This window comes from Xiphophorus maculatus, chromosome 2 (genome assembly GCF_002775205.1).
Source record: "Xiphophorus maculatus strain JP 163 A chromosome 2, X_maculatus-5.0-male, whole genome shotgun sequence".
Taxonomy (NCBI): domain Eukaryota; kingdom Metazoa; phylum Chordata; class Actinopteri; order Cyprinodontiformes; family Poeciliidae; genus Xiphophorus; species Xiphophorus maculatus.
Window position 1 is genome coordinate 19,403,705 of NC_036444.1, and position 136,552 is coordinate 19,540,256.

Below are 136,552 nucleotides of genomic sequence, written 5' to 3' on the forward strand. Positions count from 1 at the left end.
TGGAAAATTGAAGATGTCGTGGCAAAAAGTGGACAAAACAAAAGTAACAGAAGTTAAAAACAGAATAAAAAGAACAGTAGAGTGTAGAGAAAAACACCATACAAGCTAAACCATAAATTTGCAAATATCAATATGGACACAAATTATAAGTAATAAATGCATACCCACACATACGAATATATATTTACAAAACATATACGTACAGGTGTGCACATACACTCAGAAATACATACAACCACAGACATGTATATGTAAATTAAATTACACATAGAGAAATGTACATTAACAGAATGTTAATGTTCAACAGTGTTTTAAACCCTTTACTTGTGAAAAAGTTTGTTTTTTTTTGTTATATATTCTTTAGATTTTAACAAACATGCTTGAAATAGTCTTTGGTGTCCCCTAACTGGACCCAGCAAAGAGCCAGTCTACCGTATCAGCTTAGATACAGCTTTTATCTTTGTTTTTTATTGTAGTTTGAGGCTTCTGTGTCTTCGTCTTTGTCTCCTGTTTGTCCTCTTGACCCGTTTTCTGTCCTGTCAGAAAAATACTTTTTTTTTCTGTTGAAGGTTAGTTGTTTCTCTCTACAATCACCAAATGATTTCTCAGGAGTAGGGAATACTGAGAAGCGTCACTGACTTTATAAAAGTGACTGGGTCACCACAGCTTGGTTTTTACCAGTTGACATTTTTACAATCAACTACGTTTTAAAAGATTGTATTGCAGTTTGAATTGAATTAAACTAGGGTTGCAGAAGACTAGAAGAATGCTTGTTAATACTAAAAATGACATTTTTGAAAATATGCGGGGACCCACTGCTGAGCCGTGCCAGTAATAGCCTCCTGTTCAAGGTTGACGAGGTTAATGTTATTATCTGTTTCGTAAGAGGTAACACTCAGGTCTAATAAAAATCAGTGCTGCATTGTCACCAGAGTCTAGGGTGTACACAAAATCAGCAGTTTCAGTGCTGTGACATGCATCAAAACTCTGTTGAAAAGGTCTGTTCTCACTTTGCTGTTAGAGGATAAGTTATCGATGAAAAGAAACTTTCATATCACCCATGATTTATTTCTACTTTACTCTCCAGTAGTCAAATCTGCCTGTAATCATTTGATATTTTTTTTGATATCTCAATAGGTTTTCTAAAAGTCTTCATAAATTTGTATTGGGGCATTGGTTGCTTGTCACTTATTCTCAGTCCAGTTCTTATGTCTGACCTTTTACCTGGTGATATCTTCAGGAAACTGAAGAGGGGGAATCCAGAACAAACTTGACCTCAGAGAGAGATCATTTTTCAGTTTGTCAAAGGCAAAAGGTTTTTATCCATTTTAACTCTTTGGTCCTAAATATATTATTTCTGTCCTTAAAAAAACCTGTTGCTTTTGGTATTTTTTATACACGTATAGAAAATAAGACTTGTCTGTGTGACAGGTTGTAGGTAACAGAGTGACATGTTGTAAGGTTCATTATTGGAGATGCACTTACTTATTTGAAGTCAGAAGAACACATACACAAAACCCAAAATAACAACATATATTTCAATTTTGACCTTAATTAATTGTGCTTATTACTTATTTTAAAAGCTTTAAATTAAGCTTTAATCAGTTTCATACTGTTTAGCAATATGATGGCAAGAAAAAAAGAGTATTTCATATACAGTCAAATTAAACCATTTAAACATTCAATGTATTTTTTTGTTAATTTTTCTTTTTTATTAGAACTGAAAACGGTACATGATTTTAACTTTGTTTGTATATGATGCTTACATCTGTTGCCACAGATGTAAGCAAGCAATTTTTTACACTCTGTTGTAAAAAATTGTCCTTGTTTGCCTTCCTTTTTAATTGTATGACTGCTTCAACGGAGATAATCGCCCAGGAGAAGAAGAGCATCTGTTGCCCATGGTGCCAATGGGGCTCAGCACTGCCCCCTATGAGTGCAGCATGGTACTTCCTGCCTCACCATTTAATAAGTATTAGACAGACTTTGGAATGTCAACCTTTGTAATACATTATGTAACTAAACAGGTAATTTTGCACATCCAATATGAAGAAAGACAGTAATGGGCATGGGTCAACCTGCATCATTCACTGTGTGTGAACCAGAGCTACCAGAGGTGAGGAACAGCTGCGTCACCTCGCCCTTCTCCATGTGTTTGAACAGGAAATGCGTACATTCAGCAAATTTGACCAATTTCCATAATATTTTGAAATTACACAGAAAACAATTTTATAGAACAGTCAGATGGACAAACTGAGTTTCTTTTATCTGATTGTTAGTATTTTACTTCTCTAAATGCCTCACTTGCCTCCCCTGACTGCATGTCACTGGTAACAAAGCTTATAAAAGTCCATTTTAGTATTTGTTCTTTTCTAATTAGTTTTTTTTGTGTTTTAAAAAAACAGCATTCGTGTCTACCATCCACTTTGCTAAACCCCATCCTGGGAATTAAAAAATGCTGGTGAGTGCTGCAGGCACCGGGACATCAAACATGCCAGCAGAGGATTTATTCATTCATGCATAAAGGTGACACTTCAGGACTTGCAACAAAAATGTTGTGGTGTTTAAAGCAAAGACCATCTTTTATCCTTACTTACCAGACTCCTTGTGCATCACAGGAGTCTGCAGCCAGAAATGGGAAAAGTTTAGGTTTTTCTGTAAAACAGCAACCTATTACAACAACTATTTAACCCATAGTAAATAAAACAATCTGATCCCCCTAAATCATCCCCCTATTTGCATGATATGTTGAAAACTTAGCAGCCTTTTATGAATAGTATTTCTTGATATAGTATATTATTGATTTACATATAGCCATAGTTATAGTAGTAGTTTATTGTGTGAACAGCTTTGATGTCTTTTTCTGGTCAAACAGACTCAACTTAGATTTGATGTGATTGGATGTAAATTGGATTTGCTAATATTGTGATGTGACTTAAGATGATGCTTATTATGAATTGGTACAGTACAGAATTAATATTCTAAAAGAAAAGCTTTAAAAAATTTATTTGAACTGTTGCACAACATATAACTCCAACTTTTTAAAATCTAGAATTTATTACACCAGTCTACTGAAAATTTTCTCTTGTTAACACAGAGTCAAAATAATATGTACAGGCTAGACTATGTACAACAACCCTGAATAATATTTGGGTAAAAACCCTTAACAAGTTAGAGAGAAGCAACAAGCTTTTAGTATCCATCAGCAGCCTCAATATTTGACCGCTCTTCTTAATTTGTGGAGCATATTTGAATTGATTGTTTTCTGACACAGGCAGCAATTTAAAGTATTGCCCATACATTTTTAATATGAGGTTTGGAGCAATTTAGAAGTTGAGTGATAGTTTGCTTTTATCCATTCTATTCATCCAGATGATTTTAGTATTAATATCCAGTTGCAACATCCAACAGGATAAGCTTCAGTCATCTAGCTGTTGATTAGAGGGAAGGTTAAGAAATTTGGAGCTAGTCGTCTTAATTATTCTTCCACCTTCACACAAGGAAGTTGGTGTGGTTTTCTTTGGCTTAGTCTCACCTTGACACCTTCGAAAGTACTTAGTCGTTAATCAATGCTTGTCAAAAAAGAATAAGTATTTTTTAGAATATCCACATGAATAGCAGCCAATTGCAGCCGCGCTCGAAGGTGCTGATTTTAAAGCAGAACCTTTTCTCTCATCCTCTTAGTTTTTGGTGGTTCCTGAGTTTTTGCTGAATGTCCTGAACGGTTATCTTTTTACCTGTAAGGGATATTTTGTGTTAGATGGTTAATACTTTGACACAAGTGAGTGTTCCAACAAGACAGTGATCCCAAATACACTGGGATCACTGGGATAAAAGTGGTTTTGGAATGGAAAGAATGAGGCTAACGTTAAACATCTGAAACAAGCCTGTGCTGAAGAAACCAATCTAAGAGGCACATGTAAATGTTTCCACCCTGTTGGAAAGTTATGCACTGTGCTGAAAAGCCGAGTCTGTGCCAGGAAACCAACCAATTTCCAACAAGTTCTGCTAATTCTCAGAAGAAGAGGAGTCAAATAACCGACCAGAGTTATGAGAGAAGCTTGTTGATTGCTACAAAAAGGGTGTGAGTACTTTGAAACTTGGTACGGACCATTTAGCCACATAAAAGTGTATATGAATCACGAAAATGAATGTCAAACAGGTACATTTTTAAAACACATTTCAGCCTTTCTTTTTCAAAATGTAATATTAGCACAAGAAATAATGCCCACAATAAATAAATAAAAAAACATAATTGAATGCACAAGTTTATGTTATTACACATGTATATAGTCTTCTCACTGGCCCTGCAACTGGACAAAATTACATAGAACAAGGCTCCTGTATCCATTTGCATACCACATCCTTGTTTGTTTCTTCACACCTGGCCTGTGTTAGTTAATAACTTACATGGGATATAGTCCCAGGTTTTCAGACAGGCTGCAAAATCCTTGTTTTCTTTTTTTTAAGTTGTGCCCCCCTGTTACACAATTGTGCCAACTTTAGTTGTGTCAGGCTTTGTCCTCATGCAGTCCTGGTTTTGTTGAATAAAGATACCTATTCTTTTTTTTGTTTTAATCTGCCTTTCTCCTGTCTCTGAACCCTGTAAGATTTCTTCTTCACCATGGAACTGTATTTTTAACAAAGATAGTTCATCTGGTTCTTGAAATTAAAAAAGTCTTTGTTGTCTTTTAAAACAGACAAGGAAAAACTGTGGGTGTATCTGTTTCTTCTTCCATTTAAAAGAGGACAAATGGATCTTTGAGGCTCCTCCAGAGTTAGTTCAAGGGAAAGTTTATTTTTGTATATCACGTTTCCATCAACTCAACCTACACAAAGCCTTTTACAAGGAAATATGTCCAAAAAAGTTAAAAGCCATAACGGTTCAAAAGGCATTTATCTCTGTTAAGATGAAAATCAAAAAGCAAACAAAAAACTAGGACAGCATATAAAAAAAGGAGTGAGTTTCCACCAAAAAACTCAGAAATATTTAGATTAATTTCAGATTTTTTTTTTATTATTATTCTTAAAACGAGGCTGTTTCTGAGCTCCAAAAGCAGAAAATTTGCAAGAAAAAAACTTTTGAATTTTTAGATTAATCTGAGTTTGAAAAGTAAAAGTACATTTCCTTGCTGGCAGGTCCAACAACAAGAAAGAATGAGAACTACCAGAATCCAAAGTTAGAAAAATGTCAGGTGCAAGCTTTGGTAGGTGTGCAGTTGTGCCACATGCTTTCTATGTTAAGTTAAACGTGGTGAACAGAATTGCACACCGCTTGAATCCTTTTCTGCGCAATGTGACAAAACATGAAGATATTCCAGGGGTTTGAATACTTATAAGGCATTCTATAGCACTATGACCAATCCTGCAATGTATTAAAGACTCGTTAGTTCATTATTTATCAGGTTGCTGTTTCCTGCATAATGCATTCCACTTCTGAAAAACCAATAACCACAAACCATTCACTGTTCCTGAAGGAAAATGCACAGCTTCCCCTCCTCCTCCTGCCCTCTTTGTGTCTGGTATACCTAACGCCATGAAAGGTGCAGCTGATACTACCAACCTTACTGGGTCGTATGAGTCTAAAAAAATAGTAGATAAGAGCTGTGAATCAGACGTTTTACTATGCGATGGCAGACTTCAGCACCAGAGTGTCCTCTGAATCCCTAAAGGGCATGGCAGTCTGGAACAGTCAGACGAGCAATGAATAAACGTCTGGAAGAACTGCTCTACTGCTCTACTTCTCCTATCCATCCCTACTGCTCACATCAACAATCACACATTTATCTCTGGAAAATTACATTAAAAGAAAAAGAGAACCCGGACATATTTAAGATGGATATTTCTTCTGGTAAACCACCACTGTGCTGAAGAAATCAGTCTAACAGAGACATGCAAATGTTGCTATCAGTGTTTCTATCACTTCATGGCCCACATGCCCAAACATGGTCAGATCCTTTGACGGCAGCGCCGACCAGACAAAATGTTCCCCCGTTTGCCTACAGGCTGTTGAGCTGGTCTGCTTGTGTTGAGTGTGTGTGTGTGTGTGTGCGTGTGTGTGTGTGTGTATGCGAGTGTGGGTGTGAAGATGAGTTGAGCTGATATGGAGTCATTTTGTGTCACAATTGCTTGTTCAGAGAAGGCTTCCCTCCTCCCCACTTTCTGATGAGATTGAATATTTCCCTGCTTTCCAGCACATTCTGTGATCTCAGTCTTTGTCAATTCAGAGCAGCCGACCACACCCATTAGATGGAGGTCCGTGCAATTTCCTTTCTTGCTTTTTTTTTTTTTAATTTTCGTTTTGTGCTCGTCTGTTTACGTCAAGTCCTTCCCTATTATCCTTTTTTCTCTCTTCATTTCTCGGTGGTGTGATTTTCTCTGCGTGCTGCATCGTCGGTGAAGCCACGTGCTCTGTGTTTATCATGAGGAAGGGGTGGGAGGCAGAGTGACGAAGAGACCATTCTCTCTTTTTGTCCACTGCAACCGCAAGCACACACTCACACACACACCCCCTCTCCCTCTCTCTCTTTCTTTCATCCAGATTGTGGCAGACGGAGAGACAAGGACAAAAACCCAACCACGATCACTGAGAGCTACGCTACAGGTACAGTAAATTTGTATCTATCTGCAGCTTTGTATTAATTTAAACATTTAAAATGGGTAATACTAAGGTACTAATACTAATACTAATACTAAATGGCTTAAAATGTCCATTTATCCTTTATATTGTCCATGATTGAGACTTGACGCCTCCCTTGAGAGGTGGCTTTTTTGTGTTAGAGGACAACAGCAGCAGGAGGAAGAGGAGGATGTTAAAATGAGGGCAGCAATTTTTTCCTTCTTTTTTTTTTTCTTCTGGCACAGAATCTGTGAATACTGAGGCTGAGGCTTTGTACTTCTGTTTACACACCCCCGCTGGCGGCTTCTGCATTTGCGTGAACGGAATGTCGACAGGTTGAATTTGTTGACCCCGCAGGGAACAAAAGGGCACCATTTGCTGAAGACTGAGAGCAAAATGCATATATAAATATTGCGCTCTTAAGGGGCTTACGTCACTGAGAAGGGAGCAGAAAATAATGTCTGGCTGTCGCAGGGTGAGGCAGCTGAATGATGCCTCTACAGTAGGTGGAAGTCATAAAAGTTGATTGAATTTGGTGTAGGCTTGGATAGCGATGCCTCATATCTGAATGCATGAATGCTCCTGGCGACACCTGTCTGATTCCGAAACGCAAATTCTGGTGTTCTTTTGAGAAATAAAACCATGCACCTTAATTTTGCCACCTGAACCCTTTGAAAAGATTACATCAATGAGCAAAAATACTAGCTTTGTCCTTTGTAGTGTCACCAAACCATTAATGATTAAAAGGAAGAATAATTAAAATATATCCTTCTGCCAGAATTGCTTTTTTCTTTTTTTACGTCCAGTGAGTGTTTTGTCTCTAAACTGTTTTTTCTCCCCCATTCCCATTGAAGTTGAAGCTGTCTTCCCTTTGGGAGCGGTCTGTTTCCTTGCTCTGAATTTATTAATAGATCTACAAAGGCAAAATAGACTCTGTTTTTTGTTCTTTTAGCAGCCTCACATCAGGTTTAATTTAGACCGTGTCACTGCTCCATTAAGCCTATTTTGGCATCTGACTATTGAGATTTACCATAGCGTTAGGAGACCAGATAAACCCAGAGCCCTGTGTGAATATTAATGTGTCAAATTGAGCTCCAGCTAAAAAATTAATTCTGGGTGTATCTGTTTGAAGCTCCTTTGCTTGCACAGTTACAAACGACCGACTCACACCCCATATTTATGAGGTTGTACACTGGAATGGCTTCTCACCATTATTTTTGCCCCAGTTTGCAGTAGGCTACTGAAAAGGCATATGTTGGAAAATACATGCTACAATATTTTTGTTAGTTTTGCTTTTGGTAAATTAGATATTTTTATTTGTTTTCATTTGGATGTCATATTAACATCGCTTTCACATGTGAAATGGCCTGTTTTTGTTTTTAATTGATGGAAATGCATACTAACCAATGCTAAATTTGCATTCTTATTTTCACACCGCAATCAAGTGCCAAAATAAAAAAAAAAATTAGTCATTTTTATCCTCAGATTTAATATTAACCATTAGTTTTCTTAACAGGATAACAAAAAGCAATACTTTTAGCAAAGCCATCATTGGAAGGCAAGCTAACTCAGGTAGCTGTGTTTGCTAGTGTTGCTAATATTGGTAATGTTAGTAAATAAAGTTGTTACTGTTATGTTTTGGAGAACTACTTTGTACCTAAAACTCACAATTTATCAGAATAACAAAAACCTACATTTTGAGGAATTTGGATTTCTGTTAGCAATGTTAGCATTCCTCATAAGCAAACATTATTTTTTATCATGTTCTGTCCAGGAAAACTATTTACTTAACTATTTACTTTAGTTTATCTAAATGTTTAGATAAACTATTTACTTTATATAAACAACAAGTTTAGACAAACAACAAACTTGTAAATTGATTAACAAAGAGCAACATTTCAAGGCGTTGAAACAAAGGTAACAATGTTTGCTAATATGTTTGTTAATGTTGCTGTAGCTGCATTGTTAATATTCTGTTTTGTCTAATAGTGCTATTTTACTATATATATTTAAAACACAGAAATGAAGGCAACGGAACAATTAAATACAGCATTTTAAGGACAGGCAACTTTAGTAAGCAAATTAAAATTCCCTAGCTGTGCTTGCAAATATTTCTAACATTTAAGAAAGCAAACTTATTAATGACTTATCTAACACAATTGTATCAGTTTTCCTAAGGTTCCTTATTTTATTTTTTTCTAACAGAAATGTTTTTCTAGAATTTGTAGAATAGATTAGGTTAAGAGACCAATTTAAACTACTAGGTATATATTTCACCTGTGGCAGTGGCACAAATTATACACCAAAATATATATAAATTTGTAAATAAATGCAAGGAGTAAGGGCTGAAAAGTGACTGGCATCGGAGGATTTACTTATTTGTAAGTCTTGCTGTTTTTCTGCTTCTTTGTATGTTGAAACAAATCTTCTCTCTCCTTGGAGTCTCCAAATCTCTCTCTAAACATCCATCTCCCTCCCACCCAGTGGCATTCTCAGCAGCTAAACAATGAGGTTGGCACTGTGAGTGAGCCACTGGAAGAGCAGCACTGTTATTAGTGCGTTCTGCATGCTAATGCTTTCCACTTCGCAAGATGTTTTTCCTAGATTTCTTCTCTTTATTTGGGAGCTCTCCTTTTATCTGCTTTAGGGTTGTTGAAATTATTTTTGCTAGTAAATATTCATCTCAAATTGGGTTTTGGTGGTTCTTCGATACAGTTGTGGGACATGCAATCCCACCGGTTCGGAAGCATCAATATTTCAGCGAGAGTGATTTTATTGCAAAGATTTTTGACGTTCACTTTGCTAGAAATTTTTTATAGGATTCTTTTCAGGCTGTTGGGTGTCCTTTTGTTTGTGTTTAGTAGCTTTGTTGCACAAAGTCTTCCAATAAAAGTCTGTAAATCTTTTCACAGCCTTAGCACCTTGAATGTCCCAACAGCAGTATAGTAGATCTTGTCTCTTGTATTTTTATACCTGCTGATATATGGGGCGAGGAACTTCCCTTCCAAGTCTGGCTGCTCGGTTCCAGTGATCCTTCTGCAGACCATGTACGTAGGATTATAAAGCCACTGTAGCCAAAATAACGTACCATGCTGTGCCTCACAGTCCCCATCCCCCGCTCTCTCCCCTTATTCAGCTCGGCTGTAATTGTTTATGGCATTTTCCGTTCATCTGTTTCATTCTGTCAAGCAGTCCAGTGTTGTGCATATTCATTATGCAGCAGTCAGCCATTAGAGAATCATTATCTTGTAATTAAACAAATATGCTTAGTACAGAAGTAGTTCATTTGTGATGACATAGTTATCTATTTAGAGATAATTTCATAGGCGCAAGAGGCATTAGGGTTATGCTCAGAGGAAAGGTGATGTTATCCTAAAATCTTCTGTAGGTCATTTTCAGGTTGAGGTTCACATTGTTTTCTGGCTCTGCTTCAGCTTTGTGAAGTCTAATCTTTCCCCAGGTTGTTTATTCATTGAACGCTTTTTATGTTGCCAACTTAATACTGCTGCTAAATGTTTAGCCCTCATGGGCCCCCAGGCATTTTGCTTGTGTTTTTGAATTTTATTATTAATTAAGTGTGGCTGTGGGATGATTCAAATGGAATAAAATTTGTCCAGGTTGTTTGTTTATCTGTGATTTTAATTTTTTTTTTTTTGATGATTTCTATTTATTTTTGAAATCTTGCATATTCCTTTAAAAAAGTTGTGTCCTTTCTACCATTTTTACAATTAACTCACATTCAAAATTCTTTTTCGTTGTTTTATTGGTATGTTTTATCAAAATGCATCATAGGAATTTGTCTTCTGCTATCTGAGGAGATATTTTTTTCAAGGACTATAAATCAAACAATCTCAATGCACAGACCAAAAGGCCTTTCTCATTTTTCCTCATAACATCTTGATGACTCCTAACTTTGGGGAAAAATAGTCTGTAGATTGAAAAAAGTGTTACTTTTTGTAAGGCATGTTCCCCCACCCCCAAAGAAAGAACATCCTACTATAGTAATAATTATACATGGTTCTGCTAGTGTAATCGTCTGTGACTGCTTTGATGATTCAGTGTCCGGATGACTTGATGGAACCATGGATTCTGGTCTTAAGTTGAAAATCCTGCAGGAGAATGTCCACCGTCAGTTAAAATAAGGCCATTTATCATTTATGAACCCCTGCTTAAGTGAACTCGAGTTATGCTCAATAATCTGAGAAAAAAAAAGGCAAGACCACCTTTGAAAGTCTAAAAATTAAAGGTTTTGGAATGGCCTAATCAAAGTCTGAGTGTATATGTAATCAATGCTAGATATGCACTGCTCATGGTGGCAGCATGTTGGACTAGCTCTGTTACATTAGTTTTGATTTGTTCTATTTTTAGACTTTTGTCTCCGTTTCTATGTCTGGACAGTTTTTCCCTCTGGATTTGGATGCTATTCAGGTGGAAGAAATTTTGCTCCCACTTTTATACTTTCAGACATTAGCTATGATGTGCAACCGTGGCAACAAACGTATTGTTTTTACAACTGGGAGCAGCTGTTTAGCATCTCAAAAGCTCAAATAATACCTGAACTACAACTGCAAATCTTAGAGGAGTTGAAAAGGAGACTTTGGGGCTGCAGAGCAAGACTAAGGAGCAGAGAGAGAAGGCAGAACTTTAAAGTCTCTGTTCTATGAATCATAATGGGCGAGGGTTATATCCTCAACTCCAGCATCTCTCACTCTAACCACATGGTCACACAGGGATTTAAAAACGAGCGGCAAAAGTAAATGATAAATATAATCTCTGCTACCTGGAAATTGAGCAGTTAGCACGTCAAAAGATGGTCATACAGCAACAATCTTCAGTCAGAAGCTTCTTCAGATTTGTTGCAAGACTGACTGCTACCAGAGAGCTCTCCTCAGCATCCACAGTAACTCTTTGAAGATACTTGCCTAGTCATGTTAACATTTAATTTCCCTTTTAGATAAAGTATTCTTAAGTGGAATTTAAATGAACTGTATCATGTTGAACTGAATATGATGTGACGTGACCTTACACTTGGTGGTAGTGTTTAAAAAACATGCAGTGTGGCTGAATGAAGACGATTCTTAAAAGACGAAAGGAACCAAACCTCCTTCACAGCGATAAAGACTCATTACCAATTATCCCATGGCAGTTGTTGACAATTTCTTTAAAATAGGGCCAGGTTTGGATATCTTTTTCCCCCATTAGAAATTATATCAAAACTTGAATATTAGACTGGAATTGGAAAAAGAAAAATACAAATTATTGTTTGTATCACAATCTTTTTAAAGATGACATCGGTTAATAATGGCATTTTGGAGAAAAAAAAAGTGTGGCACAATATTTTTTCTTCTTCAAAGCATTTGTTGTGTCAGAGGGACAAAGTTGGAGCAGAAACCAAAAGGACTCTGAAAAGCCATAATTAAATGAATCATCTTGTAGTTTCATTAAGACACACTTTAGGTTAATGTTGAACTTTTTATGCCAAAAGGTAAAAGAAATCTGGAAAACAGCAATCTAATCTAATCTAATCTAATCTGTGTGCTTCGTTTGACATGTTCTGCCACAGGCTTTCACAACTTAGACAGAACACAGTAATGCAATAAGTTAATTAGGACATATAGCTAGAGATTACATTTGTATGTTAAACAGAGCAAATTTTCAGAGATTTATTTTATAGTTGGTTTTTGGAACAGATTTGTGTCTATTGGATATTTGTACTGCCTGGCATACTCCAGTATGACAAAAAGACTGAATAACACCTAAATAGAAACAGTTTTCTCTGGAAGGCTTTCCAAATGTCAATATTGCCTTAATAAATATTGCCTTCATTCTGTTTCCGGTCCAATGCTTATAGCGCTGCAGTCAAAGTGCTAAAGAATTCCAATTATAACACAGAGCAGTTTTCAGTTCAATTTAAGAATATGCAGCTCAACTGGGTGAAAGATTTTCAGATGAATCTCACTCTTATTTCCTGTTATTGCTGTACTCAGATGAAATGGAGCACGTCAGCATTACACATTTTTACAAGCGTTGTTTTCCCCCTCAGTGTGTTTGTGTGTGTGTGTGTGCGCGTGTGTGCGTGTGTGTGTGTGTGTGTGTTATCCATTACTGTTGGCCATAAGTGTTCGAATGCCAGCCTGTGTGCTTGGCTGTCCATGGTTACTGTCTAAGTCTGTAGGGAACGACTGGTTCTGCACTGGTTCCACACTTTCTTGAATTATTAATATTAGAAAATCTTTGTTGAGAAAATACAACCAGCCATTTTCAACTCTAAAGAAAACATAATACCTTATGAGTTTCAAAATATTGGATGTTTACAAATGAGTATATTGATGAGATGAACGATGCACCAAACCAGCCTGATATTAACTTTATGCACTTTGACACTTAGTGGTCACTAATGGATGCCTTGTTTGAAAATGAAGACAGGCACAGCAGGGTCAACCATTTGTGTAATCTATGGCAACATTCTTTGTCCTCATGACAGTTTTTTAAAGATTATTTCTGTAGCCGACAGGGTTCAGGATATTAAAAAAGGTGTGGACAGTTCTTATGACTCCTGAAATGCTGTATGTACTAAATTAATATCAGCCACTAATGCTGTGGATTTCAAAGAACTAAATTGAAAACAGTATTTCCACATATGAAACTAAAACAAACTGCTCGTTAATATTCAACATTTGACCAAAAACTGTATAAATATGTTTAGATAAGAAGCTACCAAATGAGTTGGCTTTTTTTAACAAAACCAAACCTGACCTAACACTAACTAAGCTTAAGCTTTATCAACATCAAAGAGCTTACATATGCTAAATGCATTTTGTTCAAAAACCTAACTATAATTTAATGTGGAAAGTTAAATTGATTTTACAATCTGTAGAGTAGTCAAAAGCCAAAAGCAACCAGTTATATTTACTCTCATCACTGTAACTAAGGACAATTTGTCTGTACCTGGTACTTTAAGTTGGAAAGTATTTTACTCAGTTACACTTTAAATCATATCCATCAATGAATTAAAATAAAAAATAATAATGAACACCAAAAAAAAAAAAAAAAAAACGGCATTGATGCTTACGGATTAGTACTGTATTAAGATCCCATGGTGTAGCATCAACTGGAAGACAAGGACACAATGAAAAACCCATCAAATCTAGTTCAAGTAAACCTCTGAGGAAAAACAAAAAGCATGGCCATACTTAAGGCGCCATGAAAGAGGCAACAGTTTTAAACTTAGCTTGGTTTATGTTCATATAAACATTCGGAATAGTATTTTAACAACAAATGCAAGTAGTACCAGTTTTATCTGGTATTTGCAATTATAATTTTTATTGACTGAAGCCAAAACAAAGGATCAAGTGCTTAGTTTGGAGTCAGTAATTTAAAACTGTTAGATAGGAGGGACAGTGGGTATATTGGACATACGGTTTTCTCTTTTACAGAAGTTCAGAGGAAGAGGAAGAGGAGAACCACGGAAGATTTGTAGATGCAATGAAGGATGTTGAGGCCTTGGTGTGACAGAAGGATGCTGAAATGAGGGAGATGATCAGCTAGAGACTAAAGACAGCAGCTGACAGAAGATATTGGAAATTTGTCTAATTAAAATTAAACATGCTACCTCCCAAATATTCACAAGGTCACATGATTACATGTTTTATTTTGTTTTGCATTTTTATTTATCCTTGTACTTATTTAATTATAAACCACTTTGTAATATAACCATGTTGTTGACCAGTTAAACTTTGCCATATTTATTCCTTATCTGTTTCTTTCTACATTTTAACAAGTTCATGTGCTAAGCTAGGATTGTTTGCAGCAAACCTTAGCAACAGGCTAACATATCAAGCTTATATCTTCTAATAAACCGAGCTTTTTATAAATCTTCTGTAAAATGCTAGATTTATTAACCTGACAAATTTAGGTGTAGATTCAGGAAGATCAACAAGTCAATTTCTTAAACATCTTGTTTTTTTCTGTTGTAATCATCAAATACATCAAAACTGAAAAACATCGACCCTGTAAATCCTTAATTTTCTGTGGTCTATGCTTTTTACAACCACTTCTGTTTTTAGATTATAGGGGAGAATCAACAACCATCAAAAGTAAAACCCAGAGTTTCAGAATACAAAAACAAAGTATAAAGCAGCAAAACATTTAAAAAAAAAAAAATGAAACAGACAAGAACGCTGGCCGTAACATGCTTTAATAAAAGAGCAGAAACCACATTTATTATCTTTTATGGCCAATTTTTATCACAGCTAATGGTTGTACTGGAAAAGTTCACACAAATCCAATCGTATGTGAAGAAAATCAGAATTGGCAAGTCATACCTAAAAAACAATAAAACAAATAACATTATAGGTCAGAAGCTAATTTTATTTTAATTGACTTGATTCGTCGTTAGCAATGAAAGCAACATTTGCTCAACTCACATATAATGACACACCAGGATATTGCATTTCTATTATTAGCTTTGATAGAAAATTAGCAACATGCTTCTCAATGTTTTGTCATTTTACTGCTAATTTGGTCAGTAATAAAATACAGGACAATTAGTGCTGTGGAGATGTCAATTTAATAGTGCAATAATGACAAGCAGATCTGAGGAAGAAAACAGTAGTTAATCAGGAAAGCCATCTATTATCACGGATTGCTCCATTGGGCTTTGAGCCTTGACATCCAGTCCAGGAAAGAGTCTGGTGAAGCCATCCATCTCCCACCAATGATGACTAGTGGCCACATACTGTCCGTCCATCTGCCCTGCAGCTTAATGGGGAGACTATAGAAACAAAACCAATAGAAGGGGAAAGCAGGTTGCAAATAATTTTTTATCAACTGCTTAAAAAATATTGAATCTAAGAAAGTAATTTGTGCAAACTTGGAAAACAATATCAAATTTACTTACAGGTACATTCAGTAACTTATCTTTAGCTGGATGAAAACGTTGCAGCTAGACTTACCCCTCAGCCCGAAAGAGAAAAACACCTTTCCACCTGTCTTCTCTCAAAGTGTCCTTGTAAATGTCATATTGCCAATAAAATTTTACAGTTTTTTTTTGTTTTTCTTAAAGCCATACATGGACTTCTCACTAGATCAATTTCTTGCCCTATATAACTGGTAAGAACAATTATCAGTTGCAGATAATGTTGTTTATTCTACATTATCTAATGTCCTAATTTTCATTCTGTGACAAAGGTTATATATCAAGATTGTAGCACTTGCTTTAAAGTGTTTGAAAATTCATCTCCAAGGCACAGGCTCAGTAGACATCCTTAAAATTGATCCTGTCCCTATAACAGACTAAAGTCTCTGAATGCAAGTATCAGCCTTAGAAAAAGTATAAAAAGCGGAATTAAATTCTTCCGGAAATGTGCTAAAAAAAAATCAGATTTGTCTATAAATGAAGGATGACAAATGTGAGGTAGGTAAGATCTACTCAGGGTGATGTTTTTTAGTTTTCTTTTTAAAGTTTATTAGGCAAGTTAAACAGTGTACCCTGAACATCCAGTGACACAGTTGCTGAATGAATTTATGCAGTATTTCTTGTGCAATTTTTCTTGCAGGACTTGACAGTTCATACTTCACTAAATTGGAAAGAAAATATGTTTTTGTCTCCTTCTGGTAGTTTGCATGGTAGAATAATCACACTGAATGAGGTTTGATGAGGTTCTTTGAATAAATCAAAAACAGACCCAGGACTGTACTCCCTCTCCACCACCAGCACCTGTCACCATGCTGTCAGACCAGCAACATTCTGGTGGGAATCCCCAGAATACATGAGTGATTCTAAATTTGCCTGAAGAGAACAACCTGGCAACATATTTCTACAGTCAACCTTGTGTGTGTGACTGCATGTGTATCAGATACAAAAATAAATACAATAATTGCAGGTTTATTTGAATCATGAAGTAGATTAACAGGATAATAAATCACTTCAACTGTGTTGTTGATTCATTTTGAGATTCTCATATGAAAAATACATTTTTGAAAGTTTTTTATTTTATTTTGATCAGTATGAAAAACATTCATGTTGAATAGACTCATTACATACATTCATATTTCACACAGAATTAAAAATGGCATTGTTTATATTCCCAGTCATCTAGGACTTACCAATCCGAAGTGCTGAAACAGAATATATCATCTTGAGACATGTGAGTGAAAGATATTGTTTGGATCTTTAAATGACAATGAGTCCAACATCAAATCAAACAAAGGTGCCATATTATTGACCTTATTAGTGTGACTGTTCTGTCCACTACTAAACCCTGATACTTTCAACCTATATTCAGAACCATAGAAGCATGAATTATTAATGTTATTATTACTTTACAGACCCGTAAATTCCCAACGTTAGAACCACAGAGACATTTGAATGGAGCCTTTTGTCCGTCTTCAGCTTTCATTTTGTGCAGAATTTCATTTGTCATCACGGATTTATTAAGGATGTATTTAATGGCCTCACAAACTGCCTGTACTTACTGCAGTGCCTCTTGTAATGTCTATAATGACAATGCACATTATGAAGGTTTCCTCCGTCATTGCCATGTCTTCTTTCCGGAGCTTTCCTCTGAATTCAGAGGCTCATTCAGAACCATCCTCCAGATGCTACATTGCCTAACGAGCACTATTTCGTCATTATGTCATTATTTTTTGGTACACATACATTTTCATGTAGGACACAGAAAACACTTCTTGGGTTTTCTATTTTTAATAAATTGACCAAGCACCCAAAATCCTTTTCTTTCCCTCTTTGTCTTAATGGTGTATCTGTGTGTTGAATTTTGAGGAAAAAGATTAATTTAATACAATTTTGAAAAAAAAAAAAAGCTGTAAGATAAAATATGCGGAGCGCCGTGAATACTTTACGGTTCTACTGCAACCTTTTTTTTAATGGGAGCTCATCTGCTGGAGATACGTGAATACATTTACAAGACAACAATTGTTCTTATATGTGTTAAAATGCCATTACTGCCATTTTCAGACAGATGGACGACAGCAATCACTTCTGTAAGAGCATTGCTGACATCAGTGATCAGCACCTAATTGAAATTCTGGGCAGCATCAAATACTTTTTTTTTTAACACCATCAACACCAGTGACTACATGAATGAATATTGATGGAAAGCACAGACTTAGTACTTTATCTTCTACACAAATCACATGGACATTACTTTCATTATTGCTCGACAGCTTCTAGCTCTTTCAATACTCCAAAACAATTTGGCCGGGGCGGGGTTGTCCTGTCACACCTAACCCCCGCTAAGAGGTAAGGCAAAAATAGATGTTTGAACAAGAGTGTTGTCAAAAGAGTAAGTTCCCACTGTGTGACTGGACGCTTCCTAGACCTGCCTTCTTTATTCCTTTGTTTATTTTCTGCTTGAGTCAGCCAGGAATAATGAATAAACAAATCTACTTTTCTCCATGAGTGAAAAGTCAGCTACAGCATGTATCTTTTTCTTGGCCACCACCTTTGAGACAAGGGATCTTTGAATGCCAGAAAAATGGCTGCTGAGTTTCTCTGTCAAGAGGTGAGAGATAATTTTTAATATTTAATCCTCCTCTCAGAAATTATATCTGTGCTCTGTGGAGCTGCTCAGCTAAGGAAGTTCCTCTAGATACCTAGTAGCTATTAATAATTAAAAGTAAAAAAGCCTCTATGGTTTGGTGTGTAGCTTACAATACCGTCGGTGTCAGCTGGTGAAGTATTTCCGCTCCTAGAGTGCTTGGAGGCCAACAGGTTGGATGATGTGGAAAAGGGCTTAATGTGGGGATGTGTGGTGAAATGTCAGTAAGGGCTAATATCCACAGTAGAAAGATACTTAAGTAATAAAATCCTGCATTTAGCTCAACATCTCCAACAGTTAAAAGACAAGATATTGGCAAAGAACCTGGATGTTGCTTTATATGAAACAACAGATGATAATGTTGTTTCATCGGCTTTGACTGTCTTTAATTTAAGTATCTTCGGTAGCGAGGGATTGAACTTGCAAGATTTAATGCTTCATTTGTGACAGAGGTAAAACTTAAAATCTGGTAATGACATCACATCCAACTGAACTTCTTCTCAGTTGCAAATTGCAAAATCACAAGGATTTTGTCACCGTCGTGCTCGTTGTTGTGCACACAAATACCTCTAATTTAACCTTTTACCTGCAAGAATTTCTTTTCTCAAGGCTCCTTCAAATGTCCTCACCGGATTTTAGATCTAGTCAAAGCAAAAGTTTTCACTCGTGTAGGTGGTTTGCTTAGATACAGTGCTCTAAAAACGCTCGTCCATCAACATGTGGCAGTGGAGATTGAATTTTTCCATAGCAGGATGACCTACTGAGCCACAGAAACATGATGTAGATGAATTAAAACAGTTATCTAAAAAAAACAGGAGGTATTAATTTGTTCACCGAGATTCATTGCCAGTTTTAAGTTTGTCAGTTTTTATCAAATTAAAAAAACTGTATTAGTAACTTAGAATTTATGATTTCTCTGAGCCAAGATTAATCGTGACTTTCTTTATTTTATGCAGTTATATGCCAAAATTAAAACAAACGAACAAAAAAACACATTTTATTACTGCAGTGTTCATCTTGCCGATAATGGGGGGAAATAAAGCATATTGATATTAAGAGAGTCGAGAAGTTTAAGTGAGTGCTATAGTTGATTCTGACATAGTTGAAGGTTCAAATGAAATGCAGCATTGTTGCAATCCCTCTCTTAGGAGGAGAGGAATGACTCAATTTAGTTTGGGATGTGGGAAGGAGGCACAATAATTGGACTGTCTGAACCTACAAAATTAGATCCGAATTAGAAATGCACTACTGAGGGTGACGAGGATTTTCCTAGAGTATACCCAATTAATCCTCGAAGAGAAGCAATTAGACTAGTGCTAATTACAGCAACATTTGTTACACTTCACACAAACAGATTTGCTCTTGCTCCCTGGGGATGACGTGCTTTGGTTTTTATTTTTTACATTTTTGTTTTGACAACTGAAGATATATATTGCACACCATTAGAGATTACAATAACAGAGGGTTACTGTAAGTTTTATAGCCTAAAAAGGTAATCTCACTGGACTTTTACAATCATGTTCTTTGGAAGTTCTCCATCTGACAGGTGGAGTAGTTCAGCTCGACAAAAACTGCAGCACAGAACATCAGTTCAGTTCAATTCAATTTGCTTACATAGTGCCAGTTTACAACACATGACATTTTAAGGCACTGTAAAATAAAAAAGTCTGTTCATCTGAGTCAGATAGACAGATTTCATACACTCCTATGGATCCTAGATACAAATAAAGCAGTCAAGTTTAGTTTGTTTTTCAAATTACATTAAAAAAAAAGGTTTGCTGTCTTAGGAATCCCAGCAGGTCATGTCCAGTCACTGATTTGCAGCAGTCATTCCTCCTAGATGAGCATGTAGTGACAGTGTACGGTTGCTTGAATTTTGCAGCAATCCCTCACAGTGAGCATGCAGACAGAAAGAAAAACTCTATTTTAAAAGGAAGAAACCTCCAGTTGAACCAGGCTCAGTGAGCGGCCATCTGCAATGACCAGTTTTTTTGTTTGTTTTTTCTCATAAGAGAAGATTTTGAAGATTTTGTTTTTTAGACTTATAGAGAAATACAAGTCAAAAAAAGCATCAGTAGAGCATCATTTGAGGAATTCTGTGAGCCATTGTGTCACAAATAAGGCAAAGATCGTTGTTTTTAGCAGTGGCAAATATTCAGACGGTTTTTGCACTTTATTTATTTATCGTTGGTGAAGGTAATGCATTAATTGATTCAGATTGGCTTTTATTGCTGCCATGACTAATGTTCCTTCTGTGGTGAGTCATAAGCTGCCAGTGAGCAAGCCTGGCACTTCTATGGATGATGCAGGATGGTTGCAACTCCTCTTGACGAATGAGCTTGTTTTACAGCAGACATTTTAGGTGACAAGAGGTTGGGAAAAATAGGTGGGTTTTTATAGACCTGCATGTCTGTATCTGTATTATGTTAGCTGTCAGGTAGAATGTGTGCAAACCCAGAGCTTCATAGAATAAAAATTTTATTTTGAAATCAAGGTCCCAGAGTCTGGAGGAAGTGTTGAGAAGCACAGAATCCAAGCAGCTCGATGTTTCCTCAGTGATTATTTGAGGTGCCATATTATCTGCTGGTGTTGGTCCACTCTGCTCCATCAAGTCAGAGATAGAATAAGAAATTAACTAACTACTTGAAAATATTTCTCTCTGTGTTCAGTAAATCTTTGATTTATTTCACTTTTTGAACTTAAAGTAAATAGCTTTTTCAACATTTTCAAGTGCGTTAATATACACCTGCAAAGTTAATAGGTCAAGATTTATAACAAGTGTCCATTTAGCACATAAATTACAATCTCAGATTTACACCAAATAATTCTCTTTGATTGTAAAAATCTTTCTTGTGTGCAGAAGCAAAAATATTTTCTTTTGCGACCTATATTAATCTATTAAAATATCTTTGAACATTTTGTTAGGTACATAAAGTCAGCCCTAATTCTAATTTACAGAGCTCAAGCAGAGTTCACTGGAGGTAATTTTATAAGTAAAATATCTGCAATCAACCCTGTTTTTATGTCCTTGTTTCTTGCGCTTCACTGCAGTGACTCCATCTTCCTCTTTATCTGTCTGTAGCACTCCGGCAGAGCGGTCTTATCACTTTGAGGGTATGTAGGAGAAAAAAAGTCATGTCCTTTGGAAGTTTTTTTTCTCTGAAGTGCAGCAGCCATATGTCTAATTAACACAGCTGAGTGGATTCAGTAACCTTGTGGTATGGCGAGGCTGCGGGAGACTCGGGGAGCAAACCTGAGCTTTGTCACTTTTAGTGTGGGAGTTAGTGACACAGCAACCTTTTGGGTAATGCACTGCAATAAAAATAAATTACAATCAGCTATTTAATTTGTGTGACAGTTTAAAGAGGTTTCTACTGCTTCTCATGAAATTCTAACCTTAATCCTCTGTCAATGCATGTGCTGATGCCGTACCAGTTTCGGAGTATTGATTCCATCTTCATAGATCAGATGTGATGCTTCCCTTTCACGTGAATCTGTAATTGATTTTCTGTCTGACAGAGAGCTTCTCTTTGTGCTTACAGTGCTTTACAGAAGTATTAAGACCTTCTGAACTTGTTTTGTTGTGTTACAGCCACAAACCTTAAAATATTTTATCGGGATTTTATATGACGGATAAACTTGTGCGTAATTGTGTAGAGAAAAAAGCATGATTCATATATTTGAAAACATTTGACTTCAGCTCCTCCATTGTCGATACATTTCAGAGCCATCTTTCACTACGGTTAAAGCTTCAATCTACTGTATTGTCTATACCCACTTATCCTTGACAAGCTAGGTCTAAAATAATTAGTTTGTCAAAGATGTCTGGCTGTAGATTTAATTGTAATGCCAAAATACATGTTTAAGTATTGTACTGACTATTTTTCATGTGTGCTTCACAGTCGAAAGAGTTGTAGCTTTTCCCTTGATACTCTGAGCCTCTGGTGTCTGTCTCTCTAGGGTTCTGTGTGCAGAGACAGAGACCAGCCAGAGACTTCTGTCATCAATCACAACTATTGCTTTTGTAGGACCTTAAAGGACAGAAAAGCTTAAAATAAGCATCATAATATATGCAAAGGTAAAACAAACAAAAAATCTGCCAGTACGGAGTTAATCTGGGTTTTTTGATTTTAGTTAATCAGCTAATATTCCTAATGAAACACCTTATTGTCTACGCAGATGAATGCAGAGTGCAATTGTAACTATACTATTTAGATTTGTCAACATTTTTATGTATTTTTTAACATTTACAACACATTTAAGCATTTTTTACTGTTATAGCAGCTATTATAACAATGAGTGTGAAACTATTGCCCTCTGTAAAATGTCCCAGTTTGTCAAGACATTCAAGCAAAAGCTGCACAGATTTAAGTCAGGATTCTCCTATTCCAGCCCTCGAACGCTACTATCCTGCAACTGTTTGAGCTGAGCTACCAGCACACCTGACACAAATGACTGAATTGTCTTCTCTGCATGTTTCATTTCATTCAGGTGTGTTGGAGCAGGTATTTAGGTAAAAGTTGCACAATAGTTGCTCTCAAGGGCTACCCTTTATTTTAGTTATCTCAAATTAGGATTCAGTTGCCCAAGGGCAGACAAAGAGCCAAGAATGCTGTGTTTTGCACATGATAATGTTTACGGTCTAAAAAATCTGTCATTTATTAAATGGGACCCTTTAAGAAAGAATTAGTCTTAAGGGAAGATTTTCTTTCTGTGGAGGAACCTGAATGAGCTTTAAAATGCTTAAAAAAGTCCAATCTCCAATCTTGTGCTTGTGAAACTTGCCTATGTGAAACTTGCCTATGTGAAAACTGCGCAACTGAAATGCTTAAAACAGCAAAACACTAAAGGAGTTCACAGCCATATACTAGCTGAAGAGGGAAGACAGTTAGAAAGAAGGTTAAAATGGTGTGACTGTGAAATGTGTAATTTGGCAAGACAAGCCTGTGAATGGAGAAAAAGAAAGAGAAGCATTGTGTGCAATATAAAGCAGGAGAGTAGAGAATAGAGAAGAGTAATGATCCTTCATTGAGTTCCAATAGTTACATTGACAAAAATTGGACTTTACAACCAGTGTTTGGCTCAAAAGGGGGCAGCGTATGTTGTTTATTCCAGTTGTTTCCAAAGGTTAAATCTCTACCCCACTCTTGAAAACAAAGTAGGGGGAAGAGAAAGTATTTAGATTCAGTCTGTGAATCAAAATTAATTTCAAAATGTGGCTTTTTTTTCAACAGAACTGCAACAATTACAGAAACACACACTAAAAAGTTAAAAACAGTTTCATAGTTATTCTGGCTGTTTTTGTGGTCTGTATCCTCCACTTTAATTCAAATGTTTGAACTATTTGCCAACCTTTTTTAGGGATAATGAATGTCACAATGAAAAAAAGCAGACAAGTACTGGTTTGTCCCAACATAAATGGAGATTGCGTTCAGTATCTTTAACCTAAAATTAGGTAGCATTCAGTTATATTTTCAAATACGATAAACTCTGATGTGAATTCTGGCAGATACTTTGGGTTGTCAAAATCTTTAGGGTTCCTTCTTTCATTTTCCTCCTGGAAGCTACATGAATGAACATGACTGGACTTTCCAGATGTCACCCAAGGTGATCGAGAGGTCGTTACACCAAGCAGTGAAGGATACGTGATTTCAATACAAGACGACAACAGACATGGTTTATAGTTAATTTATTTATGTCCAACACTAGGCAACATGTGCGATGCGGGCACCCATACGGGCTGTGTTTGTGGGGTCCTCTTGATCCGTTGAACACATCTCTACTTTCGTAACAGTACTAGTGCTTGAGTTTCTTTGTCTCTGAGCCTCCGTGTTGTCCTTTCTCCACTTGATTATTCCCAGGTGTGTCTCGTTCCCTGATTACCTCTTGTGTATTTAATGTCACCTGTGTCTCTGTGTCTTTGTCGGGTCCTCGTCGTGTTTGTCCAGTTATCTGTTACGTTTTGAGAGCTTTTGCATCCGCTCTTTGTGCTGTCTGGACTTTTGTGGATTATTTAATTAAATTCATCATCATCATTCATCCTACCTGGGTCTCAGCGTCTGCCTCCACCACCACTTACCGCAACTCATGACAGTGGGTTGCCAGTTTGCATAAGGCTTCCTATCAAGCTATAAGAATGATAGAAAACATGCTAACAAAATGCCTCAGACCTTCAGCCCATAGGCGGTTCTAGACAGGCTAACAGAAGTGGCTCTTTGACTCACTTATATATTAAATAATGAAATATTGCAGTATTTTGTTTCATTCTTTTTTTAATTGCCCTGTAGGCAGCAATTTATTCACATATATGTACATTTATTATTATTGATACTTTAATCAAAAATGAGATGTACAAGTTTATGTCGTTGGGGGGCGATGACATGTTCACATACACCTCAGAAAGTATGTACAGGTAGTTGCGCCCCTGTGTGTATGCATGGCTGCTTGTCTTGTAACCCACCTCACGTTCAACCCTGAGTAGGCAGGTATGGACTATTGATGGATGGAAATTGCTCTACTCTTTCCCTATTATTGGCTTAGTTGTTGCTTTATCACATGCAGCAGGGAATCCAATGAAAACAACTTATTAACTCTAAAACCACTGGGTTTTTTTAATATTTGTGCATTTTTTATTAAACAGGAAAGATTAATTAAGGTTAGAGGCATTTATCTTCAAGATTAGCTTTTATCTTTTTCAGGTGGTGATATGTTGTTGTTTGGTTTACGTTTCTGTGATTAATTTACTCATCTTGCTTATGATTTGTTACATTTAGAAAAACAGGTGAGATGCAACCTGTCATGTCCGACAATATTGCTAAGCTGTGTTCGTATGTAGACTAGAATACGTAGTCAAGATGGTGGTGGAAAACATAAAAGTGTAATTTGAAAGGAAAAGAGAGGGTGAGCCAGATGCCATTGGACCCAGCTGGGTTGTCACGGCAACCCTGTCTGGAGAGACGTGAAGGAGGAAGAAAAAAAAAAACTGGATGAATCCATTTTGTTCTCTCTTTTTTTTAATGCTGAATAGGTTTTCTGCTCAAAACCCAATTCAGTAATATAAAAAAAATTCTTAGCTGCATTTACTCTCCACAAACGAGTCAACAGAAAAGTAGATTTACCCCCACTGACACAGTCGCTGTCTGAGCCCAGTCGGTGATGAAGACAGGCCTTGAAGTTCGGCTCTCCTCTGTGGAAAGTGGACTGCATGCCTCAGTGGTCCTTTCAGTGTCCTGAGGGGCAGAGTGGTTAGGAAACAAACACTGCTGATGGACAGTAATTTCATAAAGTGAGGTAAAAATTGTAATTAGTTTTTTTATTCTAGAAATGTTTGTTAAATAAATCACCAATTCAACCTCATATATAAAAGTAATATAGATTTCTAATATGGTTCATTTAGTGTATGAAGGTAGCAACCAAATGCTGCCAGTCAAATGTACTTAATTAGCCAGTAAGTGTGAGCACCTCTGTTAACGCAGGTATTTCTGCAGTTTGCTGCTCTGGGGAATAGAGCTGAGTTTGATTTTAAAAAAATAAATAAATAAAAGAGCTGGGAAGGCTCAATGAACATAAACAATGTTGTGAAAAAGACAACCTTAAGCCTATCTGAACACTTTTAAAATCTTCATTTGTGTCTTTTGAGCAGCTTTCAATTTAACATTGAAAAAGTGAACTGCTGTTAATTGTTTGGAAAATGAATAAGGCCGGGTAATCATTACATTTTAGAGGAAAATAGCAAAAATAGGTTAAAACCAGTGAATGTTTAGTAAATTTTTAAAAATTCCTCAAGGAACAAATTATGTTCTTTCCAAAAATTATTTCAATGCAAGACATTCTGCAGTCATGAGTGTTAAAGAAAGGTATTTGCTACAAAGCAAAATTATAATTTGCTGATAATATGAGTCTGGTTGTCACTGGACAAGCCACACAAGAAGCCAGGAGCAGTATTTTTCCACCATCAACACTGGCGTCATGATGCCAAATATAGCTGATAAAATGCAACACTAATTGATTTTAAAATCTGACATCTTACATAACCACATAACGGTAAGGCCTAAAAAAAAAAAAGCAATGACACCGGCTGGGGAAAAGTGCAGATATGGTAGGATGAGATGAGGTGTGAAAGACAAAAAACTGAAAGCAAAGCACTGAAAGTGAGAGAGGGCAGCTGCAAGACAGAAATGTTGGAGTGACAGAAGGAGAGGTAAAATGTCAAAGTCTGTGAAGATAAAAGGAGGAGATGCTTGGAGATAGAGAAGCAGGGATTTGGAAAAAAAAAGCACAATGTCAAACAGACGACATAAAGCTTTGGAAGAGAAACAAAAGAAGCAGAAACAAAATCAGGAATATAACAATGAGAATGCCTAGGAGTAATCAGCAGGCACAATGCAAATTATATATATATATTTTTTCAACATTAGTAAAATTCTAGTCGTTAGAACAAAATGGTTAATGCTTAGACTTGATTATAATAATCAGTTTTTGCATTGTAAGGTGATTCACAATTGACCATCAGTTTGTGACCTGATGGTCCAAGTGCACCAGCGTATCCATCTCTGTATGGTCCAAATCAAGACTATATGAATGTTTTGCAGAATGTTTGATTTGGAAATGGATATTCAAGGTCTTTGGGGGAACCCCTCGCCCCCCACAAAAAAACTGTCCAAAGTCATTCAGGGCCAAGTCAAAATCAGTCATGAAGGGGGAAGGCTAAACTAAGTCTCAAATAACTGAATTTAACATCTTCTCATCTCATGACATCGAGGCAAGCTAAGCAGCGTACATCAGACTGAGGAACTGCATACCCAACAGGTAACAATCTAGGGCAGAGGTCCTCAGGCCGGGGTCCTGCAACTTTTAGATGTGTCCCTGGTTCAACACACCTCGATCACATGGCTGAATTACCTCCCCAGTACAGCCGGGTCCTCCAGAGTTCTGCTAATGACCTGATTTTTTTACTCGGGTGTGGTGAAGCAGAGCCATATCTAAAACCCACAGGACACTGGCTCTCGAGGTCTAGATTTGAGGACCCTTGGTCTAGGGAAGTGATGCCCAAAGTCGGTCCTCGAGGGCCAGCATCCTACATGTTTTAGTTCTCTCCCTGGTGGTAGCAACAATCTTCTCAGCCTGTCAATGTTCTTCTTAGGCCTTGTAATGAGCCATCATTTTATCCAGGTGTGTTAAATCAGGGAGAACTAAAACATGCAGGATGCCTGCCCTCAAGGACCGACTTTGGGCACCACTGGTCTAGGGTATATCTATCTCTGCCTGATCTGGTTGCTCTGGGCTAATTACACATTTTCACAGTCAAGAATCCTGTACGTTTGACAAATTGGAAACTCTAAATTACTTAGTTATTTGGCTCAGGTATGTTTTGTTGATATAATGGACTGACAATCTGGCCTATGGTGTAGTCTACCTGTTGTCTGTTTAAGGCTCATGTAGCCCCTGCTACCTCACAATTATGTATAAAATTACATTGGTATAGAAGACCATTAATACATTCATAATTTCTGTCTTTACCAGAGTTTCTGGAAAATCTGTCCTTAATGTGTTCTCTGATTTCTAGAAATCAACGTAGGATCTTTCTCATTCTAAAGTATTTCAATTACAGATTGCAGATTTTAGTTCAGCAAACAGGAAAAGTAAACATGTGCCACTAATTGTAGTAGCAATCAAAATGGGGTAACTGGACCATTGACGGTGTTGTTTGGGTTCTTTTCCCTTACTATTACCCCTCGTGGCTCCATTCCAGTGACTTTAGAAGGTCACTCTGACCCATTTAATAAACTCGTCACGATGAGAGGGAGACAGAGAGAGGTGATAAACAGAAGGAAGGAGAAAAGATGCTCATGAGTTACCGTCACAACACGGTAAATGGTAATGCTTATGGTATCAGCGAGAACAAGCACCTGGTAGGACTGAGCTGCAGTGAGTCATCTCTAACCCTTTTCAGCAATATATCTAGCACTGCAGGGTTATAAAGACAAAACTCTTCATCAGCTTCTAAAAGTGAATGTAACTGGCATCTGTGCTTTGTCTTCTTAAGAGTGTCTGATAAAACCACTGAGATAAAGTTGAGTGACTGCTGGAGGGAACAACGGAGGACATGAGGAAGGGAAAGGAATGATGAAGAGGTTAAAAGACGCAGACGTTTTTTTGCTTGTTTTACATCCATGTTTTTCTCACTTCCAAGTTAATGTTCATATCTTACCTTGATAGTTGAGAGTAAAATGTATCCTATAATTTATCCATATATATACATACACTGCTCAAAAAAATAAAGGGAACACTCAAATAACACATCCTAGATCCGAATGAAAGAAATATTCTCATTGAATACTTTGTTCTGTACAAAGTTGAATGTGCTGACAACAAAATCACACAAAAATCATCAATGGGAATCAAATTTATTAACCAATGGAGGCCTGGATTTGGAGCCACACACAAAATTTAAGTGAAATAACACTACACGCTGATCCAACTTTAATGTAATGTCCTTAAAACAAGTCAAAATGAGGCTCAGTATTGTGTGTGGCCTCCACGTGCCTGTATGACCTCCCTACAACGCCTGGGCATGCTCCTGATGAGGTGGCGGATGGTCTCCTGAGGGATCTCCTCCCAGACCTGGACTAAAGCATCCGCCAACTCCTGGACAGTCTGTGGTGCAACGTGACGTTGGTGGATGTAGCGAGACATGATGTCCCAGATGTGCTCAATCGGATTCAGGTCTGGGGAACGGGCTGGCCAGTCCATAGCTTCAATGCCTTCATCTTGCAGGAACTGCTGACACACTCCAGCCACATGAGGTCTAGCATTGTCCTGTATTAGGAGGAACCCAGGGCCAACCGCACCAGCATATGGTCTCACAAGGGGTCTGAGGATCTCATCTCGGTACCTAATGGCAGTCAGGCTACCTCTGGTGAGCACATGGAGGGCTGTGCGGCCCTCCAAAGAAATGCCACCCCACACCATTACTGACCCACTGCCAAACCGGTCATGCTGAAGGATGTTGCAGGCAGCAGACCGCTCTCCACGGCGTCTCCAGACTCTGTCACGTCTGTCACACATGCTCAGTGTGAACCTGCTTTCATCTGCGAAGAGCACAAGGCGCCAGTGGCGAATTTGCCAATCCTGGTGTTCTCTGGCAAATGCCAAGCGTCCTGCACGGTGTTGTGAGCACAACCCCCATCTGTGGACGTCGGGCCCTCATACCATCCTCATGGAGTCGGTTTCTAACAGTTTGTGCAGACACATGCACATTTGTGGCCTGCTGGAGGTCATTTTGCAGGGCTCTGGCAGTGCTCCTCCTGTTCCTTCTTGCACAAAGGCGGAGGTAGCGGTCCTGCTGCTGGGTTGTTGCCCTCCTACGGCCTCCTCCACGTCTCCTGGTGTACTGGCCTGTCTCCTGGTAGCGCCGCCAGCCTCTGGACACTACGCTGACAGACACAGCAAACCTTCTTGCCACAGCTCGCATTGATGTGCCATCCTGGATGAGCTGCACTACCTGAGCCACTTGTGTGGGTTGTGGAGTCCGTCTCATGCTACCACGAGTGTGAAAGCACCACCAACATTCAAAACTGACCAAAACATCAGCCAGACAGCATAGGTACTGAGAAGTGGTCTGTGGTCCCAACTGCAGAACCACTCCTTTATTGAGTGTGTCTTGCTAATTGCCAATAATTTCCACCTGTTGTCTATTCCATTTGCACAACAGCAGGTGAAATTGATTGTCAATCAGTGTTGCTTCCTAAGTGGACAGTTTGATTTCACAGAAGTTTGATTTACTTGGAGTTATATTGTGGTGTTTAAGTGTTCCCTTTATTTTTTTGAGCAGTGTATATATATATATATATATATATATATATATATATATATATATATATATATATATATATATATATACATATATACTTCAGATTTAAATAAATACATTTTTGATATAAATAATCTTCAAATATTTTATGGGTAGGTTCATGCATATAGATTGCAAAATCATTCTTCATAAATATATTATTTAAACACATTTGATATCAAATGTAATCTATGGTACAGATTTAACTTTTATTCTGTCACCTAATATTTTATGCTGAAGTTCTTTATTTTTCAAGAATTTGCAAATAGAAATGAAACTACACAAACTACAATTTTTGTTTATTTCTTAGTTAAAACCAAAAAATGTTTAGGTCCACCTCCAGTAATTACTACTGAAATACTTTGTTTCCTATTTACATCATTTTATGCACAGTAAAATAATCAAGAGTCACAGGGAAAGACTTTTATAGCAGCAGCATTTCCATGGTTCTATCCGATACTTTTGATATTGATCATCTTAAAATATCTAATGAATTACTTTTTACAGTTCTGACTCTGTACAGCCTGTGTTGCCTGGACATTTGTGCCCATTTATCTACCTGACATCAAGTAAGAGGTGTAGCTGTCCTGAGAGTGTCACTTAATATAACACAAAAATTGTTTCACAGTAACATTTTGCAGTTTGAACATGGAGCATTTAGGCAGCCTATCCTCTGAAGCAGCAATATTCCCTGGTGGTATCAATGTAGTCACGCTACTCTGTGTTTCTGTGTTGGTGGAGTGATGTCATGAACTGGCACTGTTGTTGTATTATTGCTGTCTGACCTCGTTTTTGGCGCGCGTTGATGTGCCTGTGTCAGGTCTAAATACCTATTAGAGACAATTTAAACAAACACAAGAAAGACAAAGAGAGTTAGATTCTTGTATACTCGCGAGGAGAGCAGACAGAGAGATGTTTCCAGTTACAAATCTCCAAACTACTCTGGAAACACATCTCCCGCTCCCTCTATTTTATTGCTTTTTTAGGGGACCCTCTTACACTGGGCGCTTGCAGCTTCTAAAAGGGAGGGACAAAACAATTTATCACATGGCTGCAGCGCTAATGACCTTTACTATTTAGACATATGTTATCTACAATCTAAATCCTTCTTGCTTCAGTCGGGTACCAGACACAGGCCGACGTTGAGTAAAACAAGTTGTATATCACACAGGAAAGCAGAGTTTATTGCTGGGCAATAAACTCTGTTGTCTCCGCTATCTCCCAGGCTTTGCTGATGGCATCTTCAAGGAAGTCACAGGAAGGAATCATAATTATTCAACACACAGAGACATTACTTAGAATAGAGGAAAAAGAGAAAAAGCATATATTTAAACTTTATCTAAATGTTACTACAAGGCTACATGATACAACGAATATTTGATAATTACTAAAAATACAATTTATCCAACAGTTTCCCCCTATTTATCAAAAATTTGTTCCACATCTCTTATCCCTCCAAGAGCAGCCACTTCAAATGATTTTCAGCTGGGAGTTCATTTTTTGGAAAGCAAACATTTTTACACTCAGGGGTTATACCCAGTCCAAAAGTCAGGATCTGGATACCTGTCAGAAGAGTCATCATCAGAGTATTCTTTGTCAACATCAGATTTTTTCTCTAATAAAGGATACATCTGTGCCATCTGGTCCTCCATGGGTGAAATCGCTGTGGTAATGAGACGGTTAAACAAAGAACGCAGGCACGGAACAAAACAACATCCACACAAAGTCAAAATAGCAGCAAAAACTGCAATTGATACTAAGACAGAGGACACAAGGTTTCTATACTTCCCAAAGGCATCCATCCATGCATCCCACATGGAAGTATCCACTCCAGAGTGTTCCTTCATTTTGCCGTTAAGGGTTCGAAGCCCTGTAATGGCCTTCGTTAAGCTTCCATCAGCTGCTGTATTGTTTGGTAAAAATGTGCAACATTTTTCTCCAAAAATCATGCACACCCCTCCTTTCTCAGCCAGCAACATGTCAAGAGCTATACGGTTCTGGAAAGCCATCAGTGAAGTAGCAGCCAGCTGTTCATGCACTGCCTCGAAACCAGCCTGTGTCCAATTTCCCAGTCTTTGCACATTGTAATGGATGTAATTTATTCTGTCTACGTTTTTGTTAATCGTGCACCACCAACAAATTGTAGATTCAAAACCAGCCCCGACCTGATCAACTAATTTATATTCATCAGGCACTCCACGAGGGACTCCGATGGCATCGATGTATGTCGGATCAATATCTGTATTTTTCCATGTCACTTCACGTTTCTGTAAGTGTTGCCTCTTCTGAAATAAAACACTAGACAAAGAGAGCATTAAATCTTCAACAGATGTAGGATATACAGATACAGGTAATAACAGAGAAATTAATGCACAAAAACCTGTTACTTTTCGAGGTAATCTATCAAAGAGTCTGTCATCACCGCACCACCACCAGACATCTGCACGAGAAATAGGGTTAAAGTCATCGTTTACAGTAATTACAGTAGTACACATAGTTTTAGTAAGATTCCCTATTCTTTTCCCAGTTCCCGTTATATTTACACATGTGAAGTTAGCTGGAGCTATTTTCTTAGAAAATAAAGGTTTCTTTTCATCTGCTGCAGCGAGGGGAAATATTGCATCATAAATCACACAGGTGCCTTTTAGATTTGTTTTAGTCATTACTTCTAACAAACATTGTTTTGTGATTATCGCTGGAGTCACACGAAGTAGAGGCCGTGGTTCCATACAGACTACACAATCTTTTTTAGTCATTTTTGCAGCTTGTTCTACCATTAACAACCAGTTATTATTATTACCTGACACACCTGTGGCAACCCTGAACCAGTCATCAACAGTTTTTACCTCTTTCACTTTTACCCCTATTGTCCATGGAGAAGTATCACTTCCCCCTTCTTCCTTAGATTCTTCACAAAAGATTATTAAAAATTTTGGATCAGCCCCTGATGTGTGAGCCCATAAATAAAATCCCCAACATGTTGTATCTGCTTTTTCTTGAAAACTAGGAGGAATTAAAGGATGTTTAATCGTGTTTATAACTATCTGTACTCCTTCATCTGTGCGTGAAATAGTCAGTAGTTTTTTGTGATATTGTGCATAAGTTGTAGTACCCCAAGTCTTTGTCCATCTATTACCCTCGTCAGCTACTAAAGTTTTCCAACCGGTATTAGAGATATCATTTGTCATATACCAAGTATTGTCCCTGTAATTTATCCCTTTGTTCTTTTTTGCTGATGTTAAACCTGCCCAGGAGACTGAAACAATAGTATTAGAACGAGGTGGAATACACACTTGAATCCCTACTCTCATTCCATGAGTAGTGCTACAAGAGTTCTTTCTTGCATAAAGTTTCTCCACACGAAAACACAACAAAAAACCAAAAACAATAAAAACAAAAACAATACATTTATTTGTCATTTTGCTAAGATTGCAAACTTGTTCAGCTCCTAAAAACACTGCAGGGTTGTGGACAATCTTCACCAGTTTCAAACGACCAAACCTCTATTCAGTTTAGCCCCCTGTTTACCTGGGCTTTTCCGCTGCAGGTCAGTGAGCGTCTCAAGCTTGTCTTCTTTTAGCTACTTTTTAAAATGAAATGACCTTTTTGCAATGTACTAAATGTACCCAAGTTGATCTCTCTGCTATTTTCACAGCTGTAGGCGTTGTCAACAAAACTTGGTACGGCCCTTCCCACTTCGGAGAGTACCAGTGCTTCTTCTTAATGCTTTTTATGAGCACCCAATCTCCTGGTTCCACTAAGAGATTTTCCTGCTGAGACACAGAAGAGTGATCTTCAGTTTGTTTTTCTTTTTGTTTTTCTAACATGGCTCTCATATAATCAGCTAAATTAGCTTCATCGTCTATTTCCCATTGATTTTTAAACTGTGGCAGTCTATACGGTCTTCCAAATAGAGTTTCAAACGGTGTAAGCCCTGATGTGCTTGTAATGTTAATGTATAATTTTACCAAATCTAAACACTGCGTCCAGGGCCTACCAGTTTCTTCAATGCACTTTTTTAGTCTAGTTTTAATTGTCGAATTCATCCTTTCGATCAATCCGGCACTCTGAGGGTGATAAGCACAGTGATTTTTTAAATCCATGTGAAACATGGTTCCTATTTTTTTTATAATTTGGTTTACAAAATGAGTTCCATTATCACTATATATTTTTTCAGGAATCCCATATCTAGGAATGATATCTTTACAAAGTGCTTTTGCTACTGTTAAAGCATCTGGATTTTTCGTGGGAAAGAGTTCAATCCATTTAGAGAAAGCATCAATTATTACTAAACAGTACTTTTTCCCTTCACTTTTATTTAATTCTATGAAATCCATATGTATTGTTTGAAATGGATATTGCGGATTAGGAAATCGTCCTCTGCGCGGTCTTAAATTTCCCTGAGAGTTGTGTTTCGCACAAATTAAACAAGCTCTACAAAAAGTTTTTGAAAAAGAAATAAATCCATAAGTTTTGTAATATTGATGCACCTGCCCTATCATCCCTCCAGTTGAGACATGCGAAACGCCATGGCTCAATATTGCAGCCCACCTATACAAGTTTTTTGGCAAGATAGGCTTATTTGCAGGTCACTTATAGATTTGATCTTCTATTTTTGCTCCATTTTTAATCCAAAGATCTTTTTCTTTGTCAGGACTTAAATGTTGCATGTCTTTTAGGATCTTTTGTCATATGTTTGATTTTTCTTCCATATGTAAGACCTTTATTTGCCCCTCCGCTGCTTTTTTTGCCATCTCATCAGCAAAGGCGTTCCCTAGAGACACTTTATCTTTCCCTGTGGTGTGTGCAGCACATTTACAGATTGCTAGTTGTTTTGGTAGCTGCACAGCTTGTAGCAAATCTTTTAATAAGTCTGCATGAGTTACTGGTTTTCCTGTAGAAGTTATCATACCCCTATTTTTCCAGTATTGTGCAAACGTGTGTACTGTTGCAAACGCATATTGACTATCGGTGTAAACCGTCACTTCCTTATCTTTCATTAGTTTACAAGCGGTAGTTAGCGCTATCAATTCTGCAGCCTGAGCTGAATAATGCGAGGGAAGTTTTTCAGCTTTTAACACTAGTTTTTCAGTCACTACTGCATAACCAGTTTGAGTTATCCCTTGTACATTTTTCTTTGAGGAACCATCAACAAAAAGTATTTCACCGTGATCTAATGGTAGATCTTTTAAATCATTTCTACTCTTTGCATTTTGTTCTGCCATTTCCTGACAATCATGCTTTGTACCATCATCTGGAAGAGGTAACAAAGTTGCAGGATTTAAAATTGTGCATCTTTCAATAGTTAGATTAGGTTGTGATAATAATGTACTCATACAAGAGAGATGCCTCGCAGGCGATAAAAAAATCATATTTGTTTGTAATAATAGTGCTGAAACTGCATGTGGTACTCTTAATGTTAACGGATGAAACAGTACTATAGGAGCACTAACTTCTACTGCCATAGAAGCAGCAATCACTGCTCTCACACAGGGAGGCTGGGCGCACGCCACACTATCAAGTTTGGAAGAAAAATATGCTATTGGTCTCATTTTATCACCATGTTGCTGAACTAGCACCGAGGTCATATACTGACCTTTGCAATCCACCATCTGGAAAAAATGTTTTTTATAGTCTGGTAAGGCGAGCGCAGCACTTGACACTAGGGCCTGCTTTATTTCACTTAGTGCTGTCTCTGCTGCCTCTGTCCATTCCAAAGAGGAAGACATTTTCAGATCTTTTTCATACATTAATTTGCTTAAAGGGGCCACAATTTCTGCATAGTTAGGCACCCAGTTTCGACAATAGTTAGTTAATCCTAGAAAAGACATCATCTGTTTTTTTGTTTGTGGTTTAGGTGCTTGGAGAATCGTTATTTTTCTATCCTCCATTATGGTCCGCCCTCCTGCACTTAAATTATGACCCAAATATTTTACTTGTTCTTTACACAGTTGGAGTTTATTTTTATTGACCTTATGACCTTCCTCAGCTAGATGTTTTAGAAGTGCTAAAGTGTCTTGTTTACAGATTTCCATGTTTGGAGATGCTAATAAAACATCATCTACATACAACAAGACTTGGCTCCCTCCTGGAGGTTGAAATGTTGACATACTGGCACTCATCACTTGAGAATAAATTGTAGGGCTCTCACAGTAGCCCTGGGGCAACCTGGTATATGTGTACCTGTTCCCTTCAAAAGTAAATGCAAACCAAAATTGACTCTCCTTATCAACTGGTATTGAGAAGAAGGCATTACTGATATCTACAACAGTAAATATTTTTGCATCTGATCTAAGAGAGTTTAACAATGTATATGGATCAGGTACACACGGCGCCCTTTGAATGACGGCATTGTTTACTGCTTGTAAATCTTGAACCATGCGCCATCCAACAGAAGGTGGTTGTTTTTTAACAGGAAAAATAGGAGTGTTACATGGAGAATTTTCACACTGCACTATGACTCCTGCCTCAATAAGATCTTTAATTACTGGCTTTATACCCTCCTGTGCATCTGCTTTTAAAGGATATTGCTTAACTTTTGGTCTAAACTCTGTTTTGGGTCTAATTTGTACTGGCAAAGCTTCCTTGACAAGACCCACATCTGTGGGCCCCTTTGACCATAATTTATCAGGAACGTCTTTTAAAAGGACTTCCTCTTCTTCTGTAAGAAACATTTGTCAGTTTTGTTTGGAGTACAAATGTTGTCCCTTTTGCACCCATGTTGTCCAGAACAATGCTTTTCTAGTTAACCCAGTGGAAGCACTAGTTTCTATGTTTGAGGAAGTAGTTACCCAATCGGTAGCTGCTTCTCCTTCCTCAACAAGATTACCTAATTGATTCCACTGCTCATTTCTTTGTTTAAACAGAGAGACATGCGGGGAGGTCTGCGTTCTGTCTAAAGATTTTAAATCATCAGGAAGAGCAACAGCTGCAACGGCTGTGTGTTTTGTATCTGTATACAGATAGGTCACTGTAATTTTAGCTGGAGTGACCTTGTTGAGCCTGTCTTCATAAATCTTGTCAGGCCCAGCCGTATTCCTGAACCAAAGAGTTATGTGTAAATTGTCAGGAGGCATTTGATCCTGTAGGGCAGAGATGGCTTTATCTCCCTCTGTCAGGAGTGCCTGAGCAAAGTTATGTGGGGGTCTACAGGGCACTTCTAGTGTATAACAATAGTGTGGATTTCCATTGCCCTTAACAACAAAGAAATCTCCCTTTTTCATTTCTGACTGCCTTTTAACTGCTATGTGCCCATCAGTGGTTGGAATCAAAGCTAAACCTAGCTGTATAAGGCCATCTCTGCCTAATAAGTTTACTGGGCATTCTGGGAGCAACAAAATGGACAACTGGCAAGCTTGTCCCTGTGGATCTCTAAGCCAGACTGGCTCTGATTCATTGACTTGCGTTAATTTTCCCCCAGCTGACCTCACGACGACAGTTTCCCCACTAATCTTTACCCCAGTAATGTTTTCTCTGCACGTTGTTCTACATGCACCAGTGTCACAAAGGAAAACTACAGGTTTACCATTTATGAAAAGAGTTATTTCTGGTCTTACACTATCCATAGATAATAAATCCTGTAGATTTAATTGGACTTCTTCACTCTCTAAACTTTCTGATTCTAGTCATGCTGACTGATCTATGTATTTTTCTGGGCAATGTCTGGCTATGTGTCCTTCCTTCCCACAACACCAACATCCTAAATCATTTTGTTTGAAATTATTTTGTCTGTAATTATTTTGTCTGTAGTTTGCTCTTCCCATTCTCCCTCTCTGTCCTCTGGGGTTTTGACTTCTACCCCTGAAGCTTCCTCTGCCTCTCCTTTCTTGATAAAATATTTGCTCCTCATCTTGGAAAAAGGCTCCTGAAACCTTTTTCTTTTCTTTTGAGACCTTTTCTGCGTGTATAGCATGGTTAATGTATTCGTCTAAAGTACCAGTGCCCAATCCTATGTAATGTTTAGCTACCCACGCTCTAATCGCATCTTTTGACCCTGCATGTAATGCATTTTTTAGCTGTTGCTTATATGGACCATTTTCATCATTATTTTCCACTAACCCACTGTGTGTTTTAAATACTTTTGTCATTCTCAGGCTATATTCATCAAACGATTCTTCCTCCTTCTGTTTGACTCTACTTATCTCAGTGTAGTTTGCTCTGCGTTGATATCTTTGAACTGTCCTTGCTGCTAAAGCATTAACTCTGTTTGTTAATTCATTACTATTGTGTGCAAGAACTTGAGGAGGGTTCCCTGCTAACAATGGGGTCCAGTCTCCTCGAACATGATGCCAGTCACTGCCTAGAGCAGTCATCCAAGCCTGTTGAACCTCATTTCCATTTAAATGATAAGATTCACGTATGTTATTCATGTCTTCAACAAAGCGGTTCACATCCTCTTTAAGAGGTGTGATCCCTTCTAGCGCCTTTTTTATATCCTCCAGGGTCCACGTTCTATATACTAGAATCGTGGGCGCTGCTCCATCTTCTCCTGCATTCGGATTTGCTACTTGAATCATAGGATAAAGGCCAGTTGTGTGTGGCTGATTATTTGGCTCTTCTGAAGGGCAACAAGGAGGAGGGCGATTAGGCTCAGTGGGAGCTGTAGCTCCCTGCACTAAAGCTTCCCCCCAATTCTTAGACCATTTAAAGTTTACTTTTTGTGATCTAGTGATAGGTCCCTCACTACCTTTCTCTTCATATTGTGGTGGTGAAGGCAAGTCGGGGTATAGTTTTGTATTTTGTACTATTTGTTTCTCCCCTTCTGTTTTGTTATTTTGATATCTGTTAACTTCAGCTACTTCCCCTCCCCCTCCTGCTGCGTGCTGCTCCGCTGCCTGCCTTTTCACACCTCTAGGCCCCGTCTCATCATCCTCCCGTCTATAAAACAGCAGGTTTTTTGATCTCTTTTCCCCCGCTTCTCTGTTTTGTGCTAATTCTAACCAAAATTTTACATCCTCATAGCCTTCTTTACGCATTTTCTTTTGGTTTGAATTTGCTTTTTGTTTTATTTTATCTTGCAGTACTGTTAGTTTTTGTGAGTTTAGACGGCCGTCAAAGTTATAGTTTGTTATCCATTTATCTAAATGTTTTATTTTATGCGGATCCCGATCTTCAACATATTTCCAGTCATTTGATTTTAAACTGGCTGTCGGCTTAGTTTTACTGATACTCTTCCCCATTTTTTTTTTTTTTTTTTATAAAAAATCTGCGTTTTTATAAAATTTGGTCCAGTTTTTCGACTCCTAGGGAATCCTAATAACTGGAGATCTTTCCAGTAGGCCAGCAATTAAAAATACCTGTAGTGGTAACCCCCGCTTCAACTCTTTCGAGTGGGAGGTTCTTACCTCTGCATCCAAGACAGGTTTGCTGGTTACAACCCTACTGCTTTATATGAGATAAAACACCAAGTGGTATTTATATCTCCAAGCACACACACAAGCACACGTTTTGTTGCGGAATTTAAGCGCCTGCTTCACCGGACTCCGCCATCCGTTCCAATTACAATTTTAGTGCCTGATTGAAAGAATTTTATTGTTGATTAAATTTTTATTATTTTAATTTGACATTTCCTAATCCACGAAATTTTACAGCAGGTTTATACTAGGCTCCGTGCGCCTTTTCCACGAAATTTTTACGTAAGGACTTCGGACGCCCTTCACGGATTCAGTGTCCTATTTTTACCTGTTAGAGTCTAGAATTTACAGGGTTTTCTAATTCGCGCAATGACCCTCAGTCATTCGCCACACTTTTAAACAAGAATCCACTCACCCCCGTTGTCTTTCGCTGGAGCACCGTCAACCGTCAGATCCCAGCAGGCAGGTCGAGAGCCAGCCCTTGAACAGGACCTCATAAGCTTCCACTAGGAAACTTGCCGTGCGCACGGTCTTGCACTGGAGTCGACCAGACCCGCCGGAATCCCTCCGGTGTATTGGCGACCGGCAATCGAAGGACCAAAATAATGTCAGGTCTAAATACCTATTAGAGACAATTTAAACAAACACAAGAAAGACAAAGAGAGTTAGATTCTTGTATACTCGCGAGGAGAGCAGACAGAGAGATGTTTCCAGTTACAAATCTCCAAACTACTCTGGAAACACATCTCCCGCTCCCTCTATTTTATTGCTTTTTTAGGGGACCCTCTTACACTGGGCGCTTGCAGCTTCTAAAAGGGAGGGACAAAACAATTTATCACATGGCTGCAGCGCTAATGACCTTTACTATTTAGACATATGTTATCTACAATCTAAATCCTTCTTGCTTCAGTCGGGTACCAGACACAGGCCGACGTTGAGTAAAACAAGTTGTATATCACACAGGAAAGCAGAGTTTATTGCTGGGCAATAAACTCTGTTGTCTCCGCTATCTCCCAGGCTTTGCTGATGGCATCTTCAAGGAAGTCACAGGAAGGAATCATAATTATTCAACACACAGAGACATTACTTAGAATAGAGGAAAAAGAGAAAAAGCATATATTTAAACTTTATCTAAATGTTACTACAAGGCTACATGATACAACGAATATTTGATAATTACTAAAAATACAATTTATCCAACAGCCTGGTGTACACTGCATGAAGCGCTGTATCAACTTTGTGTTTAACCGCAGCACTCCGTTCTGATTAGGGCTTTTATCGAGGCTTAGTATTATCTTTGGAAAAATAGCCCGTGTGCGTCCGAGCTCCACTATAAACCGAGTAATCTCGGTCAGTAAGCATCTATGTCAGCTCCTGTTTAAAATCTGTCTCTGTTATCAGAAGCATCCCACATAGTCTTGCTTTTGAAAGGGATTCAGAAGCCCTTTCAAAAGCTTCTGAACATAATTTTTGAACTTCTGTAACATAATTTTTATGCAACAAAAAATTATGTTACATTTTTCTTTTTAAGGTTTTGTTGGCTCTAGTGGCCTTTATTTGAAAGTAGTTTGAAAGGAAAGAGGGTAATGAGAGAGGGGAAGACATGTGGCAAGTGTCGCCGGGCCGGGAGTCGAACCTGCAGCCACCGGCACGAGGACTAAAGCCTCAATAAATGGGTTGTGCTTTGCCCCTGTGCCACCACAATCCTACGTTGCAGTTTCCAATATTAAATATAGTAGTGTGGTAATAGGCTTTTTGACGAAAATTTAAAATATTGTGATGAAGCACAGATTCTGGAAAAACAACAAAAAATAGCAATCTGTCTGGGAAGAAACAGAAGACAATAAAAAGACAATAAAAAGAAAGGATAAACACACTTATTCATCCATAAGATACCAGGATGGATGGATGGATGGATGGATGGATGGATGGATGGACGGACGGACGGACGGACGGATGAATGGATTTCTTTTTTCAAGAGTGAGGTGAAACAGTTTTTCACCCTTATTCTATTTTGCTTTTTATTACCAAAGATTTGTCAAACCAAATTTTTGGTAATCACTTGTGAAAGCTATGAATAAATTAAGTGTATTTTGAGAAAAATCAAGACATATGAACTGTCTTGTTTAATGCATTTTATAAGACTCATAGGTGTAAGATTAACAGTATGTTACTATGTCAGGAAAGAGAAAATTACTTTGCCAAGATGTGACTATGATTTTGCTTTCCTCTTCTGTTTGTAATTCTTCAATCTTGGGATAAAGGTTTAATGATTTGTTCACTGTCTATAAGTGCCCCCAAGTGGCAAATTATGTATTTATCAAATTAATCAGAAAATGGGTTTGAATTATCTCCTGTTGGAGCTCCTTTAAATATTAAACATATACTGCAGAGAGTGAACCTTCAGTGGTGCAGATTGAACATCTGCATAATGCAGCATGAAACCAAATCATGTTATTTTGGGGTAAATTATGCAACATTAGAGCAAATCCCATAGAAGTGATGTGTATGCATAGCTTGTGTGCTGCTTGTTCATGCTACAGAATTTTTCAACCTGCCTCATTCTTGCTTAGCTGCATGTATAGAAGGGAGAAGCTGTGTCAACTAAAAACATTTGGGTGGACATGCAATTGCGTGATATGGACATAAAAAGACGATAACTTGTTTTTTCACAGACTTTGACACAAAAAGTAATCTTATATGTTTTTATCTTTTATTCCATGTTGGATTTACGATTGCAGGTTGTTGTCCAGGATGGCAGGGATGAAGGAACAGCAGATCACGGAAGAGAAGCCCCTGCTGCTGGAGCAAAGAGGAGCAGATGCAGACATGGTTAGTCCACCATGTTTATCATTTGCATGTGTTTTTGTTGCCATTTGCCCTCCTGTCTGGGCATTCAAATGCCATTACTGAAGGCTTTTAAAAACTCTTGGCATATTAAGACTGAGATGTTTGTGCTCATTATTTGTGATGGCTTATAATTAGACAATGGGCCTGTTTACCAGCGGAGGAGGAAATTAATGAACTCTATCCAACCATGACAACACTGTGAGAAGATGAGAGCTCATTTAAGCTTTGAGAGAAAGAGAAAGAGATTGAGGGATTGAAAGACAAAAAAAAGAGAGAATAGGCAGAGGCGATTACATAAACACCACTTATTCCAGTCCACTTACCCGTTAAATAAGCAACAGGTAGAGGCTGAGGCTAAATCAGGGGCTCTTGAATACCTCTTGATGCAGGAATGATGAAAATGCTGGAGACTTCTCTGATGCAAAAGTGACTCAAAGAGGCAAGATATAAGCCTGAAATATATGCACACCGTCAATTGCATCTTGAAGATTTTCTAACAACAATTTCTAAGTAAAGTGACTTGGTTATTATTCTTTTCAACTGTGGAGATAAAAGTTGCTTGATTTAAAATGAGGACTCAGATAAGCTTGAGGAGAAATGACTAAACAGTCTTAACAGCCCACGATGGAAAGGAATAAAAGAAAGAAAATTACTTTCCAGTAATGCAACTCTGTCTCCTTTTGCCAACCTTAATTTTGCTGACTAATGTAATGGCTTAGCTGTGACTCTCTTTGTCAGGGATATGATTCATCCAGGTGATATAGGAGCTCCGTCTTTTAATGGGAAGAAACAGAATATGTTCTCCATTAGCACAAATCTCATAAACCACCATTGATCAGCTGGAAAGGTCATTAGGCCTGCTCATTATAACTCTCTGTTGGTAAATATTGAATGCCATTGATTGCTGCCTCATTGATCCGGTTACATGTTGCATGACTTGACTAGCCGCTGTTTTATTCTATGAATGACCTCTTTTGCTCTGCACACTCTGATGCTTCTCACTGCTTATTTAAAGTCCGCAGCCCTACAGCACAGGCGACCTTTAAAAGCAGTGAGTGATTGCTGGTTGCACAAGATGGTGGTAAAACCCACAACCATTAATGTCTGACAAGTTCTTCATTCAGTCGGTATGGGAAAAGTAAACACAATGTTTGGATTGAGAATGATAAAAGAATATTTGATCAGATAGAACAAATGGGATGTTGTGCTCCTGTTCACATTGCAGAACACGTGAAACTGTCAAAAAAAAGTTCACAAGAGTAAAAATTGTGATGAAATATTACATTTATTTTTTTTTAAGTTTCCATAAGTGTCATTGCTCCAAAGTACATTTTAGCAAGGCATGAACGGAGCAGATTCCTGGTGTATTATTGCTTTTTATCCAGAATTTTAACAAGACCTACCACTTGTTCTTCTACTCTAATTAGAAGAAGCCTGCAAATCTTTAGCCTGACCTTTCTGGTGACAGAGGAACAGAAAAGCTATAATGAAACGGGACACGATGTTTATTCCTTGGACATTTAAAGGACAAGAAGCTCACCAAGAGCATTTTGGGAGTTCTGCACAAGCATTGGATAAAGAAAATGTGAAATATAGACATTATGTTTTATGCTGACTGTATGTTGCCAATCTGCCTGACTTGGTTGTTGCCCAGTAACCACTTTGTTGTGCTTGTTGTTTTGCAACACAGCAGGATAAAGGAGAGGAGGCATCGGTGGGACTCCCGTGCCCCGAAAGCCCTGCACCCCCTAATGAACCCCCTCCCCCCCGCCGCCCCACTCACCGCTGGCATGCCATCGCACGGCACTGGCTCCGCCAGACCCGCCGTCGGACCAGCGGGGTCCTCCCGGTAACTACCAGAACAACCAGGAACATCTGACAGGCAGAACACGAAATCAACGCTCAACAGTTATTATACGGTTAAAAATTAACTTTAAAAAAAATAAACATTAAGACACTTTTTTTCAAAACTAAGAGTAATAGCTAAATGGTGACAAGCCTAGTTAGATTTGAGTCTAAAATTAACGGCAATAAATAGCAAATACATGAATACCCAAATTTAAATATTTGGTGAAATTAATTTCTATATTTTTCAGTCTTAAAGTCCCAGATGGCATCTGTCTTCAAGCTAACTAACTGAAGGGTTTCTAACATAAGAAAAAAATTGAACATTTAGATTAACAACATGCAATGAAATCACATATTCTCATTTATACAATTGGTTATTGATATAAACAATATTTTTTGATGAAAAGACGAGGTGAAAATGAAACATTAAGACATTTTGTTAAACACTAATTTCTACTAAGCAGACTAGCTAAATGCTAACAAGCTAAAATGCTGAGAAACATTTGAAACAAGCTCGTAAATGTGTGCAATTAACCTATATTTGAATAAATTAGATTGATTTATTAAACTATTGCCATGGTGAAAATTAAACTGAAAATGAAACATTAGGGGATTATTTTTGGTGTATCTAGTCCTTACAAGATAACAAGCTGAATGCTAACATTTTAATCTTAACAGAGAAAACTAAATTTTATTTGATTAGTCTAAATCACATTGTGAAAGAAGCTGTTGGTTCTTTTATTAAAGTAGTACCTTTGTCAAAGTTTAGTTGAAAATTAAACATGAAGACATTTTGTCCAGATCCAGTTGTAACAACCTTACTAGGAAAATGTATTACAAATCTGATATGGAGTTAATGTCTTATAGTTATTTTTCTGTTAGACCTTATTGTTTTGTGCAACTACATTGGTTTAGCTCATAGTTAAAGAATGTCCTAAGCAGTAAAGCAAAATGCAGCAGTACAATAGGTTTTAATCCCCTGTGGATTTAATCAAGTCAGTTCCTTGATCCTCCAGGACCGGATGTCTTAAACTTAGTATTGCTGAGAGAAATCCTTAGGAAAAATCCTGGAATCTAGGCCAAAATCCGCATTCTCAAAATTAACTCAGAAAGACAGACGCACAGATCAAAATTGCAGCCTTAGTTATTTAACATTCTGTTCAGGTCTGCAAGGTTAAAGGAGACACCACCTTTAAGAATTAATTTCCTGTGGTTAGTCTCACATCTTCCTGAACTGAGCCATTACACATTAAGTGTTAAAAGGAAGAGAAGAGTGCCACCTGCTGGTCCGACCACCTTATTACCATTACTAACGTCTTCCCTGTTTGAACAAAAAAATATAACCACCTGCATGAAATAAGTCAATGGGGATCCAAGTTGCCTCAAAACTACACCTTCCTTTCAAGGATGAGTTAAATTAATTAAACAACTGTCTGGATAGTCTTCTCCGTACACATCCTGTTAATGTGGTACAAACAAAGCAATATATTGGAAAATTTAAAATTCACTCCAAAATTTCTAATAGTGCAGTTTCTTCTTTGGGGCAGCTTCAGATCCTGTGTTTTTTGTAACTTGTTTCTCTTTCTTTAGGTGTTTCCCTATAATTCTCTGTGGCACTCCTGTCATTTTCTTTCAAGTCATCACAGCTACTCAACTAAAATTTCACATCTTGTTTCCATTATTCACCTCTTTTACTTAAGTCATGGTTTTATATTTGTGTTTTGTGTGTGTGTGTGTGTGTGTGTGTTTTCTTTCTGAAGCATCCCCAATTAACCCCACAAATTCAGAGTGTGCATCAAGGAGGCGAACCATCTGTTCAGACAAACTGTCTAACCACACATCCATGCCCTTAATTTGGTTGTTTTTGTCTTGTTAAGATTTACAGATGTTCCTGCTCTGCTCTAGGCTTTTTAACCATGTTTCTGATGAGTGAACCTGTTTTGGTGTGCAGAAAGTTTGTAAAAAATAATAATTAAAAAAAAGATATATGCTAATAGCTGTTGTTCTTAAGCATGTAGTATTTGTGTTTTATGTCAATACATCAACGACCAGATTCCTCTTAAAGTTCAAATCACCTGAAAGGTAACATATAATTTACTTAAAACTTGCATCTACAACTTCAAAACCAACAAATGAATGACTATTGTCCAATCAAGAAAATGTGTCATGTCTTGATCTTGGTTTGGATTGAACTTGCAAAAGTACTCCTACTCCTTCAAGCTTTTCATATGTCACATTGCTAAACTCAAAATATTTTATTGGGATTTTATATGATAGATCAACACAAAGCATAGCGTATAACTGAAAGGTGGACAGACGCATGGTTTTTGATTTATATCCTATTTTCCTGGTATTTATGATGCTTTTTGTTCACTCGTGTCCTATAAACAAATCACAGAGTGTATATATAAAAAATTGCAGCTTCTGCATCCCATGTGTCATCTTCCTTCACAGCTATGTGGTAACTTGTGTTGGTTTATCACATAAGTCCAAATAAAGTGCACAAGTGATTTATGGTTTAATTATACCAAATGTGAAAACGTTTGTCAGGTATGAATACTTTTGCAAGATACTAACTGTTTGTTGATTCAGATCATTTTCGAGGTGGTTTGCCGTGAGAAGGGATCTGGCTGCTGCACAGCATCTTGTATTCAAACACCATCTCTCACCATTATTTAATTTGAAGCTCTTCTCAATTTCCCACACATCCTTTAAGTTAAACATTTATGTGATGTTTTTATTTGGAAAACAATCTTACAATACTCTTTGAGTATCCCTCAAAATCCACAGATCTAAATAAATAAATAAATAAATAAAGAGAAAAAATAAGATGTCAACTTGAACATTAGGAAATATGTGACATAAATTTGACAATTGCCATTATATTATATTAAATATACAGAATTGATATGTATGATTGAATAGTTGTTCAAATGCTTAAAAAGTGAAGAGAAAATTTTTTTTGAGTTACTTACATACTCTTGAATTCATTTTGATGTTTACTTTTCAGGCCTATTTATTAATTTCCTGTAGTATTAGTGAAATATCCCTAAGTATTTGCCCTACTTGTATGCTTCAGCATCTGATTGCTTTAAAAAAATGAAACTATGATCAATATAATTTGGGTTTTGGGACAAGAATCTACAAAAAAAAAATTACCATATAAATATTCACATCCCTTTAGACCCATACGCTGGTCCACCTGTGGCTGAATACATCTCAATCATCTTTGAAAATCTTGATATAGGAGCTTCTCTCCGTTCTTCCTTAGAAACATCCCACGCTTGATCAGGCGAATCAAAATGAACTTTATTAGTGCACTTAAGTTTGCGCAAACAAAACAAAAAACTTGAAATTGAACACCTTCAGATTCTAGTGTTTGTTTTGTTATGATATCCTCGTCTTCCACTGCACTCTCCGAATTATTGTGTTTTCGATTGATTGTTGGTAAAACACTTTGAGATAACGGAAAAAGCAAAGACTTACATTGACTGCTCTCTGGTAATCTTCATTTTACTAACTGTGACAAAACTTTCAGCTGGATGTCTGTTCAATAAGAAAAGTATCTTTAAAGGAACGGAATATGGATGCAATCATTCATTTCCCCAATATATTTTAAATTAATTTATATTATATTGCAAAAATGAATTTTACCTTTGACATACAAGTATGCTCTGTAGATTCTTCACAAAATGTCAAACTACATTGACACTGGTTTTATTTTTAACAAACCAAAAAAAAAAAAGGCTGAAACACCCAAATAGGGTGATTACGTTTAGAGGCGTTGCAAGCTCAAAGGCATGAAATACCTTTTATGTTAAAGTTTGTGAGTTTTTTTATGCTACTAATGCTGCAGCTGATGGTAAATATGCCACCTTAGCATGCTCTGTTTGGACCGACAGAGCGCTTCTGTTGTCTCTACAACAATGGATGTTCTGTTCCTTGTATGCAGGACAGTAAAGTTCATTCATGTTTTCTTATTTTGACATAATAGTTTTTATGTTTTTTATGTGCTTGCCTCCCTGACCAGGAATGCCCTGAACAACTGATGCCACCAGGTGACTGGAAGGTACGAACCCTCTCACTCTTCTATTCTTTAATTATTACTGTTGTTTCTGTTTTCTCACGCTGTGGCTGTTCATGGTGTTTTTTGGGTCATCCCTTTGACATGCTTGCTTGGGTAAACTGTCTCAATGTAGGAATTAATATTTTATTCCAAGGCCTGAGATAAAAGCTGCTGTCCTGAAAGTGTGTGGTACATCTGGATGGGGAAGTCAAGACTTTGTTGCTCTCATGCACAAAAACAATGTTTGCTTTTAAGAAGTTTTTGTAAAAACTTCTTTTTTTATGTATTTTTGTGGCACTAATGAAATTTATTTGTAATGATAAGACAGGAAATAGGAAGCGATAAGAGAGGAGGAATATTTGAAACAAAGTTTGAAGGCTGCAAATCAAACCCAAGATGGCTGTGTCCCGGAGTCCTGACCTACATAAATGGGTTTCTTGCGCTACCTGTAAAGCAGTTGTCACCCTGAAATATGTTTTCATGTCATATTAAGCCTCTGAAGTGGAGTTTTGTGGAATTGTAATCAGCAGTCAGTAGCTTACCACTACAGTAGTAGAAAAGCTTGGTGCAGCACTACGCTTTTCAGACGACTTCAAGTTTTGAACTAACAACTTGTTAGCAAAGAAGAAATAATGGAGAGGAAAAAACCCAAAAAGGGTAACCCAAAGCAGACTGCGAAGCACATCCAATTCAACAGTGTGGATATGATTTAGAAGGTGTAGATTGCAGCTGAAGTCGGTGCTTCAGGAGCCTCCAGCACTCTCAGGCTCTCCTGAATCTGAGACATCAGATGCGAAGGACTGGACTGTTCTCAGCCGTCCAAACTCCTTGACTCCAAGTTGCTTGAGGCCAAATGTGAATGTCTTGCAGTTTCCAAACTTTAATAAACCATTTCAGAATCACATGGATCATTCCTGATTGGTTTTGCTGATCAGAACGTGATAAGTGGCAGTCAGGTGTGACAGAAAGTTTCTCAACAAACTCTTCTCTCTCTCCTCTGTCATCACACCCCACCTCGTCTCAGATCTCAGGTACTGTAATAATGAGGCAGGAAGGTTCAGTGTGATGTGTGATTATTTTTAAACTGTGACTTGCTAAATTGTTCACTCTGAAATCAGTTTGTGTGCAGTGAAGAGTCTTTAGCTGAAGACGACTTTTCAGACGTTGTTTTATTCCCTTTTGCTCTAATCTTTTAACCTACACAGTTACAGTATAATGTCATTTGTTTTTACATTTTCAGTTTTTAAACACTGAAAATGTCAAAACCCAGTTCATGAAGTCAAGACAACAAAAAGAATAGATTGCAGAGGATTGAGGCACCAAATGAAATGTTTTTATGCATTATAATTATTATAGAATAACATTTAGAGTAAGGCAAAATAATAATAATAATGATAATAATAATAATAATCCAAGAACTATCAAGCAATATGATGTGAACGTCAGTGAATCAGTTATGCTGAGTGTGGATGTTTATATGTTTGAAGCTGACGGGGAGCTGCAGAGTCAGCAGGGAGAGAGTTAATCTCTTGTGTGTGGGTGAAAAAGGGGGACAAAGTCAATGACAGCAGGGGAAAGATCCTGAATGATCTCTCTGCCAGAAAAAAGAGAGATGATGGAGTGAAAAAATGTGAAAGATCGAGGGGGGAAAAGGCCGAGTGGAAGTCGTAGAGGTAGGACAAAGGGCTTGTTGATGAATGTCAGAGCGAGGGAGGCTCTGCAGTCGGCACACCATTGCTGCCACCTTGATGTGCACGTAGGCTGCTGGTTCTCCACCGTGGCGCATGTTGCTTTAACTGGAGAGAAATGTGGGTTTGTTGTCTGTGAGCATCATACAGCGTGGTGAGCCTGACTCTGCTTCATCGCTGGGTCGAGCTTGTTGCAGCTCCCATATGACGAGATGGGAGAGTCAAGGTCACATCGTTGTCACTACAGATGTGTAAAAAATTTACAGGGTTGTGTACTGAATAAAAACATTGCAGATTTCATTCTTGAGCCAGAGTTTTGCAGGTTGAAGATGCCCATTTATTTATTGTTTATATCCATGAAACCTGCACAGTGGCGCAGTTGGTAGCACTGTTGCCTTGCAGCAAGAAGGTCCTGGGTTCGATTCCCAGCCGGGATCTTTCTGCATGTTCTCCCTGTGCATGCGTGGGTTTTCTCCGGCTTCCTCCCACAGTCCAAAAACATGACTGTCAGGTTAATTGGTCTCTCTAAATTCTCCCTGTGTGCATGGTTGTTTGTCTGTGTTGCCCTGCGACAGACTGGCGACCTGTCGAGGGTGTACCCCGCCTCTCGCACCAGCACCCCTCCCGACCCCATTAGGGACAAAGGCTGAACAGAAAATGGATGGATGGATATCCATGAAACCACCAGATGAATGTAGATATCCCATTGTGTCTTTTCTGTTGATTTGCGCTGCTGTGCCCATTGACTTCCTACATAAATAGCTGTTAATTATGTTCTGAAAGTATTTTCACTAGTTGCTGGTTCAATTAGTGGAGGTGATGCTGATGCCATTTCGTTGGGGTTTAGCTTCTGGTTTTGTTGGGCTGCTGATGAGATGGAAAAGAAACTAGCCGCTTTGCCGTGCTTAAAGCATTGACTTATCTCTTTGAATGGTAGTCTAGTGCTAGAGACGGGTAGCCAGGTAAATTTGCATTTTGAACTCCACTAGAGCGGCCATGTTTTACGTTTTTCAGTATCCTATTGCATTAGATCCACCGAATCCTAGCATCAAAATACACGAAAGTGTCCATGCTTCTGCAAAAATGTTATTAAATTAAATTTTACATATGGTTTCCCCAAATATATTTGTTGTTCAGAGAAAATCTTTAGAAATGATTTAGCAGAATCCTGGTCTCATTTGTTTAATAAAAAAAAATTGTGTGTGTGTAAACCTATTGGATCCAATGTGAGCGAAACAATGTGCAGAATAATGACCGATTTCATTCTGAAATAAACAATAGTTAGTCATGCTGCTCTTAACAAAGGGGTTTAAAAAACATGCATCATATGTCTGCATTTGCATTGCTGACATAATCCATATCGGTAATTAACTGTGTAACTATTGGACTAATTTATTTGTCAGAAGCCATGAGCAAAACAAGGTCATAGAGGAAAACAGGCAAACATTGCATCAACTCAGGCGCAGCGATGCTGATGAGAGAGCCTCTGATGACTGACATGATAGTCGAGCCAATAAGATAATGTGGGGGGGGACAGATCTCTGAGCCTATCACCAACATGCTACACATACTCTCCTGCCTCCGCCGCGTGGAGTACGTGAGGCAGGGTAAGGGATGTGTGAGGGAGGAAAGAGAGAGGAGGGGCGGCTGCTCCCAGAATAAGAGCGCGTTGTTGGCTGCAGAGCAGAGCAGACAAAGACGTTGCGGCACTCACCATCCAGCCCTCCATCCTCCAGCGAGTGCATCACCAGGACCTAGTCCCGTAAAACAGGAGAGGTCTGGCCGCTCGTCTGCCTTCCTGCAGCCGTCAGTTAACACGTTGCAGCCATGCCTGAGTGTTGGGACGGGGTGAGTGACGAGTGCAAACAAAATAACACCAATGGGAGGTTTTGTTTTTTTTTAGCTGTTGTTGCTTCTGCTTGATGTAAAAACGTGCATTATGTGTGCTGGTGTGGGGGTCTGCTTTGTCCTGCAGCATCAGTACCAAATGATGCGCCATCCTCTGAGTTTGTCCCACTGACACATATTGGCGCACAAACGCAGTTGGATGTTGACATCCTGAAGCTCAATCTCAGAAGCCAATCTGAGGAGGAATATTAGAATTTTTAAAAATCTAGTTAAAGGTGAGAAAATGTTTACTGCTCGCCTCCTTTTTCCTTCGGCTCTTTCTACAGAGGAATCATGCCAACATGTTGTTATTGCAAAAACCTAATGTTTGTAGGTAATTTTGATCTTTTCTGTGTTCATCTGAGTTGATGCACACATTGAAGCAGACTGGAAACACACCTCCTCATGCAGTAACTGCCTTAAATTAGAACGCTGACTGTGGATAACATTTTAAAGCTGAACTAACAGCGAAATAAGCGGTCTGGATTAATTCATTACTATCCTGCATGACTCTCTGCCTATAGAGAGGATTACAGAAAATTCTGGCACTTAACTGCTGTCTGTGTGTTTATTATTATTTCATGTTATGCAGGGATAGATTTGAATAGCCGTGCCATGAATGTTTGTGTTTCTCCACACTGGGAGATTGACAGCAGCAGACTTTTATACTGGGCAAAAAAAAAAAAAAAAAACATGCATGGATGAGGACAATAGTGATGTGATGTCAGAGCATATTTCCCTGAAATATGTTTGCTACAGAGGGGAGAGGCTGCAGTAGCATCATCAGAGAGGTTTCAGTGCAGCTTAAAGCATGAATCCAGTTACAGTAATCACTGCTCTGTGGGTGTGTGTGTGTGTGCAGTTACATTTGCTTCATACCTCCATTTTGAGTTTGCCTGGCTGTGACCAGAAGACAAAATGTGGGTCATAACATGAGATGTTTTTATTCACGGCTCAGCTGATGATGCAACTTCTGCCTCTTTCTGCAGCGCTCTGTTTTGGTTTCACAGATCTCTATTTGAACATAGAGGCTTGGTGAAAGGCTATGACTCACGCTCTAAATTGCTTTTCATGTCTGGTGACAGTATCTGCTTGTGATTTTTCATTCGAGTGATGTAATATTTTAGACATGATGAAATACTTGCAAGGAGTTAATAACCAAGACGCAGATACAAAAAAAAAATGCTCATTTTTGTCTTCCATTCGTTAAATATATCCAAACTGCGATAAAGCATTACAACACCTGATGGCATTAGATAAATGTTAAATAAAGATAATCTTGGAAATCTTCCGTTTTTTAATCTTGAATTCAAAACTTCTGCCTACATGTATGAATCAGCAACGGATTTCTTTCTCTTGTGGCCCATCTTGGATCAGTAGGTTTCAGATTTCTTTCTCACAATTAAAATTGACAGTATACAAATGACTTTTTCCAACCATTCTGCCAACTATCAATCATTTATATCACCACAGGTGAATTCACAACGTGCATATATGTGAAAGCTTTGCTTTTATTTCTCTTCTGGTTAACTCCGGGTCCAGTTGTCCCTTTATTTTTCCGTTTTTGTCCGTTTCACAGCCAAGTGTTGCCAATTCATCCATTTAGCATATATTCACTGGAAATAGTACTTCATGTCAGTTTATTTATTCTCTTATTTTTCCAGAATAAAAAGGTTCAAATTTCATAATTGCATATTATTTTTCTAAAACTGTTGTATCGTGTCTCATTTCTACTTATTTAGGTTTTTATCCTACTTTTTTCTCCGATTAATTCCTATGGCTCAAATTCTTGTAACAGATTCTGATCGGACCATAGCAACGCCAAGTAACTTAGCGTTAATATGCTAAATAACTACTCGTTGGTAGATATTATTTATCAGAGTTATATAGAAACATGAACTTAGGGCATACCCAGAACAGATAATTGGAAATCTCTTTAAGCCACTCGTTGTCAAGGTGAGTCCAAAGCCTTCATGGATATTAAATCATGCATGGTCTGCATGAAATGTCCCATGGCAAAAAACTATGAAACTATGAAAACTAGAAAAAAATCAGATATGAAAGAAAACTGTGGCTAAAGGAATGACTTGAGCAATGTAACTTACAGTCCATTGAAGATAAAACTGAAATTTTATTAACACTTTTTCATCATATATGTGTTTATCTTTCAGTCCTTTTCTTTTCTTAATTATTTGGAACAATTTTGTTCCAATAATAAACACTTTAATGGTTTTTAGCAGCACAGAAGGAGGTTTAGTGAAGGTCGGGTTAATGTAGCCTAGTCCAGATGGATTCATGTGTTCGTTGAGCCACCAGGTGAGTTTGTGTCTCTGCATGTGTCACAGGAACATGATGTCGAGACTCCTTACGGGATGCTGCATGTGGTGATCCGAGGCGCTCCCAAGGGGAACAGGCCTGCGATCCTCACCTACCATGATGTGGGATTGAACCGTGAGTATTCAAAACGTGTTGCCAGGAGTTCTGCAGCTCTTAGAGGCGATAATTGGCCCTCTTTGTCATCCTGATTTTCTGTTTAATATGCAACACACCATAAGGCTAAAGTCATATCTACAAAAATAAAGGAAGACATTTTTAAATTTGTACAAAAAAATAAACTATTTATATATAAATCAGAATTTCATCTTTGAGCAAGATGAAACGAGAAGAAACTTTAAAGCAAGAAAAAAGGAACTGACCACAATGTGAGATTTTTGTAAGGTGACTATTGTGTACAAATTCATTATGGTTATGTTATAGACTAACTACAAAAAACACAAGCCCAGCATTCAGATTGTTATCAGAATACTTTTGCCACTAAAGAAGATGCTGTAAACTCCTTTAGTCAGCTTCAAAGTATGTTATTCAAAGCTTAGAGTGAGGTATAAAAGCTTGAGGCTATAGAGAATGTTTACAGGAAGTTCAGTCTTTGTTTTGTCTGCTGTACTGGTGATTTTGTTCAATAGCCAATAAATAACTGGACTTTTTAACTGCGGTTATCATGCAGGTAATTTTATTGAAACCAGTTTAAAATCCTGATGTAAATATGTCAAGTAGAAAACAAAACTAATGAAGTGAGTATTTTCAATATTTTGGGATAGGTTTTATTACTGATTCTCATTCAGTGAAGCCAAACTCAAAATACTGATAGCAACAATATTATATTTGTTCAACTTTTTCATCACATCTCAAGATGACACGATTCAAGACAGTTGTGTCTAAAACATATCATTAAAATGTGCAAATGGTAGATTCGTGACAAAAGCACACACATTTTTTCTATATTAATACAAAAAATAGATGTCTAGAATGAAGAGAATATCATAAACAATGCTTTATTTGAGATGAATAAGGATGCAAAAATACACATGTAAAATACATTTCAGACGTGTCATTAGGTACTTAAGTTTCAGTTAGTTGTAAACATAGTCAGTTCTGCCTTTTTTTAAAAATAAAATACAATCATTAAAGACAGACAAAGGTGTTCATTTGTTACTATACCTATTTCAAGCCAGTGTAATGGAGAATAAGTAGCTAATTATTTAACCTCTGAGAAACATTAAAATCCAACTTTAAACCCAATGAGGACAGCCTGGTTTAACTTATGCAGCTTAGAATGGCTTTGGAATGGCAGATAATCAGGATAATCACACAAATAAAGGAATAAGTCTGAAAAATGGAAAAAGTCAATTATGCAAATGAAGACAAACCCAATTATTGAGTTCATCTAGTAAAAGAAATGTTAATTTATCCTGAATTAGGACAGAAGTACAACTTCAAAAAGCTAAAACTTGCTCGCTGCACAAAGATCGCCTCAATCTCTGTGTTGATCTGTCACCATATTTATGTCAAAGTTGAAGGTCACTGAACGAACGCCTTACATGCCACAATGCAACACTACCTGATTGGCCTTTCTTTAAATCAGACACTAGATAAACGATACAGAGACAGAAACTGTCTCAGAGGGACGGTTATGTAAAAATGCAAAGACGATAATAGTAAAGAGGTGATGAAAGAGGCATGGATGAAATGTAGGTCAGAAAAACATCCCTATCCTGCAGAGAGAAGTGGGTGGGGCCAACCAGCAGCAATGCGGCGCTGCCTCGATGAGTGAAGGTGGGATAAGGATTGTGGTGGGGGGCTGGGTGCACCATCCAATGCTGGTATGACTGCAGATATCAGGTTGTTTTTGTTATCTGACCTGCTGCTTTGTTGCCTGTTTCTGCCTAAATTCACAAGTTGGGAGAAAAAAATTCTAATAATCAACCCTATAAACTAAAAATTAAGAACTAAAACAAAGAAATAATTATGTATTTTCCTGCAGCAGAGCCACATGACTCTTAGTATCTGCAGCTTGTCATTTAACCACAGGACAGAGGAAAATGCTCAAAAAGCAGAGAAATATGGTTGAAATTGGGTGGAAATTCATTCTTCCGTACAATAAGGCTTAATAAGCAGATGGCGGGGAAATCTGCCAAAAGACTGATGAGGAACACTGAAGAGGGGAGAACATGAGAAAGGAGTGTGTGTGCATATGTGTGTGTGTGGGATGCGGGGGGCTACATGGAAAATGAAATAAAGAGAAACGGATTAGAAGTGAGCATACAGAGGGTCAGTTTAAGAAGTAGAAAAGAGGTCACGCAGCAGGAATTGTTGCATATGATGGAGCTAAAGTGTTAAGTCTGACTGCAGAGAAGGCGCAGGAGGAGAATTCGAGCTTTTGCATAGGGCGAGGTAAAGGAAGTCCAAAAAGAGAAAGTAGGTCATGGAGTCGGTGGGAGTGCAGACACCAAGCGTGCATCGATGAGTCAGCGTGTTCCTGATGGGGAAGTTCTCACCTCAATGATGCTCACTTAATGTAATGACCACATTCTCATAAGCCTGCAATGCAAAGCCGCTGCTGTTGTAAAGGCTGAACATCCACCTCTTTTCCTGCCTTCCCCTACTTTTCTTTTCTAACCCAGTTGTCATGTTAATTGGTTCATTTAATTAAAGCCGCTCTGTCAGAGCCCTGAGGAGGAAACATTGTTGCTGCGCGGTTTCACCGATTCGGACACACATGGGCTGAAAGTAGGACGACCGCAGAACCGGTGGGAGGAGGACAGAGGAAGCGCTGACACTATAGATTAAGCTATTCCAGAGTTTAATGTTCCGAGTTTTTTCCACTGCGCTTCAGGAAATAGGGCTCTAAGTTTAAAACTAATCCTTTGTGAGTCATTGCCACAACAAGCTGGATTCTCTGGATATCAGAAACTAAAAATATTTTTAAATTTTAAGATAGTTGCAGCCTGGCAGGCACCAAAATTAGTGTCAACAACCAGGAAACACCAAGTACGGCAGTCGGAAAGTTTGGAAAGTTAAAAAGTTCTCGCAAATATTTATTGATTTGATTTTTATTTGTATTTATTACCACAGTTGAAAACAAGAATCACTTCTGGCAGTTTCTTGTTTTACATATTTCTCATGTTCAGTTTAGATTAAAACTTTAATTCAGTGACAAAACCAACAGTTTTAATCAATATTAGACATTGTGTTGACACTGGAATGAGAAAAATGTGACAGTATTTAGCTTTAGTTCAGGGTGGTTTTACTGTTTGTATTTTCAAAGCTGTAACTAAAACAGAACTAAATGCACTAATATTTAGTTTGGGCTTGAAATAGTTTCTAAACACTTTCTAAACACAAGTTATTTAATTGTATTACTAGGTGCCATTTAGTTTTGGCTCAGGCTAGCAGTAACTGCATTTTTATGGCTTTCACAGATTGTTTTTGAAAGTTATTCATTCAAGAAGCTATTATGCAAAATAAAAACCAATCTCACAAACATTGAGTTAAAGCTGAATATTTTGACACATTTCAATCCCCCCAAAATTGCTTGATTAGGGAAAATATGACAAATTAAAGTTTAGCTTTAGTTAGCTATGACTACATTGTCACCAAGTGTAACATAAAAATTTGTTTGAATGTTGTAAATTTATGCAATTAAAGTGATGGTTTTACTACTAAGGTATATTTCAATTAAATATTCCAGTCACACTAAAATATAGAGAATTATTAGAGATATTTGAAAGCATTATAAGAAGCTCTAGTTAAAGTTACCATATCAGCTCAACATAGAGAAAGTTGATCTTTAGAAACTTGTGAGATATATTTTGAAATTAAAGAAAAGGTTTACATTTTTTTTATTTTAGACTAATACTTTGTACTTCTTATAAACCTAAATAATAATTTTAGAACTGTTAATAATTAGCCACGTTAGCAATAGTCAGGGCTAGTCATAGTGTGATGCATATTCAATAAGATTACATTTCTCTGCTCCTATCCCTCCATCACTGTGCTTTTTTCCTCCTCCCTTTTCCTCCTCCAGACAAAATGTGCTTCAATCCCTTCTTCAATAACGAGGACATGCAGGAGATCACCAAGCACTTTGTGATTTGTCATGTTGACGCCCCAGGGCAACACGTTGGAGCTTCGCAGTTCCCACAAGGGTATGAAGCACTTCATGTTTTAAAAAGACAAATGTCATTGTTGGACTGAGACATGTTCATCATTAAACACTTTAATTATCAAGTGTTTATGCCTGTAATTAAGCTCAGCATGATTAAGTTTCCAAAGACACCAATTCTTTACTTGTTTTTAATATAAATATTATTACTAAACTATAATTTTAAGCATATCTCCTTTTCTGCTAATTATTATTATTTTTTTACATTACTCTATCAGTGTAACTAATACTGGAATAAGGGTTTATATATAATCAAGAAAAAGGTAAAGATTACAGAGTCCTAAATTTTTATACCAGCAAATACATAATATGTAACATTGTTAAATAAATAGCTACAGACAATACATACTATATGTAATTAGAGAACAAAGGAGGGCAAAAATGCAAAAATTGTTTAAGTCTGCCAAAAGAGTAAAGCCATTGATAAATTATTTATTAATATTATTATTTAGCATTTTAAAATGTTTGATTATCTGTTGAAGGACATAATTTGTCTATATATGTAACTCTGCTGATATTTATTAGTATATTAGCAATGCATTCAGTTTAAAATGACTAAATGAAAGATAGGAGTGATAGATGGATATAAACACTAGTTTCTTATATGGTTTTAGTGAGTGACTGATTACCTGTCTGGTCAGTAATTTGAATTAAAAAGACAAACTCTGTCCTTTTCCTCAACAGGTACCAGTATCCCACCATGGACCAGCTGGCTGGGATGCTGCCCACTGTTGTGCAGCATTTTGGGTCGGTGTCATTTGCATTAAAACTGAATTTGCTTGTACATTTATGTATGTGTTTATATCCCATTCAGTGTCTGAGAAACCAAACATTGTTGGAAATAACTGCAAATGATTGTGAAAAACCAGTTGGAGCTTCAGTTGTCAGCTTTGTGCTTCATTTTACAACAACATTTATAAAGTATTAAACAAATGTAGCCATAAAGTAATGATTACATCCAATAAGGTTTTATTTTTAAAATTGATTCAGCTAAGATTTATATTTGCTTCCTATGTGTACAGCTGTTTTTTAAACAAATACTCTGGGGGTAGATTCCATGTAATTTTTTGCTGATATTATTATTATTATTATTATTATTATTATTATTATTATTATTATTATTATTATTATTATTATTATTATCAGATTCAAGAGCATCGTTGGGATCGGAGTCGGAGCTGGAGCTTATATTCTGGCCAAATTTGCTGTGAGTTAAACTTTTATTCTATATCCTGCACCTCTTTGTGAATTATCAACTTCTTTATCAATATTTAAGTGTTTAGCGCTTTCCACTGCAACAGCTTCCAGTTAATGTTTAATAATGTCTCAACTTTAGGCACATTTCAACCAATTGCTGCATGTAAAAATGTCCCCAAAAATGTAGATTTTTCTTTTCTATTTGGTTGACTTGACCTAAATTTTTGTAGCTACAACAACCACTGCAGGTATTTTGGAACAATTTATCAAAATAAATGGAGAACCGTAAACAGTTACAGTACATCAATGTGGTATAAATTTAGTCACAGATTTTCCTGAAAAATACCAGAGCTAAAACCACATAGGCTGTTATTTCACATGTATACCTAAAATGATGTAAATGTAAGGAGCTGCACTTAAATGAGTTAATAAGTTGCTTTCTTTCCATTAAAGTAGTTGTTGTGCTTTATTCGTCTTTACTCAGCTGTTGTTCCCTGACATGGTGGAGGGCTTGGTTCTGCTCAACATCGACCCGAACGGCAAAGGATGGATTGACTGGGCTGCGTCAAAGGTGCCTCTTTTCAATCATATTTCTAATTCAAGTCTTCCTAAAGTCAGGTGGGATTTTTGTATTAAGCAGCTACCAGTAATAGAAACGTGTGTCGTTGTTGCATCTTTAGCTGTCAGGTCTGACCAGCACCATCCCAGACACTGTGCTGCCACATCTTTTCAGCCAGGTAAGATCAGACTTTTTTTTTTTTTTCACCACGTTAATATTTCTCTCTTTTTTTTTAGAATCAGGAAATTAAAATCTTGAGTTACAAAACCAAACAGAATACAGTAAATAAATCTTTTTGATCCACATTTGAATTTCCCCAAGTCATTCGTGCTTTGTGTGTGCGCAGGACGAAATGGTGAACAACACAGAACTGGTTCAGAGTTACCGACAACAGATAACAAACTCCATCAACCACCAAAACCTCCAGCTTTTCTGGAACTTGTACAACAGGTGCATGAGCAAACCAACAATCTTGTTCCAGTCTGAAAGGCAAAACCTTTACTTGACAGAGAGGCTCAAACTTGCACGGTTTTCCTCTTTTGTTTGTTTGTTTCAGTCGGAGGGACCTGGAGATGAACCGTGGTGGAACAACGATTAATGCCAAGACCTTGAAGTGAGTTTTTAGGAACTTATTTTCACTGTACAGTTTCATACATTCTTTATGATTTTGACCAAACCTGATAACAAAGTACCTCAGTTGGTTTTACGTGGTAAAAATTCATAGTTATATTTGTTTTTATTGATTCATAGTGATTATAACATGACTTTCCATGTACATAGAAAAAGAGGAGTTTTGTTTCTTTATTCAAAAAAAATTGCAAAGTCTTTGAGAGTAAAGTGTTCAGTTAAACCAAGAGAATTTGAAAGAATATCCTAAATGCTTACGGGTTTTCTGCAGATGTCCAGTGATGCTGGTTGTAGGAGACAACGCTCCTGCTGAAGAGGGAGTGGTGAGTCCTACAACATAATTCATGTTTAGGTATAACAACACAGCCAGTTAGTAATAACAAGATGAGACTTTATACAATCTGGGGCAAAAGAAAATGTGACTAGACAAAAATTTACTAAAATATTTGACGAAAAATGAAGATCTATTCTTTTCTTTTCACAAAGAAACAAACAGTTTTCGAAACAATTTAATCCGTGCAGATTTGACTTGTCCATATGTTGTGCATTAAGAAAGCTTTCATAAAAAATTTCAGTCCCAAACTGTGTTCAGTGTGGCACTTTAGACTAAATTAGAAAGTAAGTGGGCCTATTTTAGTCTTTAGACTGAAGGCAATTAAATGCATCCCAGATTCATCAAAAAACTGTGAAACAGCCCTTTAGTTCAGTGCCGACAAGATGTGGATGTCGGCTAAACTGCTGCCGGTTTTTCTGAATGGTTACCCAAAAGTTTGTAAATGTTATAACACATATCATCATATATCAAAAGCTTGTATTGCACTCCATATTTCATTTTCTTCTTTAGAAAAATGAAATAAATAAAAAGAATTTCCTGAAGATTTGCATAAAGTGTCCAATTGAATTAATCTCCTCAGTCATGGTCAAAATGACACCATTTTGTTGCTGACCCCACAGAATCCTTCTGAGGGCCAAGAATGGCCTGCAGGCCACACTTTGGACATCCCCGAACTAAACGTTTCAAACGTCTAATACAGGAGATCAGTGTTTTGTAAAAATTGAGTTCTTCTGTCAGCAGCCTTCCTTATTTAGCAGAGCCTGTCAACATGAGTCAGAGTAAATAAACAATAATCTAATTCAAGCTCCAGGCAGCAGACCACCCTTCCCTTCCCTCCCTGCTCCCTCCTGCTCCGTTCAGTGTTTTGTTCTCCGTTCAGTGTTTTGTTCTCTGTTCAGTGTTTTGTTCTTGGCTCGTTAATTCAGTCAGCAACTGTTTGTTCTCATTCTGGTCAACAGAAACAGGTCAGCCAGCAGAAACCTGGTCCTTTTACTCCACAACCCCGCTGCCCCTGCAGGCATGCTGTCCATCTGTGTGTCTTTATGAGGATGATGCATATCTGCGATCCTATAGGTGTGCAGATATGCTTGTGGGCGTGTGTGTGCGGGCGTGTGTGGGTGTCTGCATTCTCAAAGGGACAGGTGTCTCCGGGGTTCCCTAGTTTGAAGTGACCCAGATATGCATGTCCTTCTGCACCAGTTAATCTGCAGCGTGCCCAGGTTCTCCTCTCTCCGATGGAGGCAGCAGGGAGGGATGTTGTTATGAAACATCCTACAGAAAGGAAACTAGAACGAAGATGAAGGTGAAGATGCGGAGTGTGAGGAAGAGGAGGGATGTAAACAGAAGTTGCTTTGTTGGCTCTAACAGATGACGGTCGAGTTTAACATTGAATGTTTTCTCATTTTACGAGGCAGGAGCTGCTGAAGTGATCTCCTTACAGTGAAATATGGATGAATTTTTCTATGTCTGAGATTTTCACACGTTTTCTATTTCTGTCCTGTGGCCTGACCTGCATTTTGTTGTCTTTGGCAGTAACCCACATCATTTGATCCATTAGCATCCAAGATTAAATGCAGCAGAGTGAAAAGAGCTGCCATGTGCATGATGTTCACTTCGTGTCTAGGCAGCATTGCATTACGTGAATTAGTGCACATCTGCCTAATTTATGTGTGTGAACACTTCAGCCGAGTCTCTGCCAGCCAGACTGACTCATCTCTGCAGCACACTGCACCATCTAGGTTACAGACACGCAGTCCACTTGAAAGTGTGTTTCACCGCTAATTCTGAGCAAGGTTTATGGATCATAGAGTTGTATATAATGAAAATGAAAAATAAAATGCAAGAACATAAAACTCAGTCAATCTGACTGAGTTATAAATTCTAAATATTCACAAAAATATCTCCTGTACTGGAGCTGCGTTAATGACCACTACTCTGCTGTAAAAATGCTAAAACTAAGTAAGACTGATGTATGATCAAACAATGCAATGTTTTATTTTGTCTTCAAGGTTGAGTGCAACTCCAAGCTGGATCCAACCAACACCACCTTCCTAAAGGTAACTTTTTGTCTTTATTTTACTTAATTTGGTTTAATTAACATAAAGAACCAATCTTAAGGCAGAATGTAGCTTATCAACCGTTCGGCTTTAAGTCGAGCCAAATGAATAAAGTACTTTGTCATCTGCATAAGGGCACATTTTAACTGCAAAAAGGATAAAAAACAATACTGCCTTTGGGTGCTCCTTTTAAAATTCACAAGTGGGGTAAACCGATGCATGCTGCTGTTGCTAATCTGATGCAAACAACAACTGGGGCCGAAATGTTTAAATCTTAGCGCTAATGTTTGATTTCTTCTCGTGGCAGATGGCTGACTCTGGTGGACTGCCACAGCTCACACAGGTAACATCACAAACACTTACAAGACTTCCTTCCAAACAAAAATAAACATCCGGACAAACAATGATGACGGCATTTACAGTGTGACTGAATTAAAAACCGATGAACTTTCTTCCAGCCAGGGAAGCTGACTGAAGCCTTCAAGTATTTCCTGCAGGGAATGGGCTACAGTGAGTATCCTCAACTTGTACTAAGATTAGTGAAAGTAACAGGAAGAAATATTGATAGTATACATATGATGAAAATGTTTTAATGCAGAGGGAGATGAATTGTTAATCTTACCCTCTGTCTTCCTTGCCCCGTTCTTTCAGTTGCTAATGTGAAGGATCGGAGGTTAAGTGGAGGGCCAGGTACTTCCTCCTTCCCATTCAGCTCTGACCTCTTACTGCTGCCCTCTTCAATGGCATTTTCAAAATTATTTCCATTTTTTTTTTTTTTTTTGGTTCATCTCTTGGGTTATGAATATTCTAATATTTTTTGGGCTGTGATTATCTGTTTCACTTTTTTATTTATTTCTTTTTAATCAGACCAAATTTTTCCTTCAGTGGAAAAATACACTGTCCTCACTCCCCGTTCCCCCATTCCTACTCCATCGCATCCCCGATTATGCTCTTTGCATGGCGTTATGCTAGCTTTGAGCAAAAGCATTCAAATTAAAGTCACAACAAACAGAATGTCTTCAAATGAAAATTATGCAAAAATGGGTCCCACTGGGAGTCGAGACATCCAGGTGGATATTTTTGCATATATGCTGAAAACCAGATGTTTTTATACACTGTATAAAAAGATACATAGCCTTCTTTTCAATAATTTCACAATAAAATTGACTACAATTTTCCTCTTATCTGAAAAAATACCAAAATTATGTCCTGTGTGTAAATGCCGGGAGAATGAGAGAGAATTAATGGAGATTTTATTTTACTTTCTTCAAATTCAGTAGTTTACATATCTTTCCCTAAAATGTGGCAGAACTGCCTCCAAGCCGCATGACTTTGGTCAAATCTTTTGGGTGTTCCTTCACAAGCTGCTTTTTACCCTTCCCTCTTGAGAAAACAGGTGTAACTGAGTCAGCATTGTAGTCTGTCTTGCTTTCTTACACCATTTCATCTTTGCTGAAACAAGTTTTTTGGGAGATCAGGGCTTCATAACGGCCTGATTTCACACAGCACGGATTTTATCATTTGCAGGCGGCTGTGGTCCCTAACACCGTCGACTACCGGGGGTTCTCTTTGTTTTCTGTGCACTATTCAAAAATAAATTGTGTTTAGAGAGTCCACACATAACTAGTGAAGACTTCAGATTAACAAAGGCAATGTGTTGTGCATTGCAGCTTATTTTTGCATGCCCATTATTCCTGTGTTTTGCATGTCGTGGAAACCAAAGCAGTGGGACTATTTTTATTTACTTCTTTAGCAAGATTTGTCCAAATACTGTTGAGATGTGTGGTGAAACACTTTAACTATTAACAAATCATAAATTGATAACTCAATCAATCAGTTATCACTTTAACATTACTGACATCTACTGACCTTTGGTGGGAACTTCGACATTTCAGACCTTTTCGTACAGATGAAACATATAATTTCAGAAATGATGTAGCCATGGGATTTACTTAATAAAATAGATGAACTGAATAAATTTATTTAAAATATACTGTAGCTCTTCTCTGCGACAGACTGGCAACCTGTCCAGGTGACCCCGCCTCTCGCCCAGAACGTTAGCTGGAGAACGGCACCAGCACATCCCGACCCCACTAGGGACAAGGGTGTTAGAAGATGGATGGATGGATGGATGGATGGATGGATGGATGGATGGATGGATGGATGGATGGATGGATGGATGGATGGATGGATGGATGGATGGATGGATGGATGGATTTATTTGTGTATCGTAACCTGAGAATAACATGCATGGTGCCAACACTGTGTCTCTCTGCTGACACATTAGCAGCTTTTTTACCAGCCCAATTTTTTTAATGGCTGCTTTACAAGCCAGTCAGCTGAAAAAGAGGTATAATCTTCAGTTATTCGCATTAGCATGTCCTCCCTACATCTCCCTGACATTACCTCATTACGTTGTGTTGTTTTTTTTTTTTTTGGAGGTGTGGGGGCTCTTTCCAAAAATCCAACTGCCTCTTCTTCTCCTCTTCCTCCTCTCAGTGCCCTCTGCCAGCATGACCCGCCTGGCCCGCTCCAGGACAGCCTCCCTGACCAGCGCCGGCTCCGTGGAGGGGTCCCGCTCTCGCGCCTGCACCAACTCCGACAGCGGCGAGGGTGTCGGTGCGGTCTCCCAGACCATGGAGGTGTCCTGCTGAGGAGCCACAGAGAAAAGGGAGGAAGAGGGGTAGTGGCGGGTGGAGAGGGAAGAAGAGGATCAAAAATAAGGCTTGATGAGTGTCAGCTGGCGGCTTTCTCTCTCTCGCTGTCTTCATCTTTGTCTGCCATCTTCTTCCCCTTGTCACTGTAAAATACCATCTATACTGCTTTTAACACATCCGGCAGACCTTTGACTAGCCACCCCAAACCCCTTTCACCCCACACTTAAGGATTTAAACTGCTGGTTTTGCTCTTGAAGTGTCATTCTTGTGTTTGCTAAGTGTTCCTCATTTAATTTGCCTGCACCCCTCTAATTCCCTTCCTTCCCCCCCCCCCAAGAAAAGACACACACACGTGCACCCCGACAAACTACTGGTTACCCACACACCGATATGTAATTTAAAAGCTCCTGTTTGTTTCGAAGGCAAAAATGAGAAGGAAAGCAGAACTTTTTGGGGGTGCCACAAAGGTAAAAAAATGAAAATAGATAAATGCATGTGGATTTTGGAAAGTAGTTTGTGTTATTTGTGAGAAATTGGCAGCATCTCTCTCTGAAATGCTTATGAGGAAGCTGATCTCCTGCCATAAGAGAGCCGATGGGAACAAAAAAGGTGCGTCCAGAGTGGGGCAGGTTTCATCACGTGGTCTTATCGTAGCATGATGTGTTAGACATGATGTGTTAGCTTATTTTAGAGCCTAGTTAGAAGCACACTGAAGCATAGCTGCACTTGGTCTGAGTTTAATTTTAAGATAGGACAATTAGATGTTGCCATCTTCCCCAGCCTGGCTCTGTAGATTTACGTTTCCATTGAAAATAAAGTGGAGGCAACTTTTCTCACCTGTGATCCTGGAAATTAAACTCCCATCAGTTTAAATAGATGCAGAGAGCTGATGCGTTTGGAGTAAGGGTGATTTTTATGCAAGATGACAATCTGGAGCTGCGTGGTTTCAAATCAGGCATGCAGTTTCTGAAGGATGTGCATTTTTCAAGTTACAGGAAAAGTAAAAACATTATGATCATTTCTAGGATGGTTGCAGTTCTGTGTTGCATGTTTATCACTGCAGTATGGTGACGGTTGAAACTACATTTTCTTGTACGAAATTTTTATGTATAAAAAGTATTTTTTATTGTTTAAGCTGTTTGTTTAGAGTTAAACTCATCTGTAAAAGTTTATACATTTTATGTTAGATTAGTGGTCATACTGAACCAAAACAGGATGAAAAGATGCTTAATTATCATGTCTGTATTATTTGTTCATCCTACGATGAAATACCTCAGATTTTAGAAAGTTTAGTTGTTTTTAAAGAATATTGTTAGTTCTATAAAATGAGTAGAATATTTTTATATTCCCTATATAACTGTAGGGAATAGTTTTCAGATCTTTCAAACTACTTCTCTGCCTTTTTGAAAGGAAAGTTACATCAGTCAGTCAACCAGAGATTAGATTTATCTTGAAAGACAATGATTTGTTAAAAAAAAAACAATTTTCTTTCCACCTGTTTGATAAAAGCATCAAAATTAGATATTCCCTTTATCTTTGTTCTACAAATGAATCTGCCAAAGCTCATTGGCCTACTTTGACACACTTTTTCTTTATGTAACCAGTTTCATAAAAATCATATAATGACTAGGAGTAAGTGGTTTAATGCATAGACGTAGGATAATCTTGTTTTTTGGGGGCGGGTTAGATTTAAAACTACTACCTCTATCAAAAAGCTGGACCACATTTCTTCTCTTTTGTGTTTTATAGTTGTTAGAATTAAAGAAAATAAGGAAGAGCCTGCCTCTCTACTCTCTTAGTGAAATCATTTAGGAAAATCTCCTTCTTTCTTGCATTTGTAAGGCCGGGCTGGTGAACATGACTGCTTTAGCTGAAACGTTCTGTATTAGTGGGATTTACTGCGTGCAGCTTTAAGGTGTGTGTAGGTCACTTCACGTTAAAGACAATCCACAACAAAATGATAGCTTAGAAATGTTAAACGCATATTTGCATGTGTGTGTAAATCTTGGTGCATTCCTATTTGAGTAGTACGTAAAAATAGAAACGTTTTCGTTAGGCTGATTAGATGGATGTTTAGAGTCATAAATGCGACACCCATCGTGGATCTGAGGCTCTTCTGCACCAACGCAGTTCTGGCAGTATCGGCTGTTTGCGGTCTCCGACGTGACAATCACACTCTGACCAGAAGCCAAACCAGAACAGGTTTGGGGAGTCGAGGCACCCGAGAATTTCCCTTACAGCGCCCAGCCCTGTTGCATGGATATACCAAAGCTGCACCCTCACACTTTCCACTTTCGACACACAAGCGCACATTTTCGCCCATTTACTGAAAGGAGAGCTGTGTGGGCTGGGCTTTGTGATGAGACTGTGCCAAAGAAAAACACAAAATGTACACAAGCTCATCGCTCCATGGCCAGTGAGTGATTTGGTGTTTACTCATAATCTCACTAGTTTAGCGCTTTTAGTCGTACAGCAAGAGTAGTTTGTGACTAAGGCACGTGCTGTCCTCTGTGAACTCTGGCCATCTTTACTGAGACTAAACATGGTGCTCCCCGGGTTTGTATTTAGCTGCATTAACGTCCAGTATTCATGTACTCTCACATCACCTGTGACTGACTTCCGTTTTTCTTTTTCTTTTTTTAAATGAAACAAAGCATTTCCGTCCCCTTTAGGAAGGGGCGTAGCTTCCAAATACTGAGGTGTGCGTTCCCTTGAGGCGGCCTGCCAGAGGCGGGGCTTTTTTGGCGCCATTTGGGCTCCAAGCTCGGAATGTAGGGCAACCCCCAGCCATCTTAAAAATAAAAAAAAAATACCCCCCTCCCTAAAAAAAAAAAAAAATCACAAGGTGCCCCGGCTCTCACAGGCAAGCCCAGCCGCACCCTAAAGGGCTATCAACTGAAGTCACTTTTCAAGAGTGTTGTAGTAACTGTTCTGGAGCACCAGGGGGCGACAGGGAGCGTGCAGAGAGTGGTGGCTAAAGCAGAGCAGAGAGAGATGCTGCCCTGAAAAACAGTTGAATGAATGTTAACGGAAAAGAATGTGAATCTGTTGACGCATGAGAGATTAACTGTTGTGGTTATATTAAAAAAATGTAACATAAGTTGAAAGCGGATTACGAGATCTGATCACCCTTGCGAGTGAATTTTCAAACAAATCGAGACTGCATGTAGCGGAGTTCGTGTTCAGTCATGTTTCAGTGTTTCTTCTCTTCATAAAAAACTATTTTCTGCCTTCTTACACTCTGGTTTCCTCCCACACAACTTCGACCCACACTGCCTGGGGGGCTCCTGAATGTATCTTGTCCCTTTTTTGAAGTGCTGTACGGTATTGTCATCCTACACCTCAATCTCACCACGGTTTGCACTTCTTCTCTGTGCCCCCACACCTCTTAACATTTAACCCTGAACATGAAAACAGCAGATCCTTCCTCCGCCTTCTTCTTTGAAGGTCTTTCAACAGAAAAGTCCATGGCTCCCTGTCAGCTACTCACTGGATCGGTTTGTTTAGGCCTCCTCGCTCGTGTAGATACTTTTTATTTCTAGAGCAGGTTACCATTACCAAACACTAACACTACTGTAACGTGAGAAAACACATTTCTGTTTCTCTCCCCTGCATTTTTATAGTTAACTGTAGGGTGTAACCTCATCTTGGTATAATGATCTTGATAAACGTGTTACTACTACTCTTATGCTTCTACTTACTGCCATTAATATTGATTTGTATGAAGCAATAAGGTCTTTTTTTTTCTTGTTTGTTTCATATTGTGGGAGTCTTCCCTGTTAGCTTGTTTCTATTCACAACAGTAGAAAGACTCTTACCTGCTTCGTTGTCATTCAGATGTGTAATGTAAAATTTTAATATATATACTATATAAATACAAACTTAGCTGTCTCTGTCCATGTACTGGTCAAGTAACAAGAAATAAAGACTAAGTGTCAGAATTGCAGAAGTTGTCACATTTTTTTTCTTCATTTGCTTTTAGATAAAGCTTGAAGAACTGCAACTACCAGCTGTTATGGAGCTCACTCACACCCAGCAGCGCCACCTAGGAAACATCTAACAGTATTGATCCTTTATGCATTTTCTCAGGATTTTACCAAATATTTAATTAGATTTCATTGGGATTTTATGTGATAGATCAGTACTAAGTTGGGCAAAACTCAAGACTAATAAAGATGGGAGATGGTTTTCAAAAAAAAAAAATTGCCAACAGTTTGCTGTAGATTTTTATTCAGACCCTTTCAATCTGATATTTCTTTTCTTGAGAAGGATTTCAGGAGTGAAAATTATTTGGACACTTTGTCAACCTGCATCAACTGACTGTAAAAATCATCTTGAGGACAGAAAATGGTCCTGGCATCCCAGATCTAGCTCTAAATCTAATAATATAAAGTGTGATAATTTTGACTAAATGTCATTTACCCTCTCAGATAATTTCTGGCTGAGATTACAGGCTATGACAAGAAAAGTTCTGTTTTCATTTCAAATAAATCAGACATTAAGGAGATGACATTAGTTGATGAAACTGGAAAGCAGAAGGAAGGTCACTTTTAAAAAGAAAACATTTTTTAAGACATAAAGAAGATGAATTTTCAGATTAGCGCAGTGCTTTCTGGCACTTATTCAGCATTACTGCTGCTTTTACCTCATTTGAAACAAAACCTTGTAAGAGAGCATTTGGGCATCACTGTACACATGCAACATCTGGTCCACTGGACTGTAGTTCAAGGACAGAATGTCAGAAGACACCTTATTTATGAAGATGCCAACTTTGAAATTCTCCTTTCCTGTCATCGTATCAAAAGAATAAAAGATCTCCTCTGTGTTTTTGCTGACAAAACGTGTAGCATAGAGGACGCCACAGGCCATGAAGGTGTTGGTCACGCTTCGCTTGTAGACTGAAGTCCGCCAGGTTCTGCTGAGCTTCGGCGGCTCACTCTCCTCCACCTTCGATAGAACCAGGTTCCCGTGGTCCTGGGTGGTGGTGTAGACCACCCAGACACCCGACTCGTCTGTGGCCAGGTCCAGGTCCGTGAACGGATAGCACTCTTCAAGGTGGCAGAAATCACCCTTTGAGTTGTACCTGGTAAACAAGCAGAGGTGATCACAGAGCAGTGTTTTAGTTTTGGACAGTTGTTTGAATACAACAAGTTGAAAACATTTATAAATCATGATGAAAAATATTTGAGATTATGCCTGTTATAGCTTAAAGTCAGAGTTTGATCAAGTGCAGCATTTTTTTCTGAAGGTTATTTAGTTATATCTAGCCATTATTGTCTTTCACTCACTCTCATTAACATAGCATATTACATAAAACTACTGAAATTCTGCTGTGGCTTTCAGGTCCCATCCACACAGAGAGCATTTTATGTGTGTCCGCAAAATGTTTCTGTGCATCAACAGTGAATCGGCATCTTGGGAGCCCAGAAATAATCATTTTTGAGAAAAGGTTCCAGTGTGGATAAATTTCAGGAAGCTGGTTTTGTGTTTCCGTGTGGCTGCACACACCGCTTCCTCTTTTAAACAACAATGACGGCAAAGCTCCATCACTCTCTCTTCCCCGCATGAAGAGAGAGTGATGTTTATTTCACCCTCACAAATAAACGTTGTGCCAGTCTATGTTTGTGGTGTCATTCTCTGGCAGCACTACAGAGTATCCGATTGACCCAGCATACCTACGACATCATTTTCTGTGGTGCTGCATCCAGTTGGATGGATGCGCGATTTTTCTTCAATTTTTCTCTGTCATCATTGATATTGACAGATTTTCACAGTCGCCATCAGTTTCATCAGCTGTTCATAGAAGCTCTTAGAATTGTTTGGAGTATGTTGTCATTTTCTGGATTTTATTCTTACATTCACAACTTCAATAAGAGTTAAGCACCAACCTGGTTCCTTTGGGTAAATCCAAGGAGGTCACACCTTTGGAGGTGAGGTTGAATCGACAAACTGCATCTTTGTTGTAGCAGTTGTAGTACAAGGCCCCTGCATACAGAACCACATTCGGCCCCTGGATGGTGTTGGTGGTCGGGTTAGACGGATGGATCTGAACATTTCCTAAGGACAAAGAAGGCGTAAAGCACTCAGTTTGAATTAACATAAAGGCGATTTTTAAAAATTACCCTCTAAGTGACATTTTCTATAATCGGTCGACCTAGACATGAAATATTCAAGCAATCAGTTCTCTTCTGAAGATAATCCCACACAAATTGATAGTTTTTACTTGACAGTTTGAGTTATTTTTAGTCAGAGAAATACAGATGTAATCAAGCCTGCGGGGGTTCAGGCTCTTACCTGGAACACTGATACCAACAATGAGAGAGCTCAGGCTGGAGTAGAGACGGACGTAATGAGCGTATCTGTTGCTGGACGTCAACATCACCCTCCAATGCCAGCTCTCCTTCCCCGGCTCTGGTTTGGGATCCCGACCCCAGGCTCCATACTTGTACGAACCGGGATACTCTCCAGCTGTGTGGACCCTTGGTCCGGTGATGTTGACGAGACGACAGGTGCCTAGGAGAATGTGAAATCAAAACATCTAGGAAGATATCAAGCAATACTGTATATTTTCACAGTTTCAACAATTCCCAATTTTCATCAGCAGGAAACTTCCTTTAAATGACCTATTTATGATCCAAACAACCATTTTCTGTGGTTCTGTTGAGCTTATGTGATAGGTTGTTGCATTCAGAGGTTTAGAACTTACCACCAATTGGCTGAGCAGGTTGGATAGTGGGGATAACTTCATTGTTTCTGCACTGGTCCAGGTCTCTCTTCAGTCGCTGGTTGGCTTGTTGTCTCTTCACCACCTGCATGGTGTCAAATTTTTCCAGCTCCTCCATCTCTTCCTTTACATTCTCCAACTAAAAAAAAACAAACAAAAACCCAATGAATGTCAATTAATGATTTGGAATTGTTGATGCCCTGTTAATATATTTAAATTTCTCTAAATGTGGCGACATTGATGAGATACTGTAAGTGTTGGAGTAGTGATTCATTTAAAGACAAAGCACTAAAACTACTGAAGGGTTATGAATTTACCTGCTGAGCTACGTTTTCACTGAGGTGGTCGCTCTCTGTGGTGGTTCTGTTGAGCTTATCAATCATCTGCTGGATCTCTGCGAGCTCGTTCTCGATGACGTGCAGACTCAGGACTCCGAACAGCTGTCCATCATCCTCCTTTTCCAGCATCGCTACGTCCTGCTCCAGCTGGGGCAGGCGTCGACTCAGGCCCAGCAGCAGGCTGTCTAAGGCAGCACTCTGTCGGAGCAGTAAGTAATCAAGCAGTGCACGGATGTAAACGCACAGTAAGTCCATCTGAAAATGAGGAGACTGGCCTACCTTCTTTGGAGTGATGGTGTTTGTGCAGCCTAAAGCGGCATCCTGTGCTGCTTTTAGCTTGTCGTAGGGAAATTGTTTCTCTGAGCTTATCAGCTCACACCGACAGTCATCTGACGGTGCTTTCTGAAATAACGACACATTACAAGCAGAGAGAAATGAGCAAATAATTGATATCTAGAAATAAATACCATTAATAACCTTCTTACCTGCTGGGTGACAGTGAACAGGGCCCACAATGGAAGGACGGCAAGCAGCTTCATGATGCATCAGAGAACAAATCAAACTGCCTCGCTGCAGCACCAGCTACTCTTTCATGAACACTCCCACACGTTCCTGTATGTGAGTCGGTGGATTTGCATGCTTGCAGGGTTTCACTTCCTCTCTGCGGTTGGGATTGCAGAAAAGTGGGATTTCTTCGTTCCACCTGTTGAAGAAACACACAGAGATGGGTACAATATACAAGGTCATTGCTTCTGGGTGGACGGATTTTACAAAAACAAGAGTTGTTCAAGCCTGATATATGCATTGCCTAATCAGTTAGTGTGGAAAAACTTTAATGCCTGGGAAAAACTCCTGTTGCTCAAAATCCACTTAGAAAATGCACAATGATGCAAAAATGTTCTCAAGTTACATTTTATTTTACTTTGATTGAGTTTATGACATTTGTCTTCCTTTATAAAATTTATTATTATTTCTCTACTTTTTGTTTTCCACAACACCTTCCAAGTTGGTACAATAAACAATGAAGTTGCTAATCACCTTCAGTATGTTGACCAATATACAGAATGAGTCATTGAAAAGTTTTCAATAAATAAATACCATTAAAAAATGTCCATGCTACAACCAAACAGTCATTATTACTTTGTTCTTCAGTTTTATTATTTTTGTATTTAACGCTGACACAAAGTAACCCATAAGTGAAAATTTAGTGGAAGATACTGCAAGGCATTTGTAGATGGATGCTTAAAATTTTAGTTACTGATGCATCATTGCTGTGAATGGAACAAGATTCTGTATTAATATCTATAAAACCTCAGGGATTTTGTTTTGAAATGGAAAAGAAAGGATTAAGAATATTTTTGACATGTTCTTTTACAGGGCAACTTTAGAGCTGAAATGTTATAAGAAGTCAAACAATAACAATCATGAAAAAAAAGGGAAATGAGAGAGTCCTTAGGCGCCAATATTTGTTGTGAAACTCCATAGTTTTAGTTGTTTTGCAATTTCAATTCCATGTGAAATCTGTCAAGGTTTTGCAGTCATTTCCATTCAGGTTTTTCACATCATATCAATTTATGAAAGCTAAATCTCTTCAATTGTAACTCCAGAATAAAATCAAGATGTAATGCAAAATATTGGGTCTTAAATTAATGTGAAACAGCAGAAAGAATCAAAATTGAAAATCTCATTTGATTGAACATTTATATCAAAAAACATTATTTATAGAAAAGATATTTGTTGTTGGAGCCAGCTGTCCCTCATTAATGAAAGAAGAAGTGATTTTCTTTTCGTGAAGTAAAACTACCACATATATTAACGTGATGGAAATAATATCTTTTGCATTAAAGAAACAGGAAATGAGTGACTCCTGAGTCAGCCACAGCTGTTGTAAAACTAGCTACAATTTCCTTTTCTGGGGAAAATTTTATATCCTCAATGCCTCTTAAATTGAAATAAATAAAGAGGAAAATCATAGGTTGACATGCAGAGGCTTAACAATTAACATTTTACCTCAGACATGGGTTTATGCAGTATATTGTTTGATGGCATACACAATTTTTAAACGTTTTAAAATGTAAAGTGAAGTTGTGATTTGAAAAATTTCATAGTTTGCACAGAAGAGCTTCTTCATTAGCAAGGGTGGTTCTGTTTCCTCTCTCTGCTCTAAAATAATACCAGTTTACATATTGTTTTCACTTGCTATTGTTGTAAACACATTAGCACATAGTCTTACTTTTAGGGGTTCAGAAAGGATGCTGAAATAATAATAAATAAGTTTTACACAAAAAAAGAAAGCCTAATATTGTTATTGTTTTAATTTGTTTGTTGTTGGCAGTTTGTAGAAAAGGACATAATCAATGTAAAATTATTTAGACTTGGAGTCAAGCTATATCCATTATATTTTTTATTACACTTTGCTTTTTTGTTGGTGTTATTATTACTTGTATATAATTTTTAAAAGAAACAATCTATAAAGGATGGCAGTTTCTAGCTAAATAATTGACAAATGACATTATGTTGTCTCTAGTTTTAATCATTTTATTGATTATGAACTGCTGGAAAAGATGATTTTTGTCATCTGCATAGAAGACAAACATCACCTTTGAACAAGCAATGGATTATAACACTTGATTTAGAAAAAATGATCTAATACTGCAGTACAAATAAAATGTGTTTTGTTCAAACTTGTCCTCGAGGACAACATTTAGATGGCTCTCTGCTTCAGCACACCTGGCTCCAATATTAGCTCATTAGCAGCATGCTGTAAAGCTCGACTGCATGCTAACAAGACATTTAATTCAAGTGTGTAAGTCAAGGAACAAATCTAAAAAGTACAGGACTCAGGCTCTTAGGTCTGCTATATCAGTTTGAGCACTAGCGGAACAAGTCAGAGTCGGGCCAGGGGGCCGGGGCTAATGACACAGAAAGTGGAGCTTACAAGTTTCACCACTACGGAGAGCGACTATGTCATTCTGAAATCCATCTGTCATGAAGTACAACAAATCAAGAGAACAGAAACATCTGGAAGATGTTCTTCCATTCGGCTCCAATTTAAACCTTAACTATAAAAGCCATACTGCTGTCATGGCTCAAAAACGCTCAACCCGAACTGTTGAAAGCGACTATAACTCAGCCTTCAGTCCCTGACATCACTGCTGTACCACCGACAGAGAGAAAAGGGGATGTAAGCTATGCGGCTGGGTTGATACAGTTTACAATCAGACTACAGTTAACTCACACTTTGTGAATAATGTCAGAGTTGCTATCTGTAACTAGTCCGGCTCCTTCGCTGGGCTGGCAGTTTTGGTGGGTCTGAATTGCTGCCAACAAAAATCCATCTCCAAGACGAGAACAAAATATGCTTCCAGTTTTTGGTTTTTCCTTCCTCTCTTTTTTCCATCCTTTTCACTTTGCCGCTCCATGGAGCTCAACTCATGTTAACTTAGTCCGTAAAAATGCTCTTGGCAAACTGTGTCAATTGGCACAGTTCGCCAAGTGACTGATGATGACGTTGGTGGACAGCTGGTGACAATCTTTACCCAGAATACCAACACATTCTCACTCCCGACTTGTCATACTGAGGAGTATATGAGTTGTGACAATTTCTGACCATGCGTCACATATTGACGCGAAGGGTACCCTCTTCGAGTCAATATGTGACAACTTGGGTAGGTCACATGTTTTACGTGGAATTATTGACGCAAAGGGTTCTTGCAACCGCTGCCGAACCTTCAAAACCCGACGATTTGGTTAGGTTTAGGGCAAAAATTACAGTAAGGCATAGGGTAAAACCCCTCGCGTCACATATTGACGCGAAAGGGGTGCCCTGTGCGTCAATACCCTGTGACGAGGACGGACCGTCCGATGCGTCAATATGAGTTGGGAGTGAGGATGGGTTGAGAATACACTTGGATACAATATGGACGACCCACTTGTAATTTTGTGTGTTATAAAGTTAAATGTAAGAGTGAAAATAAAGTCATGTAGCACAACATTTTATACCCACTATGTCACTAAAATTAGTCGGTCTTGTAAAGTTTTGAACAATTACTGGAGCAGCCTACTATATAATTTACTGGGGCACCATTTTGTATAGTTCTACATACACCATATCAACAGGAGAGAGAGCCCACCTTCTCCAGCTCTCATCAGACTTGGAACTGCAGAAAGGCTTGAAACCCTAAAGCAGGGGTACCCAAAGGCGGGCATCCTATTTTAGTTCTCTCTGGTTTAACGCACCTGGATCAAATGATGGCTCGTTAGAAGGCCTAAGAAGAACATTGACATGCTGATGAACCTGAAAAGGTTGTTGGTGCTACCAGGGAGAGAACTAAAACATGCAGGATGCCGGCCCTTGAGGACCGACTTTGGGCACCACTGCCCTAAAGTCATATTCTGCCTCCCATCGGGCACCCTGAAGCTCCGCTGAGTTTGAGACCGCTGGCATAAGAGATTTGTTTGAAATAATATAAAAATGTAGTAAACTGCAGAAATGGATGGATGTCATCATTCTATTCAGCTCAGTGTTGCTGGTTCAATGACATGTTGCTGAGTTGAGAGGGAGGAAGTGATTTTGTTTTTCAGGGCGAAACAATGTGTGTTCCAAAAACATGAAACAATAACTCTTGCATTAAAAAGGGGAATGGGCGACTCCTGAGTCAACCATATTTGTTGTGAAACTTTATAGTTTCCCATCTTTTGTGGGGTTTCATGTGGATGTGAAAGCTTTCTGTGGTGACAGATTTGTGAATCATCAGAGGGTTTGGTCGTAGTATTTCAGTGAAGGGAGAGAAAGGGGAGATATTTGGCATTAAGGTGTCCTGCCGTGAAGATGCTGCCATTTCTCCTTCTTCTGCTAACATCCCTAGTGAGTTTTAAATCTATTCTTGTTTCCTTTTGTTAATCCAGCTTTTTACCAGTGTTCTGTATACTGCATTGTTTTTGTGTGTAACTGCAGAAAGGTGGAGATGCCCAAAGTGTGCTCGGCCGGAGTAAAGACGGCTCCTGCCATTGTGAGGTGAACTCCACCATGTGGTCCTTCCCGGTGCTAAAGTACGAAGCTGTGCTGCTGCAGGTTAAAACCTGTGAGGGATCTCTGAGCAGTCTGCAGGAACAGGTACAAAGTAAAACTGCTGTCACTGATATTTTCCATTAAATTATTTGGATTTTATGAAAAGACATCATGTTTATTGCTTAAATACATGTCAATTAATAATGATACTTGCATTCCCAGACTATCGTTTATACATTACACAGTAAAGGATTATTAAAAACTGTGCTGAGAAAGTTATATGACATGAGGTTGATAGATTGAAAACATTAAACTGCACTTATTTTGTTGTATTTTTACTTCTTCAATAAGCAGTAAAAAGTGGAATTATTATCCTAACATAGAGGGCAAATTCGGCATTTAAACTCTGCACTTCTGCCACTTTTTTTTATCTGTATATCTCCATATACTTATATATAAACATATACATTCTCAGTTGTAAAACTTTTTACGCTATATGTCTAGTTATTGTACATCTATTTATTAATTGTTTAGGATAATTTTAGTTAGACTGTGTCTTTTATTGTTACTCAATGTTAGTAACGCCCTGTCTTGTATCACTGTGGGATATTTCGATTCCCTTGTATGTCTGGACATGTAAGAGGAATTGACAATAAAGCTGATTGATTGATTGATTGATTGAAATGTTCATGACAGAATGACACAGAATAAACTGAATAAAAAATATATATATTAAATGTAAAATTGATTTCTGTGCCCAATAAGCCCACAACCCAACAATAATGCCAAACCGCATTTTCATTAGTCCTTTACATCAGACTCTTTCTGATTGTTGTTCAGGGTTTTATTCTTCCTTCCATCTGCCCCCCATGTAGGTATAATGTGGCTAAATAAAGCTTAAATATGAAAATCCTCTTTGACTATTCAAATCACTTGGATTATTTTTAAGGAAATGGATACTGGATTACATTTTCTTTATTTTTCAGTGGAACATATGTAGCTTCACACAAAATTGCCAGGCTATGATGTTAGCATCTATGAATAAAATCTTGTCTGTATATATATACCTGTATATATACCTGTATATATACAGGTATATATATATATACCTGTATATATATATATATAACACTGAGTTTCTATTTCTGTTTCTCCTCAGGTGTTGCTCTCCACCACTCGTCTTCCTCAGATTCAGGCTCAAGTTGAAAATGTGACAGCCCGTCTTCAGCCCTTTCAGTACCTTCGCCACCAGGGCCTGTACACCGCACTGTCTCTGCGCCTGCTGGGTCAAGAACTCAGCCAGCTAGAGATCGGACTCAGTGCAGTCCACACCCAGCTGAACAACACGCAGACTCAGAAACTTTCCACAGAGGTACAACAAAGTGCAGAAAAATATGGATTCTCATAAATGTTTACCGTTCTGAGGGGATGTGTGTTTATGTTTGTTTGCTAGGTGGGTAAACTGCGTAAAGATGTAGAAAAGATGCAAGTCTCAGACACTATTAATCTAAAGACCGTAAAAGAAAATCTCCGCTACCTGAAGAACAGCGTGGAGTCCTGCAAGACAATTCCCAAAGACTTTAAAGGTAAGTTGTTGTATTAATCAATTACGACATGTTCAGTGTAAACAGTAGGTACACCATCCACCATTTTTAATTCTGGCCTACCTGACTTCATTTTTTTGAATGAAGTCATTAAGTGTTGATGCCAAACACTTAACTAGTGTTTGGCATCAACAGATGCACTGCATTGCAAAATATAATAATCATACCAGTCCTGTGAGAAACACCTAATGAAATATTGAAAGTGTAATCTGTACTCAAGGCACTTTTTCCCCGTTTCAGGCCAGCACAGGTACTGCATGAAGGGTCTAATTACCAACATCAGTGAACCTGTCACAACCAGTACCAGTCCCTATGGTAAGAGCTACATCTCTGGATCATGGGGCAGACAGGCAAAGATGGACGCAGAGGGAGAGAAGGACAGCTACTGGGTTCAAACTCTGCTCAACAGCCACATCTATGGTAACACCCTCCGTGTTTACCAAACCTATGAAGATTTCATGGCATCTGTCAACCATAAGGACTACACCCTTGCCCCATCCTTCAATCATGCTGATGCCGTCGAGGGTCCAAGCGGTGTCCTGTATGGTGAAGCTCTGTACTATCACTGCTACGGCTCTGCCGACGTCTGCCGCTATGACCTGAAGACCATGTCTGTCAAGCGGGCGACCCTTCCAGGTACTGGTGTTGGGATCAAAAACAAGTTTCCATATTGTTACTATGACTGCCGCCCGCATAGCGATGTGGATGTGGAGGCCGATGAAACCGGGCTGTGGGTGATCTACACCACTCTCAGCAACCATGGTAATCTGGTAGTGAGCAGGTTAGTTTGGGATGGCGAAGCTCAGACCCTCACCGTGACACAGACCTGGGAGACGAGGCTTTTCAAGAAGGCGGTAAGCAATGCTTTCATGGTGTGTGGTGTGATGTACGCCACTCGCTATGTGAACGATTACAGAGAGGAAGTATTCTACGCGTTTGACACAGCTACTGGTAAAGAGGACAACTCTCTTGCTCTGCCACTGGAGAAGGTAGCCAAAGGAGTGGCTAGTCTGAGCTACAACCCCATCAAACGGCAGATCTACATGTACAATGATGGATATCTTCTGGCCTATCAAACCTACTTTTGATTTCATTGGATCATTTTATTTTTGAGCTAAACTGATTCAATACAACACAAATATTACTCAAAAACGATGCTTAATGAGCAAAAGTGTTGGCTAAACAACAACAATGGCCAATCAAAGATGTTAGCAAGTGGTGACTTATCATCAATGTTGGCTTTGCCATTTCAAAAACGTTGTATAATTAATGATGGTCGATCTGTAATGTGTAATGTTTGTTAATCCTGCAAAACTATCTGAATAAAGATGTTATCTAGCAAATTTTTACCAAACAATATTGTCAAAGTTTATATAAATAAAGGATAAATCTTGTGTTTCAGTGTGGGTTTTTTTTCATGCCACAACACTTAAACATGAAAACTGTAAAACATCTTGTAATCTTTAAAAAGTACGTGTAATCACACTGGGATTTTTTTTTTTCATTTGAATGTTTGCTGCACACTTTTGAATCAATGTGTAGGAAATTTTTCTCTTTTGTGTCCCCTCTTCAAAAAAAAAGGTTTAATATTCAATGAAGTATCCCTTTCCAATTTCTTTTAGAAGAATGCTAACATTGTCTCTGATAATCTTAGTGCTGGCTGGTTAGGTCCAAAGTCTCTAAAACGTTGCCATGGTAACCTATAGGGTCAGTGGCAGCTGCTCTTATCCCTCCTTCATCCTCAAATATTATGTGTAAAAATGATATTTTACACATGACTAAAATATTGCTCTTATATGGCAAGAGCCATAAATTACAGTTATAATTTTTTAAGAGATTTTTTAAAATTGTATATGCCTTTAGGGTATCACATCCCAAAATGTCTGAAGTCTATTATTTGCATTTTTCCTGGTATTTTTTACTTTACAAGGCAGCCTGCAGATGGAGCAATTGTCCAATGAATTTACATACTCACTCAAAATGAAGCACTGTGATTTGCCATCTTGTGAGATTTTATTTATTAATTTTTTGTTCTGTTTTTATGACAAACTGTTAATATGTTTTTTGGTATTTATTCACATTTCAACCAAAATTGTATGCTTAATATCAAGGACATTTTATAATTTATATAAGCAATTCTCAGTAATTAGTAGAAAAACCTAAATTTGCACTACAGCACTGAAATTATTTTTATAACTGTTGACAAGTTTTTTGTGTGTTTATCTGATCATGTTTGACTATTCATCTTTTGAAATAAGTTCTAAAGACAGCATATCACTCTTACTATTTTTTGCACTAATACAAAAAAATGCAAAGGCAGTGTAACTAATTACTAAAGTGTTGAGTGTATATCCAATAAAATCAACTGCATTTAGATGTGTTATTAAAATTTAAAGACCCCAATGAATTCATTTTAAATTGAAGTGTTATTTTTTTGTAGTGTTTCTTTATTGATGTAGGCGTTTGCCTACTCTTTGTCTCAGGCCATTTATCATGTTTGTTAGGCGATTATAACAAACAGGATATAGTGTCCTGAAAACAACTTCACTACTCAATCAAGAACAGGTGAAGTAATGGTCAGTTTTTACTAGGTTGGAAGATTTCAAAACATAACATCATGTCTGAATGGAATAATGCAGGATATAGCCATGTATTTATTCTTGAATGAACTTGATTGATTGGTTGATTAAGCCATTTTTTTTTTATTTCATTAAAAAAATTGTGAAATCAGTAACATCATACATTTTAGATTTGACCAAATTGTTTTGAATCATATCACATTTACTCTCTTAAATCTTGTTTACAACAAAATATGTTTTTAAATATATTTTTTTGCTGTTAATGTTTCAGTAGATAACTTTTATGAAAAATGTTTTTAACATATTTGTAAGAGTCAGATGATCTGCTGGAAAAAGACAATCAGAGACAGGAGGAGAGTTTTACTTTCACTATCAATCACACTTGATTTTTTTCACATATCCATCATATATACCGTCATAGCATAATGACAGTTTTACATGTTTTATAACAGTTACCTACCCCAACTTTAAGGAGGTTCAAAATTTAGTATGAAAATAGGGTAAATTAGTCATAACATTTTGAATGATCACTAAACAAACAGCTAGAAAATCAGATTTATCTTTGGAGAAGAAAAGCAACTTGAGAAATTTCTAACCCTATAAACATCACTTCCCACATACAGTGTTGAAGAGAGTTAAACAAAATAGCAACATGATGTAATTCTTTAGATTTGTAAATAGAAAATACCATACTTTCATAGGCAAACTGCATTTTTTTTTCTTAATTTTAACCTTAATTGTCATTATTGCAAATTTTCTTAACCCTGAAACTGAACCCTTCTTTCTTTTGGTTTCCACTGTATGTATTATTGCATATCTAGGTATATTTGGTGATTGTACTAGTAAAGTACGCAGTTATAATAATTTTAAAGTTAGGTTTTGGTTACTAATCCCCGCTACTATTAAGAATCTACTGTACTACGAGGAAGTAAAAGGAGACATTATGGCTTCTTGTTGTTTCAAAAGTATTATCTTATAAACTTAATAAAAGGATTTTCCATATTTATCACAATCCAGCGTGCATTTGAACAAGCCGAGTAATTTTATTTTTTAACTGTAGTTGATTAATTATCTAACTAACAAAAGTCGAATGTGCCTCTTTACAATCAACTTCTACTTCAACGACAGCACTGCTGCAATAATAACACTAAAGTCATGCAGAAACGTTTTGAGAATATGCTGTCTTTCATAGGAAACTTGTTGCATCTGAAATTTTCATGACTAAAGAAAAAGGACAATGCTTAAACGTTAATCTAACACCATGATGATACTATCATGTCAAATGATTATACAGCGAGTACCATTAATTGTCACTCCTATGAAAAATAACGATCAGAGTACCCAAACAAAGCCTTGTAGGAGACCATTTTAGCATTACTGTATGCGTACAGCATCTGGTCCACTGGGTTGTAGTTCAAGGAGAAAATGTTAGGAGACACCTTGTTTATGAAGATGTTAACTTTGAAGTTCTCCATCCCTGTCGTGGTGTCAAAAGAATAAAACACTTCCTCCACATTTGTGTCGATGTAGCGTGTTGCGTAGAGGACGCCGCAGGCCATGAAGGTGTTGGTCACACTTCGCTTGTAGACTGAAGTGTGCCATGTTTTACTGAGTGTCGGCGGCTCAGTCTCCTCCACCTTGGTCAGAACCAGATTGCCTAATGCCTCGGTGGTGGTGTAGACAACCCAAACGCCTGACTCATCTGTGGCCAGGTCCAGGTCAGTGTAGAGGTAGCAGTCTTCAAGGTGGCAGAAATTACTCTTCGAGTTATACCTAGCAGACCCAAGACAGAGATAATACTAACAATTTAAAAATAAAAAAAGAACAACACTAAGACTGTAGTGATGATTCAAACAGAACCAGCACATCAAATGTTCTTGTTAAAATATTTAGCAACATTATCTAACCTGGTTCCTTTTGGTAGTTGTACGCTGGTTACACTTTTGCTGGTGAGGTTGAATCGACAAACAGCATCTCGGTTGTAACAGTTGTAGTACAAGGCACTTCCATACAAAACATTATTGGGACCCTGAATGGTGTTGGTGGTTGGGTTAGAGGAAGCGATCTGAATGTTGCCTGGTAGAAAAAATGTACAATCAAGTAAACATTAGAATACTCTTACTGGTGTGATTATAATACCTGGACCTCAGTTTGTCAAGAACGAAGAAGCTTAGATGTTTGCAGCGATCATATGTAGAATATTCTTCTCTTGTCACAATGTAAAGGATTACTTATTTGTTCTTTGCTCACACCTACTTGCAAATTACAATAGAGATAGAGGAACAGATTCAGTGCTTAACCAAGGACCTACTTCAGGTTCAGATGGTTAACTTCCATTTGGGTTAATCACCATGGTAACTCAGTATGGTTAAAACTAATTTGTTCAAAAGGCAGTGAGTTTTCTAGTCCTAAAAGCAGTGCCTCTCTACCAATTAATATTTTTATGATAAAAGTGAAAAATATATATTTGCATGAACAGTGTCATATAAGGTTACATTTTACTTTTAGTAAAACCTTTAAGTACTTGAAACAGAAGCTAAAGACATTAAAGTTTTACCTAACAGAAGCTGAAGATTAAAAACTAACTAACATGAATCCATTTATTATCTATATGTGTTTACTCTTGCAGGGTTATGGGAGGGTCATGTTTTGGACTGCGTTAGGGTTGTGGACTGTGCACACGCTATGCAAAAATAAACAATTAATATTATCATTAATATTGAAATAATTGGGTTTGGGGCACCATGTGGTGTAGAGGTAGAGCGAGCACTCATGTATGGAGGCAACTGGTCTTTGACGCAGCTGTCCAGTGTTCAATGCCTGACCCTGGGATGTTTGCTGCATGTCTTCCTCCTTCTCTCTTTACCCACTTCCTGTCTATTATATTGCAAATAAAGGCCACTAGTGTCATAAAAAATATATTAAAAAGAGACATAATTGTGTTTGTGTTGAGAAGGTGTATGTGAGTGAGTGTCACATGGAGGCGCACAATTGTTCATGCCAAGAAGGTTGAAAGGCCAGCAACCCACAGCACCCAAGAGCAGCAAAGGAAGGATAAGCTTGGATCAGAAAGGCAACCAGTCCACACAAAAGGTTGCTTAGCAAAGCAAAGGAGCAGCAACTCCCAGGCCAAAGAGTCACAAGCCGAAATGTAATGGTGCACAAGTAGCACACCACTAAAGGGGACTCCCCACCTTGTTCCTTCTTGTACCAGCTGTGCCTAAAACCAATGCAGCACCTGCTGAGACGTGGAACCTTTCAAGGATTAAAGATGTTAAGAGGAGAGTCCCCACAGAGTGGCCTCCTCCAAGACGAGGGCAGTAAGCCAAGCCAATTGAGCCCCGCTTCAGTGGCCCAGGACTCTAACACCCTGCCCCCATCCCAGTGCACTGCCCACAGGCACAGCCAGCCACCCCACTGGAACGGTCTCTGCCCTTTCAGCTACTAAGTCTCACACCTACCAACAAAACTTCCTGGAACCATACCGGGAGCAGAATGTTCTTCTTCTGCACTGGTGAGTTCCAGATCAACAAACAAATCATCTGATTGGCTGAGCCAAGATCCAGAAGAGAGTTCTTCAGTCTGCTGTAAGTATTCCACATAGTGATCTAAACAATGTGAATGAAATAAGCAAGATGAACATTTTATTTCCTTGTTTTTCTGCCTGACAATAAAGCTCAGTTTTTGTTTACAGAATATTAGAAAGATTCCCTACTTTCTTATGAATATTCTTAATGGCATTCAGGAATTTTGCTATTTTGTAATCAATCTAAGTAATCCTTACTGTTACACATTATTTTATCTTCTTAAATATGACTTCATGCCCTTTTATAATGCTTAAAACACTAATGTGTTATTTTTGCAATATAATTTTTTATCTAGTGATTTCTGGTGAGCTGGGAATCTGATAGAGACCATTCACCTGGGGGATTAAATCACAACCTGGTTCTTCTTCATGGGTGTAAAAGTCTCTTGTACACAAAGAACCAGCTATGAAATTCACAATGAAGAAATGGTCTGAGGAGACCAAGGACACTCTGACGGACAGTTCCAGCTCCATCATGTGGGAAAATCTCTGTGTTGGCAACACTGTGCCCCTCACGAAGGTCCAATGTTTTGCAGCTCTGGCATCAATCCTGAAACAATGGCTCTTCATGAGAAAAAGAAGAGACTGTTTGGATCAGGAAACAGGGAGGAGCTGAGAAGAAAGATTAGAGAAGGGGAAAAAAGTGGTGTTTGAAAGTCTGACGACAATTTCCAGTGACACACTAAATGCCCAGGTTGTAGGAGATTTACAGTGGATGAATAAGCTGAAACAGTTCTTCGGCAGATATAATCAGTCACTCACCACTCTCTCGTCTCCCCTGCTGCAACCCCCCTCATCTTCAACAACCGCCTGCTTTTCTTCCCCAAACTTGACAACTCTCAGCCATCTCTCACCCACTTCTGTTCAGAGAACTTCATCTTACACCACAACCCTGTCCCTTACAACATTTCAGGTGAGGAACAACCTGCAAAGGACTGAGGTGCAAAAGGTTGACGGTCTGGATGGCATTAGCTTCAGGCTCTTGAAGTACTGTGCAGATCAACTGTATGGCATCATGGGAGACATGTTCAACATGAGCCTGAAGCTGGGGAAAGTGTTGCAGCTGTGGAAGTCCTCCTGCATGGTACCTGTGCCGAAGACCTCTCATCTAAATTGGTAGCATTTCCCTCTCATCTGATGTAGATCCTCTGGAAGTTGGACATCAGCCATATTTACTCCCTTGGAAAATCTTCATCATAAGATCCATTACAATTTACTTACAAGCCTGATATCAGAGTGGTTGATCCCATCTTCTACTTCCTTCTCTGAGCTCTGATCTACATTGAGAAGCGTGGAAGCACAGTGTGGATGATGCTCTTTGGTTTATTCAGTGCTTTTAAAACCATCCAGCCAAGACTTCTGATGGACAGTCTGAAACTGTCAGAAGAGGACCACCGCCTGTCCCCGTGGATACTGGACAACATCATTTTCTGGCCACAGTAGGTGAAGGCACAGGGCTGGTGTCTCAGACAGGCTGGTCTGCAGTACCGGGGCCCCAAAGGAAACTGTGCTGTTACTGTTCCTCTTCACCCTCTACTCTGCAGACTATTTCATCAACTCCCCATGCTGCCACTTTCAAAAGTTCACTGATGACTCTGCCCTAGTCAGCCACACCACAGGTGACAATGACTTAAAGTCCAAACAGATTTTTCTAACTGAACAGTATTATATCTTATGCTGTAAATTTACCCCTCCAGTAAATTCTTTATCCTTTTTTTATACTACTGTGTGAATGTGCATGGTTTCATCTTCTTAAAACTTTGCTGTTTGTAAACCTGAATTTTCAAACAATTAAATTATTTTGACAATATTTTGTTATTGTATTTTACCAAATATAGAGCAATTTTAGGTATTGCTAGATACTTTTAAGGAGTGGGGCACTAGGGGTGGGGGTGAGAAGGGTATTTTTGAACTTGTTCTGGTATCTTAAAACCAGTAGAAATTTATAAATAGTAATCAAACAGCTAACTGTACTTTACATAAGTGCGGAAGTTAAAACGAAGCACTGGATGCATATATTTTGAAGAATTATTGAGTCACTTTTTTTTTTTTGCTTTTTGTAGGCATACATCCTCACCTGGAGTGCTCACCCCAATGATGAGGGTGCTAAGACTGGAGTAGAAACGGATATAGTTAGCGTACTGGCTGGAAGTCAGCGGTACCATCCAGTACCAATTCTCCTTCCTCATTTCTGGTTTGGGATCGCGACCCCAAGCTCCGTATGCATAATTGCCAGAGAACTCTCCTTGTGTGTTCACACCAGGCCCGGTAATGCTCCGAAGTGGACCGCGTTGACAGGTACCTAAATAAAATTTAAAAAACAGGCTAATGAAACACAACTACACAGCAGCAGTTTTTTTGACAATTTTTCCTGGGAAAATGGTCAGTACATTTAAGCATTTGAGTTTAAGGTCATTGGGATCTTTATGTTTGAGGGAGTTACCATATGGTGGTTGGGTGGGTGCGACAGTGGCATTAACTCCGATCCTGCATGTTTCCAGGGCGCTCTTCAGGTGCCTGTTGACTTGTCGTCCCTTCACCACCTCCATGGTGTCAAATTTCTCCAGTTTTATCATTTCAGTTTTTAACTCCTCAAGCTGAGAAAGACAATGGAAACATAGAACATTTGGGGGGAAAAAAAGGTTAAGACTTTGACTTGTGAATTTACAGTGATATAAAAAAGCGTTGAAAAGTCATGGAGCCACAGACAGACTTTTAATATTGATTTTATGTGAGTGATGTTTTATTGAAATGGAAATGAAACATGTCTAGTTTATTTGTATCTGTCAGAATATTTACTCTGTACACAAACTGTCTTGCTGTCTACTTTATAGCCACTAGATGGCAGTAGCTTTGCACTGTCTTTCAATAATAATATCTACTGGTTTTAATACATAAGGATACTACAGGTCAGCTTTAGGTCTCAGATTATAACTTTCCAACATTGAACAAGAAAGAAGCAGTTTCTTTGTTATAAAGATTTTTTTCTCAGCACACTGGATTTTTTTTTCTTTTTATCACTATCTCTTTTTGATAAATCATCAGTCATCTTTTTAATCAATTTTATTTTTAATATTTCTTTTTAAAGCTGATCAGAGAGTCTTTTAGTTAGGAGCTAGCCGTGACTTTCTGTTTCCTGTATGAGATGAGAGAGAAACATATTTCTCTTTGTCTTCATTTGCTTAATATGCATGTAGTTAATTTAATTTATGAATGTCTTTCTTTTGATTTGTGTTGATCTGAAACTAAAACCAATTCCAATGAAGTTGGAAAACATAAGTAAAACCAGAATACAATTATTTCACATCCTTTTCAATCTATATTCAATAGAATACACAGCAAAGACAAGGCAAGGCAAGGCAAGGCAAGGCAAGGCAAGGCAAGGCAAGGCAAGTTTATTTATATAGCACTTTAAAACAGTACCACTGACCAAAGTGCTGTACAATCACAAGATTAAACAAATAAAAATCAAAATTAAAATACATAAAAACCAACAATGCAGTAACGTAAAACACTCTATATAATACATAAACATACCCAGATAAATACAGAAAAGCAGCATCTCAAACTGAATCAAAGGCCAACCGAAAAAGGTAAGTCTTAAGAGCAGATTTAAAAATTGCTAAAGAGGGGGCCTGTTTTACCAACATAGGTAAAGAATTCCAAAGTTTGGGAGCTGCAACAGCAAACGCCCTGTCTCCTCTCTGCCTCCTGGAAGTCCTCGGCACCTCCAGGTTCATTTGGCTCGCTGATCTAAGAGCTCGAGGAGGACAGTGTATATGTAGCAGCTCAGAGAGATAGGAGGGAGCAAGGTCATTTAAAGATTTAAATACAAATAAAAGAATCTTAAAATGCACTCTGAAATGTACCGGCAGCCAGTGCAGAGAATATAAAATCGGGGTAACATGTTCTCTCTTCCGCGATCCAGTTAAGAGCCGAGCAGCCGCATTCTGGACCAGCTGAAGACGGGACAAAGAAGACTGGCTGACACCCACATATAAGGAGTTACAGTAATCCAGTCGTGTTGTGATAAAAGCATGGATTCATATTTCAAAATAATCCACTGGTACAATATTCCTAATCTTAGCAAGCCGCCTCAAATGGAAAAAGCTCGTTTTCACAACGGCACTGATTTGTTTATCCAACTTAAAATTTGCGTCCATTACAAAGCCCAAATTTGTAACAAATGGCTTTACGTAATGTGATAGCGGACCCAAATCCACAGGAGTGGACTTGCAGGTAGTACCAGGGTCAAAAATAATAACTTCCGTCTTTCTTTCATTAAAATTCAAAAAATTCAGAGCCATCCAAGTTTTTATGTCATCAAGGCACTCCAATAAAATTGGTACTGTATTGACTCCCTTACGATTGAGAGGCACATAAATTTGTGTATCATCCGCATAGCAATGAAAAGCAATATTATTGTAACCACTGTTCTAGTTTTCCCCTATGAACAGCGCCCAGATTCTCTGACCTACACTCTATCAACTACCTCACAATGAGAAAATAATGTATTAATTGGCAACAATATATGTAGTGAATAGAGTGCGTAACTGAGCACAAGAGCAAGACTAAGATAGCTATAAGTAAGATCTAAATGCAGTGTGACTGTGACCTTATACTAAAATAAGGAAGGAAGATGGTAAAGTTGAATATGTACCAGTTTAATAAACCGTACTGGTCAGTAATAAACCAAGGGCAATGCACATTAACAGAGCACAGATAACTTTCAGCACCATGGAACAATAGCACAGAAGGTATCCCACCCATTAATTAGATATTAATCGCAGGAAGTGCTACACTCAATATTACAACCCCAATAGATTAGTAATAAGATTTTAAGCACACTTAGTGCAACTGTGCTGTCTCAGAACCAGAACTGTTCAAAACAACCCCTTTAAACAAGTGGTATTCAATAAACAAAAACAATAAAGCTGAATGTATGAAATACAAATACTGTTGGCATCAACCACACTATTCAGTTTCTTGAGTTATTAAAGCAGTCCGTTGGCTTTTCAAACGTTGCAGGCCTGAGGAGACTCTGTTAGCATTCGTCCTCGGAATAGCAGTTCCAATGATGGCGGCTCCCAGAACAACCACGAGGAATGGGTTACTCACCCCACCATGGATTACCAGTTTTAAACGAACGGCAATAAAACTGCTCCAACTTCGGTCCCACCGTCCGTTCCGGCTCACGAGCGTGGTTCGGATCTGCAGCTCCAAAATCCAAGCAAAACGTTGAGCGTGGTCCGGATCCGTGGCTCGAAAAACCAAGCAAAGCGTTCAGGAAAAGTTGGTAGCTCCAAAAGGTTAGCAATAAAAAAAAAATATAATAGTCCACAACGGCACAGGTCCAACCTCGTCCATGAACGGCCGCCGGCCGACTGACTGACTGTGCTTAGCAGCGGCACGTACACCTCCAGTACCGTTCTCACCCCAGTCCGTCACAACCAATCAAATTGCTTAAACTTGATTTTGCCCTTGACTGACCAGTAAGGTAGAGCCAAGTAAAACTGATGCATTTACTGGCGGTAGTAAATAACAATATGTGAGTGTAAAACACTTACCAAATTAAGAAAACGTGATTACTACTGTTTAAGGGGAGAAAAGAGTGATATATATATAACCTGAGGGGTTACATTATGTTTCCTAAATATTGACCCAAGGGGAAGCAAATATAAAGAAAACAAAAGAGGTCCAAGTATCGAGCCCTGCGGTACTCCACACAATAAAGGAGCAGACGATGATCTAAAATCATCTATGTCAACACAGAAAGACCTATCCGTCAAATACGACCTAAGCCACACTAAGACTGTGCCTTTGAGACCTACATAATGCTCTAAACGGGAAAGTAAAACATCATGGTCCACCGTGTCAAAGGCTGCAGTCAAATCTAAAAGAACTAAAATCACTGGATCTCCAGCATCAGTAGCCAAAAGGATATCATTAAACACCCTCAACAATGCAGATTCGGTGCTGTGTAAAGTTTTAAAACCAGACTGAAAATCCTCAAGAATATTATGTACATCGAGATAGGCCTTTAATTGATTATAAACAACTTTCTCTAAAATTTTAGACATAAATGGAAGCTTTGAAATAGGCCTAAAATTAGATAACAGAAAAGGGTCTAAGCCAGGTTTTTTGATCAGCGGTTGAACTGATGCCTGTTTAAAAGGTTTTGGAACCACACCAGTGATCAGGCTACTATTTATAATAGCCGTAATAGAAATCCCTAAAACAGGAAGAACCTCTTTAAAAAGTCGTGGGGGTAAAATGTCAGCTGCAGAACCTGAGGCCTTAAGATGACCTACAGTCTCATGTATTTAAGACAAAGTAACAGGTTCAAACTGAGACAAAGCAGTGGAGCATTTGACAGCAACTGAAGGGTCAGAAGCTGAACACATAATATTGGCCCTAACACCAGCCACTTTGTCCTCGAAAAAAACGCGAAATTTCTCACATACCTCCAGAGATGGCTCAAAGCCCGTATAATGCGGAACATTCAAAACACTATCAACAATATGAAATAGTAAGCGAGGCTTGTGACGATTAAGTAAAATTATATTTGACAAGTGCTCCCGTTTGGTGTCTTTCACTATTAGCTGATATCGATGCCAGGAATCCTTCAACAGCTGGAACGACACCTGTAACTTGTCTTTTTTCCACTTTCGTTCAAATTTTCTGCATTCACGTCGAGCAGCACGAGTTCTATCATTGAGCCATGGTTCCATTTTAGTCCTCCATTTCCTGGGTTTTATTGGAGCCACTTCATCTAGAGCCGATTGACATGTAGAATAGAGCCAAGCGGTAAGGGTCTCCGTATCATTAAATGATGGCATAGGAACAAGGTCCAAAAAAACACTTGTTTGGCACATTCCACAGGCAAACAGAGTAAAACCCCTTGAAATGAGACACAAGGCTTGAAGAGCAGCCAAGTTATGTTGGCAAACAGCTGATGGTTAAGTCAGGGAGCAACAAATATCCAAACATGACTGTTGAGGATCTACATCTGCTGAGCAGCTCACCATTAGACAACATTTACATGTCGAATGGTTGGGAAATTATCTAAACTTAAAATTTGTTTGGTCACTGAAGGTAGGTCTGATGTGAAGCAATGGAAAATGTGTGATAAAGACACTCATTCCTGCTGCTCAGAATAGTGGAGGATTTAAGATGATTTTTGTTTGTTAATCCTTGGAAAACCTTTGAAGCACTTGACATTTTGTGCTGTTTAAAATACAAGGACATTTTCAAACTAAACCTTTGTGGATAGTTAACTAAAATTAGCTTATTATTGTGTCTTTTAATGGAATTATATCAAACCAACTAAAAAAAAAAACCCAAAAAAACATTGTTCAAATTAATATGTTTACAGATAAAGCAGTGTTTCTCAATTGCTGTCCTTGAGGAATACTGCTCTACATATTTTAGGTGTATCTCTGTTTCAGAACACGTGATTCAAATAATTGCATGCCATCAAGTGCTGAAGAAGCCTATTAACCCCCTTATTCAAGTCAGGCGTGTGGCAGAAGGGATTCACCTAAAACATGCAACACTGGTTTAACGTGAAGGGTGCCTGTCAGTGCACCACCGGGTGATTTTGAGTGACAAAAAAAAGAAGTTGATACCCGAATTAAAACTCGGAGTTTTCTCAAATTTTAACTGAGGCAATGCTATTTGATTGTACTAAAAATTGACAAAGAATGAGAGTTAATGCATGAATCTACCTGTTGAGCGGTGTCAGCGGTGAGGACTTGGTGTTCCACAGTGGTGCTGTTGAGCTTGTCCATCAGCTGCCTGATCTCAACCATTTCGTTCTCTATAACGAACAGACTGAGAACACCATACAGCTCTCCATCGTCCTCCTCCTCCAGGACAGACACGTCACTGTGCAGCTGGGTCAGGCGTTTCTCCAGTCCCAGCAGCAGACTCTCCAGTTCCAGAGCCTGCAGAGGCATACTCGATTACACAACACTCAACATGACTGCCGACATGCAGGTAGACATAGTGGGATTACCTTCTGTGGTGTGATGTGGGTGTTGCAGTCTGTCGCATTGCCTTCCGCTGTTTGGAGTTTGTCGTGAGGAAAAGCCTTTTCTGTTGGATTCAGCTCACATTTGCAGCTTTTACTTGGCGCTGCCTAAAGATTGAAGCATCAGGTTGCTGTTTTTGGATTAAAATGACGAAAGTTGTCATTCATTGTTTCTTACCTGCTGGGCTAGGGAGAACAGAGCCCACAGTGGAACAATTAGTGGAACAAAGAGCTTCATCGTTGATCAAAGAGCTTGATAAAACTGGAGTTTGTTCAAGGTCCTGTGTGCAGATGAGGTTTCTAAGCAGTGAACACTCCCACTAATGTGTGCATGCAAATGTGGAAAAGAGGAAGTTTCTTTTCTTATTTGTTGCATCTTATTCCTTTCCTATTTGTGGCTAAGAAGGCATAAGCATAGGGAGAGGAACTTTTGATAAATTAATCTTGCACAAGTACTAATATGGACATTTTTTACATTTGTCACGTAGCAGTTAAAAACAAAAAAATACTTAAAGGGGATTTTAGGGACTAGAACAACACTGTGCTGTGTCAAACTACGCTGCACCCTTTACTCTGATACCCATAGATTATATCTGGTCAGAACAATTGCCTGTAGATTTCAACTAATCAAACAGTGCTGTGTGTAATTTATTCCCTGCATAAAATCCAGCTGCTTTGTCAAAAACATTACAGAGCAAACACCCTCACCAGACCAGCGAACACAGCTAGGTCAGGGATAAAGTTGCAGAGAAATTTCACTGGGTTGGGTTATAAAACAACATCCCAGGCTTTGAAAATGTCATTGAACATTGAAAGGGTCTAAACCAACTGCAAACCTACATCCAGACCATCCACTTGTAGCTGCATTCACAGCTCAGGAAGGAAAATCAGTTTACAAGACAACATTTGTGGCAAGAAGACAGCCATAGTTGAAGTAAAATTATTCAAAATCCTGTTTGCAGTTTTCCATAAGTTATGCAGGATCACATGTGAAATTAGATGCTGTGGACGTTACTCCGATGACCAAAATTCAACTTGGACCAAGCAGTTTGACATGCAGAGTTCAGTTCAGATTCGCACAATTCAATTCAACTCAGATTTGTTTAAGGACAAGTCTGAGAAAAAGAAAAGTCAGTGTAAACAAAAAATCAGACACAGGAACAAAACTCAGAGTTTTCTTTCCATTTGAAAGAAATTATTATTTTATTTGAACAAAAACAGCAAAAAATTAAAATTTACCATTTTTAGTCATTATTATTAAGCCCAAAGAGTTTTGTTGTAATTTCCTCATTGTGATTCCTTTAAAGACAACTCAGACTGCTGCGTTGTAAAGAATATATTTGTTATTTGTCTAACATGCAAATAATATTTTGCATATTAAACACACAGGTAAACTGTTTTAGAGATGTGATCTGGTTAGAATTTGGACTTTTACTTTTGCACATTGTGAATAATTGCTCATATGGTCTCTATTGTTGAGATGCAGTGACACGAAGTTGCTAAGGGAAGTCACGTGCAAAAGAAAAAATGACTAATAAATAATCTTTTTGCTAATAATATTTGTATTAATTTGGATTTAGGAACAGAAAGTGTCCAATCTGCACTGAAAGCAGAAAAAAAACCTTAATAAAAAACCCACAACCCTGGACTAGACTTTTAAATTTAATATTCATTTATGTGGTTTGTTAGTCACATAAAAGATTCAGTACAGACTAATTTCCTCAAGCCAAGCATTTTTTTATGTCCCACTGTCTGACGGTGTGCTTGTTTTTTTCTTACCTTAAATAGAACCAGACTGAAATCAGCATAAAAATAATGAAAAAAATACCACATGTAAATGAGTTTTAAAAATGTTCAGAACTTGATGACATTGTGTCTCCTTTCTTTAGTAACTATGACTAGATTAAGTTCTAAGATTCATCAGTTAGAACGGTTTATATGTGTCAGGCTAACGCTAAGCTTTAATGATTATTTCCCTGTAATAAGCTAACGCTTTAACCATTTTAAATAACCTTATTTATCTGAGTTCTGACTGCAAACTCAGAGAAGAAAACCTGACTGAAGCATGCCTTTAATTTTATTATTTAGATTTTTGGTCCACTTTTGAGGATGTGGTTGTAGGATTCAGGAACAGAAAATGATCAAGTTGCACAATGAATCATAAAAATACCCCACAATTTGATCAAATCGCATGTTTAAATTAAGTGTAGAATTTTTCGGAGTTTTAAGAACCACTGCCTTTATTCTGCGTAATAAGCATTTTTTGACCTCAAACAAGTTTAAAAAAAAAAACATGGTATAGTCATCATTATTGGGATGAACAGGGAAAGGCAATTTTATTTGTAAAGTAGATTTTCAGCAACAAGGCAATTCAATGTGTTTACATAATTAAAATTAATATAAAACAAGAAACAACAACAACAACACATTGGGTGACAAAGGAAAAATTGAGAGGATAAGATAACAAACTATGATTTAAGATAATCCAGTTGGTATTAATCCATGGTAGCTCTAAACAAAGGGAATCTTTGCCTTTGATTTAAATAAACTCTGTTTCAGCATTTTATTTTTTTCAGTTTTCTGGAAGTTTGTTCTAGATTAAAGGAGCCTACACACTGAATGTTTGGTTCTGGTTCTGGGGATACAGAACCTGATCTGAGATCAGATCTTTTTTCGTGTTAAGCCATTTTCAGGACGAGGGATTGTTGCAAATTAATGACTTCATGCAATTTACTGTCTACTCTACATGCTTGTTCAGGAGGAGTGAATGCTGCCAAGTCAGTGACTCAATGCATTATGCTGGGATTCCTCTGATTTAAAAAAAACAAAAACATTTTAACCAGTTTTTTTCATTGCTAAATAACTAGGGTTGAACTGGAACAGATATGAATGACTTTGAAGCCATTTTACCTTTTTGTAAATTGCCTCCTTGACCCATTATTTGTTGAAAATTGGTGCTACATAAGTACACCCAGTTGATCTTAACTGAATAACTAACAACAGAAGACAAATATATTCATTATTTTTTCCTTCTTGCCACTTTTTTTTTTGGAGGTTTCGGTCAGAAGGTATCTTGGTGGTATTTGTACCACAGTTAGAGAATCGTGGCTTTCAAACATTTGATCACCACTGTCACCTAGAAGAGGTTGTGTTCACGTGCTTTCATTACATTTCCATTAATGTTGCCAAAAGCCATCGAAAAGAAGTAGATGAAATACTTTCTAAACTTTTTCATAATTAAAGCAATAGAATAATGGTTGGTAAGACTCATGTTTGTGTTAAAAATAACGGGGAATAAAAGTTTAAACTTTCTGGAGATGAACAAATAGCTGTGGGGGATAAGTAGTTGATGGGCGGCAAGAAATGGGGCAAATAATCTTGCACAGTGCAGCAACACAATCTAATTAATACTGTTAAATAAAATATGGAAATAAAGGTTTTGTTCTGTAGGGTTTTATACATTTCAAATAAAAAAAATATAACAAGATTTTTTAAAAGAGGAACTAATCTCACAAATAAATGACCAATAAAGAAAAGGGGAAGTAGGAAACTCTGAGCCAGACCACAAGTTTTTGGTAGCTTTGCATTTTGATATATTTAGTTGAGTTCTGGTTTTATGGGTCAGTAATGACTAACGAGAGACAGTAAATTAGTCTGCTGATTTAGAGAAACTCACAGACGAGCGTTTGTGTGTTTGTTGATCCGATCATCACAGATAATTTTTTCATCAAGCATGATGCTGCTGCTCTTCCCACTGCTCTTTTCTTCGGTAAGTCACATTTCTACAAATCCTTAAAATTAGACTGAAACCTCAAGATACAATCTCAGTGAGGAGTTTTATTTTGTTTCCAGCACCTCATCTGTCTTCTGCTTCCATAAACATCTGTGTTTTTGCACGTAGGTACAGATCTGGGCTTACCGTGTACCTGGTCAGAAAAAGTCTGACTCTTGCCAGTGCGATGTGAACACCACAATATGGTCGTTCCCTGCTCTGAAGTATGAGGCTGTGCAGCAGCAGGTTGAAACCTGTGAGAAGTCTCTGCACAGCCTGCAGGGGCAGGTAAGAACTGAAGATTATTTTTATGGAGTTAAATAATTGTACATTTAAGGACGAAAATGTGAGATTTAAGTGTCATGTTATGTGGAAATAATGTAGGTTTATCTGGTGTTTGGAGATTTAAATGTTTATAAGTTGATGAGTGAGAGGGGCAGGAAATCATAGATCGTGTGTCTTCCACCTGCTCCTTTTTGAAAAGACAATGTAAAGTTGCATTTCAACTTTAAAGCAAATAGTAATTTGCTTTAATTTTATTTTTTTTCTTGATTTTACTTTGTCTGTTCAAAATAAGTAAAAATATAAAAAAAACCATAAAACTTTGATTGTGTAATGAAATTATATGAATTTAATAATAACAATAATCAAAAAGATTGTTAGTGTATTAAAATTTTATTTACATTTTAACATATATCAATCACATGTTTATTTAAATGTTTTGATTATAGCCAATTATTAAAACTAACAACTTTGGCTATCAAATTGCCAAAGTCTGTTATGTTCTACAACGGAATAATAAATTCATTTTGTGTTCTTGTCTGACTTGATTTGTTTTAGAGCATTAAAACCATGCGAACCATTCTCAAAAAATAGGAAACAATTTCTTGATAGTTTTGCTTCAATCTGCAACCTTGACATTTTGGAGTTTCTGTGTGTGTTTCCCTGCAGGTGTTGGTCTCCAGTCAGCGTCTCCCTGGCATTCAGGTTCAAATTTCAAATTTGACAGCGCGACTTGAGCCATACCAGTACCTGCATGACCGCGGACTGTACACAGCGCTGTCCGTCCGTCTGCTGGGCCAGGAGCTCAGCCAGCTGGAGACGGACATCACCGTTGTGCACAGCCAGCTCAACAACGCCCAGTCACAGAAACTCCACAAAGAGGTTCAACAGATACTCAGCAAAAATCAAGACAACACAGCTTAGGAATCATTGAAATCATAGTAAAGTATTTGAGGGGTTGGAATCAGTATGAGTGGCCAATATCTTACTTGCAGGAGTTTAAATGTATGAACTCAAATGAACACATTCTTGAGTTGTAATATTTAAATAACACTACTGTGGAGAATTTAAATGTTCTATTTTATGAGGTGACTCTCGTGTTTAGAGTGATCATAATGTTTCTCAGGTAAGAAAATTTATTTTACTCTACGATTGATTTTTTGATTCTGAGCCACATTGAGGTAGCTCAGAATCAGAATGCTTTAGCATTAGCTTGAAATGACTTCAGAGACAAACAACATGGTGTGAGAGAACTAACTATAGACTGACATGTAGATGATATCTTCAACTGGACTGTTTAATACAGGTTGAATAATTGAATTACTGTATGGTTATTTATTATAAAGTATCATAGCAATAGCTTTTTGGATCAATGGAAGCGCTAAAGCATGTTAGCAGTCTGAGAAACAATACAGGTTCAAATTGCAGTCTTTGCTCTGAATGCTTACAGAAAGTTAAAGCGATACTCACAAGCATTTATTCCCTGCTACAGGAAGCTTGGGTTCATCACATGGCACTTTTGAATCCCTCCACAGGTTGCGGTTTGTTAGGTCTCCAAACTCCTGCTCTCGGACAACAGTTCTCCTGACTCCAATCTACTATTGGAAACTACCACTTAAATCTTTACCTTATTAACTTAGATTCAATTTAAAGAGTTTGCTACCACAGCTTTTGCCTGGGGTGGCTATTAAATTATGAAATGATGTCTGAGTTTCAATGTAAAGTCATAACTCTGTAAAAACTTTAAGCTGCATGCATTCGGGGCTCATGCTTATTTCTTTTTCTAGAAATGTTTGGATTTTTAGAAATAAAAGTAATATAATAGCTAATGTAATAATTGATATAGCTTACCCTAAATATAGAAAGTATAACAATGAATGAATTTTAAAGGCCATGTTATTAACACGCAACTTGTCCATTTTATAGAAAAGAAAAATGTGGAAATGTCATACAGTAAACAGATTGTGAATAAATTTGTACATCAGCATTTCCTAGTTCTAGTTAGCTTAACAATGATTCTCCAAAACCAGCAAAACTCTAAATGCTTCCTAATGCAGGTAAAATACTGACTACTCAAAACTGTCACACATAACCAAAGTTCAAGAAATTGTAGACTGTTCTTCAGGAGATATTTATTTAAATTATTTGTGTCTTTCAGGTAGGTAAATTGCATAAAGATGTGCTAAAGATGCAAACGTCAGACACAGTGAACATGAAGACAGTCAAGGAGAAACTTCGCTACCTGAAGAACAACGTCGAATCCTGCAAGTCGATCCCAAAAGACTTCAGAGGTAGGTCTGTGTGTCTGCAGTGACACCAAATATCTAATTAATCAGAGCTATTCCAGATCATTATTATTATTTAATGAAAGTAGATTTTTAAATTTTACTTAATTTGCATTATGTAATACCAATTTCACGTTTACATCTGAATTTCCACATAGTTTCGAATAAATTTATATTGTGTCTTATTGAAATTTCTTTTACAGGAATCTATTGCACTCTGTTATTGTTATAAAGCCTTATAAATGGCATTTTAACCCTTTCTGGACTAATTGAAGTTAATGATTTTGTTTCTCATCCATTTTTTTATTTCTTCAGATTGGAGCCTAATGCGTTGTTTTTTGGGGTCTTTTAGCCTATTTCATGCTTCTCTTGCAGTAATTAGGGCTGGGTGTGGCAAATTAAATTCAAGTCAGCTTTCCAAAAACAAATAGTTAATCCTGTCCAATGGTTGAACAAGAGGGTGTTTAATTGTTTGAACCAGGTGGTTTTTAGAAATCATGACTTCCAAACTACATTTTATATCCACTCTGGTTGCCTTGGTCAGAAGTTAAAATGTATTTCTTCTGAAACATTTTGATGTGTCCAAGAAGTAAAACAATCAGTGTACTATAATATGTATTATGCAAAATATAATAACCATTCCACTCCTTTATGAAACACCCAATGAAATATTGAAAGTTTAATCTGTACTCAAGATTAAACTTTCTGTTTCAGGCCAGAACAGGTACTGCATGAAGGGCCTGATCACCAACATCAGTGACCCCATTACAACCAAAATCAATCCCTATGACAAGAACCACATCTCTGGATCATGGGGCAAACAGGCGCAGATGGACAGTGGGACGGACACAGAAACCTACTGGGTTCAGACCCTAACCAGTAGCAACATCTATGGAAACATAGTCCGCCTTTACCAAACCTACAAAGACTTCATGCGTTCTGCCAACCACAGGGACGCTACTTTCTCATCCTCCGTCACAGCTCCCACCGCCATTGAGGGTCCTAGTGCTGTGCTGTACGGTGACGGTCTGTATTATCACTGCTACCGCTCTGCAGATATTTGCCGCTACGACCTGCAGACCAATGAGGTCAAGCGGGTGACCCTTCCTGGCACAGGTGTGGGCTTCAACAACAAATTTCCATATTGTTACTATGAATGCCGCTCGAATAGCGATGTGGATGTTGAGGCTGATGAAACCGGGCTGTGGGCTCTATATGCAACTGTTGGCAACCATGGTAATCTGGTAGTGAGCAAGCTGTTTTGGGATGACAACTCAAAGACGATCAACGTGTCGCAAACCTGGGAGACGAGACTGTTCAAGAAGGCAGCGACTAACGCTTTCATGGTATGTGGTGTGATGTACGCCACCCGCTATGTAGATGAATACAGAGAGGAAGTATTCTACGCCTTTGACACAGCAACAGGAAAAGAGGACAACTCTCTGGCACTGCCACTGGAGAAGGTAGCCAAAGGAGTGGCTAGTCTGAGCTACAACCCGGTCAACAGGCAGATCTACATGTACAATGATGGATATCTCCTAGCCTATCAGGCCTACTTCTGAGTTTTGCCTTTGAACCTATGAAGAAGAAGCAGAATATTCTCCTCAAATCACATCTAACACCTTTTTCTGTTGCTATTTTAAGAAAAAAATGAAGGATGTAGTAATAAATGTCTTGTTTTAATGCAATTTTTCCTTTCTTTTATAAGATACTTAAAAACTTGCAATAGACTTGTTTTAGGTGAATAAAAATTAATCTTTTATTGTGTCAATATAATCTTAACGTCACACTTCCAGTTGTTCAAATATTTTGCCATGAGTGCCAAAATGATCAACTTGAAAGTGATTGGGGGCCACATAAACATGTTGTTTTGAAGTTTTTCATACAATTTTAAAAATGAATTTCTTTCCTGTTTATTTTTATCTGCTCACTAATAAACATGCAATACTTCAGTGAAATGAGTTAAATAGTAAGAATCTTGTAAAGTAAGGACTTCATAGTCGATCGAAAAACATTTGAAAAAATCTCGCCTGATTGCACTATTTTAAGACAGATCGTCAGTTTTGACATTTCATGGGGAGTTGTTTTCTGTTATGGGCTAGCAAATGTTTTTACCCAAGCTCAGTAACAAGAATGAAACATAATTCATGTTGTACTAGCATTTTTTTTTCTTGTTTTAAGACATTTTTTAAACATTATAAAGAAGAAAAACATGTCCATCTGCATCAGCCACCATGTTTGCAGACCATTTTTGAATGCAATGTTTTAATATGTTCTTCATGTGTACTAAGCTGCAGCAGGGTAGCGGTTGTCCCAGGCCTTGTTCTGGAATTTGTGGTACAGTATTCAGATTTCCCATTATGGTTTAAGAAGCCCTTTGTTGTAGTGCAAGAAGTTGGCAGTAGGGGGAGACACACACACAGACTTTCTCAGTGGACCACCGATGTTTTACAGGCCTGGTTTTCACTGTCTGACACACCCAGAGCTCTGCTCCTGTAATGACAGACTTGCTGGCCAACAACTTTAAAGAAGCCAAGCAACAGCGGCGTGTTGGTCTGTGTTTGTGGCTTTTGATTCCATGTTTCTGCACAAAGAAAAAGGGATGGGAAGACCTTCATGCACTCTAATGATATGCTGAGACGTAGGAACATTTTGGAAACCCTCAGACCTTTGTAGCTTTTTAGGTTTTAAGTCACTCTCTGATCCCAGCTAAAAATAATGTCAAGCTTCTGTATAATATGTTCAAGTTATATTTTTTTCTGCAGTGTTAAATTAACTTAGATCCCAATAAAACAGCAGGCTTTTTTGTGCTTTCTCGTGTTACTTTGACTTTGGTCATGTCAGTTGTTATATCCAGAATCTGAAGCATGTCGCAGGTTGTCAGAGGCTGTAATGGGAGTTTTAACTACACAGCTGAAATCACAATAACAACATTATATGTAATTCTGTTTTTCTTCTATATTTTAAAGTATTTCATTTGTTTGCACATCTGATGTTCGTAATAGAGTTCTATAAGAGTAAATATTTTATATAGATGAAAAAATTTTTAATGTGTATGCATTTCTGAAGTAAAACCTAATGGATCACACAACACTTCTAAAAAACCAAAACTAACAAAATAACAAAAAATGTACTTAGTTGCATACACTGGAATGTCACTTTCTATTCCTGGCAGTGCAATAAGAGAAAGCTGCAACGTTTTTCTCTTTAGAAGACACACTGGATACATGGGAGCAGGTCATCAAAATAGCCTTCAGAGAAAAATAATGTAAGAAGAGTTTTAAAATCTAACTATGTCATCCTACTAGCTTGTCACTGCTGGTTTATGGATAAGGCCGAGTTGACCACTCAGAGTTCAATCTCTAATGCCTAAAAGTCCATCCTGTTTATTTTCCTGAGCAGGATGATTGCCTGACAGTTTCACCTTAACACATTATCATGCAATCAGTTCTCATAAATATGTAATACTCTGATAAAAGACTCCGTGGTATGCCATTATCACAATCCAAGGCTTCCAGTAATATCTAGCATCAGCTGAACCTTCAATGATCTGCCAGTTTCAACTTTTGATGTTTCTACATGAGGAGGACAATTGTCCAAACAGAAACAGAATTTATTTGGTAAAAACCATCACAAGTGTGTAGAATTAGACAAGTTAGAACCAAAATACATTAGAGATGTATTATCATTGTATCAACCTTCCAGATATCCCAGGTTTTCTGGCTTTGGTCTGCTCTGCAGCCCCAGAACCATTACCAAAAATGGAGAAGCAGCATTCAGCTTCTATCCACCACAAATCTGGAACAAACTTTCAAAAAACTAACATTGATCCATATATGTTATGTGTATTTAATGATGGTGTGGTGCACCTAAAATATGTCACCATATAAATTTGGTTGTTTTGTAATTTAGAAATATTTTCATATGCAATTTATTATTATTATTATTGTTGTTGTTATTGTTTTATTTTATTTTATTTTTTACCAAAAATGAACAAATCATATTTTATTTGCATGTTATTCCGACTGCATTTAGTATTTTCCTGAGGTTGAAAGAGTAGTTGTGGCAAAGTGGAACCTTTGTTTGGGAGGCGTTGCTTCCCGGTTGGTTTTGGGGCGGACTTCATGTTTACCTCGGACGCAATCTGAATGCTAAAGGCAGCGCTTCTGTCGTCGTTGCTGAATCCTGTTTTATTATTTTTCAGGTCAGTACAAGGTAAAACACACCAACACCACTCTGTAAGACGTTTACCTCTTATTTGATCAGTAAACAGCAACAGGGTTTTTGTGCACCTTTCCATTGTACGTTTTATCCGCCGAGTTTTAGATTGGCTGCATGAAAACCTGTGCTGGGAATTCCGGTGTTACAGATTAACTGGTGGCTAAATTAACTGGTTGAAACCTACGTGCACCGCAGATGTTTCTAAATTGTAGGTGGCTGTGTTGATGCCTGTTGAAAAATGCTACTTGTGTGACAAAACCGTTTGCAAAACTTTACTACAAATCCCATTTGAAGCAAATATGTTTAATGTTGCATTTTGAAAATTATGTTTCAAAACAAGTTTCTACAGAGCAGCGTTCAGTGCGCTTCGAAAACACCGCGTTGGAGCAAAACCAGATCAATGAGTAACACGACAATCCCATTCACAGTCAGGTTCACCAGAATAAATTAATTTCATCTCATGAACAGCCACAATGTAAACCTAAGTGGAAGGTTTCTGCTTTTTGTAACCAGCACTGATCAGAAAAAACATTGGAATTGACTCTCAAGTTCCTGTAATATGATTTGCTTAACACTTCTAGCCTAGTGTGTGTTTTTGGCTCAGATCCTGCAATGTAACCTCACTGTTCTGAACTTTTTCTTTTTTTCAGCCACACTACCTACAGTAAGTGTCGCTAAACGATGAGGTTGGTGTCATCATATTTAATAAAACTTAAATCACATACGTGATGATGTTGCTTGTGGTGTTTACGTGTCCAAATAGAGAGGAATATCAAGTAATGTCGATAAGTCATACTGCAATAAAATCTCATCTAAATTATATACAGTTAACTGCCAGTATTATAGCTGGTGGTGATATCCAAATTGACAAACCACAATTATAATAATAAACGTTCCTACATTACTGTCAGATACCACCAACCGATTATGAGCCATATCTACAGTATTTGTCTGTGTTCTCTACTGGGAAACAGTTTGCAGGCTGGTGACGAGGGGAAATAAACTTAAAAACAAAACGAGCCGCATTAAGACCTGAATTAACTAGTGACAGTCAAACGGGGTCCTCAAAACAGATGTTTGTAAAAAAAAATTAGGTGGCTGTGTCGTTTCCTGATCAAAATGCGACAAACGTAAATTGTTTATTTCCTGGTTCGGTAAAGGGGTCTTAAAAAGCCACTCCCACAGAAACATCAGTCTCTCCCAGATGCCACCACCAGTTAATCTATAACACCGGTGGTCTATTGAAAGACTGTGATATCTTACTAACTCTGGGTTTTGGAGTGTTATTTTGCTTTTGTTTGAATAATATTCAGTACATGTTGCTTGGTGATTCACAAAGTAGATTAAAGCCTGAGAGTAAAGTGAGTCTAGCTGAGGTTAAAGGTAGAGAAACTATTCTTTGTTCATGAAGCGTGGGAATTAAGAGGAGAAAGTTGGGACAATGCCATGTTAAATTTTATATATTTTATGGTAAGTCTTGTAATTCTGTTTTTGATCATTATTAAGTTAAGATCAGTGAACATTTTGGTGTTTAGACCAGTTAATATGCATTCATAATGCTAAATAAAACAGTTCATTTATCCTGTTTAGTATACTTAGGTTGTCTTCATCTAAGTGAAGGATGGTAATGTGAAAAACTTAATTATTACTTGTGAGAAAAGGAAACAATGTTGTCCTTCTTACTTGGACAGCATTATTGTCCAACTAACTGTTAAACTATCATAAGATTTTAGGTGGTCTTAGTTGTCAAACAAACATGTTCAGTTTCAAAGCAGCAAATCTAAACAAACACTAATCATTATTCTGTGCCGTTTGTGCACAGATCACAAATAGTGTAAGCATCATGTTTCACAAGTTGCTTTGGCTTGCAAATTTCTGCTGGACTTTGCATATATTTAAGGGATCTTTTATAATCATGCACGAGTTGCAAACCAGCAAGGAGTTGGTTTTAATTTGGAAAGATTACAAAAGATCCTCCATGTAGCTTAATAACATGCTTAATACAGTGGAGAGGGGCAACGGATCTTTTCTGCGACCTATATTTCTGCCTCAGCTAGACAAAAAGAGATGACTCTTTATGCTCACAAGCAGATACTATAATCAGATCAGTGTTATGAGATTAACTATGTTTTGATATCAGTTTGTGCTCATACAAGCACACACTTCCAGTACATACATCTCGTGTATCATGGGAAGTAAAATAATTATGGGTTTTGTTTACGTTGGAATGATTACATAACAATCAATTTCTTTGATTGATAAAAAAAAAAAAAGTTTACAAGTGTGAATTTACAGTCTACAATATGTGCATAACATTCACCTAATATTTTCTTAAATATCTTTTAGCAAACAGCATCTCTACCACACATTTTACAGTGAAAGCAAGAAGCTTCTTGGTTGAATATTTGACCACTTTTCTTGACATTTCCTTCTTAACATTGACAGTTCATTTAAACGTCTTATTTACTTGGCACATATTTCCAATAGGGTTGAGTAGTAACCTTTGCAGAAGTTAAACATTAGTTAGCTCTGTTGCATAAGATGGATGCGCTGATGCAGAAAGCAGCAAATGAACCATGTATTCCTATGGTTCACATCAATAAGCCAGTTTGTTCATGACTGACACATTATTGATCAGTTGTGATTGGTGTAAGATAGTTAGAAAATGAATTCTGATTATGATCAGAAATCAGTGTTGAAACATCCTAGGTTTTTGGCTGAGGACATTCAGGTCCTTATATCTGCATGACAATTAGCGTCCAGATACTGAAGACAAGGATTTGGGTGGAAAGATTAAATTATGTGCACAGTTCGTACTGAGGTCAGTAGGGCAACCTTTTAAATTCAATTTTTTTTTTTTAAAAAGACACAAAAAACAAGCATCTGTGGAGATTTAATCCTTTTCTATCATCCTTCCCTCTCCAACATCACAGAGATCGTTTTGCCTTAATTATATAATTTGCACACACTGCCAGTATTGTCCTTAATTATAGAAAACTTTAGGTAGTAATTAGCCAAAATACATTTCCTAGAATTAACACTGAAGAGTTGAATTCAACATCCTTTTTGTAATGTGTTATGTTGCTGAGCAGTAGGTGGGAGAACAGAAAAACTACAACATGATAATAAAGATTGAGTATTAGGATTATCTTGTGTGAATGAAGGGTTAGGATTGGTTTTTGTTAGGATGTCTTTCTGGCACTAGATGGGTTTTAACAGGATATTAGGATGTTAAGTTTGGAGATGCAACGTCACAAACTGACTTCTTGTTTTGACATCTCAGTGTATTTCACATATTTCTGTTTTCTGGAAAAACAAATTGAATTCTTATCTGAAAGTCTTGATTGTAGCCACTTATGTTTGAGTAATGTTTTTATACTTCACACTTGAGTTACATTATTTTGAATTGCTGCTACTCTTTCCCGAGTAAGATTTCTGGCTACTCTGCCCACTGCAAATAACTTCACTGATGCAAGTTTCAACCAAAATTACTCCAGACACAGAAACAACGTCAGGCATCTTCATCATTCTAATATTATTTTCTATCTGCTGAGCTTGCTGTTTCATTTGGAGGTCAGATTAATATACAGTAAGCAGAATATATTGTTACCAAAAGTACTTTACACTGTTCTATCGTATTGCATACAGTAAGTATTGGTTTCAAAAATAATTTGAAAATGTTTCTTCTGCCTGAATTCGTTACTTAGTAATTTAGTTATTTTCTTGTATGCAACCATTTACTGTAACCTTCAAAATACCAAAATCTGAACGTAACTTAAAATTTTGTCTGTCTGATCACATACTTTTTTTTAACAAATTACATCAGATGTTATGATCAGTTACACCAAAACATTTTTTTACTCCTAAGTAATTTTTTCTTTTTATTAGAATAACAGTCATGTCGAAGCCCTGCTACCTTTACTCTAGAACACTTTTTGGCTTCTCTGTTTACATATGATGGGGCCAAAACGGTATTGGTTGGGTTTAAAATAGTAGTCTGAATTTATGGTGATGAGAATTGACTGTGACATTTTGAGTTATTGCTTATTAAAAATAAAGAATGTTGTTTTGGCTTCTTAATAGTCATGTTGTAAAGCTATGACATGCACCATAGTTGAACATGCAACATGGATCAGCTTGAAATAATTGTTTCCCAGATTATACATATGGATGACCTGATATGCAACATTTTCCAGACAATTTTAGTTTGGATAAGTTCCATTTTAAAAGTCTTTAAAATACTTTCTGAAACATTGCAGCTTCTGACTCAAACCAACATGAAGAAATGCTAAACTTTTATTTCTAAATGAGAAGGAACAAAGGATTTCTGTGTTTATTTTTCTGTGTGGCTCAGACTGCAACAAGAACCAACTCTAAGGAAAAGTGTCTTTTTTCCCCCCCACAGTTTCTGTCCCAAAATTGTTTTTTTTTCACCAAATACAAGCAAAGTTGTTTTGGCTCCATTATAAACTTTGATTAGCTTTCAAGATATTTTCTTTGCCTCCTTAGAGGGAGTTTTTTTTTATTATTTTTTTTATAACAGAACAAATATTTGTAAAGCTGAAATGTCGAGCTTGGCAGAAGCAAAGCAGCACGTTTGTTCCACAGAGAATAATGAACATGGAGCTTCTCCTTTCATCTGAAATCTTTTTTTTCCCCAGTGTTTTATCACTGCTAGAAATCATAGAATAAATAAAATGTTTCCTGAAAATGTCTGGAGTTAAATCAAAATACATTGCAATGTTGGATGCTTGATTTTTCTCTTAGAAACTAAAACTGAATCTTCAAAATTTAGCCTGAGGGTGAACATTTAACTCTTAATGGCCATATTTCATTTAATTTCATAGTATAAGTACATTGTCTCTAGCACAGCCAACTATGTGAAATATATTTTGGATATTAAATGTTTAGTTTTTTTCATAAGCAATATGAAATTTCTTGTACACCATGTTCCAAATTATTATGCAAATTGAATTTAAGTATCATATAGATAAAAAAATTTGTTGTGCTATTAAATTTATAGGTGGTACTGTGTGTCAGGGCTCTTTGAATCACTATAATTAATTTCAGAGAGCTGGTTGATTAGTTTGTCTGGTGAGCTCAATTAAAGGAAATCTACTTAAGAAGGATGTTCCACATTATTAAGCAGGCCACAGGTTTCAAGCAATATGGGAAAGAGAAAGGATCTCTCTGCTGACAAAAATCATCAGATAGTGTAGTGCCGTATGACAAGATATGAAAACATTAAATATTTAATGAAAACTGAAGCGTTATCTTACTGTGAAGAGATTTGTGGCTGATTCAGAACAAAGATGGGTTTGTACAGATAAAGGCATAATGAGGAAGGTTTCTGTTAGAAAAATTCATCGGATTAAGAAAGCAGCTGTTAAAATGTCCTTAAAAACAGCAAACAGTTATTTGAAGGTGCTGGTGCCTCTGGAGCCTCAAGGTGGAGGATCCTCCAGAGGCTTGTGGTGCATGAACCTACTATTAGCCACCGCTAACCAGAGCTCACAAGCAGAAACGGTCTCAGTGGGCCCAGCAGTACATGAAGATTAATTTTCAAACAGACTTGTACACTGATGTCTGCTGTGCAACCCTGGATGGTCCAGATGGACGCAGTAGTGGATTGGTGGTGGACGGCCACCACGTCCCAACATGGCTGTGACGTCAGCAAGGAAGTGGTGGAGTCATGCTTTGGGCTGAGAATCATTGATCGGCTCCTTCAGAGTCCCTGAAGGTGTGAAAATGACCTCAGCAAAGTATATGGACTTTCTGACTGATCACTTTCTTTCATGGTTCAAAAAGAAGAGCCGTACCTTCCTTAGCAAAATCATCTTCATGCATGACAATGCACCATGTCATGCTGCAAGGAATACCACTGTGTCATTGGCTGCTACGGAGATAAAAGGGGAGAAACTCATGGTGTGGTCACCATCCTCCTCTGACCTCTGACCTCAACCCTATTGAGAACCTTTGGAGTTTCCTCCAGCAGAAGATCTGAATGCAGTTCATATCAAACCAGCAGCTCTGGGAAGGTTTTCTGACATCCTGCAAAGAAATTCAAGTAGAAACTTTCCACAAACTCACAAGTTCAATGGATCAAGAATTGTGCAGGTGATATCAAAGAAGGTTCTATGTTAACATGTAACTTGGTCTGTTAAAATGTTTTTGATTGAAATAGCTTTTGATTTTAGTACATGTGACCATTTAATGCTGCACAGTCAAAGAATGACCGTTTGCAGTTCTTTATAATCCATAAAATGCTTAGAAAATCTGCTGTGCATAATAATTTGGAACAGTGCATTTTGAGTTTTTTATTTTTGAAAAATATACTGTTCTCATGGGGAGCTTTGTTCAGTAAAATTTGATTTATACTGTAATAGTTCATGACTTGAAAATTATACTGACCATCATTTGCATTGACCATTTAAGAAAATCTGAGAAAATGTCACTTGCATAATAATTTGGAACACGGTATAGTTGTTACAAGCAACATGATGATGGTGATGATGATGATAAGGTTTATTCTTAGTTTTATTGATTATCTTTTGATTATGAGTTGATTGACCATTGTTTTTATATGATATTTTTCTTGCAAATAGAAATTTATTTTGCTCAGCACAATACCCACAGCTGAGTTTATATAAAAAGCTGTAGAAATTGTGGTAAAAAGAGTTTAGTTAAGTTACAAAAACTAAATTAAATTAAATTCTTAAGTTTAGTTTTCACACTAAACTTAAGAGAAGACAAACTAGTTAAATGTAATGTAACATTTCCTCAGATATTCAAATAAGTGGTTTTACAAAACTGCAGATGTTTTGTGAAAAATTATGTAAGTATATAAATCATGCAGTCTTCTGAGGTGTTTGAGTTTATCTGTTTATTTATCACATCTCATTAGTTTGGCAGTTCCAGTAGATGCTTCCATGTTTTGGCTCCATTTGTCCTTCAAGCTCTTCAACAAGCATCCCTGCTCCCCTGATGTCTCTCTTTTGGACGGCGTAATAAAGCATCTCAGTGTTTTTCTAATAGAACAGTGGGCATGCATTAGCCTCCGTTGAAGTCAAATGGAGCCAGCTGGCATATTTTCTCACAGTTCTTATGGCTCTTTTCTTCCTCTCAGAAATCTGACCAGAAAAGAGAAGACATTGGACTGCTTTTCAACACATTTTTTGAATAATATGTAGCGTCCTAAACTAAAGATCGCTGAAGTAACTGATGCAACATTCATATTGTGTGGAAACCGCTCTCTTCGTCAAATCTACAGTGCTGTGAAAAAGCTTTTGGCCTCTTACAGTTTTCATTAGTTTCAGATAATCAAACAGAATTTAACAAAAGATCAAGTTAACCAAAGCGAATACAAAAAGTGCCATCACTTGATGATTTCATTTTTAAGAGAAAAAAGCTGTCCAACCCAACTGGATCATGTGTGAAAACCTAATCAGTGACTGAGTCACCCTAAAGTGCCACAACTTTACTCTGTGAAAACTGAGAATCAATCATTTACATTCCTGGAGGAAATCTGACTGACTCTTCTTTGTTTTAATTCAGCCACAATGAAATGTTCATTAGCATAAACGGCCTGTTTAAGGTCATATCTCAGCTTCTAAAATGAGGTTTAAGTCTGGACTTTGACAAGAACATTTACAATTATTTATTTAGTTGTGGGGTTTTTTACCAATAGAAAGCAGACCCTGTGACTCGGGCAGGATTACCTCCTGGATGAGTCCTTGGTGCACTCCTGGAGTTATTTTGGTGTGCATGACACTCCTGGCAAAGTTGACTATATTTTTTCTCTACTTCTGTTTTTATCTACTAAGGGCATTTACTGTGATTCACTGGAGTTCTCACATGTTCTTGAGTTCCCATTGTGTTCTAAGAGATTTTACCTACTTCATGGTGTCAGACAGGTTTTATGAAGTGATATCTGACTCCAGCCTTGATGTGGCTATAGTGAAACCAAACTACACAGTTAATTTATGCTTTAACAGGGCAGCATTTTTATTCCAGAGGCTGGTTTTGCTAATGTTTTTCCCTTTAGCAGCTGAAAACATCATTTTGTATTTAATGTTTTTGACTGATGTTAAAATTTGTTTAAAATCTCTTAGTGAGGTGAGCCCTAGAGCTACTATCCTGCAACATGTAGATGTATTTCTTCTCCAGGATACCCGTATCAAGTGAATGGCTTGTTAATAGGTCTGAAAATGTTGATGAGGTAATTAATTCACATGTGTCAGAGAAGGGAGACGTCAGAAAGCTGCAGGATTTCTCTTAAGGACTGGACTTGCTCTAAGGGATAAATGAAACTACAGTCTGAGTTGCTGCTGTGTTTCTTTTCTTTTTGGCAGACTTGAGCATCTTAAAGCGTGTGAAATATTTTATAGTAGCACAAATTTAAATGTCTATTTGCTTCTGCAGAAGGATGATATGTCAAACAAGTACTGGATTTTCATAGCAACTAAACGAGTCACCACTAAAGTGTCGATGAGACGACCAGATGTCTTGTGGGACTTCACACTTGGCATCTTAATGTTGTGTTTACACAAACCCACAAAGGTGGCCTAGTTGAGAAAAGGAGCGAACGCGCTGTGGGAGAGATGGGTGGGACTGCTCTCATTGCTAAATTAGACATTCTAATGACAAGGCGTCTCAGAACTTTAGGATATAAATACTTTCTTAAAAAGCTGCTCTGAGGAAAGTCTTCTGGAAGGAATCTGTAAATCACAGGGTGGATGGAAAGCGACCGTGGGTGGGGGTGTGTATTTATGCTAGTTAATTCAAACACTGGGTGGACAGTTTTAATTTAAATTTCCTGCCTTTCTTGTACGTTCTGCAACTGTGCCACACATGTTAAAAGCAACACTTGGCGTGTTATGAATTACTGAGAAAGCTTCTGATTCATGGTTCATTTTCTGCTGACCAGCTGCTTGCTTCATGTTGACTTAAGGCAGGGGAGAGCCTGCAGAGAGTGGGTGGAGGAAATAACTCTTTTGGACAGAGCAGCCCTTTCAGGCAGACATAAGTCTTCTATTTTATTGCAACGAGCAAATAAATTCCCTTATCAAGCAAAATGTTTCCTGTTTATGCCAAAGATCTCTTTTTATTCGGTTTTTCTGTGCTGCTTTGATTTTTTATTATATTGTGTCTCATTTTCCCTGAAACAAAATGCGTTTTTCTTTTTTCAGCAGAGACATTTAGCATATCGAGTCATTTTTCTGACATTTTCTGAGCATTTTTACTGCAATAACCAACCTCTAGTAGTTCTCCAATAGCCTTTGTCGCTGCACTCTAAAAACTTCTCCACCAACAATAAAAGCATTTTTTACTCATGACTTTTGTAAACTCATCACTCTAATGGATGTGAGAAGTAGGCGCTGGTATTTTAGCTGCTGAAGGTTAAGAAACCATTTCTTTCAATGCTTAAACGTATGTTCTTTTCTTTTTTTCTTTTTTTAAACGGGTCGTAGAGGGTTTGAGGATTCAACATGTACAGTTGGAAAGACATGGCAGGGGGACATGGTGTATTACTACATACAAAAACACTTCTAGGAAAATAAACTTAAGTAGACAGCATAATGTTAAAATCAACTGTACTACAGGTTGAATATATGTCTGTTACTGAAGTGGTAATAATTATAGTGGCACAAATATTGGTTAAAACACAAACAAAAGAAACAATTGTATTTATTGCCTTTTGGAGGATTTTAAATCTTTTCTAAGGCCTGTGGAAAATTTCCATTATATTATAAATGTGTGATTCCTCACCATGTGTATTTGTTTGTGTGCGTCCAAACCTGATGCTAAGCTGCCACAGTGTGCAGCTGGATCAGCCCCAGTGTTTTATATAGAGCAGGATGTGGCAGAACAAACCGGCTTTTCTCCTCCACAAAATATAATCCGTTCGCTCCTGTTAATGACAAGACAGATGGCTTTGTCCCTCTGCGGCCACAAATGCAAAAGACAAAGTGTTTGGGTGCGTATTCTGCGTGCTTATTTAATGATCTGCAAACAGAGCTGACTGTCAATTACACTGTGTGGCCAGATGAAGAGCAAACCTTTTGGGACTAATTTGTATATATTTCTTTAAAAGATCCACTTCGGATTTTAATTTAAATACTCTGATTAAATCTAAAACCAGGTTAAATCTTATTTATTCTGTTGCCATCATAACAAACTAGATGCATTGTTGATCAGAAGTTTACATGAACTCGACATTAACATGACTCATCTTGCTTGCAGGCTCTCAATAATTTATGTGTCCTTTCTCCAGGAAGGAATGAGCATATAGTTAAACAGCTTCAGTCATTTTAGTGATTTTTTTTTTTTTTAGTTATTTCTTGATTTAGCACAAGATCACAGTTTTACATACAGGCTCATGCACACAACCTCAGTTATATTTGAGTAACATCCCTTAGCAACTTGCACCTCAACCACATGGTTTCCATACCCATCAACAGGCTCCTGATATAGTTCCAGTTAGATGTGTTTTACTTTTTATTATTACTCTTATTATTTTTACCTTATATTTTTTTTCTTGAAACTTTCTGTTCAGACCAAAAGTTTGGACACACTTTCTCATTGAATTCAATGAGAAAGTGTGTCCAAACTTTTGGTCTGTACTGTATATATATATATTTTTTGAATTTGTTGTATCAGTATCCCAGCCTGAATGAACAATGTATCATCAAACGCCCACAATGAACATGACATTCAAACACATAATGAGGGGATGTGAACTAATTGACTCAGTAATTATAGTGAGTGTAATGGAAAATGTTATAATGTGCTCCTCACCCCTCTATTGTTTTAGATTATTTGAAGTATTTTATTCTAAGATCGGTCAGCTGTTTTCACTCTGTAGACCTCTCCACAGTCATAAAACCGCAGGGAATAGGTCCTGCATGCTTGAGACCAATCTTTGTGTTACCTTCCCGACCCAGAACACTTCAGGATTAAAGGTTTCCTCTCAGACATCAAGCAAAGATAACCTCATTTCCTTAAAACTCAAATTGCATGATAATTTGTTCCAAGTTTCACAAAATTTTAGTTGCTTGACTATTTACAACTTCAAGTTCAATCAAGTCTCCTTTGCCTCTGTTGGGAAATACCCACAAATTCTGACAACCTGCTTTAACAAGATCTGCTGACCAGAACCTGCAACAGAGGGCAAGAATCAACCGCTAGCTACAGCGAACAGACCTATCTTGTTATCATCAAAGTTACGTCTTTCAACTCTAAGAGGAAGTATTGCAATGACTACTTTGCACCCTAATGTTGGACTATAATGTCAGATTTCCTACTTAGCATGTTAACAATATGTTCTCATTTGTAGTTCAAAGCTCAAGCCTTGGTTTACTTTGCTGTTCAGAGCAAAGTAAACCAAGAGATGTGAACACAATCTTTTGTAGCTGTATTTATGATTCAAAGTGACTCACTGCAGATTCTAAGTAAATGGCAAGTAAAAAAAGGAATTTTGAAGCCAAATAATAAAGTTGGGCATTTTCATTTTAACTAAAATGAAGCTATTTTTGTTTTCAGATGAAAATACAATCAACTAATTCCCACTAAGTGTGAGTGCCCTAAAGAACCTATCGATATCAAGGTAATAAAGGTTTTTAAAAAGCAGTCATCCTGTCACAGTAGAACAGTAAAATTCACTGACCTGTTATTTCACAAAAGTTTACGAAACCTGTCTGCATGCCGGAGTGATTGATTTTATCGACCTGCAGTCATAGAAATGAACAAATTTAATTATTTGTAGAGGTAAGCAAAGACTTTTAGCAAAGTCATGTATGAAACCCCCAAAAATAAGTTTGACAGTTCTAATTGTCTTTGCTTTCCTGAGAAAATAAATTAAATCAGTTGATGGATGTGACGAGCTTTATGTATTATTTAGAATGACATCACAACGTCAGCATACAAGTTTGTGTCATTTTTATTGTGCTATGTATCTTGGGACATGCTGATCAGTCAGGATTTAGATATTTAATCCCAAACAGACCTCTACGGTGTTGCCTTGTAATTTCTCTATCCTCCTTTTCTCCTCTGCTCTTGTCTCCTTCTTTCCCTCCCAACCGTCCCCCTCATTTTTCTCCCTTTTCATTTTGCATTACTCTTTCCTACACTGACTATTGGATCTCTAAGCACAGAGCAGGTAGCACGACACAGTCGAGACGGCAGCAGCTAATAAAATCTGTTTTTCTTTTCTTTTTTTGTCAAGCATAAGAAACATTCAGTGTGTTCAAGAAAATCCAATGTTAAAACACCTTAATACAGCGTTGCAAAATTTTTCCAAGAAATGAACCAACTGTTTCTGTAAAAAAAATAATAATAATAATCCAATATTCTGAGGTAATTTCTCAAATTCCTTGTCTTTTTTTTAATAACTAAATTGATTTAATTTCTTTTCATGAGGAATTGTGAGATATTTGAAAACCTTTGCATTACAATGGTCAGAGCCACCGGGCTATTATCTGTTATTATCTGTGGAGCTTTTATTACAGGTTCTCACATCACACCTATACTTTGCAATTTGTGCATGACAGTTCCAGTCGCCGCATGGACCTGATGCCTGATCTCTCAGAATCTCCCTCATTATTCTTTATCTTTCTCTATCAGACTCAAACATAAACAAAAAATGTATTGGGGGACATTAATAACTGTCTCCCATGAAATAACAGATGAACAACATTCTTATAGATTTCAACACTAAAATGGGAAGCAAAACTATTAGTAACCCCTAGATTGATACCACAATACAACACTTGGGATCTTATAGTATTACTCTATATTTTGTGTGATATATAACAAGGTCCATGTATTGCATCTGTAGTATTAAATAACTTGAAGTGCATCCAACTTGCAGAGTTGTAATCATGCACCAATGCTGGCATCCAAATTACCATGTAGCGTACAAACCTCCTTTGCCAAAAGCTTTTTAAACCAATGAGGGTCAGTTATGTGTAATAAACTGAAGCAGGCAGAGGAGTGAAAACACTTGGGGAGCGGTTCAGCTCAAAGCCTCTTTAATCTCATAATCTTTAATAGAGTAGATCCTGTTAGCTGGTTTTGGCCCCGGAGCAGACGTCCACGCTGCCGCTGCTCCTCTGTTCTTGTCCATTATCACCGCATCAGCATGCACAGACAATCAGTGCAGCATTTGTTTACATGTGCAGCCACTGCAGGCCAAAGATTTCAAGCCAAAAAGCAGATAATTGACTCCTGTTGCATCCCAGATCTAAAATAAAAGAAATGTTTGACTTAACTGAATCATTCAGATAGATAGAGGACATGTTTCTGTCTTGTCTCATCAATGCTAACCACATGCTGTGCCTGCTAATAAGAAAAATGTTCTAATAGAAGACTACTCTGTCATCTCACATTTACCTGTCATATCCTCAAATCAAGGGCATCCTTTAGTCTCTTTTCATTTCTGCAGCTCCACAGGGTCCAATTCTCTTCTGAGGATTCCCATCAGCCAACAGCTGAAGCCCTGGTGCAGATTTCCATCCTTTGATTCAAAGCCTGAAACAAGCTGAGAGCTTGTCCTGCTGTGCTATCTGCAGCTTTTTCTCTGCTGTACACCATATCCTCATAGAAATTAATTCCCAGAAAAAAATATACAACCAACAAAATTGTATTTTTGCAATGTCACTTCCTATCAAGCAATAGAAGGTGTAAAATCTGAGAAAGTCCAGAGCTTTTTTTGTCTGATGCCAGATTTGCACACTGCAATGTTCATATCAATAACAGAGTGGAGAAGAAATCTGATAAGTGCAGAGTCAGCACATTTCAAGTCCAAGACGATAAATCTGAGCGGTAACTTCACGGAAAGCAGCTCAAAAACCGCAGGAGGTGTTTGACCATCAACAGGTCTCATGCGCCTCTCCTTATTGTAGCTCATCTCTGTTTAGACATTTCTGACTACTTTTTCAACACAGGTTAATGAGTTCACCTGTATTTTATTTCAGTTCTGTAGGGTACCAGGAGTTCATGTTGAAACCTGTGGTAGAGATGTACCCCAAAGAAAGTGGCTCTGAAAGTATTGATGCAAGAAGATTGAAGATAAATGCCAGCCACTATGTTTTCCAGATTTGTTGGTAAAAAAAATTAAATTAAATTCTCCTTCACCTTCTTACCACTGTGTTAGTCTTTCACATAAAATCCAGATACATTTAATTTAATGTTTACATGAGAGCACACAAAGTAAAACACTGACTGTAATTCTTGTAAGAAAAAGATACATATCAGAATAGATTCAAAGACAACTGAGGGTACATCATTCAAGATTGCAGACTTTTCTTTACTACAGGCTTCTCCAAGGTATCTTCTGTATGTTTGGGAAGCTGGTTCTGTGTTACTGATAATTATATGCTGTGAAAGTTATCTGGGAAAAATAAAGTCCTCAATTTGATTATTTGACCTGTTTGGGTTTTTTTTCCAAGTGACTGACACAGAGACAATTAGCGACACAGCAAGGTGTTTGGAGAAGCAACAAGGAAATCGGGAGGACCAAAAATGAAGAGGAGGTGGAAAGGACAAATCAAGGAGGGACACAGGGATTAAATATCTAACATTCTGAGATCTGAAAGGAGAGACAATAGAAAGAAAACCAGAAGAAGTAACTCAAGCTTGTTTGACGCTACTCTGCCATTCCTTCAAAGTAGCTCAGATGAGCTGCAGCTGGAGCTTGTTACCCCATCCTTCTGCTTGTAAAAGACACAGACACACACATACCTGCACCTTGCCTGGTGGATTTGACATGATTTCTCTTTTAAGTGAGGGCAGCCTTAATGTTATCACGTAGTGATCTGTGTTTCCAGCTGAATGTGTTGTCTCCTGAAGTGACTGAAACTCATCGGCATGTGTATTTGGCCCAGGCTCTGTGTAAGAAGATAATCATCCACATTAAGGAGAGCTGCCAGGGAGCGGACACGGGGCAGCTTTATGGACTGAACACATATCAGGTAGATCGACTTCGCAAAAGTGCCACAGATGAAAAAGCATTTTCATATTATAACTCAAACCCTGAAAAGTGTTATGCTGACTACTTTTTAGCTACTTTCGGAACTCATTCTTTAACAAAGGTCATAATGAAGATGGTTTGCATAAATGGTGAAGTAGGGCCTCTGCCTTTATCAAGGAAACATGCAGACCTGCTTAATGCTTACATAATATGTCTGGTCATCTTTATTAAGAGTCTAACTACAACAGGTCGCCCAGTGCCACTTCTTTTATTTCGCTGAAATGATCCAGAAAATATGTAGAAAGTAGTTCTGCTTTGACACAAATCTTGTATACAGCTGCAGAAAAATCAGTTTTGTCCTGTTAAAGGTCTTTTGTGACAAATAGTCTCAGGAAAATTGGCTTTTTTCTCATGTGTTAGTGTGAAAAACAAGCTAACAGTGGTCAGTTTACAGGGCTAAACAGGGGACTGAGTGCAGCATGATGGCTGTTTCTCTTATATGTTGGAAGGTGCAGTCAATACCAGCCACCTGTCCGCCCCCACTCAACCCCTGGCTGGTTATTGCATAACGAGAAGCTCTTCACTATCTGATGGATCAATCTGGCTGACCGTCAAGCCTCAGTTTCCTGTGAGGCGTTCAGAGCTGCCACTCAGGATCTGAGAACAGGTTTTTCAATCTGCGTTCATACGGCCTCTGGAAGCACGCTGAAGTGCTTTTAGATGATTTGTTGAGAACAAACATCATTTGAGGAGGCAGAGACCCACACACAGGCTCAGGAGCAGGCTGAAACACAATGAGGACTTGTTATAGTCCTTCAGATGAATAACTAACCAGCCCCAAAGCAGCATGTGGTCCCATAGGCTTGTTGAACATAATTCTTCTCAAAAAGTCCAGTTATTGTCCTCAATGGGTAATTGAGTGAGTATGTGGTTTGGCATAAGAAAGGCACAAATTTGCTGGCTTGCTAAATCATAGGTGATGTGGGTCTTAGTCTCTAAATGATCTTCAGAAAAAAATAGTGAACATAGTTACAAAGAAGCAATCCTGTTGCAACTTCTGCAGGTGAGTAAAGTCCACTTTGTTCAAGACTGAAGGCCACACCACAACACCAAAGATCGGCCAAAGCCTGGATGGATTTTTAAGGGTCCTGTGACAGAATACAGCAGGGGTCTCAAACTCCAGTCCTCCAGGGCCACTGTCCTGCAACTTTTAGATGTGCCTCTGCTGCACCACACCTGAATAGATTAATTAGGTCATTAAGGCTCTGGAGAACTGATCTACACAGGAAGGTAATTAAGCCATTTCATTCCTGTGTTTAGTATCTGTGGCACATCTAAAAACTGCAGGACACCGACCCTGGCACAGGAGGTATGTTTCAACATCGAGATCCTTCCTTTCAAAATAATAATGGCAGATCAGTACAGTGATCTTGTTGTTGACCAAACAAATACATCAAATTTAAATTTGATTTTAGATCCTGCTGCTGGCTTATCACACAAACCATACTTGGTTAAACGGGGTTAAACCATACTGTACATCATTAGTACATCAATCATTCTCTCAACCCGCCTTGCCCCTTTACATGTCAGCTGATGCACTTCTGTCTTTACATCCTTTGTAAATGTTTCAAACTGACTTCTTCTGCACTCGTAGCATTAATAAAAATCATAAATGGATAGCAAATAGTTCAGTCAAGTAACTTCCAATTTACAGCAAGTGGAAATAAGTATCACATCACCCATATGCCTCTTGTACATAGAAAACAGTGAGCTATGTACTTGTTGGTGTAGGGCTTCTTGTGAAGGAAAAGGACGCATCCCTCCAAATTGTGCCCATTCTATATGATACAGGTTGCTGATAGACTAAAGAAACACCACAATATATATATATATTTGTGTAATTTCATTCACTTCTGAAATTACAATTTCTACCTCAACTCTTCCTTTACAAGAAATGTAACTCAAGCATTTATAAATTTATACTTTAAGTTTGAAGTTGTCCAGGTTTTTTGTCTTTTCCTTTCTATTTGTTGTAAAAAATAAAAAACCTCCAGAGAACAGCAGTGGTCAGCAGTGCCATGTTTGCCTTTTGGGCATTTGCAGACTTTTGGTATGGAACCTATGCAATCCTTCATAAATGAGACCCAAAACCTTTACTCAAGCTACACACCTCAGCTGTTTCTGTAGCCTGCAGGCATCTGTTGCCAGGAGAAAATCTTGCTGGTTTTGGTTTGGCTCCTGACACTTCATTATTGTAAAAGTTTAGGCCGCAGACCAACTTGGTTGACATCCATAGTAAACTGACTACCTGTCATTTCTATGTTGTGTGTCGGACTGACTATGATAACACTTTTTACACTTCACCATCATTCCTTATCTTTCTGTCACAGTGAACTTCTCTGTGTTACTCTGAATTAATTTCTTGGTAAAGTATGTGTATTTTTAAGTTAAAAAATAAAGGAAAAAACTAGAACTACAAGCAGTTTTAAAAGGTTCCAAGCCCAACCCAGCAGGTCGCCCCCTTGTCCAACACAGCTTCACATGCACTGTCTTGCTGGGACTCTACACACATTGATTGAGCTGGGAATTAGCAGTACAGCATTTAGACACGTACCAAAGGTTTAAATGTCAGTATTATAATATCAACTTTAGATATCCATTTTAGAGCAAATCTGTCCTGGCACATGCAGGTAACCAACTTCTATGAAAAGAACAAAATAAGAAAGATCTCCTGGGCTCTGTTGAAAATGGATCAAAAATGTACCGCACACAGAGCAGAAAATCAGCCAGTACAAGTAATCAGACTTTACTTATTTTATTCTTTTTTAGCGCTAAAAAAGGAGACGCTTACCCTTACAGACTAGATGTGGCTGTGACCGAGTCTATACAGCATCTGATCAAAAACGGGAAGATTCGTTTACTATACTACGGATGCACCTGGTGGTCATCTGATGTCTTACGTCATTTTATCAACTAAGTTTCTATTTCCTGGGAGACGGGAGTCTGAGGAGTTTCTATAGATGTTACAATTACAAAGGGCCTTTGTGTGAGAATATGAGTGTGTGAAAGCATGTGAATGTATTTGAGCTTGATAAGCGCCTCAACAGCTCCCCCTTTTGGTCTCAACGAGACCACACAAAACAAGAAAAATGGAAAATAACGAAAAGAATAAAAGAAGGGGGCTGTACATCCTCGAGTAGACACTGTCCCTTCCGGAAAACTTCCCCCTGAGGCTTCGTCCTCCCGCATCCTCCACCAATGTCTTTATTTCATGTCATTTCATTTCATCATATATTTTGGGGGTAAAAACGGACAGGGCACCCCTGGCCTCTCAGGCGGTGGAAAAAATCACAATGTCCCCCTTACAATCTGGAGAAATGCACAAATAGAAACAAAATTTTGAAGGGTGTTGGGGTTTAGGGAAATGTTAGTCAACCACCCATGGCATGACTATGTCAGCTGTTTCTGTTGTTTTATATATTATATTTATTTTCAATAAAAATGTTATCCGTAGTCTTGTGAGTTTTGTCTTAATCATTTTTTTTTGTTATTATTTTATTATTTGTCTGTAATCACACACGCAGAATATCATTGCACTGTTTGAAACCAAATGTTGTCATTATTACTTCATATGTCTGATTTCTCATTATATTCATTCTGTAGTTAACTCAGGTCAACGCCATGCCACAGGAGGGTAATGAACTCAAAAGAGCAAAGTCTAAAATTTTGTGTTAGGTTTTGTATATTTTTTGTTTTTGTTTTATTGTTAGTATTTAAAAACAAGGTGAAAAGTCACAGTTACGAAGTTGTTAAGTTCTACAAAAGTGCTAAGTGAACAAAATGTTAGGATAGTGTGTGGAACTTATAGTGAAGTGTTAGGTTAAAATTATTTGTAAAGGCAGTGAAATGTTAGGTAGTATGCAAAAATGAACACATTGTTAGAAGACTAAAAGGTGAGATTTCTATGTAATATGTAAAAGTTAATGAACTACGAAAAGGATGCAAAGTTAATGAAATGGTAAGAAAAGCTTAGAATTCTGAGTATTGAAAGGCACAGAACAATGAACACATTCGTAAAACATCAAATCAATAAAGTAAATCAGGATTAAAGGCAGTACACTCAAAATACACTGGCATGATTAAACTAGGATTAAAAGTAAGTAAAAATGTTTTCTGATCAAACTTTAATCATTGTAATGAAATCAAATCACTGCAGCCTCTCTATAGCGAGACCTATCAACGTCAAATCAGTTTCTGCATGTGTCCAGATGTAGAGCCGGCGCGGTCGCTGGGAAACCCCGACATTGCCTGGAAGGCTTCAGTGTGGGATTTCGGCTGTAACTCGGTCCAACAATCGTGGAAGGCGCCCACAGTCTCACACCAAGGCACACCCAGAAAGGATTGGACTTCATTCTGCAAGAAAAAACACAACAAAAGCGAAATCAATGGATTATATAAAGAACATTAAAGTGAAGGAAAATTTTCTTTTGTCACTGGATACTAGTACTGCCCTTAAACTCTGGCAATCTGGAATTTCACGGTTCTTTCACGTCTCCGGGATAACATCTGATAGGCAGGTGGATTTCCATCACTACTGCTGCCTTTCTCTATGGTTGAGGTGATGCACCGCACCGCCAATGACCTCAGACAGGGGACACAGCAGCAACCACAGGTGATCAGGAGGGCAAAGAAAGTCGCTGCAGAGACCAGTGGAGAGATAATAATGCCCTTGTACTTCCCGAACATGTTTGTGAACCATTGATCCAAAGGGTTGGTCACGCCAGACTGCTCGTGCATCATTTTACTAAGGACCTTAAGTCCTTCTAGCGCCTTGGTCACTGTTAATTTAGTTTGTGCACAAACTTTAGCCAATTTTGTTTTTAACTTTTGATTCATTCGTTCTGCTTTGCCTTAGGATTCCGGGTGATAAACCGTACCGAACTTGTGTTTCAAACCAAGATGAGCTTCCACTGTTCGCAGGTCCTTGTTTCTGAAATGTGTTCCATTGTCTGATCTGATTTTTTCTGGAAAACCGTGCCTGGGGATGTAATGGTTGATCAGACATTTTATGACCGTTTTACTGTCTTCGCTCGCTGCTGGCCACGCTTCAGGCCATCCTGTGAAAGCATCAACACAAACCAACAAATATTTTTTGCCTTGCACCATGTTTATCATGTCAGTGAAATCCAACACAACCTCTTTCCCTGGACCTGTGAGTGGAAGAAACTGTCCCTGATGTGGCTTCAAAGTTTTCTTAGGGTTAACCTGTCCACACATTTCACAATTATTTACAAACTGTTTTACCATGTTGATCATTTGGGGATGCCACCAGTCTTTAAGATTATGCATCATCTGTTTAGTTCCCACATGTCCAACCCCATGAGCTTCCTGAAACAGCTCCTGTTTCCTCCCAGGGGGCAGAATTAACCTGCCGTCTGGGCCCCTCCAGCATCCATTTGTTTCAGTGGCACCTCGTTGCTTCCACATGTTTTTCTCTTCAAGTGGCACCCCCTTTTGGCATCTTACCACCTCCTCCAGTGTGAGTTTGTCATGTAATTCCTCCTCCGAGGAACACACCATGGCCAAATTGGTGTACCCCGCAGCTACTTTAGCTGCTCTGTCCGCTGCTTGATTACCTTTTGCAATCATTGTGTCTGATAAGTCATGACTTTTGCATTTGATTACAGCTACTGTTTTTGGCAATAGCAATGCTTCCGCAAGTTTTTTTTTTTTTTTTTTTTTTTTTTTTTTTTTACCTCCGCCTCATGTTTTATGGTTCAGCCGCTGGTGGTCAGAAATCCGCCCCTCATCCACTGGCAAAGTTCCAAATGCACTGTTCCTGCAACATAAGCGGAATCTGTGTACACATTTACCTGTGATCCTTGGGCAAGCTTTAACGCTTCGATCACTGCTTTTATTTCTGCCCTCTGCGCAGACGCTGTTCCTTCCAGTCTTTCTGCTTTTCTTGTGAGAAAGCCTGCTTTTGTGCTTTCTACTACTGCAAAACCAGCTCTTAGTTCTTGTGTTTGGTGTCTGTAACAACACCCATCTGTGAAGAACTGTCTCACCTCTGGTCCAATCAAGGGAGTTGCTTCCAGGTCTGGTCTTACCTTTTCTGACTTTGCCACCAACTCTGCACACTCGTGTGGTTCTCCGTCTGCAAAACAGTCTGCCATATTTATGCCTTCATGAGTGAATGAAATGTTTGGAGCTTCCAGAACTTTGGAAAGCCTTTGTTGTCTCAACGCCGTCATGGTGAAACTCTGTGAGTTTACATATGCCACCACGCTGTGTGTAGTTAACACTTGCAGTGTATGTCCCATGACAATATGTGCGGTTTTTTGTATGAGTTTGGCTATCCCAGCTGCATGTTGCGTACATGGGGGATGCCTTTTTTCCATATTGTCCATCATTACAGATAAGTACATCAGTACTTTTCTCTCTCCCCCTTTTTTCTGGAACAAAACTCCGTTAACAGCCATTTTTGTTACAGAAACATCAAGAAAAAACGGCAAGGTGTAATCTGGGAGGGAGAGTTCCGCTGCCAATGCCATGTTTTGCTTTAATGAGATAAAAGCTTGTTCCGCCTCAGTTGTCCAAATGAGGGGATTGTTCAGATTTCGCATGCCTTGTTCTTTAACCAAGGCCCGAAGAGACTGAGTCAGGTCAGTGTAAGAGGGAATGTAGCTCCTGCTGTAGCCAGTTAACCCCAGAAAAGAGAGCATGTCTTTAACTCTGGAGGGTTTAGGATGTTGCAGAATGGACTGCTTGTGGGAAGGAGACATGCTAGTTGTGCCTGCAGAAATTATCCTGCCCAGAAAAGAAACCTGTTTTCTTGCAATCTGCAATTTATTTTTACTAACCTTGAAACCCGCCTGATGTAGGTGCTGCAAAACCAGAGAGGTCGCTTTAACGCAGGTCTCCGCGGTGGGGGCAGCCAGCAAAAGGTCGTCCACATATTGGATGAGGGTCGTTTGTGGAGGGAGAGGACAGTCCTGCAAAACATCCTTCAAAACCTGGTTAAACAGCCCTGGAGACAGGGCAAAACCTTGTGGCAGCCTGGTGTAACGCCACTGTTCTCCCCTGAAAGTGAATGCAAAGTAGTCCCTGCAGCTTTCAGCTAGTGGGACACAGAAAAATGCATTTGCCAAATCAATACAGCTATACCACTGCTGGCTAGGAGTCAAAGCAGCAATGGAGACATATGGATTAGGAACTGGCACAGTTGGTGTTTTCAGAACTGCATTTACTGCTCTCAGGTCATGAGCCATTCTGTATTTGCCAGTACCTTTTTTCTCCACTGGCAAAATGGGTGTGTTCCAGTCAGACTTTGAGGGTTCCAGCACTCCAGCCTCAATCAGTCCTGTTATTGTCTCTGCGATGCCCTGTTCAGCTGCGGGTTTGTGTGGATACTGAGGAATCCAGAGGGGTCTCTCAGAGTCCACCTGAAATGGAATAGGAGAACAGGAGACCAGCCCCACATCCGTAGGCGTTTCCGCCCAGAGAGATGCAGGCATGGATGTGATTAATTGAGCCGCTAAAGGGTGGTCTGATTTTTCCCTACCGTGATGTCTGGACACCTGTTCATGATGTAGCTCCACCTGTTCAGAGCTTGAAAAACTGATTCTATATGTGTCAAGAGAAGGGGAGAAAAACAAACCTGGCACTGCTGTCGCAATCCAATCTGTGGCTGCCAGGGAGCGTTTCATCATTGGGCCCAATTCTTTTGCTTGGTGCTCAGGGTGCAAACAGAGAGAGATGTGAGGCACAGCTTCATCAGACATTTGATACCATTCTGACTGCGTTTCTGTGAAAGAAAAAGCAGGAGCTACACCAACTGGAGCTACATAAATATCTGAGATTTTACCTCCCAGGTTGTTTCCTCCAAAGTGGAAAGGAAAGATTCCTGGTACCATTCAGAGACGTCTCTGTCGTAGAACAGGGTCACGTGGGGGGGGATCCGGAGGAGAGACGTAGGAGCACAGACACAGGAGCCAAGGTTTCCAGTCCACAAACGTTGACATTAGACGGCTGGAGGGTAAGTTCGTTAAAAGGCCCCAATATATGTCTGCATACTCAGAAACAACTGGCTGCATGAGAAATTGTCCATCCGTGAGAAAGTTTGCACAAGGGAGGGACGTGCCATCGGGAAATGAAACAATTAATCCATTCACAGAGCACATAATTGTTGCTCCCAGTTTTATCAGTAAGTCTCTTCCTAGCAAATTGACGGGAGTTGTGGGAGAGCTGACAAAAGAATGTTGCAGGTGCTGATTGCCCAGTGTGAAGGTCAGAGGCTTTAGTGAATGGCAGACTCTGATCTGTCCCTGAGAACCCAGTTAAAGATGCAGTTTGTGACGTCAAACTGAGGGGAGAAACAAAGTTCAATGTGCTGTGTGTAGCACCTGTGTCCACCAGGAAGTGTGTTTCTCTCCCCTCCAGTGTTGCTGACAACATAGGGTCTGCAGTTCCCATGCTGGGCTGTGGGTCTCCAGGGGCGTGTCACTAGATGTTCTGTGTGGGCTCGTTATTCCCCTGAAAAGACTGTCCAGGTATAACATTGGGATTGTGGGGGATCATACCTGGTTCCCCGTGATTTGGTATGGCCCAGCAATGTTTTGCCCAGTGTCCAACACGTCCACATCGGTAGCATATGTCCTCCTGCTGTGGTCCCCTGATCCGCGCCCCACGACCCCTCCACGGAGCACCGCCCTCGTGACCGGCCAAACGCCTTCCCCGCCCACGAGGAAACGCTCTGTACCTGTTTTGAGGATATGAAACAGAAAAAACAGGAAGAGGAACCAGTCCTCCCCCAATCTGATTAGTGTTTTGCCAGGAAGTTGCATTTTGTGTGTGGGTTGCAGCACCTACAGCCACAACCATCACATGTTCTTTTTATCTGTTTTTTTTTTATTCAATTTTTGTTTTGCTTCCTGCAATTGGAGCTTCAACAGCTGAATTTCTAAATCCTTAGTGTCAGACTGCTTTTTCTTGAACTCATCTTGTGCCTTTATTAAGTGATGAAGCAAATGTCTCTCCCACCTAACGTGCTCGCACCCTGTCAAATCTGGGTTGTTTCTTATAGATTGTACAACCTGTTCAGGAACACCTTTCAAGATTGCCTCTCTAAACATTTCAGTTAAGTTTGAGTGTGGGCCTTTTGGATTAATTGTAGTTTGTCCGAGCCAGGTTTCTGCAGCTTTATTTATGTATTCTTTAGGATCCATGCTGTAATCCCATTCAAACCTGGTGATGGGAGTGATTGTGGCCAGTGGAAACTGCCTTTTTATTTCCCGTGCCAAAGGTGTGATGAATTGATGTGCTGGAGTAGAATTACTTACATTTTGGGTCCCTGCTGCGTGTTCTATGTCTCTCATAACCATGCCAGACATAGCTCTGCTCATTATTGCTCTGAAATCTCCCAGCGCTAGAGTCATTCCAGAGGTCAGCAGGTCTAACTCTGCCAACCAAAGACTCCCACCAGCTGTAATACTGGGCAGTTTATCTACTATGGCCTCTCTGTCATCTAGAGGAAAAGGAACGTATTTCTGACCCCCAGTACTGTTTTTCAAAAGAGGATAAGCCCCTGTGTTGCTCCCAACCAGGGCGTGCTGTCCTTCTGCTGTGTGAAGGCCTAAGCCACGCATGCTCTCTAGAGGGCACGAGATGTGATAGACCTCTCTCAGTTCATCAGTTTTATCTGTAAGGTTCTCCTCTGAAACCCACGTTCCATTTGCATCCATTTTAATTTGAACGTTTTTGGCTGAATTAGATTTTATCTCTCCTCTCTCCATCTGTCCTGCTCTGTCACACAGGTTCTGCAACCTCTGAGCAGATCTGACAAAGGTGTCATTTAACTGAGACCAAGCCATGGGATTTGGTGTGGACGGGGTCTGATCTAATATAGTCCAGTTCGGGGTTTCAGTCCCAGTGTGGACTTCGGGAGCGTTTTGTGGGGTAGCTGTCTCCCCCTCGACTGCTAAAGTTCCCTGTGTAATGTTAACTATGGGATAAATGCCCTGGGAAGGCCGAGTTTCGTCTCCACTATATGGTGGAGGAAGTGAATTGTCTGTATTTATGTTTGTGTGTTCAGAGCTGGTGGCAACTTTTTGTTTTTTGTGTTCAAATGCATATGAAAGTCCCTGCCAGAAAACCAAAAGTTCTTCCCTCTGCCTGAGTTCTCTCTCAGCATTCTGCTCGTTTGTTTTACAGCTTCTTTTAGTGAAAACTCCTGCTTCTCCTTCTTTTTGCATAGTGTCTATCAAATGTTTTTTAGAATTGTTGATTCCCTGCAACAAATGTTTCCCCAGGGGCTGTCTGCTTAGCAAATCGCCTCCACCCATTTCAACCAGACCTTTTAATTTATTTTGTATTTTTTGTCCGTCCCTGTCCGTTTGGAATTCGTCATGTTCCCCCAGATAAGTTATTACTCCATCTATTTGCTCACTGAGCGCAATCCATGGCCCGATGCCCCACTTTGGATCATATTTCTCCCTGTCGACCTCCTGCGCCATATTCAAACCCAGAGATCACCTCTCCTCTTTCCTGCCTTTTTTTACTGCCTCGCACTGCGGCGAGCCTCTGTCTCCTTTTTTTTTTGCTCGCACAGCGGCGAGGAAATCACACACAGCAGAAAGATTTTGCTCGCGCGGCGGCGAGAAAATCAAAGACCACAGATGAGATAAAGAAACTTCCCACAGATTATAATTCCCGAATGTTTACCATGGTTTTAAAAGATATTGCAATAAACGAAGGAGAGTACATTTAAACACGCAAAGTCTGCTCAGCGGCAGACGTTTACATACACACAGCTGACAGACACACACACAGCTGACAGATACACAGAAATGGATCCACGCTTTTCAGCTCCTATGATGTCCTCTTTTTATTTTCTTATTTCTCTACAGAGGAACAGATCGCGATCAACCTTTATCTTATTCTCTTATCTTTTTTCCTATGGTGGACCCCTCTCAACACTTTTGTGTTTTTTGAGCAAGTCACAGATTGGCTAACGCGTTCTTTTAGGGGGCAGCACTCCCCAAGGATAGAACCGACAAAACCTAGTCTTTCCCTTTCCCGCGTCCAGGGAAGGTCGGAGACGACCAGTTCTCACTACAGAGCCAATCGACCTTTTACTTTGACTATTAACTGTTTAAGTAACTTTAACCTTTTCTCCTATGAATAACTCGAAAGCCTTTAGACAAACAAATCAAAAGCAGTACGAACAACAGCTGACAATCGAACAATGGTTGACCACTTCAGACAACTCAACACACAATATAACAGCAATCGATAGCTGGAATTCAGAGGTTTAAGAAGAATGCAACACCATCCACTGCTGATTTCTGGAATTTAGACAGTCCAACAGAAACAATGCTATGGCGTTTGTTAAGGAAAATTTTCCTCACCTTTTATGGGGGCCCCAACACCAGAGCACTGCTTCCGGCAGGCTGCGCCGGAACGGCCAGTTCAATCTCTGCTCGTGTCTCAGCACAAAACCATCCTCTGCTACCAATTGTTGAAAATGGATCAAAAATGTACCGCACACAGAGCAGAAAATCAGCCAGTACAAGTAATCAGACTTTACTTATTTTATTCTTTTTTAGCGCTAAAAAAGGAGACGCTTACCCTTACAGACTAGATGTGGCTGTGACCGAGTCTATACAGCATCTGATCAAAAACGGGAAGATTCGTTTACTATACTACGGATGCACCTGGTGGTCATCTGATGTCTTACGTCATTTTATCAACTAAGTTTCTATTTCCTGGGAGACGGGAGTCTGAGGAGTTTCTATAGATGTTACAATTACAAAGGGCCTTTGTGTGAGAATATGAGTGTGTGAAAGCATGTGAATGTATTTGAGCTTGATAAGCGCCTCAACAGCTCATACTCAGGTTTGGAGTCTTTCTTCATGCATTTGCATGTTTTCCCTTGTAAATATATTATCCAAATGATCAAATCATAGTACTAAAATCTCCTAACTACTGAACAGAGGATTTTTATTAATGCTCTGAGAGGCTTCAAATGGTAAACCATGTAAGTGTGGACTCTCATTACTGTAGTGAGATTGCTTCTTTTTATTTCTGTTTTTTATATTAAATACGCTATTGAGAAGGTGTATTAGTGTATTTTGTATGTTTTATCTTGTTTTCTCTTCCATTCAGCAAGATGTTGTTGTTTTGTCTTTATAATGATTCATAAATATTCAACACAAATACAAAAACTACTGTATGAAGGTCTTATACAATTAGCTATATTTTTTACAACTTTAAAGTTCTAGGTTTTGTTAATTGTGTAAGTTGTTTGGCTTTTTTCCCCTTAGATTACTTGTATTTTATCTCGTCTTAATCCCTGTTTTTATCTTGAATCTTCAGGAAATCAGAGGATTTTGTTTGATGACACAGATTCACTTGAAAAGGATTACTGTCCTCTCTTTGACTAACTGAGGCCAGGTGCTGCTCTCATACTGCATGGTAAATCACCTTAGACACTATCTGACTCACAGATCACAGAGCCACAATGATGTAAGCCCCCACAATCCCTCATGTCCCAAATTTATTATTACAGCTCTCTTCGTCTGTCTTCGCTAATCTCCTGCAGCTTCTGTCTGCAGGCCTGTCGAGGACTCCGGAGGTTGCCCTGCAGGCTCTCAGCTCTTGAATCACTGAACTAAAAGCTCTGATTGCCTGTGTCCTATCCTGTCTATCTATCTAATACATCCTCCTTTTATTTCAGATGTCAAAGTGAAACCTCTCTGGAAAAGATGCTCCTGTTTAGTTTAAGATCATTAATGTTTGAAATATATCTGAGAGCAGAATAATCTATTCAGAACATTGTGATTAATTTGTGCTCATTTCCTTGCCGATCCATGGAGAGGTCATTATGGCACGTTCTTGTCACATTGGATTTACTGCAAACATGAACTATCAACTGCAAAAGCAATTTACTGAAGTCTGCTGGCTTCATTTTTTATGCACATTGGAGTCACAGGATCATTAAACAAAGAACCACTCGAAAATTCATGCAAAATTGTACATGTGTGAGAATTGAAATTGTTCAATAAATATTTTATAGAGAGTTAATTAAGTGTTTTCTAACAGTGAGAAACACATTTCAATGTTTGATTAAAAAAAGAGTAAAGTATTTAATGTTTACTGAAAAAATCTGTGTTTTTCTTTTCATTTTGTGCTCGCTTTTAGATCAAAGCGAGATTAAAATTAAACACAATAGCATAGGAAGGCATTGGTCTGTCTTGAATAATTAAGACTCTGATATTTTTTTTTATTTCAGAGTGTAATAGTCTATTACAACAATTAATTGTAAATTTGATGACATATCTATAATTTAAGTTTAAGTTTCCCTAGACCCTCTCATGATCTATGGCATCCGATGTAAGTCATGAAACATTGCTGGTTTATGATTGACAGGGGACTACATCACTTAACTTCATTTTACCTCAAGCTGAAGGTAGAGCAAGCTCTGAGAAGTAGTTCACAATACCTTAATTTGCATATATGAGATCCCAGAAGTGTCAGGTATCCTAAAAGGTCCTCATGGAAAATGTCTTGAAGGTGCATCTGAGCTGAGGAGGTTCCAAACAAATATGGAAGGTAGACAATATTATGTTGTTGCATACTTTACTAAACCTCCCAAAGAAATACAATGATTTGCCACTCTGCAAAAGAAACAAGTGAAAAACACCAAGGAGTTAAATGGGTGAGAGCTGGAGCCTGACAGTAACTCAAAACAAACCAGAAGTGGAAATACTGGGAGGAGTGACTTGTGAATGTGAAATAGCTGTGAGGGGAGCATGTTGAGACATGAAGGGAGAATTATTTTTGAGGAATAATATATATATATATATATATATATATATATATATATATATTGTATATATAATTAAGATTACTAAACTGAGAAAAAACACAGGGGTGAGTACAATAAACCAGACATGTCTGCACATCAAAGTACCTAAAAGACAAACACAAGAATTCACCAGGAAACCCAAAACAAGATATGAAAAAGTACATATTCTAGTTTCTAAACTATTTTAAATGGTAAACAAAGCACTAACTTTAAAATAAGAATGGAAACTGTATCAAGTGAAACATGAAGCTGGTATTTGTGTTCAAGTGGCCATGGGAAGACAACCTGTTAAAAGGGTCTACGAAGAGCAGCCTGACAGGAAGTGAAAAGACAGCAGCCACCTCACAGAGCCCCAGAGTCTCACACCTCTGCATTTACAGTCGCTGGACTGAACACAAACAGCACAGAGAGAAACTTCAGGCTGTTCACTTGTCTCTAGTCACAGCTTCAAGCAGTAAGAGAGTTAGCACAAAGAAAAAAGCCTTGAGAAGTACGATAACTCGCTGACCAAAGATGGTAAAGAAATGATTCAGGTCAATAAAACAACAGTAACAATAGTTCTAAGCAAAATGGAAGGGAGAAGATATTGATCTAAAACAATGAAAAGAGCTGCTCATGGCTTTTCCGTTACTAATTTTTACTGTAGCTTTTATTTGTTTCGGTACTCTATGATCAATTTATCCCCAAATTCTTCTCTAGCATTCAGCAATTTTTTGTTTAGGAAACACTCCTGTTCACAATGTCCATGGATGGGAAGCACTCACAGGCAGGAAGGTCTGTGGTCATAGTTGTTTCAGATCAGCAGGTCACGGTTCTCAGCTCTTTGCATCTTAGAGATGAAACTCAACATTAATCAGAAGAGTTGAAGTATCTTTGTTTCTGGATGCAGTGGCAGGATAGAACGGGCTTCTACAGTAATGAGAGAGTTACTGCCGCCTGTCATGCTAAAGAAAGCGATGAAAAAGATTCATTTTCATGGTTCAGCTGTGCTCCACCCCTGACCTGATCATGAGATATAGGTTGGCATTCTGGATGACTCCATTTCAAATTGCTAGTGATCCTGAAAAAAAATTAGTCTTAAAGGGCAGCATGTTTTGGCTGATGCTGCTTCTAAAACTTAAAGTGATATACAAGTACATTTTGGACAGGCTAGTTTTTGTTTGTCTGTTTGTAAATCACCTAAATTAAGCAAATGAAAGGATAAATGTGCCAGTGCATGATCAGATTCTGAAAATGACATCAGGGTGAGGTTCTCAGCACGAAAAACAAGTTATGGAAACTGTTGAATTAAGAGAGAGGAAATCATGCTGCTAGATGACCCAGTTAATCATCTGGCTAGAAACCAAATGGAAATTCATGAAAGTAACTGAATGTCAAAGTTTATGCAGTTTATGTTTTTGAGTAAAATCAGCCCTGTGCAAAAAAATAAAATAAAAAATGCAACTCGTTTATCCATACAGGAGATGTCTTGGAGGTTCAACAACCAAAAATAATTTTCTACTTAATAACTGTCACTAAATATGTTCAGTGTTTATTTCACTTCATTAGACATCATAAGTTGTTTTCTTCCTGTGAACACCAATAAATATCATCACCTACTTGTATAAAATCATCACTCTCACACGATTCACAATTCTTCTCTTTTTTGATTAGCATTAATATTGATGCACAAAACCGTTCATCAACATGCATGATGAATCCATATTGATGGAAAAAGCTCATAATGCCAATTTAGAGTAGAATCTGCAATAGAGTTAGGGTGGATGTCTGGCAAAGAAGTTTTGTTTCAAGAATAAGCTTTCTTTTAATCTCTTTGCAGACAAGATACATATTTTGCTGCACTCAGCATTCTGATTGTAGGAGTTATTCTGTAGACTATAACCTCTTAAAGCTTACTGTTCACCTCTCTGAGTTTTGTGACTAAGGCAACATGTTCTGCTGTATCATCTTTTCAGCTTGGTTTATAGCCAGCAAGTAGAAGGTTCATATATCGCTTCCATAACAGAAAGGTGACCATGGTGTACCTTCTTCCAGCTCAGCAGGAATCTGCAGCAGATTCCTATTGACAACACAAAACCCTACACACTGTAGTGACGATTTATACACATATGCATATGTACAACAGAAAACATTTTTGTCTCTCTGAACATTTTACTTCAAGAACAGCTGTTCTGCATAAATGAAACTCTGAATTGCTAGAAAGCTGAGGCTATGTTTACATGAGACCTCTGCATGGAAACTGCCGGTATTTTCAGATATTGATTGGGGAAAAGTTTCACCTTTTGACAAGACCACCATGACACCTTGAATGTGTCATGGTGAATGTGCCACCATGCCACTGGTGGCATGACGACCACCATGCCAGTGGTGGTCGTCATGCCAGGGCACTAAATGCAACTGTGATTTTAGGATGTTGTCAAAATGCATGTTCTGTTGACCCTGAACTTCCATTAAAAAGCAGTAACCTGCCTCCAATCAACCAAGTGTTCATGTTACTCACATATATTCAGTGGCAGAAGTTGTGTTAAACTGAACAGGTTAAGTAGCACACACTGTAGAATGCTATCTGCCATTGTTTTTGTTGTTTTCTGTCCTCGCATGTGTAGAACAAACCCTGCAACCGTGCATTCAGCACATGAGCTCTTGTACATCTGTGGAGTACTTCACATTTTAAAACATCTTCATTGTGTGTTCATATACATACCATTAGCTGAGTTGTTGTTGCTATTAACTTTACTGTATATTCTCTCTTGTGAACACTTCTGTCTTTTCTGTCACTACTAAACACTCTGCCTTTCTTTCCACAGACAGCATCAGCGAATCGCTGTCAATATATTTAACAGTTTTTCATAGCGGTTTTCCACTTGATGGGGATTTGTTTTGATTTATTGGGTGGTATTATAAACCGAATTTGGCTGCCTTGTATTATAATTAGGACCCAATTGTACATAATTGAAGTTATATCTGTCTATCTAATAGAAGTACATGAGATTGATTTGAAATATATTTTAGTACAAAAGGAAGTTTATTGAATCTGTTTCTCCTCTATGAGGACAGTTGCTATTTGCTGCTACACTAATACATTTAATTCAATTTGTCTTATATCTATTAAACCAAAATGTAGGTTAGATAACTTTTTAAAGCTTTATTTTGTGAACCATTTGTTTGTTTGTACATTTTTAATTGCACATATAGATTATTTTACTGATGAATTCACTGTATTAGGAGAGTCAGACTGAACTACACTGCATTTATTGTTGAACTTAAAATCACTCTCATGGACTCATGCAGCCAGACATTATGTGAAGGTTTTGCATGAACCAGCCAGAGAGACGTTGATGAAAATTCAAAATATAATCTTAATTTATTAACAAAAAGAATCCAAAAATGATAAATTGGGCCCAAACTGAGGTCAACATAACAAAGTACAACTCAGGTGGTAACAGAACAAACTCAAGCACAAACTGACCTAACAAACAAGACATGAGGGGAACTTAAATAGTGGCTGATCAGACCATTAACACACACTAGGGGGTAAATAAACACACAAAAACCTAACAAATATTGGTCAGAATATTACTAAATCTATAAATGAAATAAATATCAGAATTTAACTAACTTTCCAAA

At 38.2% G+C, this 136,552-nt stretch overlaps 5 protein-coding genes across 10 annotated transcripts; 3 read left to right on the forward strand and 2 right to left on the reverse strand.

Annotated features, from left to right (window-relative positions):
- The first annotated feature begins 6,458 nt into the window (after positions 1–6,458).
- Positions 6,459–69,602, forward strand: ndrg4 (NDRG family member 4). 6 transcript variants are annotated; one of them, XM_023353040.1, is made up of 18 exons: positions 6,459–6,604; positions 42,126–42,216; positions 43,928–44,083; positions 48,113–48,151; positions 54,069–54,174; positions 58,088–58,208; positions 58,910–58,972; positions 59,372–59,432; positions 59,907–59,993; positions 60,103–60,159; positions 60,328–60,431; positions 60,538–60,594; positions 60,880–60,931; positions 62,952–62,999; positions 63,307–63,342; positions 63,458–63,509; positions 63,651–63,689; positions 65,499–69,602. In XM_023353040.1, exons 2-18 carry the CDS (start codon positions 42,139–42,141, stop codon positions 65,651–65,653), a joined length of 1,311 nt encoding a protein of 436 aa, XP_023208808.1. In that variant the 5' UTR covers positions 6,459–6,604; positions 42,126–42,138; the 3' UTR covers positions 65,654–69,602. The 6 variants fall into 6 exon arrangements, with proteins under 6 accessions (XP_023208808.1, XP_014329431.1, XP_014329437.1 ...); XM_014473945.2 differs by having other exon boundaries at positions 6,461–6,604; positions 43,925–44,083; XM_014473951.2 differs by lacking the exon at positions 63,651–63,689 and having other exon boundaries at positions 6,461–6,604; positions 43,925–44,083.
- Positions 69,603–69,869: 267 nt separating this feature from the next.
- On the reverse strand, positions 69,870–73,315 carry LOC102225948 (olfactomedin-4-like). Its single transcript, XM_005796368.3, has 7 exons — positions 73,204–73,315; positions 72,998–73,120; positions 72,698–72,916; positions 72,363–72,519; positions 71,951–72,169; positions 71,545–71,713; positions 69,870–70,739 (listed from the first exon to the last, which is right to left on the reverse strand). Exons 1-7 carry the CDS (start codon positions 73,255–73,257, stop codon positions 70,298–70,300), a joined length of 1,383 nt encoding a protein of 460 aa, XP_005796425.1. The 5' UTR covers positions 73,258–73,315; the 3' UTR covers positions 69,870–70,297.
- A 4,145-nt stretch (positions 73,316–77,460) lies between these two features.
- On the forward strand, positions 77,461–80,727 carry LOC102226209 (olfactomedin-like). The gene is made up of 5 exons (XM_005796369.3): positions 77,461–77,585; positions 77,676–77,834; positions 78,889–79,101; positions 79,183–79,315; positions 79,574–80,727. The coding sequence occupies exons 1-5, from the start codon at positions 77,550–77,552 to the stop codon at positions 80,419–80,421; spliced, it is 1,389 nt and encodes a 462-aa protein (XP_005796426.1). The 5' UTR covers positions 77,461–77,549; the 3' UTR covers positions 80,422–80,727.
- Positions 80,728–82,110: 1,383 nt separating this feature from the next.
- LOC102226462 (olfactomedin-4-like) lies at positions 82,111–93,808 on the reverse strand. Its single transcript, XM_005796370.3, has 7 exons — positions 93,709–93,808; positions 93,516–93,638; positions 93,226–93,444; positions 87,942–88,095; positions 87,576–87,800; positions 83,820–83,988; positions 82,111–83,685 (listed from the first exon to the last, which is right to left on the reverse strand). Exons 1-7 carry the CDS (start codon positions 93,766–93,768, stop codon positions 83,229–83,231), a joined length of 1,407 nt encoding a protein of 468 aa, XP_005796427.1. The 5' UTR covers positions 93,769–93,808; the 3' UTR covers positions 82,111–83,228.
- A 3,363-nt stretch (positions 93,809–97,171) lies between these two features.
- Positions 97,172–102,681, forward strand: LOC102226721 (olfactomedin-like). Its single transcript, XM_005796371.2, has 5 exons — positions 97,172–97,299; positions 97,432–97,590; positions 98,254–98,466; positions 99,743–99,875; positions 100,584–102,681. Exons 1-5 carry the CDS (start codon positions 97,264–97,266, stop codon positions 101,429–101,431), a joined length of 1,389 nt encoding a protein of 462 aa, XP_005796428.1. The 5' UTR covers positions 97,172–97,263; the 3' UTR covers positions 101,432–102,681.
- The last annotated feature ends 33,871 nt before the right edge of the window (positions 102,682–136,552 follow it).

Bases quoted from the DNA above. Each gene is read 5' to 3' on its own strand.
- LOC102225948 (XM_005796368.3), bottom strand. From the start codon at position 73,257: ATGAAGCTGCTTGCCGTCCTTCCATTGTGGGCCCTGTTCACTGTCACC. The intron at 73,121-73,203 runs GTAAGAAGGTTA...TCGTTATTTCAG, and splicing joins TGTTCACTGTCACCCAGCAG to AAAGCACCGTCAGATGACTG. The intron at 72,917-72,997 runs GTAGGCCAGTCT...CTGCTCCGACAG, and splicing joins ACACCATCACTCCAAAGAAG to AGTGCTGCCTTAGACAGCCT.
- LOC102226721 (XM_005796371.2), top strand. From the start codon at position 97,264: ATGATGCTGCTGCTCTTCCCACTGCTCTTTTCTTCG. The intron at 97,300-97,431 runs GTAAGTCACATT...TTTTGCACGTAG, and splicing joins TCCCACTGCTCTTTTCTTCG to GTACAGATCTGGGCTTACCG. The intron at 99,876-100,583 runs GTAGGTCTGTGT...TTTCTGTTTCAG, and splicing joins GATCCCAAAAGACTTCAGAG to GCCAGAACAGGTACTGCATG.
- ndrg4 (XM_014473945.2), top strand. From the start codon at position 42,139: ATGGCAGGGATGAAGGAACAGCAGATCACGGAAGAGAAGCCCCTGCTG. The intron at 44,084-48,112 runs GTAACTACCAGA...CTCCCTGACCAG, and splicing joins GGACCAGCGGGGTCCTCCCG to GAATGCCCTGAACAACTGAT. The intron at 54,175-58,087 runs GTGAGTATTCAA...TTCCTCCTCCAG, and splicing joins CCATGATGTGGGATTGAACC to ACAAAATGTGCTTCAATCCC.
- LOC102226209 (XM_005796369.3), top strand. From the start codon at position 77,550: ATGCTGCCATTTCTCCTTCTTCTGCTAACATCCCTA. The intron at 79,102-79,182 runs GTACAACAAAGT...TTTGTTTGCTAG, and splicing joins CTCAGAAACTTTCCACAGAG to GTGGGTAAACTGCGTAAAGA. The intron at 79,316-79,573 runs GTAAGTTGTTGT...TCCCCGTTTCAG, and splicing joins AATTCCCAAAGACTTTAAAG to GCCAGCACAGGTACTGCATG.
- LOC102226462 (XM_005796370.3), bottom strand. From the start codon at position 93,768: ATGAAGCTCTTTGTTCCACTAATTGTTCCACTGTGGGCTCTGTTCTCC. The intron at 83,989-87,575 runs GTGAGGATGTAT...TTTTTCTACCAG, and splicing joins CATTGGGGTGAGCACTCCAG to GCAACATTCAGATCGCTTCC. The intron at 83,686-83,819 runs GTTAGATAATGT...TGGGTCTGCTAG, and splicing joins CAACTACCAAAAGGAACCAG to GTATAACTCGAAGAGTAATT.